Below are 139562 nucleotides of genomic sequence, written 5' to 3' on the forward strand. Positions count from 1 at the left end.
GAATTCAAAAGTTGTGACACAGACACTGCCTGTCCTGGCTGGGAAGTTTAAAATGAAATTTAACTCTAGTGAAAGAAGAGTTATAGAGCACAGATAGCAGATGTGGGAAAGCCTTCCTCTGAGCATCTTCCGTCCAGTGCCTGTGCCTCGGTGAGTCTGAGGCTCTCAAGCCCCGAGTATCCCCTCCCCTGGATGAGGACCCCCACTCCGCCAGCTGCTGGGCCCCAGGCTCGTGCCGAGAGTCCCAGCCAGCCAACTTCTGCCCTTCCTTGAGTGCAGATGATATGCGCCCCGCCCCCCAGCCCAGAAGTGCTGGCAGATTGTTTTGCCCAAGAGCAAATCAGGAAAAACCTGCAAGGTTAGGGGAGGGGTGGGTGGGATTTTTTGCCTGGCCTGATGGAGCCAGAGGCATAGGTTCCAGGGCTAGGTCCTTGTGCGGGAACTGGGCAGGCTCCAGGTAGCATGGGGACCCAGGGCTGCCTTTCCCCTTGGTGCTTTAGAGCAGGCCCACCCCACTGATCCCTTTGGTCGACTCCTGGAGCTGGAGGGAGTGGGTGCTGGAAGACAGTCGAAGCTCTCCTCTCAGCAGAGAGCTGCTCACAGGTCATCCCGGGAGTCAGGGGTGGAGGCAGAGCAGCTCAGTGCTCCTGCCTCGGCTCAGCCTCCTCCTCCCTCTGCGCTGCATGGTGGCTGCCCCACCTGGCGCCCACATATGCCACGACGGGCCAGCACTGGAGATGCCCGGGGAAGCAGACATTGCCCCAGAAGTGGCCGTGCTTCCCACGGTGGGGGAGGCACACTGGCCAGGGCACCGCACAGTGGGCACGTGGTGGTCGACCCTGCAGGCACTGACCCCCTGGGGGGCAGGGGCTTGTGCTGCCTGCAGCATCTGTGTGGGGACAGCCCTGTTCTGGCTCCAGTCCCGGCCTCCCCGCAGCCTGCTGGGCTGGGACCTCATCCCTGCTCCAGCCTCATGGATTTTTCCTGCCTCGGAGCTGCAGGCGGGGCCGTTTGGTTAACAACCGTGTGTGTGCGTGTGTGTTCGCGTGCGTGTGCGTGTGTGGGTCGTGTTCTCTGACCCATAGCTGGATCCCAGGGTGCTTCCTGCAGGGGAAACCAAGGCTGGGGGCTCAGCCACATGCTTGCTGTGTGCCTGCCAGCCGGTCAGCCCAGGGGCTCCCTCTCCTGGGGTGTGGGCGTCCTGTGGCCGGAGCACCAGGCTTCTCGGGCGTCCAGGAGCTTGGCTCCACAGGCACCGTGGCCCTGAGGTCCCGGCCTGAGCCACCCCTCGAGCCCCGCCTCTCAGTCCCCGCCCCGCCTTTCTTCCTCTCACCTTTGCCCTCCCCCCCTTCCTGCCCCTGCCCCCCTCTGGCAAGCAGACTGCAGTCCAAGCTCGCTGTGAACTTCTCCCCTGCAGTTGTCCGCCGGCCCTTCCAAGTTAAATATTACTCATGGAGATGGGAGCCCGCGGCAGCGCTCGGCCGAGGTGGACCTCTCCGTGGAAGGTGCGGGCCGGGGGAGGAGGCCGAGCCTGCAGCCACCGAGGACGCTCCCTGTCGCATCTGTGGGGCAGCCGGTGGGTGCGGAGCAACCCGGGCACCCAGAGCCCAGACGGGGGTCCTCCAGCCTCTCCCCTTGTCCTTGGAAGTCATCACTGGGCCTGTTTACTTAACCCCCATGCTTTGGCCAGAGTGGACAGGACCGTGGGCAGCAGGTTCCTGGGCAGGGCGGGGAGGGGCCAGCCAGGGTCCCCAGAGGGGCTTGGGCTGGGCCAGGCGAGGCCCCCCTCAGCCAGTCACTCCAGCCCTGTGCCAGGCTGGGGGCGGGACTGGGAACAAAATGTTCAGAAAAATAGCCTTGTCTGTTTCGAATCGATTCCTCTTATCTGGCCCTCAGTTCTCCTGGCAGGGAAGTGGAGGCACAGGGGTACTGTCTGTGCACCTACCTCAGGGAAGCCCCTACAGCTGGGGGAGGCATGAGGGCCCTGCCCCCACTCACCCCACCCCGCAGCTGCTCGACTCCAGCCTACCAGCAATGGGCTGTAGCTTATGGGGTCTCCCAGGTTTAGAGCTGCGCCCACCCAAGCCCTGGTCCCCCAGGGGAGCAAAGCTGGGAATTAAGGACAAACAGGCCTGTGTCATTTGTCCACCCTCCTGCCCCCCCCAGCACCTTGTCCCCCACCCTGCTGCATGGGCCCTGCAGGGACCCAGACCTGCTCCTGCCTTAGGAGCTTTGCACCTGTGGGTGGTTCCTTCTGCTGGGAATGCTCACCCCTCACCTATTTTGGGACTTTCCTCAAATGGACCTTGTAGGGAGATACCCCCACTCGGCACCCCACCTGCCTCACCCTGGTCTATTCCTCTTAAGAACACAGACCCGTCCAACATGGAACATGTGGAAATGTAATTTTTCATTGTCTCCCGTGAAACTGCAAGCTCTTAAGAACAGGAACTCTTTTCTGCTTCTCTTTGTGCTGGTCGTCGGCAGCCACTCCATAAACTCGGTGGTGGAAATCATGTCCTCACTCATGCCTGCAGTGGGGTCTCACACCCACAGGTACCCACGGCCCCTCAGGCCACAACCCTTCAGCCTGCACCAGGACCCCTGCCTGGTCAGGACACACCTGGCTGACCAGAGCTCAGGCCAAGGGCTTCCTGAGGGGCCCAGTGGGGCCTTAAGGGTCAGGAGGGCAGAGCTGGGCAGGGGTGGGGGCAGTACCAGGAGCCTGAGCCAGCCCACGAAACCCTGGGTAGAAGGGCAGGAGCACAGAGGCACACAGAGCCCAGGGGGGCTGCCTGCGGGTGCTGCGGGGGGTGGCCCCCCCACTCCGTCTTGGGCTGTGAGCCCATTCATCCCTGAACTCCACACCCTCGAGGGGCAGACTCCCCCCCACTCCTGTTCACAGTACATGGGACCCTGGGGCCTCCCTCCTGCCTTCTGTCCAGACAGAGCTTGTTGGAGTAGGTGCTTAATTGGACAAGCCACGTCCACCTCCCTGCTATAGCCACGTTCGCTTCAGGGGGCACAGCCGCCCGCCCCGGGCACCAGACTCTCACAGGGCCTCTGTCCAGCTGGGCCCTCTCTGGAGGGGCCTCTCCCAGCACTTCACACCTGAAACACAGCCTTAGGCCCGGGGACTCCTGGGGCGGGGCTGGCCGGAAGGGCCCCTTGCGCACCTGGGGTGTGGCTGGGTCTGCACGGGGCTCTGGAGACGGGCCGCCCACCTGCCTGCCCCGTGCCCAGACCTGCGCGCGGCTGCCGATGTCAGACGGGGCGAGTCGGGGCTTCGTACCTGAAATCAAGCGGGGGGCAGGAATGCGAGCGGCGAAGCCGCCTTCTCTCCGCATCATCTCTGGAGCACAGGCGCCGGCCAGTCGGCGGCTAGGCAGGATTGCTGAGCGCCCTCTTTTCCCACCTGGGTGCTGACAGGACAGAGTGGGACCTTGGCCTTGTCCCGGCCTGCGCCAGGGGCTGCAGCCCCTCGCAGGGCCCCTCAGCCCTGCCTGTCCCCCTGCTCTCCTACCCCAGTGCCGGTTTTCAGCGCTGAGGCTGGGTGGAGGTGGGGCTCTAGGGCTTATTTAGTCGCAGACCCTGCGGGGCGATGGGGAGGAGCAGGACCCAGCATCCCACCAGGCACGGCGGCAGGTCTCAGCAAGCCCAGGGGCTGGGGGTGCTGGCTCCAAGGGGCTCCTCAGCCGCGGCCACAGTGACGGATGCAGAGTGTTCTAAGCAGCCTTGTCCATCCTTCGAGGCACTGCCAAGTCTCCTTGTTCATTTCGGCACATGTTTGAGTCCACAGCAAAATATGCACCGGGGGTGGGGTTCTTTTCCTGGAGGGGGACTCAGGGAGCAGGCAGCTCACCCTCCCACCCCCTCGTGGTCACAGGTGGCCTTTCAGCCCTGAGTATCCCCATTCTTGGTTTGGGCTGAGGGCAGACCTCGGGCTGCCCTATGGGAACAGCTGGGTAAAGTGTGGTCACAGTGGAGACATGGGCTGGTGATCACTGCAGGAGGCCTGGGCCTGGGCTTAGGGGCTACGGCCCCATGCCAGTTCCAGATGCCTCATCAGGACCAAGGTGTGGCACAGGGCCCTGCAGAGAAGCCTTGCCCAGGCTGGGGACTGGAGCCATGCGACCTGTGGCAGGCCTAGGCCCTGTGGCTGGGGTGTTCTGACAGCCTCACCTCAGGGGGCTGGGTGCCCACAGCTGCTGCAGCAGGCGCCTAGGCCGACCCCACATCAGCTGCATCCTCGAGGTCCTCGGGTCCCTGTCACTGTCGCTGCCTCTCTTGGGAACGAGTTTCTGATGCGGAGGAAATATGGGGCTTCCCAGACCAGACAGGTGCCGGCCTGTACCTTCCTTCTCCGGCGCTGTGGCCTGTGGCCGATCTGCAGGGCAGCCGGCATGGCAGGGATCCTGGAGTGGGAGGACGGTTGCTCCTGGGTTAAGTCCCCTGGGCCTGTGCCCTTTGCCACGGGGCTCCGGCAGAACTTCAGGGAAAAGGGCAGGCACTGCCCCCAAGGGCCCTGACCACCAGGCGAGCAGGAGTCAGGAGGGCCCAGCTGTGGCCCACAGACCCTTGGGGTCTCGGCTTGGGGAAGCACTGGGGGCCTGGGAGGGGGTCCAGGGAAATCCTGCAGCCCCTAAGTCCCAGGCAGCAGGCCCCAGAGGCCTGGGCGGCAGGAAAAGGAACGGTGACGTCATTGCCGCCTGGAATCTGCTGTTTGGAGGCGTCGCCATGGAGACCGGAAGGCTCTGGGTGGGTAAAAATAGCAAACCCAAGAGGGTGTAAGTTCCAAGAACCCAAGGCTCTGAAAAGAGAGGAATACATGTTCTTGCTGCTTGCAGAGGACAGAGGCCCTGGGGCTGGGAGTCTAGTGGGGGGGCCCGCTGTGCTTCCGGTTGGCTGCCACCCACGCTGCACGCGGCCTGTGTGTCCCTGCCGCCACGGGAGCTCTGTCCCCACGCAGGGTGGGGCATGCATGGCAGGCTCCCAGCAGAAGGCGTCTGCAAGCACATTCTCTTTCTTTCGGATGGGGCACAGGAGCCTGTAGCACGCCGGAGCCCGCGGGTCGCTCCACAGGGACTCTTCCTCCCTTGGAAAGGGGAAGCGGCTGTGGCCTGGGAGACGCTCTGCTTCCCAGGCCCCTTCCAGGCCAGAACTCCAGGCCTCCAGGCGGCCTCTGATGGGCGGGAAGGCGCAGACCGAGTCTTTGCTGCCTGGGCCTAGGTGCCCTTTTCCTGCCCTGATTTTGGAACAGGGAAGGGGCGGTTGCGTGAGAAAAGTTCCCCCTCCCCTGCAGCTCTCCCCTTCCAGGCTGATTTTCATGCCAGGAGCCAGGATTTTCCTTCCAGGCCAGGAGGTTGCCTGTCCTGCTTCTGCTCCTGGGCCAGGACAGGAGAGGGCTTGGCCCCTAAAAATGCCGAGTATATAACTGTCTGCGTGTCCCTTCAGCTGCATCCCATGCGGGGCCTCTGTGTCTTCATGGGTCCCCCCTCAGTTCCAGGCCACAGAAATGGAGCAGGAGATCTGAGGGTCCTGGGCTGCTTTCCCCAGATGGTCAAGTCCTTGGAGGACCCCCCCAGCCAGGAGGGGCCCTCTGGGCTGGTGCCGCTTCTGGGAAACAGGACACTGTTCCAGCATCTGTGGGGGCTCCTCTCCCCCAACCAGGAACTTCACGGGGAAGGGGGACCTCTGTTCTGACCAGAGTGAGGCCTACTTGCGTCTTTCTCTCGAGAGCACAGGTCCTGGGTGAAATGTCCCTGGGCTCAGGGCCTGAGGATGACCCAGGTGCCCTCAGTTGGGCCTAGAGCACGGAGGGTGGTGCTGGGGGGCACCAATCAATCCAAGAGGCAAGGAAAGCCCATCCAGGGGAGGGCGGCTGTCTCCAGGGCAGCAGCAAGCATTGCCTTGGGCAGCCTGGGAGCCCCTTCCTTCATGCCTGTGGCAAGGTGGGGCTGGGTCTCTGCTCCTGCTCCCACGGTACTGAGTCCTGGGATATCTGCAAAGAGCTGCAGTCCCTCCTCTTCTGCAAACACCATTGTCCTCGGGGCAGGGGGAGCACTGGGGTCTCGCCTCTCGTGCCCAGGCCTCCCTTGGCTTGCGGTGGTCTGTGGTTAGAGAGGGGAAAGGGAGCCCCATGCAAGGGAGCTCACTCCCCCAAGAAATAGCTCGCATGCCTTATGTAATGACTGAGCTCACTCGAGGGCCTGCCAGAAATGACGCGGAGGGCGGGAGGGGGCCTGCTCGGGAAACCAGGTGCGGCTCAGATTTACAAGCCGGCTGGGCCCTGCCTTGAAGCAAGAGGGGCCGGGGACCGTGCAGCGGTGCAAGGCAACCGGAGCACAGACCTGGGTCCTCGTGGGGGCAGGGGGCCCAGGCGGGCATGGGGCAGCGAGGGCCGGTGGGGCCGTGCTGTGGCCGGGCCTGGGGAGTGGGCATGGCTGGCTGCTGGGCAGTTCACTCAGCACGCGTGTGCCTGGCCAGGCAGGCCACAGTCCCGGGTCCACCCTGCTCCCCTCCAAGCCAGGCACCACAGGACCATGATGTCACAGGAAGGGGCCCCTCCTGAGTCACCCAAGACCCTCTGGGAGCAGCTCTGCAGTGGGCCGGCAGAACGCCCTTTCCCCGCAGCGCCCGCTGCCTGCTGCCCGCTGCCCCTCCATTCACCAGACGCCCAGCTGGGAACCGGACTGAGGACCGTGGCTGCCTGGACTCCCCTTCCTCTCTTCCTTCAGGGGAGACCCAGCCCCACCCAGTGCTCCCCCTCTGCCTCCCTGGGGCACATGTAGTGTCCCCCCCACCGTGCCAGACCCCAACCCCAGGGCCAACCCAGACCCCCCCGTCTCCTGGGAAGACCACAGGTTCAAAGAGTGGAAGGGGCTCCAGGGAGGCTGTGGCAGGGGCCGCCGGGCAGTTCTTGAGGCCTGAGTGCACAGCGGGGGGTCCTTAGGGTAGTGCCCCCAGCCACGGGGGCGCCATCCTGCCAACGCTGTGCGGGTGGGCTGCCCAGCCTGGGGATACCTGGCTGGCCAGTGGCTGGGCCTGGGGGATGTGCCTCGCCTCGCCCATCTATTCACAAAGATTCAATGAGACTCTACTTTGTGCTCACTACCAGGAAGGCCAGCCAACCCTGACAGGCAGAGCGAGGGGGCCACCAGGCAGGAGGAGGCCAGCCCCAGGCCTGGGTCACTGGCCCGAGCAGTGAGCATGGCCAGGGCCCAGATCTGCAGAGGCCAGCAGCCTCTGGGAAGGGTCTTGGACTATGCTGTAAAGGCTCAGGCAGGAGAGAGAGAAGCCTGCTGCCCCTCCATCCACTGGACGCCCAGCCGGGAACTGGATTGAGGCCTGTGGCCACCTGAGGGGGTCAAGGACTATGCTGGGAGCCCAGCATGGGGCAGGCCCTGTGCTCAGGAAATGTGGCTGGAGGAGCTGTGGGCCCAGGAGAGGGGAGGTGGACCATGTCCTGCTGACAAGGGGGAGGGGTGAGCATGGGAGAGAGGTAGGTAGCAGGGGACGAGGGGCAGAGGCTTCCATGGAGGGCTTGTCTGGGGCTGGAAGATTGGATTCCCTCTGGATAACAGGAAAGTGGATGTCACTGGCTCCTGAGAGATAAAGTGGGTGTCTGGAGGGCAGGACCTGCATGGAGGGGACCACCAAGCCACTGGGGTCTGGCCCTCACAGCTCACCCTGCCCTGTGCCCTCTCAGCAGAGCCCACCTGTCCGTGCCCTGCAGCAGGTGGTTGGGCCTTACCTGGGCTCCCACTGCCTACCAGCCAGTGACGTGGGCAGGTCCCGGGTGCCCTGAGCCTTGGCATGCTCTGGTATGACACAGGGACAGTGATACCACCTGCCTCAGTACCGCGAGGGGGAAATAAGCCCTAGCACTGATGCTCGCGACACACAAATTTCTCCTGTTCTTACCAACAGTGGCACAGCCTCGGGCCTCCGGAAGGTGCTGTGGGCAGTGGCACTCCACTTTTGATGGCGCTGGCTGAAACCCTCATGTGGACAGGGACAGTGCCGTGCTCAGCGCTGTGTGCTGGGCTTGGAGGATACTAGTGAGGACCAGGCCCTGGCCGGGTCCCCAGCTCCCCTCCCCCACTGAAGCCTCCATGGCCCCCCATCCCTTGCATTTTTCATGTGATCTCTTTAGCCAAGTCAGGACTGGAGCTCTGGCCTTGGGGCCCTGGGCCAGGCAGAGAGCTTCAGGGCACGGGGAAGAGGCGGCCTCCCTGTGATCGGCATGGTGTGCCCGCAGCCCCAGGCGGGCCACGGCCAGCACAATGCACATTCCAGAGCAGCACAGGATGCTTTGGGGGACAGGGTCCGGCGGGCAGGGGTGGGACCTCAGGGCAGGGCGCCCACACAGTCTCTCTTCTCAGCTCAGCATGCAGCTAGCTCCTCCAGGCTGGGCCTTGTGGGGGAGTGTCCCACCCACCGTCCACAGGCGGGGGCAAGTCCCCAGGGACAGGCTGTGGGCTGCGCAGGGGGGACCCTTGGGGGGATCAGGGCCATGTGCCCCTCCCTCACTCCTGCTCATTCCTGGTGCTGCGGCACCCTCAGCCCTCAAGGTCCCCTGTGCTGGCAGGGCAGGGGTCTCCTGCAGGGTAAGGGGTCCAAGAGCCAGCCTTGCCTCCCCAGCCTGGGCCCTGGGCGAGGCCACGTTGCACCCTGGGAGTGGGCCCAGAGGTAGGGTTGGGTGACCATCTGGCTCCCAGGATTGCCCAATGCACTGCCCAGGCCCTCAGAGGCTGGGTGGCTTCATCGCCACCCCACCCAGCTTTGTCCAGCAGCTGAGGCCGGGCCTGCCCATGGGGGAGGCCTCCAGGCTGGCAGCTGTGGGGTGGGCAAGCACCTCTGGAGGCCTCCAGACTGTGCAGCTGTGGGATGGGCAAGCACCTCTGCTTGACATAGGAAGGGGGCCCCCCCTTTTCCCTCTTCCCACCGCTAGGAAGATAAGGGCAGCTCCTGGGGAGGGGGCAGGCCGTGGGGGTGGTGCCTGAAGTGGGAGAGGGCAGGAGCTGGGGCAGTGCTGGTGAGGTGGTCAGCAGGCTGCCTGACTGGCCCCTGCCGCAGCCGGTGTGGGGCTCACCCTCTGGTTTGCAGTGGCCGCGAGCCCAGGGCCATCGTGGCGCTCGCCTGGTGCTTCCCATACGCCTTCTCCATTGACCCCAAGAGGCGGGTCTTGGCTGGACCTGGATGCTGAAACGCACAGGATGACCCTGAGCAGGCCCCAGCCCAGCGACCGCCCCAGGGGAAGCAGACGCACACCTGAGGCCACCTGGAACACATAGCCCGTGTATGGACCCTGTGGCTGACCCCACAGACGCTCCCATTGCAGGAGAGGAGGTCCCTTCTCTGCAGAACAGTCCAGAAAAGGCACAACAGGGAAGGCCAACAAAACTGAAAGCAGCTTCTTTAGAAAACTAGAAAATGCAGGTCAGCACAAAGAAGAAAATTTAAAATATCTGTAGTTTCCTCCACTTGGCAAAAACCACTTTCTTGTTTTCTGATTCATGAACTGAAGGCTATAAAACTCTCAGTGCTGCGTCAGGGACATACAGGAATTTTGATTGACAGAGTTCATTATTGTTCCATTTAAAACATTTTGTGGTTTCCATTTCAATTCCTTCTTTAACCGATGACTTATTCAGAGTGTGTTTGGTAACGTCCCAGACTAGAGTGTTTTTTAGTGGGAATGTGAGCTCGTTTTTCTTTGTTATTTATTTTTAATTTAGAATTCCGGTTTGTTTATTTTAATTTTTTAAAAAAATACAGGTATGTTGATAAAAGAAACAAAAAGAACCCCCAAAGTTAGGATAGTTTCAATCCGTCTGCAGGACTCACCAAGCCCCCACTTGGCCCAGTTCTCTGGCATCAGCCTCCTTCAGTTCCTTCAGCTGCTCCTTGTCTTATTTCTCTCCGTCTTTCTAAATGACGTGCTCTTGCTGCTCTTTCTGGGGTTAGCAGCTTTACACACGGTGAGATGTCACTGGAGGGCAAGGGCTTAGCTCTTCCCCAGCACCCTCTCCCTACCTCACCTTCTCTTCTTCTGTCTTCCTAACTGAACTATTTCATAATTTTTGGTTGTTTATGCTATTATGTGTAGTACACTAAATATTATTCATTGCTGAGCCAAGTAGTGAATTCTGCTTAGATTTTCTTTGTTTTTCCTGGAGTTACTATTTGCCTTGCTTTCTTTTTTCATCTGCTGAGTTTTCTCTGTGCCTATAGCTGATTCCTCCTCTGTCTTCTAACAGGCTCTCCACAGTTTTTGATCCAGTGAAATGCATCTGATATTCCATTGGTTCATATTTTCCTGGAACCCTCTGAACTGTCTTGGTCTGGTTGCACTGTGGGCGCCACATCCCTGCTGTTGGGCAGAGTTTTCTATGTGCCCTTCATGGACTGGACAGCCCCTTATTAGCTCGTTTGTCTTGATCGAAGCCCAGCTCCAGCTCTGATTTCAGAGGGGGCCTGTGACCTCCACCCTGTCCCACACTGGCCTTAACACCCAGCCCTCAGTAGACCTGAGCCAGCCTCAAGCCTCACATTGGCCGTTCAGTCTGCACTTTTGCTCACCACTGTGGCTCGAGTGCTATCTTCATTTCTAGCTCTGCAGAGCTTACTTCCTTGTGCATTTTTACAGAAACCTTCAAAAGCATATCTATCTCATCCAGCATGTGTTTGTGCTTGGACTAGGAAGGGGATTGGTGTAGACTGGATACCCCCACAACCTCACTGAAGCTTAAATCCCCATTGTAACTGTTGAGGGTGGGAAATCCTATTATGGTGATTGAAAGGTAGAGTCTTGAAGAGGTGATTAGATTGTAGGGCTGCGCCATAGTGAATGGATTAATAATGGTGGTCAGGGGTGTGGTTCTGAGGGCTTTAAAAGGAGAGCACAGAAGAGTCTCTCTCTCTCTGCTCTGCCATTTTCTGCCATGTGAGACCCCTGGGTCACTGTCACCACCACCAAGGCCTTCACCAGCTGTGTTCCCTGGACTTTGGACTTCCCGCCTCTGAAACTGTAAGCAATAAATTTTGTTTTCTTACAAATCACTCAGTTCCAGGGATTTTGTTATAAGCAACAGAAATGGACTAATACGGGGATTTTGTGCCATCTTGGTTGGAGCTGTAGCAGATGCTCTGGTGTCCTGCCTGTGTCCCCTCAGGCCTCACCATCCCTGTGCCCAGTGGTAGGACTTTGGACAGGCTGACATCTGCTCTGCAGCTCCAGCTCAGCAGGGCTAGATGGAGAATTCATGCCTCCTCCTCCTAACATCATTTTTACATTAAAAAATTTTTATTTTGGGCTGAGCCCGTGGCGCACTCGGGAGAGTGCAGCGCTGGGTGCGTGGCGACGCTCCCGCCGCGGGTTCGGATCCTATATAGTAATGGCCGGTGCACTCACTGCCTGAGTACCGGTCACGAAAAAGACAAAAAAAAAAAAAAAAAAAATTTATTTTGTGGGTTTTTTTTTTTACCTTGGTGTTATAACACCGTGCTCTAATAAACTGACATAACCAGCCAGCCCACATCCTAACATTTTAAAAAATAAAATTTGGAATTTAACACAATTTCAAGATCACAAAAAAGTTGCAAGAAAGAAGCATTTGAGAGCTAGCTGCCAGCATGGTGTTCCGCCGCACCCCAAAGATTCTTATACATCCCAACATGGCTGTCCACGGCAGGGAACACTGAAGGTTCAGACCCCATCCAGGACCTGCCGGTTGTCCCAATAACGTCCCTTGCAGTAAAGACATCCAGCCTGGAGCACATGTTGTGCTAAGATGTCATTGTGTTTTTTTAGTCTCCCTCAGTCCTGAGCATTACTTGGCTTTTTCCTGACTGCTGTGACCCTGACATCTTTGAAGCTTCCAGGCCAGGCTTGTTGGAGAGAGCCCCTCCCTCTGGGTTTGTCTGAGGCCTCAGTGTGGCTGGATGCGGGTTATGCATCTTTGGCAGGAAAGTCACAGAAGTGCCTCTGGGGTCTGTTCAACCCAGCCCGTCAGGTGGTGCAGGGATTTGGTGTATCCAGGTACCGGGGGGTCCACTCTGATCACTCAGGTAAGGTGGTGTCTGCCAGAGTCTCCACTGGGAACTTACCCTCTGCCCCTCCCCTCTGCGACGAATACATATTTTGTGGGAAGACATTTCTAAACTCTGCAAACAGCCCCCAACAAACTTTCAACTCATTAATACTTTTTTAAAACAAAGCTTAAAGTACGTACACACTCCTGGTTTCCTATTTTATTGTGTGGTTATAATCAGTTACTATCGTTACTGTCCGATGTGGCTGGTGGCAGCCCTTCCAGGCCGGCCCTGGGTCCTTTGGACACATCTTGTCATTCTCTGAGCCCTTCCTTATTTCTCATCCTATACTCTCTCTCCCTGCCCCAGCCCTGGGATCAGCTTTTTCTCCAAAGGTTTCTTTCAGAAGAGAATAGAATTTAGAAGCCAAAATCTGGGTTCTTGGTGTGCTCACTGCTGTTAGGGGTCTCTCCTCTCAGGGCCTCTCTGTGACAGAGCTAGGTACACACATCTGTGCAACACACACATTTACATCTGTAGTTCTGTTTATAAAAACTAACATTTGTGAGATCACATAGGTATTGCTAATTCTAATCCAACACCACACGGTTAATTTCTCCCTTTCCATATTTTAAATTCTCACCTCTAACAGTGAGAAACCTGACTCTTGTCGCCCTAAAACACTTCCTGGTTTGGTCAAACCTCCCCCCCCCCGCACCACACACACAGAACCATCTCCCTGCTCCAGTGGATGTCCCCTCACCCCCTTGGGCTCTGACCTCTTGCTCAGGGCTGCCCCCTGGGGATGGCTCTGAGCCTGTCTCCAGGTGCCTGGGGAGCTAAGAGGCTTTGCAACTTACCCCCGAGGGCCTGGCTTCCCTTCCCTCCCTCACTCCCGCAGACCCCTACCTCTGCTTCCTGGGACTGCCTCCCAGATAAATTACTTGCACTCAGATCTGTCTCAGGGTCTACTTTGCGTGGAACCCAAAACAAGGCAAAAAGTCTTTTCTAGGTTTCATCAAGTTTGTGTTTCTTGATTAACTTTTTTTTCAACTTTGAAGTTTTAAAATAGTAACTCAGCACTTTCCTGACAATGGAAGTTCATCCCTGGCTGCTACTAGGCTCTTCTTTCTGATCCCCAATGAAGGAGGGGTGGGATGGCAGTGGGGGGACAGCAGGGCAGGGTGGAGCAGAGCTGGTCTGCGGTGGGGAAGCTGTGTGTGTTGGGGCTGGTCTGATGCCCACAGTACATTTCCCCAGCTGGGCCTCTGAGCTCCCTGACAAGTTGGGGTACCCCTTTGAGTGCTGGCACCCTCATCTCTCGGTCCTGAGGGCTGTCCATCCCATCTCCAGGCTGCTGGCTTCTTGAGGTTGGAGTCTCAACTACAAGGCCAGCCCCAAGGGGTCCTTCCCTGCCTAAAGCCAGCTCTCCGCCACTCTTGCCACCTCAGGGATGGGATGGTATTGCTCCTACACTAGCATCATCAGTCTCCCACAAGGGAATGGAAGCTGCACGGGGCAGGGCTCGTCTCCTTCTGCTGTCCCAGCACCCAGCTCAGAGACTGCAGGGGTAGGAGCTCCACACATGCATGCTTATCCAACAAGGGGACAACCATGCCCAGCTGCCCAACCCATCTGTGTGCAAAGAGCCAGGGAGTGAGCAGGAGGGCCTGGCATGGGGGTCCCTACCCCTGCCCAAATGTGGGGGTTCCTCTGGACAGGCACCAAGCCCATCCCACCCCACTCCCCGATGTGGCTGTGCCTGTGGCCTGGACCCTCCACGGACTGGCATGGTAGCCTGGCCTAGTTGCCTGGACCATGGCATGAGTGGGCAACTGGCCAGAGCAGCTGCTGGAAGGGGTGAGAGGAAGGCCAGCAGGTGGGAACCCCCACTGGGCTCAGGGAGAAAGCAGGGTCCTGCCAGCTCTGCCTAGGCACAGCAGCTCTGATCTTTGGTGGGGTGGAGTGGGGTGGGCTACTCTGGAAACTCCATTTTGGGGGGAGCAGGCTTGGAAGTCCAACGAGGGCAGAGGCAGCTTCAGAGGCCAGCCCAAGGCCCTCCCTGCTTCCTAGGACCCTTCGTCCCCCCGTCCACAGTACTTTCACCCTCCTGCACACTCCTGGCTGTTTTGCTGGGGAAAGTGTTGTCACCTCATCTGGGCCCTGAAAGGCCAGAGGCACAGATGGAAGCGGAGCATCTGAGTGGACACTGCCCACGCTGGGGGCCATGCTCGGAGCCTTGTCCAGAACTCCTGCTTGGCTAGAAAAGCAAGAGAAATTCCTCCCTTGATTGGAGACACTTCTCAGCTGTCTTAGGTTCTCCAGACCCTTCTTTGGTTGTACAGAATTCAAATCCAGATGGAAGGAAATGACTCCTTCAGGTGCAATCTTACCTTTTTCTGGGTTCCAAAATGTGGGCCAATAAGACCATCTATCTCTAGGAAAACAAATAAGTCCTTTTTCTTTGTTTTTTAAACATTTGTTTTAAGGAAACACTCTTCTTGGCCTGTCTTCTTACTTCGGAACAAATACAGACGCTCCTGGTGGGGGCTGCCGATGGTGGGGGCCAGCGAGTGAAAGGAAGAGTGGGCGGGACAGCAGGGGCTGTGATCACAGGGAGGGACAACCCCCCAGGGCACTGGCCAGTAGGGACCAGGGAGAGGGCTCATGTGTCTGCGGCGGGAGCAATCAGGTTTTCAAACACCCTGAACCTCAAGCCCTTCCTGGGGGTCGCCTGCTGGTGGTCGCTGCCTCTGGACATCTGCCCCTGTCTTGGGGGCGACCCGAGGCCTGCACAGACTGGCTCCCCAGGGCAGGGGCTGAGCACCACGGGTGCTGGTTTGGGGCCGGTTCCAGCCTCCACTGGGGAAGAAAGGAACAGAAGGTCACGAGCTGAAGGTCACCCAGGACAGCTTCAACACCCCTGTCCTGTGGGAAAGTGCCACAGCTCGCTGGACTGTCCCCCTGCATCAGGTTGAGCCAGCTGGGGCTGTGCCCCCCATTCGAGTCCCCACTCCCTGGGCGTCTGCTGAGTGCTGCCTTTCTCTGGAGGACCCTTGTCTTCTCCCTCCCGGCCCTTCCTGGCGCGTGTCTCACCCACAACACAGCCAGTGTCCGAGGGACAGACAGTGGCCTCTCAGTCTGGCCACGAGCCCGGCAGACGTGCAAGCGGCTCCTGGCCCTGGTGGCTGCGAGGTGAGGGCACGCCAGCCACGCCCCGGGCTCGCCGGCCGGTGGGCGGCTCAGAGAGGCGGGGCCGTCAACCCAAGGCCCGAGCCCCCAGCCCGGGCGGCGGGGAGGGTCCCGCCGCGAACGGGCCGCGGGGTCACGGTGTGGTCAGTGCTGCCGGCCAGCCGTGCTAGGGCTGGGGGCTGCGCCTCGCTGCGTCCTGTGGGGGTGTCCCAGGTCACCTGCCTGATGTCTGTCTCCTAACGTGTGGAATCCCCCCCGTGTGCGGGGCGCCCCGACCCCGGGGACCCCGAGCCGTGGGGCGGAGGCTGCGCTGACCGCCCCGCCCGCCCCTCCGCTGGTTTGCGGTTGTGGCGGGGCCCTATGGGTTTCTGGCCTGGGCGGCGGTGGCGGGACGGGCGCCTTCCCAGCCGCGCAGGAAGCGGCCCCGGCCGGAAGGTGGGCCCCGGTCGCCGCCGCCGCAGCTGCCGCCTCCTCCAAGCGGCCTTCGGGCGGGCGGGGCCGAGAGGAGCCGAGAGGAGCCGAGAGAAGCCGAGCGGGGCCGAGCGGAGCCGAGCGGAGCCGAGCGGGGCCGAGAGGAGCCGAGCGGGGCCGAGCCTGGGCGGGGGAGCGCGCGCTGCTGGAAGAGCCGGGCCGGGAGCGGGTCACATTCTTGGCCGGCGCTGGGCTGAGGCGGACGCGCGGCAACAAACAGCGCGGGGGCGGGGCGGGCGCGGGGCGGGGCGGCGCGGCGGCGGCGTGAGCTCAGCGCCGGGCGCTCAGTCCGAGCCGGAGCGAGCCGCCGGGAGGATGTGCGCCTAGCGCGCCGAGCCCCGCGCCGCCGCCGCGCTCTGAGGGCCGCGGGCCAGAGGCGCCTCCGCCGCCCCGGAAGCCGGGCGGGCGGGCGCGGAGCCGGCGGGCGCGCGGGCGGGCCGGGGGCCGGCGGCGGGCGCGACGCGGCCGGCCAGCGCCGCCGGGACGAGCCGGGCGGGCGCCGCGCGGTGGGAGGAGCGGGGCGGCGGCGGCGGCGGCGGCGGCGCGCCGCGCGAGGACGGCCCGGCGGGCCCCGCGCCCGCGCCCCCGCTCCTCCCGGGCCCCTCGGCCTCGGCCGCCGCGGCGATTCGCGCCTCGCGGCGCCGGCACCTGCCCGCGCGCCCCCCGCGAGCCCCGGGCCCGCGAGCGTTGGCGTTGGCGTTGGCGGCGCGCGCAGGGGCATGCCCCGCGCCTAGAGCCCGGGGGGCGCGCGGGGGGCGCGCGGGGGGCCCGGGCGGCGGGCGCGGCGCGGGGCGCGTGGATGTGGGGCCGGGCCCGGGCGGCGGCGGGCTCCAGCGGCGGGACCCTTTCGCCCCGCCCGCCTTCCCCTTCGCGCCTCCGGGCGAGGCTGAGGCCGCGGCCGTGATCGGCCGGGAGCCGGCGGCGGGGGGCGGCCGGGGTCGGGGCCGCGGGCGCCGCCGGGGCGCGCGGGGCGGCGGCGGGGGCCGCGGGGGCCTGGGCGCGCGGGAGCGGGAGCGGCCCGGGGAACCGGAGCGCACCATGGAGGCGGCGGCGGGCGGCCGCGGCGGCTTCCAGCCGCACCCGGGGCTGCAGAAGACGCTGGAGCAGTTCCACCTAAGCTCCATGAGCTCGCTGGGCGGCCCGGCTGCCTTCTCGGCGCGCTGGGCGCAGGAGGCCTACAAGAAGGAGAGCGCCAAGGAGGCGGGCGCGGCCGCGGTGCCGGCGCCGGTGCCCGCGGCCGCCGAGCCGCCGCCCGTGCTGCACCTGCCCGCCATCCAGCCGCCGCCGCCCGTGCTGCCCGGGCCCTTCTTCATGCCGTCCGACCGCTCCACCGAGCGCTGCGAGACCGTGCTGGAGGGTGAGACCATCTCGTGCTTCGTGGTGGGCGGCGAGAAGCGCCTGTGCCTGCCGCAGATCCTCAACTCGGTGCTGCGCGACTTCTCACTGCAGCAGATCAACTCGGTGTGCGATGAGCTGCACATCTACTGCTCGCGCTGCACGGCTGACCAGCTGGAGATCCTCAAAGTCATGGGCATCCTGCCCTTCTCGGCGCCCTCGTGCGGGCTCATCACCAAGACGGACGCCGAGCGCCTGTGCAACGCGCTGCTCTACGGCGGCGCCTACCCGCCGCCCTGCAAGAAGGAGCTGGCCGCCAGCCTGGCGCTGGGCCTGGAGCTCAGCGAGCGCAGCGTCCGCGTGTACCACGAGTGCTTCGGCAAGTGCAAGGGGCTGCTGGTGCCCGAGCTCTACAGTAGCCCAAGCGCCGCCTGCATCCAGTGCCTCGACTGCCGCCTCATGTACCCGCCGCACAAGTTCGTAGTGCACTCGCACAAGGCCCTGGAGAACCGGACCTGCCACTGGGGCTTCGACTCGGCCAACTGGCGGGCCTACATCCTGCTGAGCCAGGACTACACGGGCAAGGAGGAGCAGGCTCGTCTGGGTCGCTGCCTGGACGACGTGAAGGAGAAGTTCGACTATGGCAACAAGTACAAGCGGCGGGTGCCCCGGGTGAGTGTTCCCAGGCCTGGGAGCTGGGCAGGCCACACCCGGTGTGGGGGGCCCTCCTGGGCCAGGGGCTCCAGTCTCCCAAGGCTGGGACCTGCGTTACTGCCTTACCCCACGTCTTAGGGTTTGGTTTTGTTTTAAGGAGATTCAGGGCAGCACCAGTGTCCCCATCAACAGGGCCAGATGGCCTGGTTGGAAGGCCCTCTTGCCTGACCACCATGACAAGCCTGCGTAGGGGCTGGAGGCCTGGCCTGGTGGGTGGAAAAGCCCCCCTGAGGCCCACAGCCATTGCTCGGATAGGCCAGGAGGGCGCACGAGAGAGAAGCCTGCCTCATACTCGGGAAGTTAGACCCGGCTGGACCCAGGCCTCGAGCCACAGTCCAGGTCTTCTTTGGGGTGTCCAGATGGGTTTGGGGTGAAGGTTGTTCCCTCACCCCGGAAGCCTCCCAGATTGCAGACAGAGGGATGCTTGCCCTTGGTCCCCAGGAGACAGCTTTGGCAAGGCGGGGCCTGGTTTTGTTTCCCTGTTTGTGCCTTGAAGTCTTGGGACACAGACACAAAAATGAAGCCAGGTGTCCGGGCTGCAGTGGCAGGGGGCCGAGACTTGGTGACTCCAGCCCTGGGCCTGCCAGGGAGCAAGTCCCAGAGTCCCTGGGTGGAGTTGAGGGCGAGGGCCACTGGGCTCCCAGCTTGGGGCCTGGTCAGCGGGCAGTGTTGGAGTTACTGGCGCCTGCGATTTGTTTTGGACTTGCCCGTTTCCTTCTCTGCCTTTCCGAAATGCAAAAGGGTGCCGAGTGGAAGGGTCCTGGCCGTGGCTCTGTTGTTTGCCAGGCGGAGGATCTGTGGGATCTGGCTTGGGCAGCTTGTGGCCCATTAGATGCTGAAACCGGTCACTGGGGGTCCTGAGGGACTTTCCGTTGCACGCACCCCCCAAAAGTATTTGTAACTTTTCTTTTACATGTCCAGGTTTATTAAATTGCACACACACAGTGCTGCATTGGCTCAGCTATTCTTGGGAGGCCTAATTAATTCAGCTATTGCATCAAACTTTTTTTTTTTCTAAATCTGTGAATAGATGCTCCAGCCTGGTTTTCTCTGGGCGCCCCTCCAGCGGAGTGTCAGAGTTGTGGGAGGAGGGGCTGTGGAAGCGAGGGACTGTTGCCTCTGCTTGGAGGGGGCCGCATGCATGTGTGCATGTCTGTGTGTGCAGTGGTGTTTCTGTCCCGGACTAGGCCAGTGCCCTAGTGGCCACTGTGTGCAGACCCATGGGGGATGGGTGAGGATGCTGGTGGCCATTTCTTTCAGGTGGGGAGGTGGTTTTGGTGGACACGATGGGTGCTCCCAGTGAGCTGAGGGCCTTTCTGTTCGGGGTGCCCATACCCTTGCCAACTCCTGTGGCCTGAGGAAGCCAGCAGTGTGCTCCTCAGGGACTGTGGTGAGCCCAGGTGGACCGTGGCGCTGGTCATCGGCGAGGCCCGAGCTGCTGGGAAACGTTCATGTTACCGATCTCCAGCGTGTTGAACGGGGGATCTTGTCTGAGCAGGGTGTGTCTTGTTTTTGTCCAAGTCTGGGTCATGTGTGTGTTTGTGGTCTTTTTGTCTTCCTGGGCTTTGCAGGGGCCTGGTGGAGTGGCCAGCAGGGCCTTTTTGTCACAGCTGCTGTAGAGTGGAGCCCAGGACTGGCCTCTCCCTCCCTTGCAGCAGGCCCTGTGGTTCTGGGTGAGGGGTCCTCAGGCTCAGGGCAGGCCTGGCCAGAGCTTGCGGCCCAGGTGCCCCTTGAGGGGAAGGCAGGATGTCCCCAAGCTGTGGTCCTAGAGACAGGCCAGGCTTCCACTTGGGTCATCTTGGCAGACTGTTTGGAGAGGCTTTTCTCTCTCAGTGCCTTCTTTAGCACTGCTCTGAAGTCCAGTTTACTGATTAAAAAGACATTCCCTGAGTGGTGAGTGTGAGTGACTGGGGTGTCCATGTCTGAGTGGCAGTCCCAGCCCTGCCCTCACAATGGTGGCGTGGACTGGGTCCCTGCACATTTGCCAGCTCCTGCATGCTTTCCTGAGGAGGGACCAGAGGGCCACTGTCCCCTCCTTGTGGGGTCCTCGGGCTCCCAGCCTCGCCTCTCTTTAAGTTCTCGGTGGTGCAGCGGCTGGGCTCGCCTTGCTCAGTGACCATGCCATTGGGAGTTCTGAACTGCGCGGTCCCCTTTAAATCTCCCTGGACAGCAGTGTGCTTGTCTGTGTACACGCCACGGGCACCATGTGAGAAGGGGGTGGCTCTCTCAAGGTGGGCGTGGACCCATGGCTGCCCAGACCCCACTGGTCCTAGGAGGAGTGGCCTGGGAAGACCCCCCGAGCCCCACCCGTAGCCCCACTGCTGATCTCCTTCGGCTCCTCCTAGTTGCCTCTTGACAGCTTGATGGGATATGTTTTGATTTCTTCACTTCCTTTGTAGCTTATTTTAATATTTTTGATCTATGGAGGATGAGGGCAGAAGGATCAAAAAATGTACTGGAACTCTCTTTGCAGGGGACGCTGCTTCCAGCAGGCCTTTGGGCTCTGCTGAGCGGGAGTGAGCCTTCTGGGTGTTTGTGCGAGGCGAGGTGTGGGCCGGGTCTCCTGCTAGGGTGGACTCGGTGATTTTCCCAGTTTCTCTGGAACCCTGATTACCTCTGCCTGCCCTCCTTTGCGGGCGGGCCTGGTTGTGGTGTGGTTGTGGTTCCTGTGGTCATCCCAGTGTGGAACCGGGTGGGAGGCAGGGCTCCAGCTTTGAGCTCTTGGGAGGCCCTGTGTAGGTAGGAGGCTGTGCCCGAGGCCTGGCATGTCAGTGGTGCTGTGACAGTGTGAGGGGTTGGCAGTCTTCCTTGGTCGTGTCTCCCTAATGTCATAGGGGGCTCAGAGGAAGTGTTCACTGCTGTCCCGGCTTCCTGCTGGTGTAGCTTGGATGACCATGTGTGCTACCTGGGAGCGCCACAAGTCACCTCTTAGGGATTCCTATGGCTGTTGTCATTGGGGGGTATCCTGCAGTGAGCCAGCCCAGCTCTGGAACCTGGGGGTTTGGTCTCACATTTCCATTCTGTCCCTTGCTGTGTGACCTTGAGTGAGTTGCCTAGCTTCTCTGTGCCTCAGTTTCCTCATGTGTAAACTGGGGACTAATGTTTTATTGATCTTGGGTGTTTAATGTGTTGAGTGTCACAGGTGGGGTCTGTACGGGTCATTGCTGCTTGGAACACATGGCAAAGAGACAGGAGCCTTTACTGCGCCATCCTTCCCTTTCCTTTGGCCTGGTCAACTTTGTCCCTTTCTCTTGGGTTGTCTGATGGCTGTTGCACGAAATTGGACTAAATCTTTTCATTGGCATAGATTGCTGTCAGTCAGAAAAGTAGACAAATGGTGGCAGTATGAGCTGCCGCTTGGCCCGCTGCCTGGGACACAGCTTCTTGTCCCACGGGGCATCTCGCTGGGTAGTCAAGCACTTCCTTTCAGGCTGACAACAAGGTGGCACGGTGCCTCCCTCGGCCAGAGCAGGGTCCACTGCTTCTGTGTTTGAGAAACAGGCTCCTAACTACTGTGTATGGTTTTGAATGTCCTCCTGAGTGAAGAATTTCTGTTGTTACATTATTTCACCTGTCTCCAGACGCCTGAGGTCTTCGAGGGGTCTTTGTTAGACTTGCTCGTGTGTACGACCAATGTCAGTCCGTGGTGTATGGAGCCGTGCGCGGCAGGCATGGCGGTGTGGGTTGTCTGAGTTCCTGACACTTGGTAACTTTTTCTGGCCAGCCTCAGTGAGTATAGAGTCTTGAAGAGAGTGTTGAATGACTGAAGCTTTTAGGTGCAGAGTCCAGGAAAGAGTTCTGGACCCAGGAGCCCGCTCTGAGTAAGTTGTATTTTGTTCTTTTAAGCTGAAATTCCTACAGGAAGGGGTGGTACTGGGAACTGGGAATTGCTGGAAATGGCCTGCTTCTTCCAGGACCCCTCTTTGGTGTGGCGGCAGACGTTCCCAGGTCTGGGGGGTGCTTCAGAGGGCGGGCTGTCCCTTTGCCTCTGGCCTCCTTTTGGAGAAGTGTATTTACTGTGAGGGTGTTTTGCTGCAGGTTTTCGTGGGGTGCAGCGCTGATTTCCCAGCTCCTGATGCTTGGCTCAGAGAGCAGGCTGCCTTCTCAGTGATGCTCTGCAGTCTGGCTCCTGGACGAGCCCCCAGGCCCGTGCACAAGGATGGGGTCTGCGAGTCTGGTCTGATCACCAGGGCAAGGGCTGCAGCACAAAGGCTGGTGGGTTCTTTCCAAACGGGGGATACGGTGGCCTGAGAGCTAGCTCTAGCTTCTGCCTGCGGCCAGAGCCAGTCCTGCAGTGAGGGGGGCTGGGGGCCCTGCCTGCCCCGCCTGTGCCCTTGGCTGGCCTCTGCTGGGTGCAGAGCCTCACACAGCTCGTTCTCTGGGCACGGCCCATTGCCCCATCCGTCTGACTGTCCTGCTGGTTTCCAGGATCCCCTGGGATCTGGGCTGGGTGCCTTGCCTTCTGGGGGCAGCAGGATCACTGAGTAGCTCCCCTGCTGCTCCTTGGGTGCCACAGTCAGCATGGGGCTTTGTAGAGTAAGGTTGCTGACTCTGCGGCATCTGTTTCTCCACCTCCCTGCAGCCAGTTTGTGTAATGTCTGTCTGAAACGTCGGCGAGACAGACAGGATGTGGCGCGTGAGGAAGTCTGGGTGAAGTGTGAGCCGAGCCCCACCCCGGAGCCGGGTGTAGGGGGCAGCCTCAGCCCCGGTTGAGCCCTGCACCCAGGGGGGCCCTGGGGGGAGGCGGCAGCGGGTCCGGGGCCTGCACCCCGGCTGTCTGGCAGGAGGTGTCCACAGCCTGGCGGCTGGGCTTTCTGTGGCAATGTGTCTCTTTCTAAGGATTGCGAAAGTTTAGGGAGGATTTCTCCACTAGAAGGATTATGCAAGTTTCAACTGAAATGTTTTTTAAAAGTTTTTTTGTTTTGAGTCAAAATACAGAGGCTGAGTTATTTCTTTAAGATCTGGGACAGCTGAGAAAGAAGAATGTCCCGCTCTTCCTCATCCTCTCATCACTGGGGCTCGTGGAGCTGGGGAACGACTGGAGACAGGCCTAGCTTTTCACCTTCACGCCTCCCTCCCAACTGCTGCTGGGGGTAGTTGTCGGGTGGGGGCTCCTTCCAACCCTGGCCATCACCCGTCATGTCCCTGGGGACACTTTATTGCCTGTGCAAGCCTGGCCGAGGTCTACCCTCACCTTTGCACCTGACCTCAGGGAAGCTTGGTTCCTCCTCTGGTGACTGGGTGCTGCTCTGGCCACCTTTCTCCTTGCTCTGTGTTGTGGGTAACTCAGGTCACCCTCAGGAAGCACTTGGCACGTCCTGGGGGCAGGGGTGTAATAAGCGATAGCTCTTAGTGCTGCTTTTTTGTGAATACGGAGACAGTTCCTGAAGAGCTGTGCTTTCCAGAGCCTGTTTGTTTGCTACATTGCACAGAACCTGATGCTTTTCCAGGAGGCCTCGCTGGGGGACGGGGCCTGGGGGTCCCCCAGCTCCAGGCTCATCACCACTTGCATCTGCTTACTTACTGAAATGAAGGACCAAGACTTGAGTGTGAATTTTCGGTGAGACTTGTGGGTGACAGTAGTAAAACCTAGGAGAAGGCCCAGGGTGGACACAGCACCCATGCTGTTCACACCCTCAGGAGACTTGGTGGCACCCGGCACCTGTAACCTGCAGCATGTGTCCTGGTGCTGCTTTGGTCTTTGCTTGAAATTCCTGTTCTTTTGAGTACTCCTGTCTTTTGTTTGGGTGGACACAGGTAAAGGGAGCTTCAACAGGGGTCTTGGCATGAGCCTTGGAAACATCTGAGATTCTCTTTTGCTACTTGGCATTTGTGTCTTCTTTGATTTTACTTTTTTGACTTATAAAGGTGTAGAGAATGTTGTAACTTCATGCTTTTGCAGCTACAGGTAATAATTTGGGAAGTTCATCTGTGGCTTATGGCTTGCACACCTAGCCCAGGCCATCTTGGCTGTGGGAGGCCTGGTCATGCTGGCCTTGGGGGGCGTGTGTGGGGTTGTATTGTTGGCTTCATGGGGCTGGGTGGGGGGGCTTGGTCACGACTGGGTCTCCAGTTCCAGGGTTGAAATAAATACTCATCGAATGACTTAGCGGAAGCGCAGAATCGCCCACCGTCAGGGCTGCTGGCAGCTCTCTTCCCTGGCTAGGAGAAGGAAGCTGGGAAGCTCTTTCAGGAGTGGCATTGAGTTCCCCCTTAGGTGGCATTCTTTCCTCACCCCATTTTAGGTTTTGAAGAAAGCGGTTCACTCAGATCTGACTTGGGGACAATTCTACCCTGGTTCCACATTGGAGTGCTCAGAAAGTGCTGGAATGTTACCTGTGGCTTGGATTGAATGCCCGTGTTCTTCCAGCTCCTGGCACTGCCTGGCCGAGCCTCTGTGACGGCTGTCGCTGCACCTGCGGCTTCTGTTGGACGGTCGGCTGCTGCTTTGAAAGAAGCAGCTCTTGCTAGAAGTGGGCTTCCAGCAGGTCCCAGTGTGCTGCTTTCAGGGGAACGTGGTGGCTCAAGCTGGTGGCCTCAGGTGGACATGGGTGGTGGGGAGGTGGCTCCCGGTGAGGGAACTTGACCCCGAAACAGAGGATTGTTCACTATCCTGAGAGTTAGTGGAGCTGAGGCTTCACGCCAGGGCCCAGTGGAGGTGAGGGCGTCCCTGTGGAGACTGGCAGGCAGGTGGGTGGAGTGCAGCTGGTCCGAGGGCCTAGGGCACTAACTGGGCTCTTTTCGGTCCTTCCCCTTCCTGATTCGGCCCCTGGTCTGCACGTGGGAGTGACTGGTGGGACAGCAGCTCTGCTGTGCTCTGGTGCTGGGGCCGCTGAGGGGCCAGCTGGCAGGGAGCTCAGTGGGGCTGTGGGTGAGGGTGGTGTCCAGCGTGCCTGCTCACTGTCGCTCTGGCCACACTCCTCGTGGTACCATGGCTCCTCAGCCGTGGCTGTCTGGGTGCCGCTTCACACTGCCCAGGGTCTCCTTTGATGTCAGCTCACTTCTGTGCTTACGAGAAAAAACCTGTACAGCTAGCAGTTAGGTGTTTTTGCTAATTATACTGTTTTCTTCTGCCCACAAGTAACTCTGTAAGCGATTAGGACAAGAAGTGGCCTCGGGCCTGCAGACCCCCTCACCCTGCTTGGGGCTGCGGGGGCCGCGAACTGCCAGTGCAGCTGTTCGGAAAAGGCTGATGATTGGACAGTTGCTCTCAGAGTCTTTATGTGGATTCTGCACTGAAAGTGACATGGAAACGTCTTTGTGTGTGTCTTTGCCTATAAACAGAGAAGTTCTTGGTTTCTGTTTCTAGAAATAAGGCCAGTTGGGTCCTCTGCACCATGTTGTGGAGGGGAGTCCCTTCTTGGGGTGGAGGCGAGACTCTGTCCTCTGGAATGTGGAGAGCAGCTCATCCATGAGGCCGTCAGAGCTGAGGCCTCCAGCAGGTTGAAGGTGGGCCTGTCCTACCCTGCCTGGGATGAGTTATTTAATAAGTCACATGGCATCGGGAGGCTGATTTTTATTATGTCGTAGGCTCGACTTTCCCAGCGGGCGTCCCGTGTGTGCTGGGGTCAGGGGTTTCTCTGTGCGGGGCACTGTGCTGGGGCTGCCTGGTGGGGCTGCTGCAGAGTCAGGGCGGCTCGGCCTGGGAGGCTTGCAAGGAATTGCGCCTGATCCTCCTCATCCAGAGAGCCTGAGCCTTTCTCAGACAGCAGTTTGTTCTTGCACTCCTGTCAGTGATCCCACAGCCCGAGGCTCCTCAGCATGGCAGTGGGCGGGCACCGTTGCTGGCCTGCTGCTTACAGCCCACCCTTGGCTCTCTGGCTCTAACAGTTCTCGTGGGTCCCAGCTGACTGGACCGTGTTGGGCCTCTGTCCGTGTCCTGGACGTGCTGTTCCCCGTGCCACCCTCACCGGTTCGTGGCCCTGCCCATCTCCTGTGCCCCAGCCCATCTCCTGTGCCCCAGCACTGGTTGTGCCCCTGGGCTTCCCCTTCCCTGCCCAGCCCTGACACCCGAGGGTGGTGCTCCTTGGTCCGTGGCACGTCCAGCCCCACAGCTCCCCTCTGCAGAAGTGGCGAGAGCCAGGGTGCCAGAGTGAGGGACTCATGCTCGTTTGTGGAAGCTAACTGTGAGCATTGGGTCTGGACTCTGACCCCTGGCCTGAGTGGGAGGGGGAGTTGCCCGACAGGGTGGGGGCAGCCTGGCCCCCTGCAGAAGCTGTGGGTAGCACACGCGACCACACGTGGCGCATTTTGTGCATCTCCTGAAGCCCCCTGTGTTTGCTTCCATGCATCCCCCTGGACCAGCAGTAACCAAAAGAGGGTCACGCCTGGAACCTGTGCTGTCAGCATTCAGGGCTGCAGCAAGGTCTCTGTGCCAATGAGGCTGCAGGGGGTCCTGCTGTCTCCCCTTCCTCTCTCCCTCCAAAGGTGTGCCCTGCTGGGGCATCCTATGTACCTAGGTGGGGGTGGAGGCTTTGCAGAGCCCACCCCAGGCTAATCAGCCTTTCTGGGGAGGGGGCTTGGGTGGAAGATGCCCAGGACCTCCACGCTGGTGTAACTGGACACTTGGGAGGTGGGGACCCAGGGCCGCTGCGTAGGGCCCGAGGCACTGTTGGCCCCATCCTTGCTCTGCCTCACCTGCTGCCTCCCCTTCTCGGAGTTACAACCTGTGTTGCCCAAACCATTAAAAAAAATTATACTCCCAAGTTGAATGATATGCAAATGTAGTCAATTAAGCGAGGGGATTTTAATTAGCAGTTTAAGTTCATGTGTGAAGTGCCTTGCCTTAATTACTTGACAGTTTTGTTGTAAATTTGCTAAGTTTTTTTTTGCAGAACTATCAAAACTGTGATTTTTTTTTTTTTTAAACATTCTTGTATGCGAAAAGTGTCGCCTAGCTTGCCTGACCCTCGTGGATTTTGTCTCAATTTATAAAGCTTTTTAAACTGTGAAAACAAGGTGAGCCCTGTGGGCTGCCTTGTGGCGGTTCTCTGAGTTAAGCTGCGATCTGTGTTTTCCCGCGCACAGGCTGGTGGGGGGGCTTGCTGGTGGGGGTCTTGGGCTCCCCGCATAGAGAACATGCAGAACTTTCCTCCCAGGTTGGATCTGGGCAGCTACTGGCAGTGCCTTGCCCCAGGGTCGGGAGACCTGCAGAGGAGTCAGGAAGGTGGGGCCCCTGGGGTCCCCCAGGGCCAGCAGTCACAGAGCTCAGGCTGGGGGACCTACACGGGTGGGCACGGGCACGCCCCTGGGGTCCCTGAGGCCTGCTGTTGTGGCTGGATGTTTGTTTGCACTGCCTTGGGGGTTCACGGTTTAGTTTTTGAGAGGTGAGAATTCCTGATCTCGAAGTTTCTTTCCTGATCACTGAGAGCCTTTGTCCCTGTTGCCTTGAACCAGAGGCAGTTTCCACAGCACTGGGGTTGGGTAAGACCTGCCTGTGTCCAGGCTCTGCCCACTGGTGCCCTTTTCAACCACTGGCTGGGCCCCTGCCCTCTCTGCCAGGATGTCCCAGTGTGGACAGGAGGTTGGTGCAAATTGTTCTTTCAGCTGGATTCAGAATATGCTTTAATTTGCCTGTTGTTCTTAAAGCTGTCTCCTCTGTGGGGCAGGGGGTCGTGTATGATTTTTAGTGCCCCACGTTTACTTGCCTGATTGAGCTTGATGTCTCTAGTATAGACAGGTTTTTAACAATTTAAACATTTTTATTTGAGTTGTGATTTATTTGGTGACTTACTCGGCTCTGAATGAGGACTGGATCTGTTTTCTCTCAGGCATGTCTGTGACGTCCTGTGCCCTCCTTTTCTCTATGAGGCATGCTCCCCGGGGGCATAGGAAAGCAGCCTAGGACCCAGCAGGGTAGCCCCATGAGGTGGACCGCTGTTCCTGGAGTTCCGCCCTGTTTGTCCAGCCCAGCCTTCTGGGATCTTGGCCTTAGGGTGAAATGGCCATGAGGGTGTGTAACGGCACACACAGGCGGAGAAGCAGAGGGAGGGAGGGAGGGCAAGGGCCTGGAGCAGTGGGGGAGGGGCGGCGCCCAGAGCGTGCTCATGTCCTGGGGGGAGGTCCCATCTGCGCCTTTCCGAATAGCCTTGAGAAACTTGGGCATAGTTGGCTTGGCTGGCTAGATGGGAATGTGTTTGCGACACTAAATTTTCAAAAGCAAATGGCAGGTGAAGAGCTGCAGGGGGGCGGCCGCTTTGCTCACCTGCCTAGGCCGACATGCAGGTGGTGGCTGCAGGGACGAACTCACAGGCTGCTCCCCCAGGCAGGGCTTCCTGGGCCACTGAGATCCACAGTAAAAGAAACCAAGTGGATTTTAAGATGTAAAGCCCTCTTCAGCCTGACGGGACTGCGCAGTAGTAAAAGTACACTTGGGGCCGTGGGATGCGAGGCTGCCCTGACGGCTCCCCCCGCAGCTGTAGCCCACCTGAGGAGCGGCAGTGAGACTCCGCATCGTGGGGGAGGAGTGTGGCATCTTGTTTCCATGGTCAGGTAAAAGGCAGGAGTGAACCACAACTATTTCCCTGGAAACGTTTGAAGCCAGGGTGGAGGCTGCCCATGTGTGCGTGCCAGCCCTGCCACTACAGCTCTCTTTCTGCCCCCTGCAAGGGCAGCTCTGCCCTGGCCTCATCGCCTGGGGCTGCAGTGCGGCCTTACGGCCTGGACCCTGTGGTGCCTGGCCACCCCAGGGTCCCATGCAGGGCCTCAGGAGGGCTCTGCAGAGCTCTGTGGCTATGCTGCACACCTGGCCTCTCTGTTTTCTGCTGCGACTTCAAAGCTCGTGGGAGCAGAAGACCAGGAGGCTGTGAGTCTGGAGAGGCAGGGCTGGCCAGGTCCCTCTCCACTCCCCGCACTTCCCCACAGGCTGGTAGGGAACGTTTCCGTTCACTGTCTTTGTGACTGTGGGTCTTGAACTTGTCCGTGCACTTATAAAAACAGTTTTATGTGGAAGATTTCAAGCTTACCCCAAAGTAGAGAAACTAGCTTAGTGCGCCCCATGTACCCAGTTCCACAGTTATCAGCACTCTTGCTAATTTGTTTCATCTGTCTTCCTCCCTTTTTTTTTTTTTTTTTTTTGAAAAGGGACTAGTTTTTTAAAGCAAATCCCAGGCATCATCTGATTTCATATTTAAGTGTTTTAATATCTATGTTAACAGATATGGAATTGGAAAATATCATAACCATGACGCCATTAAGATGCCTGACAACATGAGTGGAATTCCTTAGCAACAGCTTGTGTTCAGGTCCCTGCTGTCTCAGAAAGGGTTTATGCTACTGCTTTTCAGAATCCAGGGACACCATCGTGTGTGGTTGATGGATCTACTGTGTATGCATCTTTGTGCATGTCTGTGTGTGTCTCTGTGTGCATGTGTCTGTATGCATGTCTGTGAGTACTTGCCTGTGCATGTATGTGTGTACTTTTATCTGTGTGTACATGTCTGTGTGCATGTATGTCTGCATTCACGTTTGCATGTGTATGTGTGTGCATGTTTGTGTGTGTCTGCCTGTGTATATGTGTGTGTACTTGTTTGCACATATCTGTGTGCATGTATGTCTGCATTCATGTGTGTACTTGTGTGTCTGTGTGTGTGCACCTGCCTGTGTGTGTACTTGTGTCAGTGTGCACATCTCTGTGCATATGTGTACATTCACTCGTGCTTTTGTGCATGTGTGTGTCTGTGTGCATGTCTGCCTGTGTATGTATGTGTGTACTTATGTCTGTGTGCACATGTGCCTGCATCACATGTGTTTGTGCATGTGTGTGCACATGTATGTCTCTCTGTGTGTCTGTGCATGTCTATGTATGTGTGTACTTGTGTCTGTGTGCGCATGTCTGTGTGTATGTGCGTGTGGCTGTGTGTGCATGTGTCCGTGTGCACATTTCTGTGTGCATGCATGTCTTCATTCACACATTTATGAGTGTGTCTGTGTGCTTGTCTGCCTCTGTGTGTGTGTGTGTGTGTGTGGTGCTGTGATGGTCTGGCTTGTATGGACAGTCCTAAGTGCTGTCCTGAACATGGCAGAGGTGACAATTTTTCTTGTTGAGAGGCAGCAGGGGAGTGAGAGGGCAGAGTGTGGTCGTCATATCTGCTGGCCTTGGAGCCAGATTCTCCCCCTTGTGGAGGGACAGCCTCCTCTCCTAGAGTTGGGGCCAGGTATGCCCATCAGCGCAGCCACCAGCACCCACCAGCACCCACCAGGATCTCTGGAAGTGGAAGTGGTGAGCCCTTGTGAATGTATGAGCTTTTCCCTGTACACGTGTCATCAGAAAAGCAGTTGGCACATGGTTCGCTGAAGGATCCTCAAATGGTAGAGAAAAGGGCAGAGTAGAGTAGCCAGTCCCTGTGGTACTGCCCTCACCTTAATCTCCACCACACCGACTGGAAGTGTTTTTCTTGACTGGGTTTTCCCTTACATACACCGTCTTACAGTCTGCCTTTCCCCTGAGTGCAATATTGAAAGTATTTTCCTCTCTTGCTAGGTTTTCTGTAGGAATATTGTTCTTTCTTTCAGGAGATAAGCTAAAATAGCACATGGTGACAACATTCAAGTGGTACAGAAGGCTGTGAGAGAAAAATGGAGATGTAGCGCGGGTGATGTTCTTGGTTACTGCAGGTGGATGCGGTATGCTGTTCGGTGCCTGTCCTTCCTGCTTCCTGTCTTTTGGGGTATCAGTGGCGCTGGGTGCTGCCTTCGGCTGTCCACATGGTATTTCCGAGTGTTTGCTGGTGTTGAGCGTTCTGGAGTTTCTCTAATGTCTAGGGCATATGCTATTTTTTGTTACCGCAAGTGATGCTTCAGGGCTTGTCTTAACACACGTGCACCACAGGAGCTTCCTTGCGCAACATGCACCAGCAGGAAATGTCATGTACTCTGCAGACCAGCTGCTTCGTCCCTGCCCTGTTAAGAGAGGCAGCATACCCCTGTTCCTGTTTTCCTGTGGCCCTGCAGGATCTCCATCCCAGGCGCCTCCCCTCCCTATGTCTGCCCTGTGGGGCAACAGGGTGGTCGCCAAGCTGTATCCCAGGATCCCCAGTCATTGGTGCTTGTCTGCGCAGGGCCCTCTCACTCGGTGCTCTCGTCAGTCTGGCTGGATCCCTGTCACTGCTGTGTGGATTTGCTGCATCGCTGTTCTTGTGTTGGTGGATATTTGGGCTTCTGGTGTGGGTGCCTCAGGATAAGTGTGTAGAGGGTTGTTGGGTACGTCTTGGTGCATGCGTGTGCACGAGCTGTATGTGTATGTGGACCACGGGCCTAGGAGTAAAATGGCTTCATCAGAGGGTGCATAGATCACACCAGGCTGTCTTCTGAAATGTCCCTGTCCTGCCTTCCCCTTTGTCATGTGACGCCGGGCGTGGTGAGTTTCTTGCAGATCTGGCAGGTCAGAGGGATGCCTGCTTGTCACCCTTCCGTTTGTTTACATTGGATGCGCACTCACACAGACACAACTTATGCCTGGATGGATTTCTTTTGCATCTTAAATCATGTGGGCTGACCATGTTTGTGCTTAAATCTTTGTGCACGTTCTGGTCACTTCTGTAGTACGCTCTGAGGTCCCCAAGAGGCAGGGCCGATTCAAAGACTGTTGGTTTTACGTGTTACCAAAATTTTTTTCTAAATGGTGTGCCAATTTACACACCCACAGAACTGTAAAGAAGCTACCCATTTTCCCACCTCCTTAAGGTACTGTTATTTAGAATAGCTTTGTTAGTTTGGAAGGTGGAAAGTCACATTGAGTTGTATTTCTTTGCTTCCTAGTGGGATCGACCATTTTGTTATTTTTGGTGCTCTTTTCTGTAATTTGCCTTGTGCATGTTATTTCTTTTTTGTTGTGGCAAAATAGACATAACGTAAAATTTACCATTTTAACCGTTTTTAAGTACACTTCAGTGGCATTAAGCACATTCACTCTGCTGTGCAACCATCACTGCCGTCCATCTCCAGAACTCTTTGTCTTCCCAGACACGGACTCCGTCTGCATTGAACAACAGCTCCCTGTCTCCCTCCCCCAGTCCCAGCAACCTCTTTCTTTCTCTGTGGATTTGACTACTCTTGGGACCTCACATGAGTAGTTTCATATGGTATTTGTTGCTTTGTGACTGGCTTATTTCACTGAGCATAACATCTTCAAGGTTCACCCGTGTTGTAGCATGTGTCAGAATTTCCTCCCCTTTTAAGGCTGAATAATAATTCCGTGGTATGGGTGGTGCACATCTTGCTCACCCACTCATCTGTGGGTGGACACTGGGCCGCTTCCACGTTGTAGCTGCTGTGAATATGCTGCTGAGAGCACGGGTGCACAAATAGCTCCTTGAGACCCTGCTTTCAGTTCTTTTGAGTATAGACCCAGAAGTGAATTGCTGGATAATGTGGTAATTCTATTTTTAACTTTTTGAGAAACCGCCAGACCGTTTTCTGCAGCGGCGCCCTGTTTTGCACTCCCGCCAGCCGTGCACGGGGCTCTCACTCCTCCACGTCCTTCCTGATGGTAGCTATCCTGTGGGTGTGAGGTGGTGTCTCCTTGTGGCTTTGATATGTATTTCCCTGATGATCAGTGGTGTTGAGCACCTTTCCATGTGCTCATGGGCCATCTGTGTGTCTTCTTTGGGAGCTCTGTCCAAGTCCTTTGCCCATTTTGAATTGGGCTGTGTGGATCCTTTTTTTCGGTTGTAGTTCTCTCTGTTCTGGGTATTCATCGCTTCTTACTGACATAAGTGACTGTCTCCACTGTTGTAAATGACCTTCTCCTGGTGCATCTGCTGAACATACCTGGTTTGGTTGCTCTCTGTTGCTGGCAGGCTGCCCGCAGGTCTTTGTTGTGGTACGTTGGGAGGCAGGGACATCTTGGTGCCGGACTCTTCTTTATAAGAGGAGACCCTGCACATGATAATGCCCAGGGCTGCCTGTGAGTTCTCTGTCCCCCTGTGCTGGGCAGAGACTGTGCCTGGGATTGCCAGGTGCTCAGGGAGAGGGTTCCTGCCCCATGCAGAGGTGACAGCAGCCTGCTGGGATGGAGGCTGTGAGAGTCATGGTGGGAATGAGTCTCCGAGTGGAAGTGTGGCCTTGAAGCACAGCAGCAGGCAGGCCTGGGCGTGGACACTGTTTTCTTACAGAGCACCTGCTGTGTGCCTGGCCTGTGACAGCCACGAGAGAGAACATGCTGGTGGGCCTGGGGTCCGATCTGGTGATCTGGAGACCCTGCCTTGCCCACTGTGCCTGGACGGACTGCCTTTGCCTCTTGGGGAGACCTGTGTGAAAGCTGTGGGGGGTGTGTGCACACATGTGTGTGCAGGTGTGTGCAGCTGGAGAGGGCAGGGCCTGGACAGATGGCTGGCTCAGCCTGGGGACAGGGAAAGGCAGAGGGAGGACTTTGGGTTCCCGGTGGGCCTGACTGACTTCGCTTCTCAGTCTTCAGTCTGCCTTCTCCCAGACTCAGAGAAAGCTCTTCAGGAAGAGATGGGCTCACCGAGAGTGAGACTTCTCGCCACGTGGAGGCCTGCACTCCTTCTTCCTCCTTAATCTCTTTGCCAAAGGTGGGCTGCGTGGACCCAAGGCAAGGTGGTGTTTTCCTGGCAGCTCCTTGAAATGTCTGCCTGGCGTGGGGTGCAGCTGCCAGGCAGGAGGGACATCCCTTCCCTGGCCACTCAGAGTGGGGACAACCCGCTGGCTCGACCTCGACTTTCCCTGGAGAGTGGGAGGAGGGGAGCCCCGGGGCCTGCTCCCGGCCCCAACGCGGTGCTTTCTCCTTCCTGGACTCCAGAGGTGCTTGGGGTGTGCACAGCTGACCTATGGCCAAGTCCAGTCTGGCTGTGGGAAAGAGGTGACCAGGGCCCTGGCCCCCCAACCCGCCCCCCTCTGCTGCCTGGTGTTGGTGCTGGCGTCCCCCTGATGGGCTAGCTCGCCTACCTGGGCCTGTAGGCTAGGGCCCTTTCTCGTCATGCGTTGGACTGGATGACTCTGTTGGTTCCTGGGAGGCTGTTGGTGAGCGTGTTGTGTGAGTGACTGTGGCCCTGAGACTTGGAGAATATGCTTGTGGGACCTTGTGTGGAACAGCCACGTCCCTTCCCTGCAGCCCAACAGGCTAGGCCAGCTCCCTGTCCAGGCAATGAAGCCTCGAGGTTCGGGGGGTGGAACCTGGGGCCTGGACAGTCACCTTGGCCATAATGGGCGGTGCCCATGCTGCCCGCTTCCCCGTCCTCGGGGTTACACTGCGAGCTGATGATTCAGCCCTGCCAGCGGCTATTTCCGTTACTTGGCTTCCAAATGCTGTGTCTTGGCCTCCGCCTTCAGGAGCAGGCTTGCACCCTGGGGCGGGCTCCTGGCCGAAGTGACTGCTCTGCTCTTTTGTCCTGCTTTGTCTGAACTGTTGAATATTAATGAGGGGAGCTGGGGCGTGAGGGCAGCCACCATGGAGTGGCTCTTTAAAGGAGGGTCCTTGCTTTTTGTTTTGCAAATATCACTTGGGTCCCCGGCCCCCACGGTGGGGGTGACGCCACTGGTTGGATTCAAAAGGAGGGCCTGGCGGCCACAGCCTGGACAAGCAGCCTTTGACCTGAGGTAGGGAGGGTGGCTCTTTGTGTCTGGGTGTGGAAAAAAGAAAGGGCAGGCAGTCTCTTGGCCACGCATGGGCTTTACCTGCTGCGGTCTCATTCTGCCCATGAGCGAGGTGGAGCCACTGTGACCGTGTCTGGTTTCTAGGCTGCTCTTTCCTCCCCTAACTCCTCCATGCAGGTAGTGGTCAGTATTGTGTTTTAGTATCTCTGGTCAAGCAGAATTTGCTAGGAGCTTGAAGAGAGGCAACGTTGCTTAGAGGTTGAGGGCATGGACTCTTCCATCCAGATGGCTGAGCCCGAATCCTGGCTTGGCCACTTCCTTCCTCTGGGTTGCGTCACTTCTGGGCCCCGGTTCCCCATTCGGAACCGGATAACTATAAAGACCCAGTGTGGTGCTGAGCTGTGCAGCAGCTTCACCGCCTTTAGCTGTTCGGCCCCTCTCCTTTTCAGAAGAGGCAAGTGGGCCTGTCAAGCTGTCTCAGGAGCCAAGCCTGGACTAAGTGCGGGTGATGAGCTGTGTCGGGTGCTGGCGTGGGGACCCTGCCCACAGCCAGCCAGGCCAGTCAACCAGCTGATGGAAGCCAGCAGGTGCCGCAGTGAAATGCATGCAGTGTGCTGGGCAGCCATGAGGCTGGGGGCCTGTCCCTGGATTTGGGCCTGTGCTGTCTTTTCTTGGTGCTGCCAGACACTGGCCACCCCCAGTGGCCCGCTACAGGGTAGAGGCTGACTTCTGTTAAGCTGTATGTTTGGTGGGGCCTGCAAGGGCACGCCCAGCCTGGGCCTCAGCATTGGATCGCTTTGTGGTTGGGTCCACATGGCCCCGGCCTTGTCTGTCAAGATGCTGGCTGCATGTCGTCCCTGAGGCTCTGTGGGCACAGGCTGAGGATGTCACAGAGCCCTGGGTCCTGCGTGCTGGGCGTGCATGGCGGAGTTGCCCCTCTGCTAAGTTCAACCACCGGATGACGTCCAGTGCTCTGTTTCAGAGCAAAGCTGTGGGATTTATTTCCAAATATTACAATTTTCTGGTAGCTCTTTAGGCCGTGGTTTTGATAAATGACCCAGCAGTGGCAGGTTCCTTGCTTGTGGCCTGATCTGAGTAGAGTGAGACTGACCCCAGGGAGATTTTATTGGGAAAAGAGATTTTTCAGAAAATGAAAGCAAGGCAGCGTGTGGAGAACCAGCTTGGAGACCCTTGGTTCCGTCAGCTGTTGTTGGGGCTGAAAGCTTGGGAGAGACAGAGCCAGTGGGAAGGGTCCTGGCACCAGCATCGTAGATGGACTCTGAGCTGCAGTCTCCCAGGGGCCTTCCCATCCTCTTGCCACTGTTGTCCAGGTCCACAGGCACGTTGGATTTGTCCATTACTGCACTAGAGAGTTGACCTGGAATTTGAGATCTGTTTCTAATGGGCCAGGGTTTGTTACAGTTGAGAGAATTTAGAATTTTGGGGGTTGGATGTCATAATGCTGTTTTGGTCTGCGTGATTTTTGGCCGCTTGTTTTAGAGAAACTGTACGGCTTGGATGTTAATGGCGCTCATTGTCCTATACAAGCTGAAACAGCCTTGAGGCAGCCTCGAGTCACACCGGGCTGTCCCCGGAGCCTGACGTCCACTCGCGCATGTTCCTTGTCTGTGGGGTGGCCTTGCTGCCCCAGGTAGGTCGTGGTCCATGGCTGATGGGGGAGCAGAAATGAGCCCGTGTGCAAGCCTGCTGCCTCTCCTTGGGTTAGGACTTGATGTTTGGAGAAATCTTCAGACGTATGATAATGTTGTGAGAATCAAACAGTGTTGGCGGCCCTGTTCACCGAGATACGCCGTCGCCGATGCGTGCCATGTTGGCTTTCTGTCTCTGTGTGAGAGGTCTTGTAGTTTTTTGCTGGTCCTTTGAGAACATGTTTCAGTTCTCCCCTCAAGCTCTTTTGTGTGAATCTCTTAAAAGCTAGGGCATTGTGGTGACCAAATCTGGGAAGCTGACCCCATGCCCACCTGTGGCCAGGCTGCAGCCATCAGCCCGCTTGCCCGCTGTCCTGGTCCTTTTCCAGCAGCTTACTTCTGCCCAAGCCCTGCCTTGTGGTGCAGCCGATGACTCTCCTGAGCCCTGTTGTACCTGGGCAGTCCCTCAGCTGCCCTTTGTCCTTCACGATGCTGGCACATTTGAAGGGCACCAGGGGGCCGTCGTGTGGAGCACCTCCAGCCTGGCAGTGCCTGGTGGTCCATGATTGGAGGCACGGGAGCGTTTTTGGTAGGAGCCTGGCATCCACGCTATGTTCTCAGGAGCCTTTTCCCTCGGTAATTAATGAGTAATCCACAGGAAGACTTTAGACCCTGTAACTTCTCTGGCCCTGTGAACTTTCTCCCTGTGGGTTCGGGGTCCTCTGGTGATTCTGCCAGGCTTGGTTTTGGAGACTGTGGAGCTTCCCTCCTTGGCCCTAGAGCTCTTCGTTTTCCCTCCTGCCTCTTGCTGGTTGGTATCACTGTGGACCCTGCCTTTTAAAGCATCACCGTTACGATCCGTTCTAGTCATTATTTTGATGCCCAAATTGTCCTTTTGGCTGTTTGCTGGTGTCGGTCCTCACTGGTGTCTTTTTTGAGAGTGAGCAGAGCTTTCCCTGCAGTCCCTCGGGCGCCCTCACGTCTCGTGGCAGTGCCGTGTGGCTTGCTGCTCCTGACCCACAGGACCAGGTATGTAGACTTGTGGACGCCCCTTCAGCCAGACCTGCCTGATGAGCAGATGCCCACCTCCAAGTGGACGGCATCTGTGGCACTGGTGCCAGGCAGCTGAGGTGCCACATGTCACTGGCAAAGCCCAGTTTATCTGACAGATTCTCAAGTCTCAATCACAAAGTTGTGTCTGCACAAGATGGCTTTTCTAGAAAAATGAGCAGCAAGGCATTTTTCTGCGCAGGAACATTGGCCATTTTTCCAGGCTTCATTGTCATTGATCATTTACAACCACACGCCTTCCTCTCTTTGCTGGACTCCCTCTCCGCTCCTTGGCTGTGGGCACAGCACGGCGAGTGCAGCTTATCTGGCTCTGTCTCTGGAGGCCTCCCTGCTGTTGCGCCCCGTTGACATTTCACTGTCCCTGGCAGTGCCTGTGCCCAGACAGGCCGAGGCACGCAGGGACTCACGCTCCTCTTGCTGTGCTTTGTGCACCTGACTGCGAGGCCTCCCTGAGGTCCTCCCCCAGGGTTGTGTGGCCCCATCTGGGTGAGTGGGGTCAGAGGGAGAAAAGCGGACTGGGGCGGATGGTGGCACCTTCAGATACTGAGGACTAAAAACGGTCCTTTCTTGTCCAGTTTTAAAACAAACCTTATCCCACCTTTAATTTTTGGAAGTCCTATGAGGTAATAGCTCAGTTCATTTCCAGCTGCTCCAGGAAAAGCGGGAAAGTCTTGACTGTTGTTGCACGATGAGGCTCACCTTTGGCATAGCTGATGGGTCCTTCAGGCCCCACAGGGCTCCTGAGCTGGTGCCTGTGGCAGCTGGGGGGCTGCCCCATGTCCCGGAGGTCCTGGTGCTGGGCTGCACTCAACTTTCTGGGAGCAGCCTGGGCCCGTGGTCTCATCTGGCATTCCCTGAAGGGTCCCCACATGGTTCTGTGTTTTCTCCCTGCTGAGGGCTTTTGTCTGCTCGAGCTGCTGACCTCAAAGCAAAGCCATGACTTTAAACTTCGAGCGGCTCAGTGATCAGGGCCAAAGAGAGGATGGAGCTTGGAGAAGTGAATGGCCGTCTAACGTGGTCCTCCAGAGGGTCAGGCCAGCGTCCCCACAGCCGCTCCTGAGCCTGGGTGTGGGCTCTTCCTTTGGACCAGCGCCAGGCTGGTGCTCAGCTTGTCCGGAAGAGCCTCCAGGGGTTCTAGTTCATCAACAGAAGGCTGGAAATTTTGAGCGTTACAAGAAGGAAGTGAGGATTACTGAACTGGAATTAATATTTCGTGACGTGAGTCACGCCCTGTGAATATAGCACTCCACACACTGCCTCCCTGATCTGAATCCAGAACACCCAGACTTGGGCTGGAACCACCGTCTCTAACACCAGCTGCCACATTTAACAAAAGTGGGTGTCATGGGGGAGAAGCCTGGAGGCTTCACAGGCCTGGGGAGTCTGGAGTCATCCTTAAAGAGGTGTCCTGAAAGTCATCTTTTTATTTTAATTTTGATGTATCCCTTTGTTTGTTTACACCCAGGGAGAGGCCCGTCCAGGCCTTCTTGGAGGCAAAGGAGCATGAGAGCCCAGGTCTGTCCTCAGACGGGCACTGTGAGGAAACAGTGTACAGAGCACACACATGCGTTCTCTCAACACCCCCCCCCCCCCATGCACACGCACGTCCCAGAGGCTGCTGGCGTCCCCGGGTGCTTTGCTTCTCTTCCTCAGGACATGTTCCCTGTACATGTGCATTTATTAGTAAATTAGCCACATGCTCCCTACTGTTAGCAGTTAGAAATGGTACGAAGCAAAGGAAAAAACATCACTTTGAAAGGACTAGGAGGCAAGAACTGGCTGATGCTTTCTGGTGAGTCTGTGTGCCGGCTCGGATGTCCCTGTCCACTGTATCTGCAGAGGCTCCGGGAGGCGAGGCCACGTGCCCCTCCGTATGGACCTGGCACGAGGCCCATGTGTAGGTATGCTCTTTGTGCTCCATGCAGGAGCAGACGAGGTACGTGTGATTCTGAGACCTGTCCCAAGACATCCATGGTGACGGATGCAGTGAGGGGTGTGCTGCGGTGGCAGCGTAAGCAAAGGCCTTGCCGGGGGTTCAGCTCTGGTAGCTCGCGGACACTTAGGTGCAGGGTGCTGCCCATGGAGCTCTCAGTGCAGGAGGAGAAAGTTCTGTGTTCTTCTAGATGCTCATCTCATGAGAGAAGAAACCTCGAGACAGCAAGCCTAGCGTCTTCCTGCGGGCACCTGCTGAGCTGTCCGGGGTCTGCTTTGGTGGAACAACTGTTCCCTGGCTGCAGCCTCGCCCTTGTAGCAGGAGGAGGAGGCGAGGGCCGTGCAGCCTTGCAAGGCCGTGGTCCTCAGCCGGTGTTCAGGGCTCAAGTGCTCGAGCATCCTTATGGGTCCTCAGCTGTCCCGAGCTGCACCACATTGTTCTCTGTCAGAATCATTGCTGCAGGTGCTCCTGGCAGGTTCACAGTTACGACAAGCTGGGCTGGTGCTGCCCCTGTGAGGTGCCCGGCACACATAGGAGTTTTTGTTCACCTGCAGACATTGATTTGAAGGGTCTAGGAGGCTGCTGTGTGGAGGAGGGGGTGGCCTGCCTGGGTGCACCTGCTGGAAGTGCTGGCCTGGGCCTGCGTCCCCCACGTTGGAGCTGACCAAGGGGCAGGACGACTTGGCTCTGCCCTCCTCCCTGTGGCCTCCCGTGTTGTTATGCCCTGTCCCTTGAACAGCTCTGCAACTACCTCAGTTCTGCCTCATTCTAGGAATTGCTGACTGTGAAAGCTAAAGATCCTATTTTGATGTTTATTTGGCTGCCTTTCCTCTTCATTTACTCAATATTCACTCTGGACATATTGAAATCGTGGCCCGCTGGCTGTTGGTCTGTCCTCGTGCATGCACATGTGATCGGTATCTTGCCTGGGCATAGGTGAAGTGGACCTGGAGGTGGGAGCTGACTTGGAATCTTATTTGTTCTTGACGACATCACAGTTGGCTAGGTTGTTTGGATGTGACTCTGGGCATTTGCGATAGGACAGTACGGGCCATCAACACGTTCACCTGATGCATGTGGCCCCTCTGCTGCATACCTGTGGGGTCCCTAGGGTCTCGGTGAGCTCTAGATGGTTTTTGAGAATGGAGACAAGGGACCAAGATGGTACTTCTTTTCCTCTAGATGCCTGTGCCATGCAGTTGGGCACAGGGGGCCTTCAGGTGATGGCAGCCTGGTGCTGCCCAGCAGTGTCACCTCTCAGTTGTGTGATGCTTGGTGCAGACTGTCTGCCACACCCTGCACACCCACTAGCCAAGCTCAGGCCACTTCTCCCTTTGTTTGGTCTGTCATACCATTATGCAGGGTTTCTTCTTCTCTTTTGTAGTTAGTTAAGGAATCCATGGACATGAGCTAGAGTCAGAGTGCCAGAAGTCAAGTGACAACATGCAGGTGTCCCCATTCTGCCCTCCTCAACTTAGCTACAGGCAGGTACTTTTCCGTTCTTGTCGAGTATTCTTCTGTCAACCCCATGTCTTTGAGGGACCAGCACAGTGCTGCTTGACCTCCAGTCCAGCTCTTCAGAGCTCCCACATGCCAACATCACTGCGTCTCCAGTTTTGATAAATCCATCCTTTCTGCTGATTACTAGGACTCAGTGGCATCTTCTCACATCATTTCCTGTCTGGGCCACTGTGTGTCCTGACCTCATTTCCTGTCTGGGCCACTGTGTGTCCTGACCTCATTTCCTGTCTGGGCCACTGTGTGTCCTGACCTCATTTCCTTTTGAGCCATTGTGTGTCCTGACCTCATTTCCTGTCTGGGCCACTGTGTGTCCTGACCTCATTTCCTGTCTTGGCTACTCTGTGTCTTGACCACATTTCCTTTTGAGCCATTGTGTGTCCTGACCTCATTTCCTGTCTGGACTACTGTGTGTCTTGACCACATTTCCTTTTGAGCCATTATGTGTCCTGACTTCATTTTCTGTCTGAGCCACTGTGTGTCCTGACCTCATTTCCTTTTGAGCCATTGTGTGTCCTGACCTCATTTCCTGTCTGGGCTACTGTGTGTCCTGACCACATTTCCTTTTGAGCGATTGTGTGTCCTGACCTCATTTCCTGTCTGGGCCACTGTGTGTCCTGACCTCATTTCCTTCTGGGCCACTGTGTGTCCTGACCTCATTTCCTTCTGGGCCACTGTGTGTCCTGAACTCATTTCCTTCTGGGCCACGGTGTGTCCTGACCTCATTTCCTTCTGGGCTACTGTGTGTCCTGACTTCATTTCCTGTCTGCACCATGATGTGTCCTGATCTCATTTCCCATCTAGACCATGGTGTGTCCTAACCTCATTTCCTGTTTAGACTACTGTGTATTCTGACCTTGTTTCCTTCTGGACCACTGTGTGTCCTGACCTCATTTCCTGTCTAGACTACTGTGTGTCCTGACCTCGTTTCCTTCTGGACCACTGTGTGTCCTGACCTCATTTCCTGTCTAGACCACTGTGTGTCCTGACTTCATTTCCTGTCTAGACCACTGTGTGTCCTGACCTCATTTCCTGTCCAGAGCAGTGTGTGTCCTGATCTCATTTCCTGTCCAGAGCAGTGTGTGTCCTGATCTCATTTCCTGTCTAGATACTGCTGTATTTCCTGACCTCATTTCCTGTCTAGACACCATTGTGTGTCCTGCCCTCGTTTCCTGTCGGGAACACTCTGCCCTGAAGTTGCGTGTCTGACCTTATTTCCTCTCCACTTTGTGTTCTGGAGTTGGTCCTCATGCTTTTGCTCACTTGCTTGGCTTTCTCAGGATCTCTGGCTACGTCCTTGCTCCGGCGCTATCCCCTGCCTCTTGGCACAATTCTTTGTGTGATACAGCAGCCACATGGCCTGCTGGTCCCCTCTGCCTGCCCTCTTGTTGCTAACTGCTGCTCCTGGATTTCTCTTTGCCCTGGGTGTCTCTGGGCCTCTCCCCAGTGTGGGGTTCCAGGAGCCCCCCTCCGGGGTTCATTCCCTCATCTGAACGACCACAGCATGTTTGTGAACAGGCGCCTGGGAGGTTGGTACTTTGGATCTCGCACAGCTGAATGTTTAATTTTCCACCCTGTGGTTTTTGGTTTAGGAGCAGGATGTTCAGTTGACCTTGCTCTCAGCATTTTGCCTCCAGTGTCCTGGTGGAGAATTCCAATGCCCTCTGGTTCGGGCCATTTCATGTAATCTGCCTCTGTCCCATGGGAGCTTTCAGGACCTTCGCTTGATCCCTGTGTCTGACCTCGAGGCCAGTTGTGTTTGGTCCTGTGCTGGGCACCCACTGGGCCGAGGAGGCTCGTGCCCCCATTTTCAGGATCGTGCTAGTGGCGCTTCTTTGCTGTTCTGTTCCTCTCTTTTCCTTTGGAGCCCTTCCTGGCTGGGTTGTGGTCCACTTGGATGGCTGGTCCTCTAGCTGCCATAGCTGCCCTGCTTTCTCCCTCTGTGTGTTAGTTTCTGTGATGTCTTCTTAGTTTCTAAGATGTCCTTTTTTGTTTTTTGTGTATTTTGTAAAAGCCCCCACCTGTTTTGTTTTTGGATGCCGTGTCTTGCCTCTTACTGCCACGGCTATTAATGATGTTTTTATTGACAGTGTCTTCTGTTGGTTCTCCTGAATTCTCTTCTCTGGTTGGTTTCAGACCTTGGCTTTAAAGCGGCAGCTTTCCCTGGGTTGGCAATTCTTGACAGGTCACATCAAAACTGAAATGCTGTTGGGCAGCAGGGGGGCAGGGCCCCAGGGAGCCCCTCCCCCAACCATTTCACATGCAGACTTGCAGACCAGTCCCTGATTTCGCTCCCTGGAAACTTCCTTTCCACCTCCTGTGGTAGCTGGGTCTTTGCTCCCTGGACTCTTCCGCATGGTTCTCTGGCCCCTGCCTCTGCAGCGGCTCAGCCCCAATCTCCTCCCCACTGCCTCCTGCCCTGTGTGTGCTCCAGGTCAAGACAGTTCCTCCTCCATTGAAGAGCAGGGCTTTTGTGATTTTTGAGAGGAGAATGGGATTGAAGTATTTTTGTTCTTCCATCTTGAAACTGGTTTTCTTTCCTCATGATACTTTTGAATTATTATGTCTTCTTGACATGTTTCACTGGATTTGAAAGTTTTTAGGTAAGTGTTGGCATTTTAAGCATTGAGGAAGGAAGGGCATAAAGAGCTGCTTTAAAAAGGAAAATACGCTATCTCTCTGCTCCGCCATTTTCACAGTACGATACCCTGCCATCACTGTCACCACCACCAACACATTCACTAGCTGTGTTTCCATGGACTTTGGACTTCCCAGCCTCTGAAACTGTAAGAAATAAATTTTGTTGTGTAATAGTTCCTGACTATTACACACAAAGCTGCTGTGAACATTCATGTGCAAGTTCTAGTGGTGACATAACAAGTTTTATTCTCTTGGATAGATACCTAGGTGTGGAATGGCTGGATAATACATTGCGTTCATGATTAACGTTTTAGAAACCGCTGAACTGTCTTCCACAGTGGTTACACCATTTCATGTTCCCACCGGCAGTGTAGACTTTAAGCTCCTCCACATCCTCGCCAGCAGCTGGTGTGGTCAGTCTTTGTAATTTAGACATTCTAATAGGTGTGTAGTGGTATCTCATTGTAGTTTTAATTTGCATTTCCCTAACGATGCTGAGCGTCTTTTTATGTGCTTATTTGCCATCCATACATCTTTGGTGAAGTGTCTGTTCAAATTTTTGCCCACTGATTTAAATTGGGTTGTCTTGTTGAGTTTTACATTCTTTATATATTCTGGATGTAAGTGTTTTTTTCACATTTATACTTTGCAAAGACTTTCTCCCTGTCTCGCTGTTTTCTTAACAGTGTCTTATGAAGAATAGAATTTAAAAATTTTTATCTAGTCCAATTTTTCAGTTTGTTCTTTTGGGTTGGACTTTGGTTTCCTAGCTGAGAAAACCTTCCTTAAATCACGGTCACAAAGATTATCTCCTGTTTTCTGTTAGAAATTTTATACCTTTAAGCTTTAAGTCTGTGACCCATTTTGAGTTAATTTTTGTGAATGTTACAAAGTGTGGATCCAAGTTCATTTATCTTTTGCATAGGGTGTTCAGTGTTTCAGCACCATTTGCTATGAAGATCATTCCTACACTGGATTGTCTTTGTGCCTTTGTCAAAAATCAGCTCTCCATATGTGAGTTCAGTTGATGTATTTGTATCAAAACCCACAGTTTTTGATGCCTGTAGCTTTATATCAGTTCTTAAAGTTAGGTGACATTGGCTCTCTCTCTAACTTTTCTTTCTCACAGTTTATGGCTGTGTTAGGTCCTCTGCATTTCCATATGAATTTTAGAATCAGTTTGTTAATTTCCATGAAAAAAATCTTGCTGAAATTTTGTTTGTTATTGCACTGGCTCTGTAGATCAATTTGGGAAGAACAGACATCTTAACAATATTGAATTTTCCAACCCCTGATTATGGTACTGCTCTCCACTTGGGTTGTTTTAAATTTCTCTCAGCGATGTTTTGTAGTTTTCAGCGCACAGGTCTTTCATATCTTTTGTCAGACTTTTTGATTTATTTGTTTTTCTTTATTATTATTATTATTTTTGTTATTGTAACAGTATTGTTTTAAAAATTCTGTTCCTGATTATAAGTTGCCAGTACAGTTGACTTTTGTGTACTGAACCTGCAGCATGCAACCTTGCTGAACTCACTTAGTTTTAGTAGCTTTTTTGAAGATTCCGTCAGATTTCTGCATAGATGATTATGTCATCTTCAAATTAAGACAGTTTTATTTTTTTCTTTTCAATCTGGATGCCTTTTGTCTTGCCTGACTGTGCCAGCTGGAACCTCCGGGATGGCGCTAACTAGAATGGGGAGAATGTGCAGTCCCGACCACTGATATGATGTTACTTGTTGGGTTTTTGTCAGCCCTTTACTAAACTGAGGAGGTCCCTAGAATTCTATTTCTAGTAGTTTACTTTAATCAGGAATGGGTGTTGGGTTTTGTCAAATGCTTTTTCTGCATTCATTGAGATGACTAATATGGTGAGTATCTTTCTTTTTTGGTTTGTTAATATGGTGAATTATATTCACTGATTTTTGAATGTTAAGCCAACCTTTCATTCCTGGGATAAACTCCCTCTTAGTCATGATGAATTGTTCTTTTAGAATATCGTTGAATTTCATTTGCTAAAATGTTGTTTAGAATTTTTGCATTTATGTTCATGAGGGGCAGTGATTGGTCTGTATCTCTTTTCGCTGTGTTTTGTTTTTCCCCATGTAATGTCTTTGGTTTTGGTATCAGGATAATGCTGGCCTCATAGAATGATTTGGGAAGTATTCCCTCCTCTTAAATTTTCTGAAAGAATTACTTTTTCTTTTTAAAATGTTTGGCGTAACTTACCATGGAAGCCTACTTGGGCCTAGTGTGTTTTTTGTGGGAAGGTTTTTAACTCTGCAGGCATAGGCTGATGGGTTGTCTGCTGTTTATTGAGTTTGAGTTGCTAGTTTGTGTTACACAAGTAATTTGCCCAACTTGTCTAAGTTGTTTCATTAATTGGCATAAGGTTGTTCATAGTATTCTTCTATTCGTTTAGTAGCCTAGAAATCAGTAGTGATGCCACGCCTCACATTCCTGATGCTGGTATTTCTCTCTCTCTTTTTCCCCCCAGATCTATCTGTCTAGAAGTTTATCAATTTTATGGTTCTTCTCAACGAACCAGCTTTTTGTTTCATTGATTGTCTCTATTATTTTTTATGTTTTCTCTTTCATTTATTTACATCTTGGTCTTTATATTTTCCTTTGGCTTACTTTGGGTTGAATTTGCCCTTTTTCTAGTTAAGTTGGAAGCTGAGTCATTTATTTGGAGTCTTTTTTTTTCTAATGTAAGCAGTTAGCACTTTGAGTTTTCTCCTAAGTCTTGTTTTAGTGGTATCCCACAAATTCTGATATGTTGTTTTTATTTTTATTCAGTTCATAATAATTGGCTTTTGATCTCTTCTTTCATGTGTGGGTTATTTAAAAGTTTGTTATTTCGTTTTCAAACATTTGGGATTTTTCCAGAGATATTTTAGTTACTTATTTCTAATTGAATTTCATTGTAGTCAGAGAACTTCCTTTGTGTGATATGAGTCCTTTTGAATTTGTTGAGACCCGTTCTATGACCCAAAGCATGGTCTATCTCAGTAATTATTCTGTGTGCACTTGAGAAGAATGTATAGTCTCCCATTGTTGGGGGGAGTGTTATAGAAATGTTGATGAGGTCAAGTTGTTGATAGAGTTTCAAATCTGCTATATCTTTGCTGGTTTTCTGTCTACTGCTCTGCCAGTTACTTAGGGAAGGGTGCTGACATCTGTTACACCTGTAGATTCGTCTCCTTGCTGTTCTGTCAGTTCTTGCTTCATGTGTTCTGTAGCTTTGTTGTTAGGTGCATCAGAGTGTATAGTTTTTTTTTTGTTGTTGTTGTTTTCTTTCTTTCTTTTTTGATTCTTTGACTCTTATTATGAAATGTCCCCCATTGTCTCTGGTTAATATTTTTTGCTCAGAAATCTGCTTTGTCTGATATTACTATTTTAATAGCTTTGTTTTGACTATTGTTAGCATGGTATGTCTTTTTCCAACTTTTTACTTTTAACCTATCTGTGTCTTTATATTTAAAATGAGTTTTATTGTAGGCCACACATGGCTTTTAAATCCAATCTGACAATCTTTGCCTTTTAATTGGGGTGTTCACTCCAGTCACATTTAATGTGATTATTGATAAGATTAGGTTTGAATCTTTTGTCTTGCTGGTTTTCTGTTTGTCCCATTTGTTCCTCATTCCTTTTTGAATGATTTTCTCTTTTCTTTGGGATTAATCAAATACTTTCTATCTTAGTGATTCTTCTAGGGTTGACTGATAACACCTTTTATACTTATCACCTTTAACTTACCACGGCCTACCATCAAGTGATGCTATAGCACTTCTTCTATAGTTAGGAACTTTGCTATAGGATATTTCCATTTTCCCCTCCTGGCTTCTTGTTATCGTGCAGTTTACTTTTACATACGTTATAAACCTGTAATGCATTGTTATTGTTTATGATTAAACAACTATCTTTTAAAGGGACTTTAGTGAAAAGCAAACTTGTATATTTACCAATTAGTTATCAATTCTGCTACTATTTATTCCTTTTGTTGATATAGAATTCCATCTGGTATTGTTTTTCTTCTGACTGAAGGATGTCCTTTAACGTTCCTTGTAGTGCAAGTCTGCTGGTAATGAATTGTAGCTTTTTTTAAAAAAAGTTTCAGAACTTTAATTAAAGATGCTGCTCCACTATCTTTTTGCTTGTGTTGTTTCCAAAGAGAAATCAGCTCACGACCTTTTGTTCCTCTTTATATAGCATGTCTTCCCTTAAGATTTTCTTTCTCTTTGTCACTTTTTCAGCCACTTGATCATGATGCACACCATAGTTTTCTTCATGTCGCATGTGTTTTGGGGTTTACTGAACATTTGAGGTTTATAGTTTTTGTTATGTCTGGGAAATTTTTGGCCATGATTTCTTTTTTTTTTTCTTTTTTGTGACCTGTAAGGGGATCGCAACCCTTGGCTTGGTGTCGCCCGCACCGCGCTCAGCCAGTGAGTGCACCGGCCATCTCTATATAGGATCCGAACCCACGGCGGGAGCGCTGCTGCGCCCCCAAGCGCTGCACTCTCCCGAGTGTGCCACGGGGCCGGCCCCTTTGGCCATGATTTCTAAAGATGTTTTTTCTGCTCCCTGTCTCCTCTGGGCCCCCCAGTTACCCATATGTTGGGCCTTTTGAAGTACCGCAGTACCCAGCTCACAGTGGTGTTATCCATCTTTTGGGTTCTTTTTTCTGTGTTTCTTTTTGGATAGTTTATTAATGTGTGTTCAAGTCCACACACCTCTTTTGCTGTGTCTACTTTGCCGTTAATCCTACCTAGTGCATTTTTCATCTCATGCATTGTAGCTTTCATCTCCAGAAGTTTGATTTGGGACTCGATCATATCTTTCATGTCTCTGTTCAGCTTTTTAAACATGCAGAATACAGCTGTAATAACAGTTCCAATGTCCTCTATGAGTTCTTTTGTCTGTGACAGTTCTGGTCAGTTTCAATTGAGTAATGATTGTCCTCACTACAGTTCATATTTTCCTGCTTTTTGGATGCCACGCATTTTGAAATTTACCTGTTTGGGTGCTGAATGTTTTTGTATTTCTCTAAATCTTCTTGAGCTTTGTTCTGAGGTGCAGTTAAGTTAGTTGGAGACAGTTTGACCCTCCTGGGTCTATCTTTAGCTTTATTAGGCAGTTCTGGAGCAGTGTTCATTCTAGGGCTAGTTTTTACCCACCACTGAGGCAAGGCTCTTTTGAGTTCTCTACCACTTACCCAGGAATTTGGGGGTTTTCCTGTCTGCCCAGTGGGCACTGGGGCCACTGCCAGCTGGGTGTGAGCCCCGGGCCTGTTCCCTGTGGTCTTCTCAGTGACTGGTGGAGTTTCCTCACTCACACGCCCTGATCTGGTTCTGCTGAATTCTTGAGGGGCCCTATGGACCCGGGGCTCCCCTGTGCCATATGTTTCTCTCTGCTGCTACCTCCTGTGAACTCCAGCTGCGCTGGTCTCCCCAGATGTCAGCTCCATCTCAACTCAGGGGGTCCGCTGGGTCCCTCCTAGGTCCCCTCCCTGCCTGGAAACTCTCTCAGGCAGTGAGCTGGGAGGTGGAGGGCTCAGTGGGGTTGTCTGTCTCTTGGGGATCACCATGCTTTGCCGCCTGACGTCCAGGGTCTCAAGGGCTGTTGCCTCCTGTATCTTGTCTGGGTTTTCACTGTTCCAGGCGGGAGGGTGGTGGGTGCCTATAGCTCTAACTTGGCTGCAGGTGGGCCCTCTCATCACAGTGTGGTTTTTGCCACGTCTGTTAATGACTTCCAGCTTCTCTAACCAGGCATCCTCTTCATAAACTACATTGGAGAGATGGGATAAAAAACAGCGGCGTTGCTGCCCCTTTGCCTGGCCTGACCTGCGGAGCACAGAGGCTTTCCTCCCCAGGTCGCGGCTTTGGTCGTGCGCGTGTTGCTCAGTCACTCTAGGACTGAAAGCTGCAAAAAGCAAGAATAACTTGAGACTTTGAGATGACAGGTCTTTGGGAGTGTCTCGAGTTCAGGGGGAATGTGAGCAAATCGTGCTCTGTGGTGGCAGACTTGAAAAGCTGCTGAATTGTGCTGACTGGCGTATCCATTGTGAGCGGATGTGTTTCCTTTTGCAATAATTTTGGCTACATTGGGTTCGTTTTGTGTGCATCTTCATTACCGCCTTTTCAGTTCTGTCGGGAGCAACGGCAAACAAAGTGCCGTGATTTTGACTATTCAGATTTGCGGCCGCATCAAGCCGGTGCCGCGCGGCTCTGCAGTAAGCTTGGTGTCCCCGCACTCTCAGGAACATCTGCGCGAGCGGGCGATGCTGGCCGTCAGGAAGGGGGACTGCCACGTGCCACTCAGAATTCAGCTTGAGCTGAGAGAAGATTGAATTTTTTGTTTGTCTGCAAAATTTTCAGGCAGTCTGATCCCTTTAAGAGTGAGGAAGAGGCATGTTCATGGTGCCGTTCCGGCTGGAGCAGAGCGGTGGGAACGGCCTGTACCTTCTCATGTTGTCGGGAGACAAACTCTTCCCAGTTAAATATCCCATTCATTCTAGAGACTTCCCCTAGGGCAGAAGGCCTGGTGGATGGCTTTGGGATGTGGCCAGGTCTGAGGGTAGTGCCGGGGGGCGTGGGCCATGAGGGTTTTGGGGACCACGCAGTCAGTGCTGCGTTCCGTTCTCATCTGAAGCCAGGTGGTGGCTGGGCACCGGGAGAGGCTGGTTCACAGGAGGGCAGTGCCCGGAAGGCTCTCAGTGTTGCCAGCCCTGCTCCCGAGCCTGCTTCCTGGGATACAGCCAGCTGTGGGGCTTCAGGGAACATGGCTGCCCTGGTGGCCTGGTGTCTTGGGTTGTGGGTTGACTCATGGGCTTTCTGCTTCCAGACTGTTCCAGGACACAGGTCTGTGGTGATGCTGCCTGTGAGTAGGTTCAAGTGAGTGGAAGCACCCTGCATATCCTGCAAGACATGCTAGAAGGTCCAGGTCACAGCTTGAACCCGAGGCTGCCTCTGATGGGAGGCTGGAGAACTTCCCAGCAGCCTGGGGCTCTGCACTCTGTGGCTGCCCCAGTGGCTGTGGCTGCTTGGGCATCGGGCAGAGGCCTTGCAGGCCAGGTGGCGGCCACCCCCTGTGAATATCACGTTCCCACGGGCCAGGGCTCAAGACCTTTGTGAGGGCCCTGCATGGAGCTGGTGCCTGCGTCCTGGCATTGGTCTCACTCCACAGCCTTGGGCCAGATGCCTCCAGGTCGTGGAGCTGTGGCGTAGAGCATGTCATGTGGCAGGACCCTCGCCTGGGGGCCTCTGTGTTGCTGCTGTTGTCTGGGGCTTTCCTGGTGGCCACTTGTCACCTTTGTGCTGCGGCCCAGTGTGCATGTTTCTCAGCTGTCAGATTCCTCCTTGGAGGCCACTAGACAAGCTGTGGTCAGGTGTGGAGTGAGGGGCTGGGGCTCTGGAGGTGGGCCAGGGGTGGATCGAGCCATGCATCCTTGGCCACGGAATGCACCCGAATGTGGAATAAAGTGCTGTGCATGTGGGACTGGAGAGGAGACAATGGCAGCGTCACTGCTGCTGAGGGGTGTTTTGCTTCCTGCCAAGGCGCTTTGCTGTACTTGTGGTTGACGGACAAGTGGCCTCTCGATGAGGGCTTCTTGACAAGGGGGCTTCTCAGCGTGAGCCAGTTCCCCTAGGGCTCACATGCCACCTGGGAAGGTGCATTCAGGTGCACAGGGACTCATCGGCCTCTCCAGGCAGTGATGAGCTGACTGCATGGCAGCCACGGGGCCGTGTTTTGTTTGGTTCTGGGGCTTGGGGTTGGTTTCTTTTCTCTAGCCAAGTGGAGAGTTTTACCTAATTTTCTTCCTTGGCACAGGTGAGACTTCTAGTGTCCCTCTGGCTCATGAAGGATGTGCAACAGAAGGATGAGAGGCCGTGGGCACAGCTGAAGAACAGCTGCAGCAGGAGGGGTGTGGGGACTGGTGGGGCAGTGTGGCAGGGCCCGGGAGCCCTGACTACTGTGTTGTGATGTTGTTCTGTACGTTCAGTTCTAGGAGGGAGGGAAGGGCCTTGTTGTGGCCATGCCTTGGGTAGAGTCAGCAGGACGGTGACTGGATTTTGCAGGTACACGAGTGTAAACTTAGACCTGGGGGCACGGATGCCCTGCATCCCAGGCCCGGCTCAGCTGTCTGTGTCCTTTCCTGAAGTGAAGTCATGTTGAAGGCGGTGTCGTCTGTGTTTAAAGCATATAACAATGTCTTGTTCTTTGGTCATGACAATGAGCTTTGCTGCCCAAAAGCATGGCACTCATGAGGGTTGGGGGCCTCATGGCAGGTTGAAGGTGCTTTGCTAATAAAAATAAGCTCTGGGGAAGCAGCCTCCGTGCCTGGTCCTGGATACGGTCCTCCTTCCTTCCTTGTCTGTGGCACCTGTGCTAGCCCTGGGACGGGCTTGTGGATGGTCCTGTGCACAGAATCCTCAGCTTTCAGCTCCCTCCCATGGTGGTGCCGGGGTCTGGGGCAGCCCCAGGATGGTGCCCAAGATGCAGCCCTGCTGACCTGAAGCGTCCTGTGTTGGTCCCTTGTGGGCCCGGGGGCGTGGCCACAGGTCCTGGGCTTTGTCCTGTTTATGAGAGGTCAGGCGGTCACAGCGGGTGATGGGAGGCCTGCAGTTCCTGGGCTGCCATCTGGTGATTGTAAAATGGGCAATACACATTTTTGGAGGGGGGAAGTAGTGGGAAAGCTGCAGACGGTCAGGAGGCTGCCCTCCCCTGCCTCCTAGGCAGACACCTCTGTGGCCTTTCTCTGGGTGTCTGTTCCCAAGGTGAAAAGTTCAGGCCATCCTGTCTCCCCAGAGGAGCTGGAGGTGGGACAGGAACGCAGAGGCTGGATCTGGCCGGACACTCCTCACTTCCCTTCCTTTTGGTACCCTGGCCTGGGGGCGGGGTACAGACTGTGTGATTGTCGAAGTCCCAGCTGGTACTTTGCAGGACTCTCCAGCTGGGCCAGCCGTGGGGACAGACAAGTTTGCTGGAGCGCCTCTCCTGTTCAAGAGCGCCTTTCCCCATCCTGGGCTGTACAGGCTGGATTGGGTGCCCACATCACAGGCTGGGCATCCCTGTGTGAATGAGCTGACCTGATGGCCCTGGCAAGCACCTGGCCCTGGGCCGGGTCTGTGGGTACACTGTAGGGCCCTTGAGGGCTGGAGGGTCATGTCCTTGGGCACACCCAGCACTTGGGTCACCTGATGGGTGTGAGGGCATTTGTGAGCCCAGGCGTGCTTTGGGCCAGCTTGAGAAATGGGGGACTGTGGGGGCCCAGGACAATCCCTGAGAAGAGCAGACCCTGCACCTTCCAGCCAGGCTGGTCATCGCTGCAGCTCCCCCTGCCCCAGCAGCGTCTTCCCCGGTGGCTCCAGGTGCCCAGGAGCATGTATTCCTGGGTGCTTGTTGAACAGAGGAAACTTGGCACCTGTCCGCAGAAGTCCATTGTGGTCGGGAGCTGTGGGAACACGGTGGCCTCCCCTGCTGGGAGTCAGCTCTGCCCTGCTGCCCGAGCCTGCTGGAGGGGCTGCGTGGCGCCCGTCTCGGACTCAGTCAGCATGTGACTGCTGTGCGTCCCCTTTTTGAGCTTTCCTTTTAAGGGGACTTATTTAAGGTCCCATCACTCACACAGTTTGCAGTTGCGAGGTTAAAGTCTGAGGTTAATGGCGCGTTTTGGGAGGCGCACCAGAAGGCCGCTCCTCACGGGGGCTTTGTGCTGGCCACCCTGCCCTGGGCTGACCCCAAACGCTCGCCTTTTATGCTCAGCTGCTCTCGTCCATGAAAACCTTTGTCCCTTTGAGCCCCGCCAGCGCCTGGGGCCCCTTGCTGTCCCTGCAGGCTTGCCCTGGGCGGGGATTGTGGCCCTTCTACCCTGGAGCAGCTTCTGGTGGCCGAGGGCGCCCCTGCCGCCCCTTCCCCCACATCCAGGCCAATTGCTGAAGGACCAGGAGGTTTCTGACATTTGTGCTGATGGTTCAAGAGGCTGACACCCCAGGGAGGCCTGGCTGGTGGTGTTTCCAGAAAGTGGTTTTTCAAGATACACCTGGTCCCTAAAACAAGAGGCAGGTGCTGGGACAGGGAGGGCAGCCCATGCTTGCTGTTTCTTTCATTCCTTTTTCTCCACGGGGGGTCTCCCCACGGGCAGGTGCAAGGGCTGCCGAGCTGAGGGGTTTGGGGGCCCCGCCTGCCTGTCACCCTCTCCTGGCCCTCGCCCTGCAAAGGAACCGGTTCAAAAGGTCACTGCTCCGATTTTCATTGCTGCCTCTTGCGTTCTCACGACCTCTTGCCCTGCACATAGACGGGCGGGACTGGAGCTTCGAGGAGGGCCCGGCCTTTCATGGGATTAAAAAGCCATTGAAAGGTCTGAATGGTGAGCCACCAAGGTTAAATGTTACAGTAGCACAAAATAGTGCTAAAAATCAAGCAAAAATACACATGCATCTCCAAGTTTAAGGTGAACAGGAACCAGAGCTACTGGAGAGTGTGCCACCTCCTAAAACAGCAGTGAGGTGGAAAGCAGTGGGGAGAGGGCCTTTTCCACACGACGTCCGAGGGGGTGGCTGTGGCTCTGCATCTGCATTCCCCAGCGGTACGTGCGCCCCCTTCCCACTGGCCCACACAAGCCCCCTTTCCCAGCCGAGGCACAGGGAAGCCCTTTGTGACTTTTTTACGTAATGGAGAGCGAGTTGGTTCGTATTTTTGCATTGTAATTGGCCAAAAACCCCTTAAATACAACCATGTCTTGTAAATGTTGTCCTTAATGTAATTGTACGTTTTATCAGAACCAAACTTTCCTGTTGCTGCTCCAGTATTCTGTTGATGTGCATGTGAATCTAATTTCTTTTTCCCTTTTCCCTTCTTTGCATGTGCTGGCCTGTTCCTCTGGACCCTGGAGCAGGTAAGATATTTCGCTCCTATGAAGCCTTCCCATGCCCCCACGTGCCCCCGAGCCTTTCTGCCGCTGGTACTAGATGCTGGGGGTGTGCGTCTACCCAGGGAGATGGTCAGGGGGCAGGAGCGCCAGGTCTTAAATCAGGAAAACTGTCCCGACAGCAGTAAAAATAAACAGCTGCCCCAAAAGAGCACCTGAAAACACAGGCTCTTTGCCTTCTCCTCCATAAAGACATTTGTTATGTTGCCACCAGTATTCAAAGTGCAAATGTCACAGGACTCTTTCTTCCTGAGATGACCCCAAAGCCATTTGGCCCTTTATCTTGGTAACAGATGAGGGAGGTCTGTTTGGTGGTGCCCGAGCCCCACCTGGGGCAGCCTCAGGCGCGGGCAGCTCTGCCTCTCCTGTTGTCGGTGCTGCTGCTGGCCTCCCCGCTCCGTCCTGCCTGGTGCTAGGTCCTGGGAAGTGTGCATGGGCAGAATCTCTGTTCTCTGGTCCCACGTACTGCTTGGCGCGTCCCTCTGCAGCTGGCACTTGGGACCTCAGCAGAAGGGGGGCACTCCTTCCAGGGTCCTTGGGAGCCCAGGGCCGGGGCAGCGCAGCCGGGGCAGCGGGAGACAGGTGGTGCAGCTCCCTTCCTCACTTCTCTGCCTGTGGTGGTGACAAAGCCCCAGCCCTGCCTCCCCTCGTGAACTTGAGCCCTTGGATGCCCATGACCCCAGTCCTCAGGATGGCCTCCTCAATGCCTGAGCAGGGTGACACAAGTGTGGGGTCCCCAAGATGGGTGACTGGTGAGTGGACTGTGAGAATATCCAGGGGGAAGTGACGAATCCGTGGTGAGAGCGCAGGTCTTGGTGGGGGCTTGGCCAGGACCATGGGCCCTCCTGGCTCGCGTTAGCGGGATTTTGCCCATGTGGAGGGCTGGGACTCCTGCCGCTGGTCCGTGGAAGTCATGGCCTGCCTGGCGCTGCATGGTCAGGGGCCGCAGTAGGCTCTCTGTGCCTCACTGACCACACCAGTGCGCTTTGCCATGACACTGAGGCTCCCAAAGTCAGTTTCCAGGCATTGCCGGCGCCTCATGCACATGTGGTCACTGGCTGGTTGTGGTTGGGATGCTGCCTTACCTGACCCTCAGCCCACACTCTGGGAGAAAGCCTGTCGGCCTCTTCGGCTGGCATCGTGGGCCCTGGCCCCTGGTCTCAGTGGCTGCCCTGTTCCCTACACGCCACAGCACCTTTGCACATGCGTAGATCTGATCAGGGTGCATCTCTGACTTGGGCTTGGGGTCAAGGTGGTGCGTGTGCAGGTGGGTAGGGGGCATCCATCTGCACCGGGCAGCGTCGCCTCTAGAAGATGCCTGTAGAGGTCAAGGGTTCGGACCCCAGTACCCGCCAGCTACAAAAAACGAAAGATACCTTCAGGTTGATAGATTAGAGAAGACAACACTCTCTACATCTGGCTTTTTTCCTGGTGAGGCTGGATTTCTTTCTTCTTGAGGAGTTCTAGTCACACTCTTTGCCCATTTTTCCATTGCCATTTTTTTATTGACTAAATAGACCCCTTCCTCCAGTCTTACTTTGCAAATACTTGTTTCCTTCAAGTTCTTAACCCTGTCTGGTCTTGGAGGTGCTGTTGACATGAATCCGTGGCTCTTTGTGGTTTCTTCCTTTGCATTTAAACCAAGCCCCCAGCCCCCTAATAGGTCAAGACTGCAAGAGCCATGTGTGCCCAGGGGTTTCCCTGCCCTTCTCTTCTGACCCAGGGTGGGAACCTTGAATTCAGCCACAAAAAGTATGATGAGAAGCCACCTGGAAGAAGGAGGTGGCCAGGTCGTGTTCTAGTCAGGGACGTGCCCACGGTGGCCTCTTGGCTGTGGTCCCATCGCGGGCTCCGTGCCTTCCTTGATCTGTGGCCTACTTCGTGCTTGTGGTGGGTGTCCCAGAGGTACTGTGGATTGGCCTTGTGCTGTGACTCTGAGCAGGTGCCTGGATGCCAGGATGTCAGCTTCGTCATCAGCCACAGGTTGAGGCTGATTGTGGGGCTGATTGGGGAGGAGCGTTGCCAGAGTGAGAGCACTGTCCCTGGACACTCCAGTGGTTTCCTGTCCCTAGCTCCTCACCCCCCTCGTGCCCCCCCCAGCCCATGACAGTGGCAAAGTGCATGTTGTGCATACCCTCCAAGCCACTCTGGGGCCAGTGCACCCCGTCTCTGGAGAGGGTGTCTTGGCTTCTTGTGTGGGGCCTGGTGGCTGAGAGTAGGTGGTGGGTGGGCCCGAGAGCCGTGGGGGCAGTGTGGTGAAAGGCAGGGCCCTGGGGTGTCGAGGCTGCCCTCCATGGCCTGGGAGGGGGTGGGGCAGAGGCAGGAAGCACCCCCCCTGTGGGCTGTTTGGTGTTGTTCCCTGGAGGTTATGGGCTGGGCATGTTCCATCTTCCAAGGCCGGCCGTTTTCTCCTGGCAGTGGCCTCTCCAAGTGACACTGACAGTGAGTGAAACTTGTGGCTTGCGAGATAGAAAGGCTGCCTGGCTGTGCCCCGCGCAGCCATGGGTGGGCTGTGGCTGGGGCGTTCTCTTCCTCTCCTCCTTCCTGGCAGCTCGGCCCCTCCACCCACCCAGCCTCTGTCCTTCCTTTCAGCCTGTGTGTCACGTCACGTACAGGCTGGACACGCAGAGGTGTTCGGGGAAGCTTCCTCCACGCCTCTGTTGAGGCTCCTTCCGGGAACTTACAGAGTGGCTGCAACAGAGCCCCAGCTGTCAGCCCACCTGATAGTGCATGTCCTGCGTCATGGCCACATGTGTTCTGGTGTGTGCATGGCCACTCCTGCCTCATGGTGGGCAGTTCTGGTGACTCCTGATGACATGTTTCTAGAAGCGGGACTCCAGGTGTGATGGACGTTGCCTACTGGCTTGTGACGGTCAGCCAGTGGAACTTAGGGGGGCCTGTGGACAGTGTGGCCACAGGGTGGGATGCCAGCTTCTGCCTCTCGCTGCAGCCATCGCTAAGTCTTCCCTCTCTGCTGGCCGGTTAGCTCAGTTGGCTGGAACGCGGTGTTATAACACCAAGGTTAAGGGTTTGGATCCCTGTACTGGCCATCCACCAAAAAAAAAAAAAAATCTAAGTCCTCCCTCTGGCCAGCACCTGATGGCACCCACGGACTCCTCTCTTAGCAGAGGAGACAGCTCCTTGAGGGGAGCAAGGCACCCCAGTTTTTTGGGATCCTTGCACTGGTCTTTCCAGGTACCACCTGGATCACATCGGCCCCTCTTGGGTGGACGCAGGTGCTTGCTGGACACCTTTCTCCTGCCCAGGCTGATGCAGCCTTGTGGGGGGCAGCACCAGGAGCTTCTGCAGCTGAACAGGCTCGTCCTGGGGCCCCACTCTGCAAGCGCTGCTGCCCCTGTGAGAAGGGCCTCAAGAGATGGTGACTGGCCATGGGGACTTGCCTGAAATCCGGTGTTCAGGCCCCTGAGTGTTTCACAGCAATCTCTTGGTGCCCTGGAGCTGATTTCTGGCACCTCACAAAACCCTCAGCTGCTCTTACCTTTCAGGCAGTCACAGAGCTCCAGAGTGAGAAGCTGCCTGCACTTCTGATGGTGCAGACGCCTGGGACTTTGCCTGATCTGGGAGAGGCCTGTCCGGTGTGGTGGTGGTTGGGACCCTTTGTCTCAGACCTGGAGCCCCGAGAAAGGAGGGAGGAGTGTGGGGAGAGTTTGGATTTTCCCTAAACATCCCCTGTGTCTTTGTGTCCCTGAGGCTTGGCCTCTAGCCCCTGGCTCCAGGGGACGGTCCTCAGCAGGCCCCTCCCCTCCTGGCTCTAGGCCATGCCCTTTGCCCGACTGGCCTGTGCAGGAATTTTTACAGGCCCTCATGCCTGGAGGCAAATTGGGGTTGGTCCTGGGGGTGGCAGCCTTTCAGGGTTCCTGATGTTTTTTTCAGGACTATTGAGAATTGAATGGTTTCCTCTGGCGCTTTCAAGCTGTTCTTTTCTTTGGTTTTTCCCTGAGGGTTGCTGTGCTGTAGAGAAGCCCTCAGCCCTCCATCCCCCCTTCAGGATTTAGCTCAAAACCCCCAAGCGCCCTGTACCCCTCTGTGCCCCAGGCAGGGCCCATGTCTGTCTAGTTCCTGCAGCTGCGCTTCAAAGAGGGAGATGGTCTTGCCCCCCACCTTGCCCTGCCCCTGCCCGCCTTCATCTACACTTGAAGGAGTATGGGGGCAACACGCCCGGGGCTCCTGGTGGGCTCACTGCAGGCCACCCCTGGGAGTACCCAGCTCTCTCAGAAGTTCACCTGCTGCAATCAAAGGTCGTTTTCTTGGCCTAAGATATTTATCTCCAAAGGAAGGGCTGGGACCAGGCGCTGAAGACAGAAGGGCTACCCTGGGTGGCCAGGAGGGAGGGGGAGTCAGGGCTGAGGGCCTCAGGGACTCTGTGCCTCCAGGGTTCTCCTAGCCCACCTCCCCACAGTGTTTTCAGACCCTGTAAGCAAGAGATAGCTTTGCCATGGTGAGAAAGTGTAAAGCTTTCCGTCTGCAAACAGAAAGTTGTAGTGTCTGTCGTGGGCATTTGCGCCCTGGGCTGAGGCGGCCGTGGACTCTGGCCTTGCCAGGAAGGGGCGTGCTGTGGTCTCACCTGTCAGAGCCTGAGCCTGGCTGCTGTGAAGGCCGGCCCGTCCCCTCTTGTCATGGTTAGATCCCCAGTCACTGTCTCTCAGCAACTCTTCCCACTGCTGCTGGCTTCACCTGGAAGAGACGAAAAGCCTCTTCTCATCGCTTCATGTCTGCCATAGTCAGGAGCCCGTCCTTTGAGGTTTTCCTCTCTGGTTCTGGAATTTGGGAATTCTTGGGTGCCTCTGGCCCTTGACACTTTTGCAATAGGCATTGAGGAGCACTGGAGCCTGTTGGCCTAAGCTGCTTCCCCTGCAAGGACAGGGTATTGGGGAGACGGAAGTGTAGTGGGGCCTTCGCCCAGGGGGGCACTGGGCACCTGCACCTCAGAACAGGAGCTGGGATTCCTTGCGTTCCGGCGCTTGAGGGAGGGCCCACTCCTCTCTGTACTGAGGATTGTTTGTTTACCAGACAGGCTGTTTGAAACCTCAGTGGGTGTCTCTGTGGCATTGATTGCATTCATGCCTCCAAGGTGGTTTCCAGTAAGGGCAGGTTTGTGTGCACACGGAGCACAGCACGCACAGGCACATATGTGCAAGAGTACACACACATGCACATGTACATGCATGCGTGTGCATGCAGACGAACACACGGGCGTGTAAACGGCTTCATTGTGCTGGTGCTTTTTTTTTTTTAAAGATGACCGGTAAGGGGATCTTAACCCTTGACTTTGTGTTGTCAGTTCCACGCTCTCCCAAGCAAGCCAACCAGCCATCCCTATATAGGGATCCGAACCTGTGGCCTTGGTGTCACCAGCACCACACTCTCTCAGGTGAGCCACAGGCCGGCCCTGCTGGGTGCTTATTTTTTCCTTGGGTGGGTGAAGTCTGGAGGCAGGTGCCTGAGGGCGGAGCAACAGCAGCACTGTCCTCAGGAGCCCGGGGGCGTCCTGTCTCTCTGTGTCATTCTTGCTTCCTGCCTCATGGCACAGAGTGGCTGCTCTAGTTGAGTCGCCGCTTCACACTGTGGATCATTTGTGGGCGGGGCACGTTGGATGAGGTTTCGTTGGATAGGACGGGGTCACGTGGCCACTCCTTGTTGCAAGGGAGGGGGAATGAGGTTCTTAAAGTGAGTTGGGGGGCGTGCTGGCTGATGCCAGGCTTAGCCGTGCCTTTGCTATCCTTGCCACAAGGTCGTGTGGGTCAGCAGCTCAAGCAGGACCCCTGGGTACAGACAAGCAGCCTTTACAGGGGCTGGTGGTGAACTCAGCAGATTCCTAAACCTGACTAGAAGGCGACTTTCGCTGGAGAAATCCCTCCTGGTCACTCACTGGGACAGAAACTCGTCCTTGCGTCCACCCCCCTTCACAGGTCAGGCCTTGGAGTGGTGGGCCTGCCCTCCCTGTTCCCGTGGGTCCTGGTCTGGCTGTTGCGTGTTGCTCGGTGCGTGGGGGGACCGACCCGCTTCAGGCTGAGTAGAAGCAGGGCGTCTTGGGCAGGGCGCCGCACAGGCCCAGCTAGCCCAGCACCAGCTTCAGGTTCCGCTCATCTTCCAGAAGTCCAGGCTATCGCCTGCCACCACGCAGAAGCAGAAATATACGAACAGAAATCTATTCCCTCCCAGTTCTGGAGGCTGGAAGTCCAAGATCAAGGCACCCACAGACTTGGTGCTGCCCTCGCACGGTGGGAGGGCCTGGTCTCTGAGCGCTCCTCTTATGAGGACGCTGACCGCATTCACAAGGGCTCCTCACTTCCTCCGTTCTGCGTAAGGCCTCTTCTGGCCTGGCCGTCATGGCTGTTCTGCCCTCACCTCCCCGGGCACAGAGCACCTTGCCTGGCACGTGCGAGGCTCTGGGGCTGCATCTGTGAGCAGAGCAGGGCCTTGGTTTCAGCCAGGCCCCGAGGAGCCCGTCCAGTGGCAAGGGTCTGGGCGGGTCAGGAAGGAGCCCTGAGTGCCTGCACTGTTTTCCGTGGGCCTCGGAGCCACAGGCCTGCTGTGTCCCTGTTTTAACAGTGTGTTACCTTTATCTCCCCTCTCCAGACTCTAAGCTCCACGAGGGCAGGGATGTGGCTGTGGTGTTTGTCTGTCAGTTGCTCCAGGGCTGAGTGGCCGATGACTGGACAGTCATTTGAATGTGTGCCCACATGGCACCTCTGTGTCCTGAAGGAGCCTTAACCTAGATGGGCCCTCCACCAGCACAGTAGTCATCCCAAAACACCGCTGGGCATGGGAGCTTTGCCCGCCTGTTAACTGCTACAGTGTGATTCTTTGGCAACCCACGGCCACATAGAGGGGTCTGCCTCCTGCCTGCTGGGCACCCTGGCTGGAGGCCTTTCTTACCTCCTGTCTCCTACCATGCAGCCTGTTGCACACCCCCAGGGTGGGTGAGAGCTGGTCTTAGCTGTGCCCAGCAGGGACCACCTTCCAGTGATGACAGGATGTCCCATTTGGCTGCTCTCTGGGCACTGTGTCCTCCCTGTGCAGGTGGGGGGCGCCCGGCTTCCCTCCTGGCCTCTCGCCAGCTCCCACCGTCTCCCTCCTTGGTTCTTGCTTCCGCCCCTTCTCTGGGCTTGCCAAGAATGTAGGGGAATTAGGGGGAGGGGACACAGGAAATGCCTCCCTTCCTCTGAGGACAGCTCCAGCTGCAGGGGAGGGACCTGGGGGAGGGAGGGAGGGCCACCAGGAAGTTGTCCACCCGCCAAGGCACAGGGCATGGCTCAGCCTGCACAGAAGGGTTCTTTCTCCCTAGTTATGGACCAGTGTGGGTATCCTGTGAGGGGAACTGGGGACCTGTGGCTCGGTCGTCCTTATTGACATGCAGGTCTTCTCTGAGTACGGTGTTTATCTTCTGACTGTTTTAATGTGGGGCTCGTTAAAAAGCAGATCGAACTGGGTCCCAGCCCCAACCATCTGTGTTCCTAGCCAGTGAGGAGCCATTGTTAGCAGTCGGGGCAGGTTTAACTTTACATCTACTCTATACCTAAACGTGCTGTCCGAAGGGTAACTGAGGTCCCTTCTTGGGAAGGGGGCTTCCTTCCAGAAGGGAGACTGGGAGAGGCTGCCCCCTCACTTCTCACTGGGGGAAGGACTGCTCAGTCAGCTCCACACAAGGGCTGGCTGGTGTTGACCCTGGCAGGGGCGGGTCCCCTCCTGAGCCCCAGCCCCTTGGTGTAGCCCCTGACCTGTCTGTCACCCAGAACCTGGCCCAGCGAGCTTGGCATATCCCTTCTGCGTCCTCAGCCCAAGCCACTTATACGTCAGGGAGGAGGCTCGATCCTGGGTAGGCCCAGCCCACCTCTCTTGCCACAAATGGGAGACTGAAGCCGGCATTGGTACTCAGCTGGCAGGAGGTTGTGGGGCTCTGGGACATCGGGAGTCCCGGGCTAAGTGGCTGGTGAGGAGGGTGAAGAATTGTGTGGGAGTATCTAGTGCTGCAGTTCAGGAGGCACTCAGCGGCAGTCCGTGGTTCCAGGAAGCTGTGTTCACTGAGGGCCAGGCACTCTGGGACTCTGTCATTGGCTGCTGAGGGACAGATCCCGTGGGACCCCACAGTAAGGTGAAAATGTGCATCCCATCCCAGCACGTCCATGGGCCCTGCCCGGGTCTCTTCAGGTCAGGGCTCTGGTGGTTGGCCCAGAGTCTTGTCCAGGCCCCTCATCCCCCACCCCACGTACAGCCCACTCTGACGGGGCAGTGATTTGGAACCTCGGGGAGGGCTGGGCCTCCGTGGAGAACTGTGTCTCCATGTTTGGCAGGACAGTCGGGAGAAGGCGCCTTGCAGGTTGCGTGTTGTTGATTCAGTCTTGGACATGCGTCTGCTTCGCTGGTGTACGAAGGAGGGTCCCGTTGCTGTTCTGGAAACTTTCTGGTGGCCCGGCCTTCCTCTTGTGCTGGCCGGGGCCATAGCTGCTACCCGTGTGGGTTTGGTGGCCTCTGCCTTTGTCTAAGCCAGAGCCAGCACAGCAGGCTGGGGACTTCTTGGCTCAGGGTCCATCTTTAGGACACGGTTAAGCCTTTGGGCACTATGAGTGGCATTCCAGCCCAAGGCACTGGGGTGCTGTGGGTGACTCCCTGGTGTGGGCTCTGGGGCGTGCGCCTCTCTGCCTGCGGCCTGGAAGTCGAGGAGGAGGCTGCTCCAGCTCCGTGCTGTCCCTTAGGCCGGGGAGGTCCATCCACTTGGGCTGAGGCCCCAGCTCCATGTTGTGTCGGTTGCTATGGAAAGAAAACAATGTGGGCGTCAGCTGTGGAGGGAGGAGGCGGGAGGCTGAGGGAGCTCAGTGGACCGGTGGGCGGCCGGCCGCAATTCCCTCCCCAGCGGGTGCGGTGGAAGCGCCCGTCTTCAGAGCTATGTCTGTGCTGGGGGGTGCTGGACACCCATCCTGCTGTGCTTTCCCGTGTCTGTGGTGACAAGCAGGGCTCGGCACTGTCTCCTTTGCACACACGCCTCCCCCCTCAAGGGTAACTGCCTCTCCAGAGGGGAGGAGGCTGAGGCGACAGAGGCTGGCAGCTCCGGGATCCAGGTCTATGTCTCCTGCCCAGTCACTGTGCCACCCCACACAGAACCCAGGCCCTGAAGAGCAGCCTCCCTGGCCCTTGGCTCCCAGGTTAGGCCTCAAGGTACGAGGCTGTGGGGACTCGGGAAGTTTCTGCAGGGTGCTGAGGTGCCCGGGGCCTCCTGACTCTGGGACTGATGCTGCCTAGAACTTTGTGTGGGTGGAATTCCCTCCTGCCCTCCACAGTCCGAGGCCACGCAGCCGAGAAGGAGCCTGTCTCCAGCTGACCTCTTTTCTTGACAATTATCTCTTAGAAACCTAAGACCTAATTGGTTGTTTTTCCATGTAAAGTAGAGATCGTCTGGAAGAGATTTGCCCATGTGTCATGGGGCATATAGGGCACTACGGTGCATGGGCCAGGACCCCTCCCTCACGGGCTCACCCCAGTGTTGAGGGGGGGGGTGGAGCAGGGGCTGCCATCTGCCTGGAGAACACTCTGTCCACTGGGCCCCATGTGACTTGGGAGAAGTGGGTGACAGGTGGTCAGCGAGGCCCACCCCGTGTAGGGAGAGGAGCTCGGGATGTGAGCGCCCGCTCTTCTGTACAGGTGCACCCCAAATGGACCTTTTTGAGGATAAGAAGTCAAAAGCTATTTTATTTTGTAATTTAACTGAACAGAAAGCCTGTTCGTTCCCACTGAAATAAAGTGTTACCGTTTCGTGTTTGGGCCTAGCAGGGTGTTTTGTGGACAGTGTGGTCCAGTGTCAGAGTCTAGGTTGGAGGTTGGTGTCCTGTGGCGGGTTCTGTGGAAACTTGTCCTTGCAGCGTGGCCCCATCTGTGTAGTAAATTTCTACCTTCCCCGAGGTCAGCCGACCTTTTCACCTGCATTTGGAAGATTTTAACAGATTAGATGGTGGTCTCCAGGTTGCCATGGCCAGCGTTAGATGTGGTGTGAGCCTGGCCCTGGTACCGTGTCCTCGCTTGCTCAGGTGCTGGTGGCTGTGCCTCCCGGAAGCCCTGGGTTGCTGGTCACTGTGTTCATTGGCTCAGTGTGGGCCAGCACATCTTGAACACTTTTTGTTTAAGAAACATTCTAAAATTGTGTTGAAGTCTGGTCTCTCTCTTGTTAAGCCCTTTGCCTGAGTTACTCATGGACTATGCAGTAGGGGAGTCCATGCGGCCATTACCTGGTCACAGAGTGCTGGGAAGAGCCGGTGCTGGGGACATCCCTCTGCCAACAACCGTGTGGTGCAGGCCTCCTGAGGAACCTGCATGCTGCGTGCAAGTTGAAGTGTGTCCAGGGCCAGCTTGTACCTCAGGGCCCCTCACCCATGAAGCAGGAAAAAGTGCAGCTTAAACTACTAAAGTGCAAACCCATCACCTCTTTTCCGTGCTCGCTCCCACCTTGTGGAGGTTTTTACTCGCTGTTCAGTGTCATCTTAAGTAGAGAAGCATTAGAGATGTAGGTTATTACTAAGTTTCACCTTTCATCTTTGTATTGTGCAATGCTAGTTTTAAATGCAAATGTAAGAGCATTTAGGTCGTGCTGAATCACCAGTCGCATGATTGTACTTCATCCCATGGGTGCGTGTGTGCGTTTTGTTCTTCCACAGTGGGGATGCGCACGACTCGCTCAGCTGCCCCGTCTCGCTCCCCGGCCCTGTGTGCGGACAGTGGGGAGGAGCCGTGGGCGCCTGTGTCCCCTCCCTCCTTCTGGCTCTACGTCTTGTCTTAGGCATCACTTGTCGGCTGATGCAGAATAGTCACTTGGGGGGGACTGACACACGGGCTGCCTGCTGCTGTGGAAGTGCGCTTTGTGGGAGCGAGGCTGTCCGTCCCCACCTTCAGGCCGGCCACGTGCACAAGCGACTGTGGGCGTGGTGGTGGACACGCACATTGCGCCTAACAACTCTGCTCACGCACATGCTCCATTGTCTCGTTGGCCTTTGCTTACAAAGTTTTGTCAAAGGTGAAATTACTTAGAATTCCAGTGTGGCAGCAGCAGAGTCACAGGTCTCAGGCCCATGAAGCCTGCTCTGGAGAGTCTTTGGATTAAAAAGTAAATGAGTGGAGGGTCTTTTCTCTCCCCAGGCCCAGAGCCCCGCTCTGGGTGCAGGTGTCTGAGCGACCCCTCCCACCCTCTTCCTGTCTCTTGAGGTGCCATGAAGGTCAGGCGTGCTCACCCCACCCCTGAAGGGTTCTTTGTCAGGGTGGCGTGTCCTCTTCCAGGTGGAAGCCACTCGAGGACATTTTTATTTAGATTTTGAAGATGGGAAAGTGTTGGCCTTGGACAGGAGATCTGTCCAGGTGTTTTCCCTGGACAGGAAAAATTCTAGTTTGGAGTCAAATGAAAATCTCCAAATGTTTTATTCCAAGTCTGGGTAGCAATGTCAATAGGAGTTCTCTGCCCATGGGTGGTGGCAGGACTGCGGGCTCTGCCTCAAAGTGGGCTGTGCCCAGGGTCTGCCCAGTCGAGGGTCTGCCGGGTGGGTGAGCTTCATGCCTGAGCTGTCTTCCCTTCGAAAGGGGAGATCTCCCCTGAGTGGAACAGGGCATCGTGGGGCGACAGGCCTTTTTCATGGAGGGCCTTGAGGGGCCCCCACTGGTGCTGAGTGTGCGTGAGCCATGGGGGGACCCCACAGTGAGTGGCTTATTTCAGAGCAAAAGTTTCCGCTCTTCCCTCACCTCCAGTAATATCACTCCTCCCTGTCGGGGACCTCTCAGGGTGTCTCCAGTTCTTGCCCCAGGACACATAGATGTAGAGGGAAGTAGAAGGCAGGATCTGTCCCGGAACCAGATAGCCCTGTCTGAGGTGGGCCCAGGCCCTTCCTTAGGGTCTTCTGGTATGTCCCCAAGGAACGAGCTTTCTGGACGGCCATCCCTGAGCACAGGGAGCTGTTGGTCCATGTCCCTACCTTGCCCCCAGAGGCACTGCTCTCAGGACTAATTCTTTAAAGGTGAGTGTTCTAGATTTTTTTTTTTTCTCTTGGTGTGTGGTGGGTATGGGGATCTGAACCTGTGATCTTGGTGTTATAGGCCGCATTATTCTAGACTTTTAAATTCAATTTTATTTTATTTATTTATTTTTTTGACATTTTTCGTGACCGGTAAGGGATTCGCAACCCTTGGCTTGGTGTCGCCCGCACCGCGCTCAGCCAGTGAGCGCACCGGCCATCCCTGTATAGGATCCGAACCCGCGGTGGAAGCGCCGCCGCGCTCCCAGCGCCGCACTCTCCCGAGTGAGCCATGGGGTCGACCCAAATTCAATTTTATTTTGAGGTGAGGAGCCTGGACATTCTCGATAGCTATTTCTTCCTGTGGACAGTGGCTGTCCTCAGAGGCTGACAGCTGCCCTCGATGTGTGCGCATGCGCTTATACATGTGAGTGCGCATATGTGTGCATGTGCTTCCCTGAGGCAGGACGCTCTGGGAGCTGCTGGGCATGCCCTGAAGCACCTTCTCTTGTCCCGAGTGACCCTTGGTGCCTTTCGGCCGACAGAGGGAGGCTCTTTTCAGTTTTCTTGGATCATATCTGCATCGATACCTGAGGCTGAAGTGGAACTTGCCCAGCTCTGATGTTTGGGCTGTTACTGGTCCCTTGGGGGTCACAGCAGTGCCCTCAAGACTCAGGTGACAGTGGGGTGTCCAACCCCGCATGTCCGTTGCCCACCGTGGCACGCCCCCAAAGCAGGCAGGCATGCAGGGTGGGGCCTGTTGGCATGTGTGCGACACGTCCCCTCCCGGTGGCTTGAGCATGGGTCTGGGCTGTAGCTGCCTGTCACCTCCTGCAGGTCCTTCAGTGCTACCTTATCACTGAGCTCTTGGAGTAATCATCAGGTCATGCTGACCCTAGGTCGCTGTGGGTGGGGATGTGGGGAAGGCAAACAGCCCTGGAGGCTTGGGCTGTCCAGCTCTCCAGACCCCACTGCCCTCCTGTGGGGGGCAGGAGCAGCTGAGAAGGCACCTGGGGGTTGCCAGGCTAGTGGTGCAGCTCCTGTGTTGAGTTGGGCGTCCTCTGGGCTTGGACACTGGGGCAGCCCATGGTCGTGTTCACTTGCGCTCGGGACAGCACCCTCTTCCCCTGGCTGCCATACACCACCGCGAGACCCCTCCTTCCTCCGAGGTCAAACAAGACGGACCCTCCCACTTCCGCTCTGCCAAGGCTGTTGACTTGCCCACCTCCCACGAGACCTGTGAGAGGTGACAACTGGAAGGTGGACTGTGGTTGTGGCTCTGGGGAACTCGTGCATCTGAAATCCTGGGGTGTAGCCCCGCGGCTGGGCCACAGCTCCACACAGTGGAGAAGAGGCATCGTCCTCTTCACTGCGTGCCTGTCTTGCCATGTCAGGCCGGGGATGCTCACCGCTCCCTACAGGTCTGGGCCGGGGAGACACCTCCAAGTCCCTGTCAGGACTTGTCTGTTTCAAACTCGACCTCCGCATTTTCCACGGCACCTCCCTCGTCGGGTGTCTTTCTTTGAAGCCTTACACCTCGTGACAGGTCCCAGGATGGCCCTGTGTGCTCGAGCATGGAGACCCCTACCTGTCCCAGAGCACAGGGGTCCCTGTCAATCAGGGATGGGCCTGGGGGGGGCTGGGGTGATGCTCAGTGTGTGGGAGGTGGAGCTTGTGATTTTAGGGAGAGCAGGTGAGAGTGGGCCCAGGGCAGAGCCCCCACCCCAGGCAGGGTCTGTGGCTCCTGGGAGCCCAGGGTGAGGGTGGGCACGTGGTGGTTGGGGGTCGGGAGGAGGTGCTGAGGAGGGCGTCTGCACTGTAGGTGGAGCTGATGGGACCCCCTGACTGGCTGTGGAGTGGGATGCAAGAGAAGGGCCCTGGGTGGGGCCAGATAGAGCCACTGTCCCATTAGTCCTCATGCCAGAGCACCTCTCCAGGTTTCATGGTGCACCTGTTTCTGGTGTTGTGAGATGGATGAGAACTAGAGGCTGTTGCTTCGGATATTAGGGAGAGGAAGATCAGACCCAGCACAACAGCTGACCCCCAGGCTGGCTTGTCAGAGCTCTGACTGTGCTGGAAGCCTCCCCAGCAGGAACACGCCCTGCCCTCCCCAAGTGGGGCTTAGCGTTTGTCCCCTTTATGTGGTATTAAGGGCTTGGTGGCAGGAGGAGGAGGGACGGCGCCCTTCCTGGGGGGCCTTGCCAGGTCTGGGGGCCCCCTCCCACATCCAGCTGGCACCCTGGTTGAGAGGGTGCCCTGTCCCACAAAGCCTCAGATGGCAGGGCCGTATTGTCTCTCCTGTCCTGCTGTTCTTATGAAACTCTTTCTTTTAATGAACACCGATTCTTAGTGAATCTGCCTTCCAAGAACAGCGACCACAGCATCCTGTGCTGCCTCCTGCATTCTGCGTTTTCTCTTTCTGTGGCATTTCCTCTTGTTCTGGATGGAGAGGCCTGTTTGTCTTTATCGATCCTGGGCGAGGGGTGGCAGGCAGCCAGGCGTCCATTACAGGCCGCCCCTCCCGCCGGCAAGTCGTTGCACTGGAATGTCTGCCGGGAGTGGCTGCGGGCGCTGGGGAGGGAAAACGTTCCTGCTCACCCGCCCCGAACAAAAGCACGGTAGAAGCTAAAACGAGCCCAGAGCACAGGAACCGTGGGTGCTGGCTCAGCTCATCATCGGTGGGGTTCTGCTTTTTCTCTTGAAGTCCTTTAATGGTCACTTCTGGCGACTGCAGGGGAAAAGAATGACCCTTGTCCCTGGGAACCTGTGCCTCCGGGGCTCCCACTTCTTTCTGACTCTCAGTGTGGTTTTGTGTGGACGTGTGGCTCTGCCTCTGGTCGGCCTCCCTGTCATCAGGGCTGGTTTCAGTCCTCGCTCAGCAGTTTGAGGGTGAAGACCGGGTGAGGAGGGAGGGGAGGGGGCACTGGCCTCAGGACGCATGCCCAGTGTCTTCATGGAGCCCCTGGCTGCCGGCAGCATCAGCCACTGTGGACGACTCAGACTGACCTCCCAAGAGAGACTCTGGGGCGCCAACCCCCTGCCCCGGCAAGGCCGAGTGGTTTGGGGGGTGGCTGGGCCTGCCGCTGGTGCATCCCCCCGCAGGTCTCTGCAGAGGGACTGGCAGGCTGGCCCGGGGCGCCCCCCGGGGTTTCTTGGTGTTAGGCAGGCCCCGGTCTTGGCTGCTTCTCGCAAGTGGGTGGTTTCCATGCATAGGAGTGCAATGTTGCACTCACCTTTTGTGGGGCTTCTTTCTGGGAGTTGGAGCCCATTAGTGGCTGTGCCCAGGGCTCCTTGGGGAGGAAAAGTGAGGGTCTGCATGCTGCGACCATGAGAGGGGCGGGCTCAGGCCGGGTTCTCCACTTGATGCCTTAGGAGAGACTCAGGCTTTTCTCAACAGCGTGGCAGCAACAGCAAAGATGACCTATTTAAGCTTAAGAAAAATCAAAGCAATCTTTAAAATTGGGATTTTCACTTCATTTTGGGGCTTGGGGTTGTCTTGCAAATTTAATCTGCTTCCTCTGTACCACAATAATCAGAAAATAGGTTAATTTAAACATAGTATGAAATGTGAATTATCATGTGTAAAATATTAATGGTAGTTATAAAAATAGCTTTGCAATTTCTAGAACTGTGAAATTTTCAGAAAAGGTCCAGGGCTCAAATCTTGAGCCAATTCCCAAGTATGAGGATATAGGTCTTCACCTGTAGGAGATAGTTGATGGTTTTAATAGGGCTTATTCACAAATGCTGGGTGTCCCTGAGGCTTCATGTCACCACCTGGAGAGTGACACCCTCATGCCCCCACCCTCCGAAGCCAAGCTCTGCTGAGGGGCTGAGTTTTCTCCTCTGTCACCTCAGGGGTGGCACAGGAACCACCATGTGGGAAATATGTCTGATCCAATCTGATCCCGAGGTGTGATCACAGGTCTTGCCCAGACCTTGGGGCGGTAACTTTGCCTGCAGAAACCAGAGGGCCCACTGCAGGGTGACCATAGCCTTCTGCCCCTGGGCAGGACTGAACGGGGTGGCAGACGCTATGATGGACCTGATGTGGGCCAGTCCTGGAGCATTCGATATGGCCACACCAGCTGGCGGCCTCTGATGGGACCCTTGCCTGAGGGAGGGAGAAAGGAAGAGGACCCTTCCCCCACACCTGGCAACGTCTTCAGCCTGTCGCGCCCTGGGGAGGGTGTGAGGGTCCACTACTCTTCTGCAGACACAGCAGCAGGGCCTCCGCAGGCAGAAGGGTCTGGGGAGGTGGGTCTTCTAATACCCTCTTGGGGTCTTGTAGTGCAGGAAGGTGTGGTCTGTGCAGAGCCCCTTTGGGGGAGGCGGTATCTGTTCTCTGGGGGACAGCCGGGCCAAAGGCCCAGTGACCTGGTGGCATCCTCTCCCTAGCCAGGGCAGCAGGAGCTGTCAGCCCACGAGGCTTTCCTCAAGTCTCTGTGGCAGTAACTGGTGTATGGTGCTACACAGTGGCCACCACTCCAAGGGGCTTCGCTCTTGGATGGGAGGTTGGGCGGATGCTGGGCAAGGGGCAGGCAGAGCGGTGTGGTCAGATGCAGCAGTGAACTTACACCTCATGCTCTGTGTAAGGGAGCTCAGAGTATGTCCACCACATGGAGCGAGCGCTCTTGACCCTGCCATGCTTCCATGTGTTCATGATGTTGGCCGGAATTTAGCACGTTAGACAACAGAGCAAGGGTTTACAGCAGGAACTGCATGCTGTGGCTTCTGGGCTGCCCCACCGCAGGCTGGTGGGGAAGGCGGCAAGGAGTCACGTGACCTGGGCAGTGGTGGCTGCGGGCCTGGGAGGTCTGCCCGCGGCTGGGACTTGCTGGGTCTGGAAGGGTCCCCTCGTTCCTCCTTCCTCTGGAGCCCCTTCTGGCTCACTTGGCCGCCTCACCTCCCTTTGGGTCTGCTGTGTCCATGCCTGGCTCTCATCTCATTCTCCTCTGTGTTGAGTGGGGTTAATTTTCTCAAGAGCTGGTTTTATTCTGAAAAGTTCTGTTGGGGTATGTCAGATCTCCTGGGTGTTTTGGGTGTCTTGCTCTTCATCCTGTTTCCTCTCTGTGTTGGCGACTGTAAGCTGGCTCTGTCTTAGGGTTTGTTGGATGCAGCTTGTGGCGGTGGGCTCCCCTCTACGGGTGCGGCTTGTGAACACGTTGGGAGGGCTCTGTCTTGGCATGCAAAGGCCCCTGGGTCTGGTGACTGCTGTCCCTCTGGGATGCTCTGCCCATCTCAGCTCCCAACCTTTCCTGCAGTCACCTCAGAGCCCCACAGCCATGTGAGCAGGCCCGTGGGTCCAGGTTCCCTGGGGCCTTTCCCTTGTCTAGAGCCTGTCTTTTTCTCCAGGGGTCCCCACACTTGTGCTGGGTCCTGGGAGGGGTGCGGACTTGGTGGTCCCTGTGGCACAGGCAGTAGGTCACATGGAACTCCTGGGGCAGCCACATGGCTGTGTGGTACGGGCCACTCTGGTTCCTAGTCCCCTTTGTTTTTGGCCCCAAGGACTTCCTTTGTTTTCTGGGGAGGGGGTGCGGGTTTGCTGTCTCCAACATTTTGGAGCATACTGTGCAGGAGGGTTCAGAGGGTGGTACCGAGAAGGGCGCGTGGGGCGCCTGCAGCTCCCTCTCCCCCTGAACAGGTCTTTGAGACCCTCACCCACTGATTCTAAGGGGTTGCGGCCTAACTGCTTTTCACGATCTGGCTGTTGTGACAGTTACACTTGGGATGGAGAATCGTGGGGATGATTGGAAGGCCTGGTACCATTCAGAGTGACACGGACATGAAATCTTTTCATCTGCTCACCCGCTAACTGGCACGAAAATCACAAAATAGACGCTCCCGTGACTGTTAGGCTGTGTGCGCTGGAAGGGGGGGCTCTCCCGCACTCCCTGGCCCCTCCCGCCCGCAGGTAATGGGGAAAGGTGGTGCAGCTCCCCCGAGTCCCCAGCCCCCACCCAGCACTGCAGGCCTGGCCTTCTGGGGCCCCCGCCTCTCTGACCCCCTGCTTGTCTGCGGTCGGTACACACACCTGTCTGGCTCTGGACCTAGTCCTCACAGGGCTCGGAAATCTCAGCGAAGACAGATGTGATCAAAAGTTTCCAAGTGTGTTTTTATTATTCCTCACCCAGAATCTGTGGGCCGTGAAAATGCTTGGTCATGTCTCTCGGTTCTAAATCTGCAGTTACTTTTTAACTTGGTAGTATTACTTAGTAGTTGAATTCCATATTAAAATCTACCTATTGAAAAAAACTTTTTAAATTTAGTCTTCAAATTGGGAAAGAGATGCATTTTATTAAGATTCCTAGAGACGTGGTTGTCGTATTACATTTGTGATTTTTCAAAAGTACTTCATTATACCTGGACGTGTGTCTGCTGATGGGCGAGAACTCCCATTGTGACCTTTCTAAGGACCCACTGGTCTGTGAGATCAGGATTTGCCTCACAATTGGGGTGTGGCCAGGGGGGCTGCCTTTTCTTCTTAAAGGTTCATAACATGATGGGGAGACACACAGAAGGTGCCAGTGTAGCTTCATTGGTGTGCGGCGGGGAGGTGTGCAGTGGGAAAGAGCCAGTGGGGAGTGGGCGTTGCAGGTGGCTGAAAGGGGCTCAGCACAGTGCTGGCCTGGCACCGTGCACAGTGGTGGTCTCTGCCAGTGGAATTTGTCTCAGCCTGTGGCTTGGCCTGGGTTAGCATGAGTGAGCCAGCTGCCAGGGTACTGAGGGGCTGCAGGAGGCAGAGGCCAGATTGCTTTCTGGCAGGAGGTAGACCACACCGAGGTCTGTTCCCTCCTCCCCTGAACCCCTGGTTGGCCATTTGGGGGTCCGTATGAGTGCAGCCTGCCCTTCACCCCACTGGACCTGGGCCAGGGCCACCTCAGCACATCCTCGGGCCTTGATTTGGCCTGGCTGCTTGGCAGGTGCTGGTGCCCTCAGTCTCGCCCAGGAGCTGGGGAGACCGTGGCTGCCCGAGGGCTGATTAAGGGTACTCCATCCCCCCGCCAGCTGCTGCTCAGCTTTTCTTTACCCCAGAGTGCCTGCCAGTTGCCTGGTCTCTGGACCTGTGCTAGACCGGTGCGTCTGCTAGGGCAGGACCCACCCTCCGTGGAGTCCTGACCACTTAGACCAGAAGTTCCCAATGTCTAGGATGGAGTGCACTCCTGCCCAATGGGGCCCCTCTGGCCAGTGTCCATGGGATACACCTGCTGATGAACTGGAGCAATCCCTAAGCTGGAAATCAGGCCACCTGCTCTGACAGGGGCTCTCTTTTCTTGATGGGCTTTGTGTGAAGGCCTTACCTTCCAGAGGTAGAATCACACTGTTAGTTTGCAGGTTGTGTTACACATCCTGTGTGTAATGTTGGCTGTCCACAGATGACCCTTGCCGACTCGAGCAGCTCTTGGAAGACTCAGGCCTGGGAACGTCTTTGGTCCCTGTCTGCTCAGGTGCCCCTCGCTGCTGCTGCCACCAAGGGGCACCTGGGCCAGCCCTGCACAGCTGCTTTGGCCTCCCAGCATCTCCTTTTCTCCTTTGCTCTGGGGCCACCAACCAGTGAAAGCCACTAACGTCTGTGGTTTGATTTTCAACCAAGAATCCGTTCTTATGTGTTTGTTTTTTTAATAGGTTTTTATAGTAGCTTAATCGAAACATAATTCACACACCGTGAAATTCTCCCTGTCAAAGAGTGTAGTGGTTTTTAGTGTATGCAGCTACTATCATCATTACCTATTTTTAGGACTTTTTTGTCACCCAAAAAAGAAACCCCGTGCCCATTAGCTGTCACTCCCCTCTGCCCCCGGCCACCACTGGTCAGCGCGCTGCCTTTATAGGTTTTCTTGTTCTGGACACTGTATACATGTTGTCATAGGATGCATGACTTTCCGTGACTGGCTTCTTCCACGGAGCATGTTTTCGAGGTTCATCACATGGGTGCATACAGCAGTGCCTCATTTCTTGCTGTGGCAGAATAACACCCCACTGTGTGGGTAGGTCACAGAGGTATACTTGCTCTTCCATTGAGGACTTTTGGATCGTTTCCACTTTTTGACCTATTGCAAATAGTGCTGCTTGGAACACTTGTGCACAAGTCTGTGTGTGTACATGTGTTTTCAGTAATCATGGGTATCTGCCAGGGAGTGGAATTGCTGGGTCACATGGTGATTCTGCGTGTGGCTGCACCGTCTTACATGCCCACCAGCAGTGCACAGAATTCTCATTCTCTACATTATTGCTGGCTTGTCCATATTTTTAAAAATTATGGCTGTCCTGGTGAGTGAGGTTATTGGATATTAGCATATCTTGTTTGGAGAAGTGTCCTTTGCTCATTTTTTATTTGGGTCGTCTTTTTGTTGTCGAGTTGTAGGAGTTCTTTATGTGTGATGAAGAGCACTCCTTTATCAGATATCTGATTTGTACCTTTTCTCTCCCGTTCTGTGGGTTGTCTTTTTACTTTCTTGATGGTGTTCTTTGAAGTACATAAGTTTCATGAAAGTATAAAAGTTTTGAATTTTGATGAAGTCCCATTTTAAAATTTATCCTTTATTCCTGGTGCTCTGGCGTCACCTAAGCAGTTGTGGGTTTTCTGGGGGCAGGGGTGTGGGAGGTGGGGGGATACTGCAGTGCCCCTGCAGTGAGTACCTCCATGTACGTGAACAGCCTCAGATCTGTAGACATTTTGGTTTTTTCTGGGAGATGGTTTTAGGAAGCAGTTTGTCACAGAAAATGATGCACAGACATAGTCTTTGCAGTGACGGATGTGAGGAACACGCCGTACCATCACCAGATGGCCCTGTGGCCTCCTGGTGGGATCCTGGATTGGGGTGTGGGCTGCCTTCCACTCGGAGAGCCGTCCACGTGGTCTGAGAACCACAGACGCAGTTTGGATCATGTCCTCTAAGGAATAACAGGCGAGTCTTCAGCCACACAGAAAGTGAGCGAATGGCTCTGGGAGTGCTGTTAGGAAGGGTGTTTTCAGAAGCAGGACTGGAAGCAGAGTCTCACACAGTGCTTGGCCACAGTTGCCATGTGGCTGGTGGCATCAGGAATGTCAGCACAGGCGATTCTGCTACTTTAACCCCTGTGGCTGCCAGGGCTGCCCTGTGTGGGACTGTTAGCAGCTTCACAGAGGCCCTTGGGGGCCTGTAAGGTTTGTGCCATCCCAGGCAGAACTGGTGTTGTCTGTTGGCAGCCAGTGAGCTGCTCCACAGGCCTGGGGCCTCCACACCAAGACAGATCGGCACTCAGCAGCTTACCTGGCAAGGCAGTGGGTGTACCACCTTCTCTGAATCTGCAGGACTTCCCAGATCCTGTGACCTCAGCCTTTGACATCTGATGAGACACTTCCCTCCGGTTCTGTCACAAGTGGCCTGTGCCTTTGGTGGGGAACACTGTGCTGATAAATGCAGGTGTCAGCAGTGTGTGGACGAGCCAAGCTGCTCACGGGGGCAGGGGACTGAGACTGGGTGCTCTTAGCAGTGTGCTGCGTGGCTCTCCCTTCCTCTTTGGCTGCACCCTGGTGGGAAAAGGTGGTGGAGGGGATGTGGGGAGGTTGAAGGCCACATGGCTCAGTGGGCTTTGGGCCTGGAGGGCTCTGCCTGCACCAGGGTATAGTTTTGACACTGGGCGGTTGAGGGTTGCAAGCATATGGGGAAGGGGCTACACCCCGCTCTGTGTGAGCTGCAAGTGGGGGGCTCCTTGCAAGGCTGGGAAGGTGGAGGCATGAGCCTATGAGGTGGTGCTGTGGCCTCTGGGGCTGCTCTGCTGGAGCATGCGCCCGCTCTGCTGTGCTCACTTGTTCACGAGTGCAGCCACCTCTGTGGGGGGCTGGTGCTGCCCACGTGTCTTCCCAAGTGACGCTGTGCTTCTCTCGGGGGCTTCTTGGCACACGTGGCCGCGGGCATGGCAGTTCGTGGGACTGGCTCTGAGGCTGGTTTTGTTCTTCTAGCAAGTTGATGGGCTTTAATTTAGTAGGAAAATGCTTTTTTGCAATTTGCTAATTTCTTCTTGGTTGGAGGAAGTTATAGTGACGTGCTGTGGACACTATTCCATGTCCGCTCCTTTGAAGCAGGTGTTGCCCATCCTCTGGGCTGGCTGCCTGTGCTTAGGGATGGTGGGTTGTGGCTGCAGCACGTCCACTGGGCCGGGTGGTGTCCCCAGGAGCCTCACTGGAGTGGCTTGAGCAGAGGTGGGACACCTGCCAGTTTCCTGTTTCTGTATTGTGTCCTTTGACCCTCATGCTGGGTCATGCTTACTGATGAGGGTGAAGACACCTGTTCAAGGGGAGGCCATGAACTTGAAGCCAGGCCCATCAACCTGGGGGGTCTGGGCTGCCTGCTGGCCAGGTAAGCAAGCATCAGACGTTTGGAAGTGGGTTTGCGCTAGCCCTGGCTGCTGCACAAAGCCACCCCAGGGCTGCCCTCTCTGCCATCTGCTTGCAGTGTCTTTGTGGTGCCCAAGAATTCTCAGTGGCCGCCTCCAGGATGTAATGGCAGCCCCTTACCTTGCCTGGGGCCCTCGGCCCCTTGCCTGGAGCCCTGCCCTACTTGGTTTATGGCTCGGGTTCTGCTTTCCACAGGTGAGTGGGGTCCTGCCTGCCTGCGCTGTGGGCCATGGTTAGGACTTGCACATCCCTGGGTCCCTGTTGAGGACTGATGGCCCTGAGGGCATCACTCAGCCAACCATTAACGCAGCCCTCCCCTCCCTTCCCCTCCCCTGGGAGGCTCCAGAAGTATCTGGTGTGGCCCCGAGGAAGCACCGTCCTCTCGGCCTGGCCCAGGGCCCTCGGTCATAGCCTAGTCTCCCCAGGCACGAATTCTGCTCCCCACTCTGGGCCCAGGCTGCCCTTAGATGTCATCCTGAGTGGCCTGCTGGGTCCCTCCTGGGGCCCCACTGAGAGCCTGCCCCCCACCAAAAAACTCCATGGCTGGAGCCAAGACCCTGGCATCTCAGGGCTCTGTGAGCTGGGGCTGTGGGATCTGAGTCCAGGCTCGAGGGACAGTAGGCTGGGCTGCCAGGCCTCCCTGAGCTCCTTGGCACTTGTCCTCTGTGTGGCAGTGACTGGGCAGCCTTGCCCTGACTTCTCCCAGCACCACTGCCTTTCTTCTGTGGGGCCAGCCGGTCTCTTGGACAAAGGGAAGTAGCCAAGAGCTTGAAGGGATCTCTTGTTCCCTCGGACATGAGCGGAGGTCATCTGGAGGGTGAGGCTCCAAGGCTGGCCCTCCCCACTGTGCATGTCCCTCAGGGGAGGGTCAGTCACAACCTGGAGGCAAGAATCCCCTACCTTGAGGACAAGGCCACTACACCCCAGGACTTTGTGATTCTCTGACCATTCTAAATGCCGAGTGTCACAAACACGGCCTCCCAAGGTGTTGTGTGCCCACTTGGGAGCGGCTTGCAGGACAAGGGGACCATCTGACCCCTGGGTGGACACGAGGTGGACTGTGTCGGTTGATGTCAGGCTGTGTATGGGGCTGTGTTTTGATTTGGGGCATATGAACCCTCTTCGTGTCCGGGAGGTTTGAGGCAGTAGCCACCAGCACCCAAATGCTCATGAGAGGGAAAGGGGCCTCATCTTGGGCTCAATTTTTCACTGGCAATTGGCAGTCACCACTTAGTTAGAGGAAGACACTGCCTGGAGCACCAGGCTGAGGCCTGGCAGCCTGAGTGACTGTCCCCTCCTCAGGACCACACAGGTGTGCAGAACGGCATTCTTGCTCAGGCCTCAGAGGGCCAGAGTCTCCTCCCTGTTTTACAAATGCCCCTTCCCACTGTGGTCTCACTTTCATTAGGAACGAGGAATGCATCTTTTTGGCCTTTGGGGTTTTCTTTTCATCAGAAGACTTGTTCCAGCCAACTGAAGGTGGGAGGACTTCACCGTCATGGGGCGGGGGGGGGTGCTGGCCCTAACTGACCCACCCAGTTCTCCCCCACACCTTTCCCCAGAATCCATGGGCTTGGCACCCCCACGCAGTTCCCCCAGACAGGAGGCTGCCCTCCCCCTCAGGTGCCTCATCTGTCACCCCCACTTTGTGGACAAGTCTGGGGGTCCAGGCCCACTCGTCCCCCAGCATTTCTGTGGGGTGGCTATTTTGTGTCTGCTGGGTAGAGCTGTGCCTGCATTGGCTCTGGCTCTGGTGGGCGCAGCTCAGCCGAGATACGTCTGACACTTCCCCCACAAGAGGTATCTGAGGTTTCTCAGTGTCAGAGTCAGACAGTGCTGGGGCCGTGGTTTTTCCCTGGGTGGGAACTGAGCTTAATTTCCATGTCCTGCTTCAGTGGCTGCTCAGACAGGAAGCTCCACCCTGGCCTGCGTCACCAGCCCCCTGCCCCTTCTGCAGTCACCTGGGGAGGGGCCCACATGGTTCCGGAAGGGGGCTCTGCTGCACGCAGGTGCAGGTCACCGCGTCAGGGCCTCTGCCAGACATCACTGAGACGTTTCCCCAAGAAGGCAACAGCGCTAAGTGGGTGTTTTAAGTGCCCTTTTTCCCTGAATGGTTGTTTCAGTGCCTTTGAAAAAACTGTCCCTGGCTGAGTCTGTGGGTTTGCCTCTGATCTTCCCTCAGGAGCAGGGCTGCTCCGGCCACCGGGGCAGCTGCTTCTGTGTGAGGACAGGCCGCCTCTCTCCCCAGGGCCCGACACGTGAAGGTCATTGTCTTTCTCCCTTGGCCAAGTTGGAGATGTGGCTTCCCGCCCCCTCTGGCCCTGGACCTGCTCCCTGAGATGGCCTCAGGCCTCCTGGGGTCCTGGCGCATACACCACACTCTGTCATGCCGCCTGTCATCCAGGGGGAGGCCCCCTGGCCTTGGTGGAATCACCCCCAGGGCCCTGCGCTTGGGCCGGCCTGTCTCCTGAGTGTCACAGTGGCGAGGCTTGCTCCTGGCTTCCCGACTGAAGGCGAGGGGCCCCCATTGGCCATGTCTTCCTGAGGTCGCGCTGTGAAGGGCTCCTCACCCGACGTGGGCGGTTCTGTATTGGCCTGGGTTGGAGACCCTGAACAGCTGCCCTGGGGGCTTCCTTGCTGTCCTGTGGGGCCCAGGGTCCTCTTGGACACACCTGAGTCCCTCATGGTTTCTGCTCCAGCCCCAGTATTGGGGGAGGAATGCTTTCTCTTCCAAAGACTGTTGTTTTTGTGCTGCGGAGAGATCCCGTGTCAGCCGCGTCTGGCAGACGGGACGTGTCGCAGGGGTCTCCAGCCATGGGTGGGGGGCCGTCTCCTCATTCTCGTGAGGCCCAGGTGGACGTTTGGGTGAAGGGTCTGGAGGTTTTCCCTTCAGACCGTACTGTCCGTTTCACTTGTTGGCTGAGGCGACATGCTGTAACGTCTCAGAGGCACAGCACAGGGGCCTGGGACGAGCGAGGGTCCCGTGGGCAGCTCCTCCGACAGCAGGGTCAGTGAGAAACGAGGAACACGGGAGCAGAGCAGTGCCCCACGTGGCAGAGCTCGGTCGGTAGAACGTGTGCTTTGTTCTGAGAATGCTTCCTTCTTTGGGGAGGGGGCGGCCCTTCCCAGACTCATGAGGACCTGAGCACAGATGTGCTGGGGTCGCTCCCAGAGGGTACCATGGCTATGCATCTGCTTTAGGTCCTGACACTGGCGTGCGTGAGGGGCTGGTTTCCTCCAGGGCCCCACAGAGAGCGTGGTCAGCTTCTAGGGGAGTGTCACGATGGACGGGGACGAGGGGACTTAGGGTCAGGCAGAGCCGCTGTGGAAAAGGAGAGCGGCCTTGGCGCTCCACCCAGAACCCGCTGCAGCTGTGGGCTGAGGTCACCGCGTAACGGCCCCACAAACGGCACAACAACGTCCACTCTGTTCTCAAGGGGATGACGTGTCCCTTAGCAGCAATGTCCGACTTACCTTTTTGCACACGGCTTGTGCAGCCTTCATGGCCCTTCAGTGCAACGTGAGCGACGTCTCGTGAGTGGGATGCCCCGTGTGCATAGCTGAGTCTGCTCTTTGTGTCCCGGGGGTCCTTCATGGCTAGGCAGCTATGGGCCTCGGGACAGCCTGCGCTGGCGGGGCGGGTGGGCAGGCCCTGCCCCAGGGGTCAGAGGTGCCAACAGGGCCTTTTCTGTTGGTCACAGGTTTCCTCTGAGCCCCCGGCCTCCATAAGACCCAAAACAGACGACGCCTCTTCCCAGTCCCCTGCGTCTTCTGAGAAGGACAAGCAGTCCAGCTGGCTGCGGACCCTGGCTGGTTCTTCCAATAAGGTTCTGCGCAGGGGCCTGTTTGGGGTTCTTGGGAAGTGGGTGCTGGGCTCAGCCTCTGGGATATGAAGTGGCTCATCTCTGTCCCAGCTGCTTACAGAGAGACTCTTTCTCGACAGAGCCTTGGCTGTGTTCACCCTCGCCAGCGCCTCTCTGCGTTCCGACCCTGGTCCCCTGCAGTTTCAGCAAGTGAAAAGGAGCTCTCCCCGCACCTCCCGGCCCTGATTCGAGACAGGTGAGCCCATGCCGGCACCTGGCTCCTCCGCTGCCGGTGCTACATGCCCAGGCCTGCAGTGTCTTGGTCAAGTCAGTGCTGGTGTGGGTTCCTCACTTGGTTGGCACTGGGGTGAGCATATCTAGAAATTTCTGTGGTATTCTTGGGTGGAGTTGGGCGCAGCCTCCTCGTGGCCGTGCTGGGCAGCCTGTGCTTCAGCCTGCCCAGGGCAGCTGGCTAGCGGGAAACATTTATGGTCCTTAGTTACCTAATGGTTGACATTAAGATTTGGGGTTCAAAGAAAAAGTGTTTCCTCTGAAACATCTTTAAGGGTGGCGAGTCCCACCATGAGTCTTTGTGGTGCCAGCACTGTGTGGACCATGTGTCAGGAGAGTGCAGGTGGTGGGGGGCTCGGCAGGGCAGACACACCTTGGCCTAACACCTGCCTGTGTCCTTCCAGCTTTTACTCCTACAAGAGCTTTGAGACGGCCGTGGCCCCCAACGTGGCCCTCGCACCTCCAGCCCAGCAGAAGGTGGTGCACAGCCCAGCATGTGCTGCCGTCGTCTCCCGGGCCCCGGAGCCTCTCGCCACCTGCATCCAGCCACGGAAGCGGAAGCTGACGGTGGACACCCCAGGAGCCCCCGAGACGCTGGTGCCCGTAGCCGCCCCCGAGGAGGACAAGGACTCGGAAGCGGAGGTTGAAGTTGAAAGCAGAGAGGAATGTAAGTGTGAGTTGATGTCTTTCTCTACTCCCCGCGGGGCCAGGTACGAGGTGGCGCTGCAGGGGTCAGGTCAGGAGGAGTTGGGTGTCCTGGGCCACACCCTCTGGGCAGGGTCTGTCTTTGGTGAGAAGCCGTGAGCGCCTCCAACCCTGTTCCGTTTCCGTCTGTTTTCAGTCACCTCCTCCTTGTCCTCGCTCTCTTCCCCGTCCTTCACTTCGTCCAGCTCTGCCAAGGACCTGAGCTCCCCCGGCGTGCACGCCCCACCCACCGTCGCCCCCGACGCGGCGGCCCCGGCCGAGGCCCCGAGCGGGCTGGAGGCTGAGCTGGAGCACCTGCGGCAGGCGCTGGAGGGCGGCCTGGACAGCAAGGAAGCCAAAGAGAAGTTCCTGCACGAGGTGGTCAAGATGCGCGTGAAGCAGGAGGAGAAGCTGAACGCGGCCCTGCAGGCCAAGCGCAGCCTCCACCAGGTGAGGCCGCGGCCGGTGTCATGGGCGGCCCAGGGCCTGGCGGGAGTTCTGTCCCCAGAGGGCCACGGCTCTGCCTGTGGAGACCCTTTGGGCTTCCTAGGAGGCTCCTGCAGCAGGGGAGACCACAGCTCTCCTGTCAGGCCCCACACGGCCAGTCACATGCCCTGTGTGGTGGCCTCGCTAATGAAGCTGGCATGTTCCTGTGGCATAATGAAGATCGGGCTATTTTTAGTGGCAAGTGAGGAGCAGCTGTGCAGAGACAATAATTCCTGGCTCTAGGTGCCAGGAGCGGGTGCTCGCGGGCTCCTCCAGCGAGGCCTGTTGTCTGCAGCGCGTGAGCGTGAGGGGCACGTTTCCTAAAGCTTTGTGTTGTAGAGGGTGGCCACTCCCAGGCCTCCCAGACAGGGAAGAGGGGTGCTCGGCACACATGCACACACACGCGCCTCTCCTGCGGTAGCCCCGGATCCTGCATCTCCTTTTCATGTTGTTTTGGTCTTTTCCTGACACAAGGATGGAGGCTGCGCTCTCAGGCGGGCGGGTGGGGAGCGCGGCAGGCAGGGCCTCCACCGGCTGAGGCCCAAGCACCCAGACGGGCTGGCTTCACCCCTCGTGGCGTCTGGCAGCCCGAGGCAGCCTGCGTGCGTGGGCTTTAGCACAACACAGCCCGGCGGTCGTCAGCCGCAGGATGGCCAACACGCTCCTGAGCGTGTTAGTCACTCCCCAGCCACTGTTGTCCCTGCTGTGGTTGGAGGTGTGATTTCCCACAGGCATATTCATGGGGCTGTTTGCAGCGTGGGTCAGGAGTCGCAGTGGATACTTGAAGAAAAGGGGAAAGGGCTGCGGGAGAGCCCAGGCTGGGGATGTCTCTGTCTGGCTGTGTGGGCGACCCTGGGCGCCTCCGACGGTGCCATGTGTGAGGCCACTTGCTCTGCGTGCGCAGGAGCCAGAGAATCTGCTAGGGGGAGGCGAGCGCGGCCGGCCGCGGGCCCAGCCGTGGGTGTGGGGAGCTCCCGGGGGGATGGGGCGTCGGGCCTGGTGACCCTGAGCCGGCCCCGCCCGCCCGCCCTCCAGGAGCTGGAGTTCCTGCGCGTGGCCAAGAAGGAGAAGCTGCGGGAAGCCACGGAGGCCAAGCGCAACCTGCGGAAGGAGATCGAGCGTCTCCGCGCCGAGAATGAGAAGAAGATGAAGGAAGCCAACGAGTCGCGGATGCGCCTGAAGCGGGAGCTGGACCAGGCGCGGCAGGCCCGGGTGTGCGACAAGGGCTGCGAGGCCGGCCGCCTGCGCGCCAAATACTCGGCGCAGGTAGGCATACGGGCCGGGGCGTCCAGTAGGCCTGGGTGCTGCGGGGGGAGGCCCCAGCACCCGACACCAGGGCTCCCCTCCCGGCCACACTCCACTTCTTGCTGGTTTGCTTGAGACAAACTCTGAGCCAGGCCTGGGGGTTGGGAGGGAGCCCCCAGATCTGGAGAGGTCGGGGTCTGCCAGTGTGGACCACGGAACCACTTGTCTCACCCAGCCAGGGAGGTGGGGGCGGCCCCGCTCGGGTGCTGTGTGAGTGGACGCCGAAGGGGCCTGAGCCTCTCGGTTGCTGCGGGGACCAGGGCCGGACTCCTGTCCTGGTGGCTCTGCAGGGTCTCTGCAGGCCCTTCTGCCACGCCCTGCCTCCCTGGTGGACCTGCGTCCCGACCTAGGGTAGGGACTCGTGTGTGCCGAGGCGGGGTGCCGGGGGTCCGGAGTGGGCGCTGCTGACCCCCGGCTCCGTTTCAGATTGAGGACCTGCAGGTGAAGCTGCAGCACGCGGAGGCCGACCGTGAGCAGCTGCGAGCCGACCTGCTGCGGGAGCGGGAGGCCCGCGAGCACCTGGAGAAGGTGGTGAAGGAGCTGCAGGAGCAGCTGTGGCCGCGGCCCCGCCCCGAGCCCACGGGCAGCGACGGCGCCGCCGAGCTGGAGCCCTAGCGACCCTGTGTCCGCCGCGGCGCTGACGGCCACGCGGTGCAGGGAGCCGCCGCTCACAGCACAACGTCTTACTGTGCCTATTACCAAGCGAGTGTTTGTAACCACATACTTTTGAAATCCACTGCAAAATTTTCTACTGGCCAAGTTCAAGTGAGCGAGCCGCGTCCCCACTGCAGCCGGAGACGGGGGCACTTGGCAGCTGTGGCTGGTCCTCTGCTTGCTGGAACGTTCTAACATTCACACTTTTGTTATAAGCTATTTAAAACCAATAAGGAGACTTGGTATTCAGAAAACCAACACGTTTTTTAGTGACTAACTTTTAAAAGCCCCAATACATGACACCATCTGAAGACCGAGGGCGCTTGCCCGCCCCGGGAAGCCATCCCAGCTCATCTGTGCCCGCGGCTGCGAGAGGACGGCAGGGGTTTTTCTTCAGAGTCTATTTTTTCAGCGACAAGGACCCAGGTCTTCCCGCTGCTGCCAAGGAGAGTGGGGGGAGTGCCGCGTGCAAGATGAGCCCAAACACTGCCCGCCTTACCGACGCCCACCTGGCCGGCGCGGGGCAGGGGAGCCCCACGGGGACTGTCCACCTCGGGAGGGCTCCGGCCCCGGCCCCCAGGCTCCGGCCGCCCTCCTCCGCAGGTGCTGACCTGCGTCAGGGTGAACACGGCCAGCCCGCAGGCCCTCAGCCCCTCCGGGGACGCTGCTCAATCACAGCGACCCCTTCTCAGTCTGGCAAATGTTGCTCCTTTCATTTTGGGACTGAGGCTGCAGCATTGGAACAAAACAGCATTATATCATTTTTTATTTTTATTTTTGTTCATTTAAACGTATATTTAGAACTGCACTTTGTCAAAAATCTTCCCTTCTCTTTTTATTCCCCAGTTGACTGAGGTTTTTACCGATTTATAGAGCAGTTCAAATCCTAAGTGCTCGAGTGCTTAGAAATCCCCTCTGGTGCTTGGTTGAACAAGGGAATCACAAGAAAACGAAATGCAAAAACTGAACTTCGGGGGTCGTTCTGTGCCTTCCAGCATCTTGTACAGCAAATCCTGACTCGTGTCTTTTTACCCCCAAAATACCTGTCTTCAGTAGCGATCGAACCTGCCACTATCAAAATAAGTTACTTGCATTTATTCCAAATAATCTCGTTTACTCTCAACTGTTTATGCAAATTGTATAAGGTTTCTTATGCCCAAGCTTGAAAAATGATTTCCCAGTAGACAAGAGGCGGCTACCCATCCTAAAATTATGGTATTTATTTACATAAGAAAGGTCTTACAGGAATACTTTGCTTGAATCCGTTCTAACACCCGCGGCAGCTGTGCAGCTCGTGCAGGTGTGAACGACCTCAAGGCCTCGTGACCACCGGCAGCAGGAGCAAAGACCGGAGACTGCTAAGCCCTTACGTTTGGGTGACTAAGTTGTCTGCAGGGTTTTGCCCTTGGTTTACTGAGGGGGGCTCGGTGGCAGCTGGCCCTCCCTTCTAAAGTGCAATGCAAAAGGGACATCATGTATATGCAGCGTTTGTTTGGGAATTTTTTTCTTTTGCTTTTGTTTTCTTTTGCAGTTACTAATCTGTATGCATGGGATTTTACACCTCTGCCATAGGTAGACCCATCGATGGGCATTATTACCGTGTGTTGTAAAGGGTCGGTTTTGTTACGCAACACGCAGAATGCTGTTGTTAGCCTTGTTTTTTCCAGAGTTGTGTTTTTTCAGTCATTTCTTCAAGGGAAACTAAATGATTTAGTTGGAGCAAAGCTTTACGTGTGTTGGTGTGCTTCTGTGTGACTGTCTTATGTCGCCAAGTCTGAAAATCACAGCCAGGCCCCTGCCGCGGGGCTGCCCAGTTCGCTCTGTTTGCTTCTGAGGTTTTCGGCTCCAGAGGGAGATGAACTTCTGTAAGTTGTGTCTGGGGGCAAAGCCGCTCCTGCCCTCACCCGTCCCCTCTGGTCACCACTGGGTCCACATCTCCAGTGGCTCTGCTTTGTCCCCTAACATTGGGAAGAGCTGTGTCTGCAGCAGAAACTCTTCCCCAAGGGCCAGGTGGACTTCGGCCCTGGGAAGGTCCTCATGCTCTCAACCCGTTCGTCCCCCCTGGGCCTGCCCCGCCCACCCCTTCCACACTTTCCTTCAGCCCCCTGGCCCTGGCCAGCCCCGGAAACCCAGGCCCTGCCGTCAGTGGGAACCAGGCACAGGCAGGCTCCCCGTCACCAGCAGCTCGCGCTCCCTGGCAGTTCCTGTCACTTCCTTCCCTCTGGGCTCCGCGGGGCCCCTTCCTTGGTCAATGTCTGCAGGGGCACTGGGGGTGTCCCACCGCGTCATGTCCATCCTCGGGGGCTTGAGCCTGAGGGCCAGTGCAGCTGCAGCCTAGGTGGTCTTCAGGAAACGGGAGAAGAGGTGCTCATCGCGCAGGCTGTTGACTCTCCCTGTATGTGAAATCCATATGGAAACGCTGTGTGTTCGGTTTAGTTATGCATCATTTCTATACTGAAAGGAGACCTTTCACGAAGGGACTAAACAGCAGCAATAACATTCATGTCTACGGAGCAGCTAACTCTCACACGATACTCTGCCTTTCGTACAGGACTAGCCAGTGCAGGACAGTTACCGTGTAAATACCTTTTTCATTTTACGCCGTTTGTATTATACGTGGATATGGTGGTTCCTTTTTCAGAAACTCTTTTTCTTACCTGGTAGTTGTCTCGTTCTCTGGGTTGTTTTTAACAACCGGAGGAACAATCGCGCTCATCCTCCAGAGGGGACGGCGAAGCCCCTTTTGCCAGTTTCCGTGGTGACGGCTTCCCCCGTGGGCGCCCGGCCGCCACCGAGGACTTTCCGCCCAGGCTCGCCGACCCCACTCCCGCCCCGCTCCGCTCTCCGTCCAGCAGGTCGGGGGAGGCGTTTTCATTGTTGCTTTAAGTCAGGAGTCACAAGTGACATTTTTTTTTCAAGTAAGGAAAAAAAGAACCCACCTCTACCTTCACAGCCACCCGGAGTCCTGTGTCCCGTCCCTGTGTCGATGCTGCTGCTAATGACAATACGACGGCTTACTCTGCTATCTGAAAGCTATTTTTATGTAATTAATGTATGCTTTCTTGTTTATAAATGCCTGATTTGAAAAGAAAAAAGAGAAAAAGCTTGGCATATTTATCTATTCCGCTGTGTACCTGTTAGTCCTTTTGCCCCCGAAACAGATGACGTTGTACAATAAAGGACTTTGAGAGTACCGTGGGACGCATGCTTCTGCCCACCCCGAGCCCCTTCTCTTGGGCCACCAGGGGGGTGAGCGCAGGAAAGGGAGGGGCGTCTGTGGGTGGGTCAGACCCTCCTCATAGCCCCGGCCAGTGGGGGCAGTGCCAGGGCAGGAGATGGAGTGGCAGTCTGGGGAGGCAAGGCCATCCCCTGGACCAGTCAAGGTCACAGCTTCCCAAGGGCAGTAGACCCATCCCCCAGGACAGATCACCAACTTCTTGAAGAGTCACCTCATATCATTTAATGGGTAAGGGGATGGGTGGTATCAGAGTCCTGGACCTCAGGGTGCTGCCCTGAGGGAGGAGCAGAGGCCCCTTCCCTGCCTGACCCCAGGAGGGGGTCCCAGACCCCACAGTCCCCGCTGGTCTGGGGCACGGGGGTGCAGTGCTGTGAGCCTGTCTCGTGGAGGAGCCCATGGCCGAGGGCCCAGGTGCCAGGCCGCCGCCTGTGCTTCCTTTGGCCACCATGTCCCAGCTCCCCAGCTCTCCACCCACGGGAAGCCCCCCGAACCCAGGCAGGGGGGAGCTCGCCCCTCCTCCAGTGCCCCTACCTGGGGCCCAGAAGAGCTTACAGACCCCCTGCCACATTAGGGGCCCTTGGCGGGGGTGGGTACAAGGTGGGCTCAAGTCCAGACAGCCCCCCCCAGGAGTGGGGCTTTTCCCTGTGGGACTTACACATCCAGACCAGGCCCTGGGTGAGGGTCAGTGGGCCCAGGAGGAAGAGTGGCTGGGGTCACGGGGCACCCTGAGGGTGGTGGCCGGCCAAGGGCCCATTCATGCCAGTACTGGGCACTCGCACCTCCTGGGGGACCGCATGGACACTGCGACCATGGCCATCTCTGGTGGGTCCAGCTCGTCCCCCAACTAGGCATCATCTCCCACCGTGATGTCCCCTTTCCAGGCCATGAGTTCGGGAGTTATTCCCAGATGCCGCTGGTGGTACCGACTACATGAGAAGTGGCTGTGGACACAGATATGAGAGAAGGACTCTGGCCGGCCAGAGGGCCAGATGGAGGCTGGGGTGGGCCCTCTGCCCCCTGGGGACCTCAGGTCCCACCACGGCCTCTCAGGCTCACCAGCTCAGGTGCCTGTGGCAGCTCCTGCCTCCCAAGCTGCCCTGGGCTTCACTTTGGGGCTTACCTTAGGGTATAAACTTATAGCATTAAAGGGCTCTGGACACTCCCGACCCAGGGCAGATGGGAGTGGAGTCCCCTGGTGTCAGAACCCCCTTCCCAAAGCTGGTGTGAAAGAGTCCACATGGTCCCTTGAGGGCTTGGAAGAAACGTCTCCTGCCTCTGCCAGGGCAGGGCAAAGGTGGGAGAAGACAGATGGCCCTCCTGTCCCGCCTCCCGAGTCCCCAGGCTCTCAGCACCCCTTACCCTGGCTGGTGCTGGTTTCCATGTCCCCCAGGAATTGGGGGGCAGAGATGAGCCCAGGGCAGAGGTGGGGGCTCCCAGCCAGTGCTTAGTTTGTCCCCGCCCTGTGACCCTCTCCCCTCATTTTCATTTCTGCCTCAGTCACCGACAGCGGGCCCGCCCTCTGGTCTCAGCTGTGCCTGTCGGTCCTGTCCTCCTGGAGCCACAGTGTGTCTCCCAGCCCTCACCCACCGCCCTGCGATCAAGGGGCTGACGTGGTCCGAGAACAGCAGCCCATATCTGGGGAGGTGGATGCCAGGCACGCCCTCGGTGGAAAGCGGAAGCTGCTGCCCAGTTACTGTAACAGCTGGCCCAGCCCGTCTTTCCACTGAGACTGGCGGGGGGCTGTGGTGACAGCCGTGCCCTCAGTGTGGCCTCTGCTTCCCCACCCATCCCCAAAGGACCTCCCACCCCAGTGTGGGCCCAGTGTGGCCAGCAGCCCCCTCCCTGCTCCCAGGGCGCTGCCTAGAGGGAACTCCTAATTGGACACCCCGTCAGGACTGGGAGGGCCCACCCAGCCCAGACCCCGACCTGTACCCCTGCCTAGGCCTGCCCCCACCCAGCACCTGCTCCCCCTGGCCCAGGGTCACTGGCTTCTTTCTGGCCAGGAGGAGACAGCCGAGGGCTCCAGCAGGCAGGCCTGGGTTAGGTGAGGCCCTGCCACTCTGCTCATGAGGCCCCGGGGCAGCTGGTGGCCCCACCTGGGTGACTTGGGCCTAAGACCCCACGGAGCCCATCACCTGCAAGGAGGTGGACCCTGTAGGGAAAAGGGGCTAGCCGCCCCTCCCCAGACAGTCCCTGCCCTCAGGAAAGGGTGGGGCTGTGGCCCAGCTGGGCCGGCCCTGGGGGGATGTGAAACCACGGTCCTGTCATGGGGATCCCAGCCCTCCCCACAGAAACCGCCCACTCCTGCCCAAACCCACTGCCCACCTTGGCCCCAGGCAACCCTGGGGAGGGGGTGGGGACAGGACATTCGGGGACTGGATGCCCGCCCGGCCATCCCACAGTTTTGGTGACGCACTCAGCCATCTGTGCCCAGGCCCGTGCCAGGTTGGGGGCCTCAGTGGCTGGGGCACCCAGCCCTGGAGCAGGTGGCCCCACTGTGGGTGGGGACAGGTAGGGGGGCCAGCCGGCCTGGCTTGTCTTGGAAGCGTCCTGTGCTGGACCAGGTGTCCAGCTGGGCTGGGGATGGGCCTTCCTGCTCCTGTGGCTGGGCCTGGCAGCTCTCGCTGGCAGGGAGCTGGGCCCAGGCTCTAGCTCACATCACTCCTGCTGCAGGGAGGTGGTACCCGTGGGAAGGAGGGAGTTCGAAGTGGGGGCCTTTCCCGTGAAGCCCCCAGCAGAGAACCCACCCTGGGGCAGGCCCAGACAGCACCATTCTTGAGCCTCCTGCCCTGGGCTGGGCATCCTTCCTCCCCGAAGCCACCCCATCCCAGGGCTGCTGTCAGATGCGGGGGGCCACGTGCTCAGCCTCCCACGGGGACGCAATGGGTCATCTTAGAAGGGTGGGCTCCTGGCTGCCCGGCTCAGCCAGAAACACAGGCAGGGGTGCCCCACCCCCAGCCCAGTCCCAAAGCCTAGGGCTGTGGCAGGTCAAAGGCCCTGGGAAGGCCCTGGTGGGACCTGCATGGTCTTAAGGTCCAGGCCCGCCTGCCCCACCCAGCCGGACCAATGCCTCTTCTTCCTGTCCACGGGCAACGCGGTCGCCCAGCCCCGGACCCCTGGAGGGTCCTGTGTACCCTTGGCCAGCGGGCAGCTGCTGCCTCTCATCATCCAGGTGTCTCCTCTTGCTGCCCCGTCAGGCTGTCCCTGGCTGTGTCTGTCTGGCTCATGTTTCTGCTCCTCCTCGCCACCCCCTCCTTGCAGCCAGAACATTCTGCCCCCCCCTGCAATTTGGGCAACTGTGTGAGAGCTCCTCAGAGGAGAAAGCACGAGGGCACCAGATGGGACCCCCATCTCCCGTGACGTGAGGTCGGAAGGCCGGGCGGGCTCCAGTGAGAGGCTGGGCAGAGGCCAGTGCTGAATGTGCCCAGGAGCCCCTCTTCCCTGCCCAGTGAGCAGTGACGCTTTAGGGGATGAGAGGAAGGGGCTATGACAAGCACCCCAGTTGCTCCCCCTCCTGGGGCCTCTTGCTCCTGGGGGCTGGAGCAGCGATGGAGGGGTCCAGACAGGCCTGGGGGACACTCAGGCCTGAGCATCTCATGCAGGGCAAGGGGCAGGGGTCTCTGGGCCTTGGGAGGCCTGTGCCTGCTACATGTGTGCTTGGTGCATGTGCACGCGTGCTTGTGTGAGTGCGTGTGCACGTGCAGGGCTGGGGATGAATAGCAACGGCACAGCCTGGGACCAGGAATTAGGGCTGCAGATGGAGCCTCGCCCTGGGGCCACGCTCTGTGCTACAGTGTGCACCGACTCACTGAGATTCCCACCAGTGGGTGAAGTGACTCCAGTGCTGAGGCCCGTGCCAGTGAGGGTGGCAGAACCCGGGAAGCCCTGGCCAGGTCAGGCCACTGGTCCCAGATAAATGTCCCCTGTGTGTGCTGTGTCCATTCAGCTTTGGGCAGGTTTGGGTCCCACGTGCACCAGGGGCTGCAAGGCTGGGCTGATAGAGCAGGGCAGAGGAGTCCCCTGGGCTCCAACCCCACTCTGCCCTGTCCTCAGTGGGGCCTTGACCTGGTGGATGTGTGGTCTGCACCCCAACTTCCTGTTTCCAAGGGAAAACAGTCTCAGAAAAGGCTCTGGTGGTTGGTGAAGCCTGCGAAGGCCTGGGCTGGGGTGGGCTGGGGGTGGGGAGGGCTCCTGCGGCGTCCCCTGGACCCAGGGAGGTGAGGGGGGCTGCGGCTGGTGCGGCCGGGTGGGTGGCCTTGGGCCTGGAAAGCTGGATGTCGGGAGGCTCAGCAAGTCAGGGTCCCGTGGCCACGGTGTGTGTGGAACGCCCCCACCACGGTGCTCGGTGGCCTCCCGCTGGCACTCCTGCGCAGGGCACAGGCTGGGCCTCTAAATGACCACTGGCCTGAGTGAGCGGCCGAGGGTCTGACAGTCGAGGCGTTGGGCTCCCTCACCCCATCCCGCGCCCCTGCTTGGAGTCAGCAGAGTCAGGGGTGCCCAGGACAGAAAACCCCGGCGGGGTCCCTGGGCCTCTGCTCTGCCCCGGCTTCACCAAGCCATTTCATCCCGTAAAGCCTCCGTTCTGGCCTCATGCCAGGGCTTGCACCGCCCACCCCAGGCCCTGGGGTGCCCCCCAGTCGACGCAGGTTGGGATCCTTCCTCTGGGAACCCCTAGCGTCCCTGGGGGAAGGGAGGTGGCAGAGAAACCCCCGGGGAGTTACAGTTCGGGCTCCCAAACCTCCCCAATTCCTGCTCCTTCCGTCCCGCCGGAAGCTGGGCGCGGGGGAGGGGAGGGGGCGGGGCGGGGGAGGGGCGGAGACGGGCGGGAGGAGGGGCAGGCCGGGGAGGGGCTGGGGGAGGGGGAGGGACAGCCGGGGAGGGGGAGGGGGAGGGGAGGGGCAGACCGGGGAGGGGCTGGGGGAGGGGGAGGGGAGGGACAGCCGGGGGGGAGGGGAGGGGCAGGCCGGGGAGGGGCTGGGGGAGGGGGAGGGACAGCCGGGGAGGGGGAGGGGAGGGGCAGACCGGGGAGGGGCTGGGGGAGGGGGAGGGGAGGGACAGCCGGGGAGGGGGAGGGGGAGGGGAGGGGCAGGCCGGGGAGGGGCTGGGGGAGGGGGAGGGACAGCCGGGGAGGGGGAGGGGGAGGGGAGGGGCAGGCCGGGGAGGAGCTGGGGGAGGGGGGAGGGCTGGGGGAGGGGGAGGGCCGGGGGGCCGGGGAAGGCGAGGGGGAGGGGAGGGGAGGGGAGGGGACCGAGCGAGGGGCTGCGCTGTAGGCTCTGTGCCAGGGGCGCTGTCGGGGGCGCTGTCTCGGGCGCGCGGCGCCCCTGGTCCCCGTCCCCTGGCGGGTCCCAGGCAGCCCCGAGGCCACGCGGCACCCGGAGGCCCCTCCCAGGTCGCAGATGGCCGGGGGGTCCTGCAGCGGCCCCTCCGGCGGCCCCCGGGACCCCAGCGTCCCGACACCGAGCGGCCGGGAGGGGACCCGCCTCTGCTGTCCCCGCCCGCCGTCGGCCGCGGGGGCGGGGCCGGGGGCTTCCGGCGGGGGCCCTGCTGGACCCGCGCCCGGCGCCGCCCCCGGCGCAGCGACTTCCTGCGGCGTCGGCGGCCCCGGGGACCCCGCCCGGGCCGGGCTGCGGCCGCCCCCGAGGGCAGCGCTGGGGGTCGCGGGGGCGCGGGAAGCGCCGGCTCCGGCCCGACCGCGGCGTCCCTCCCCGCGGGCCGGACGTCCAGGGCCCTCCGCGGCCGGACGCCGACGTGTCCGGTCCCCGAGCACCCGGACCTGGGGCGGGGGCTCGCGCGACCCCCGGTGGCGGAGGCGGGAACTGCTGCTCGACCGCGAGCCGCGCAGCTGGGGTCGGCTGGGGTCGGGTTCTCGCGTGGGGGTCCCGCTCCAGGGTCCCGTCCGGAGCCCCCTCCATGGAAGGTTCTTGCCCACCCCGCTCGGGTGCGCCTCCCTCGGGGGGACAGTCGCCCTTTGAGGCTGGAGGGGGACTCCCTGCAGAGCCTCCCCGCCCCCCTGCTCTGGGAAGCCCATTGTTCCTGGTCCCCCAGCTGGGGGGATCCCGGTGGCCACCCTCATCCAGGCTGGGAGGCCCAGACGAGCTGAACCGCTGCGGGGGGAGGCACCTCTGGGACGAGCAGGGATGGGTAGGGTGTGGATTCATCCACAGGAGACCTCGAGGCCACCGAGGGCCACACAGTGACCTGCCCACCCCCCAGAAATGCTCCTCGTCCCAGACCTCTTCCTCCTGCCTTCCACCGCATGCCATCAGGATGGTACTGCCCCGACCCACACCCGCCACCTGTCCCCAGAGCTGCCCACCTGACAACCCCACGCTCCTCACCGGGACCCTTGTCCCCAGCCCCCCACGCCCCTCCCCACCCCCACCCTCTTCTCCATGGAGCTCCCCGGAAGGACATGAGCGCAACTCCAGCACCATCCTCGGTCACACCTGCTGCCCTGGCCACATCCAGGCCGCCGATCCTCTCACCCCAGGCCCCTACCCCCCATCCCCCCTACTTGCCAGCCCTTTTCTTAGAGGACACAAGTCCAGCTGGCCACCCCAGACTCATCTCCCATGACCTGGCCAGGACCCATGCGGAGCCAGGATGCGCCCCTAGCCCCATCCCAAGCAGTGGCCTGGGTGTCCCTTCTGAGCTCGAGCCCACAGCGTCCTTTCCAGTGCTCTTGAGAGATCTATTCACGGGGCGTGTCACCGTGTTTTATTGTCTTTGCCTGACTGCCTGGTGAAAGCCCATGTGGGGTGCCCAGCTGGGCTCCTTAAGGAGGAGAAACCCTTGGAGGGGTGGGCGAGCCCCGTGGACGCCACAGCCAGGCCAGCCCAGTCCCTCGGACGGTGTGGCAGGTGGGGGTCTCTGGGCACTAGTCCTGCTGCCAGAATGGATGGGTAGAGCAGCTGCAGGGCCTGGGCTCTTGGGCAGCTGATTGCCCTCCTGTCCAGGAGGGGGCCAGGGCCAGGCCAAGGTGCAGTCCCTAAGGGGTTTCCTGTGTGGGGAGCAGGGTACCAGACTGGGTCCAGCTGGGGCTGAGTCCTGGCCTCCCCTTGTTAGTTCCGGGGCAGCAGGCACTTGACCCGTCTGCCTGCAGGCCTGGGAGCTGGTGAGGGAGAGGTGGGCAGGGCCAGGACCCTTTATTAGGGCCCCTCTGGTGTTGACTGGCTGGGGTTGACCCCAGGAGCCAAGGAGCCTTGGGGGACTGGGGTGGGTAGCACCCTCCTGTGTCCCGCCGGGCCTGCTCCTTGTCCAGCCGCCCCAGGAGGGAGGCCCCACAGACTCAGGGCCACCCTGCTGGAACTCTGAAGCTACATTCTAGGGCCACCCCTGTCCTGGTTCTCCTGTCTGGCTTCCCAGGGGAAGAAGGTAAGGGGTACCAGGAGGAGGGGTGTCTAGAGTTTTTGAGAGTGGCACTGTCCCAGGGGCCAAATGAGGGGCAGGGTGGGCAGCCGGGCCCGCCAACAGCTGGCCTCGTGCGTGGCTGAACCACAGCACATCTGGCCAGGCCCCGTCAGAGCTGCCTGGCTGGCCGCTGACAGCCCTATCTATAGTCTCCATCAGAAAACATGTCCCTGGCATGGCACGGGGGTGGCCCACCCACTCCTCAGAGACCTGAGGCCTCATGCCGGGAGGAGCCCGGGCTGGGGCCGCTGCAGTCGATGCAGGTCACCGCCTGGCCCACGCTGACCTTACACCTCCCTCCCCCCGGAGCATCAGCCGGGCTTCCTTGAGGCTTGCTGAGGGCAGGCCCGTCCGCACCTGCTTGGAGCCCTGACCTGGCTTCCAAGCACCCCTTGCCAGCCCCGTCGGGGTCTCTCCTATCAGGGAGGCCTTGAGTCTGGCCCCAGGTGGCTGTCCCCTGCCCTGAGAGCTGTCTGCTGGGTAGTGGTCTTGCTGACATGGGCCTGGTGACTCCACTCACACTGCTCCAGGACTGAGGGCTCCCGGGGCAGGCAGTGAGCTGGCAGGGGAGGGCTGGGCTGCACAGGAACCCGTCTGGCAGGCTGGGCGCCTGGCACCCTCCAGGAAGCCCTGCCTGGGAGGGGCCTGGGCTTCGCACAGCTGGCCTTGCTGCCCGCCTGGCACCGAGACCCGGAGGCCTGCCCAGGCTGTCAGGAGGGATCCAGGCGGCCCCCTGGGAGTGTCCTGGGTGCTGGGCAGAGAGGCTGGGAGGAGCTGCCTGTGCCAGGCAGGGCCCAGTGGAAGGGCAGCACAGCCCGGGCAGCCCTGCAGGGCTCTGGTGCGGCTCTGTCTCCCTCTGTCTCCCTGTCCGTCTCTGTCTGTCTCTCCATCTGTTCTTCTCCGTCTCTCTGTCTGTATCTTTGTCTCTTTCCCTCTCTGTCTTCATTTCTCTGTTTCTCTGCCACTCTCAGTCTCTCTGTCTGTGTCTCTGCCCTTTCTCCGTGTCTCTCCGTCTGTCTTGCTTGCGCACAGACTCAGCTGAGGATGTCCGTCTGTCACAGCAGTGCCTGCTCGGTGCTCGCTGGTCATCATCGCTCAGTGCACATCTGTCACATAGATGAGGGGACAGGCCGACATTCCCCTCCCTGGGAGGTCAGAGGGCAGGCGGGGGGCAGGGGAGAAGGGCTCTGGCTGGAGTCAGGGCATTCCTGAGACTCCTTCCGGGGGCAGGAGTTTGGGCTGGACAGGGCTGGGGCCAGGCTCCACTTGCCGGGTGAAGGGGTGTGGAGGGCAGTGTCACGCCACACCCCATCAGTCTGGCTGGACCCTCGCACCCTTTTCCCCACTGCCTGCCAGCCTGTCCCATCCCAGTGCCGTGTGAACTCGCCAGAGGGCGGGTAGCTTTGGGGTCCCAGACCCCTGCCTGGCCCACTGCTGCTGGCTCCCAGGAGAGGCGCCCAGAGGCCCTTCCTCTCCCTGGGGTCTCCAGGCCAGAGGCAGATGGAGCCCCCACTCCAGGGAAGGCCTGGAGAGCCCCTGCCCACCTGGAAGAGGCCAGCGTGGCTCCGCTCACGTCTGGCTGTGTTGGCGGTCAGATGGCCACCCTGGCCCGAACTGGGGGTGTTTCCACAGCCGCCACCACCAGCTGCCCCCACCCTGACGCACACCCTGGTGCGGGGCCAGGCCCACCTGCGTCCGTTCCCTCTCGCTGAGGCCCCGGAGCTGGCTGTGCTTCCAGAGCCCAGGAGTTGGTGCCCAGACCCAGATGGAGGGGCCAGTGGCGGCTGCTGGCTTTGGGTGGGGCCAGCTGCCCTGGGGCGGGAGGGACTGTGGAGGCTGTGGGGACCATGGGCTCCGTGGACAGTCCCTGGGGGACTGAACCCCAATGCTGGCTGCTTCTGTGCCTCTCGGGCTTCCTCTCCTGCCCCCTCAGTGTCTGTGGCCACAAAATCCGACTCGGGGACTGTCCCCACTTTTTTTTTTTCTTTTGAGAATTCAAACTTTCTATGTATTTTGAGTTTGGGACATAGTGTGAGAAGTGGGGGTTGGGTGGTGTGGCCTTCACCTGGCTCCTGTCCCCTTGGAAGTCCAGATGAGTCCCAGGACTGCAGAGCCTGAACGGCCAGCTGTCCATGGGCCCTGAAACCAGAGGCTGCAGCCGACCTGAGAGGCCGCTTCGGCCCACCTAGGAGTCCCCGTGCCCTGTCCTGGCAGGGTGGGGATGGGGGTGCAGAGGGCAGCAGAGCTGGGTGGGGCAGGGCAGGGGCCCAGAGGGCACGGGCGAGGGGCCCTGGGCCCGGGGGCGGGCGTCTGCGTTAGGGTTTGCTGTGATAACAGCGCAAGGCAGGAGCTGCCCGGTTTCCGTGTCTGCAGAGTCCTTCCCACTGGAGAGCCAGCCTTGGTGGGCGTTGAGACGCGCCTGCTGTTCGCACGGAGCCCGCCGTGGCGCAGACCCCTTTCCCCATGGCTTCCCATGTGGAGCAATAACGGAATTTCCTGCCATGGGTTTTGTGACTTTAAAACCGCAGATGCTGACTGGGAATTAAACATCGAAGGTGCCTCTGGACACCTTAGAGGACGTGGCAGCTGCTGCTGTCCCTAGCAGTTTCTCCCATCCTAAATTGAAACATCATTTTTTTTGTTTTTCTTTTGACAGAAATGTGGTTTCATCTTGAAGGAAAAGGAGCCGCCAAGCCTTGTGCTGAGTCTGAGGGCGGACGCGGGTGCAGCTCAGATGCACTTGCCTTGGGGGTGCAGGAGCGCGACTCCAGGTCATCTGGCCATTCGTGAGGGGCTCCTGCACCTGCTGCACATGCAGGGCCCAGCCTGGCTGGGCAAGTGACCCAGGCAGGAGCAGCCCAGGCTGGCCCAGGTGGCGGGAAGGTAGCTCATCCCCTCTGATGGGTGGCTGATGTCAAGGGCTCGGGACAGAAAGCCATGGGTTGTGCACAGGGCCACCAAGGCTCAGAGGCCCATGTCCATGGCTGTGACCAAGCCATCAGCCAGGCCCCAGCTCTGGACCTTGGGAGCCTCAGGGATGGCCCAGCGAAATCAGTGGGCACTGACCTCGGGTTTTCGGAAGATGCAGTGAGGTGACTTCCCTGCCCACTCTCCTGAGTGGCAGCGTGGGTACCTGGGGGCTCACCAGTCTCGGCCATCCACAGTCCTAGGCAGCAGGACCACTGGCTTCTCTGCAAAGGATGTGGCCCAAGAGAACATGTGCCAGGGTGAGGTGGGTGCCCACATCCAGCCCCTGGGTATGTGGAAGGGGAGCCCAGCCAGGGCCACACGCATGCCGTTTCTGGAAAGCCAGTCCCATGCTTACTGCCTCTGGGTCCCTCCCTGTTGTGGGGCCTTATCCCATGGGCAGGATCGCCGGGGTCACAATGCACTGAGTGGAGGCTGGGCTCCGGATGGGCTGGCCTCACTGCAGGGCTCTGTGACAGGGGGCAGGGACCACCACTCCAAGCCCTGCCTGGCAGAGAGTCCCCACATGGGCTTTGGCCTTGGGGCCCTGAGAGGAGCCCCCAAGTGTGTCCTACTGGCACCCCTTCTTCCCAGGTGTGTAGCGAGGGGCCACCATCCTGCCTTGGGGCATCGAGAGGTGCCACTCCATAGTCAGTGTTGAGTACTTTATTCAAGCCAGTGGCCTATGGGCTCGTGGGGTGGCTCACCTGGCACCCCTGACTCCTGCTTGCTCAGGCCATTTGGGGAAATGGAGGCAGGGCCCCTGGAGGTGGAGGTAGCATTCTCTCCCATTCAAAATGGGGGAGGCCTCCTGGGGGATGCAGACATCACTGAGGCACTGGCAGCCCTGGGGAGCATCGGTGGGTGGCCCGCCTCTAGCTCGGGGCTTCGGGGCCTTTTTCAGGTACTTGTGGCCGCTGGCTGGCCCCCTTCGCCAAGACCCGCAGGTGTTTGAAGGCAGTGGGCAGCGTGTGGCCCAGGAATGGAGGGGTGGTCACGTCGTGGGCCATGACCACGTAGTCCCCTGCAAGAGATGGGCAGGCTGGTCCTCGGCCTCCCGGCAGCCACTGGGGCAGCCCCACTCCCGCCCCCAGGCCTGGCCTGTCTTGCGTGCCCACCTTCCCCTGAGACGCCCCCCTGCCATCTTCTTGGGACCCTGCCCCGGTGTCTGCTTGGGGCTCTAGGGTGTCTCCTGGGCACTGAGGCCCTAGGACCAGGCTGCTGTCTTCCTGCGCGCTGGGCACTCAGCGTAGGTAAATAAATGATTTGAGGTGAAGGAAATGACCTCTGATCTCAGGCCACAGGCCCAGCTACAGACGTGGCTCTCCTGGACGCAGACCTGGGGCCGTGGTGTGGGAGGACAGAGGACACACGACAGTTGTGGCCATGAGCTGTGGAGACCACCCCCTGACCAACACTGCTGACCAGACCACGTGGCTGTGCAGAGAGATTCTTTTGCAAATATTACTAGCTTTTTAGGAGGAAAATAATTCGTTTTCTCTAAAATGTTTTTAAAAATAACCTCTGAAGGCATGGTGCGTCTGGTTCGTTTCTCAAGCCCCTGCCCCAGCCTGGCTATGGGGAAGGGGCTGGGCTGGGGCTTTCTGGGTAAGGGCCGAGGGCAGCCCTGCTGGGGGGACTCGGGAGAGGGGGAAAAGTACTTTTCCTTTTCACAGTCTGTAAACTGTCTGGAGAGCTTCAAAGTTGGAGAAACCATAAAAAAGAAAATAAGAAATAACAAAAAGTGAGGTTGCCATAGAAACCGTCCTCTCCCCTCCCCTGAGCCCGCTGGGGCTGGCACCGGAGCGTGGAAAAAGCTCCGGGCTGGCCCGGGCTCACACCAGGAATGCGCCGCAGCTGAAATGGGGGCAGGAGTCTGCGGAGCGGAGCCGCATTCCAGACGCCGGGGCTGGAAGACAGGCCCCTCCGCCTCGCCGAGCGGTCACCCTCCGCCTCGGGCCAGGCCACGGGCTGCGGACGCCTGTGCATTCCGGGGGCAGGACCAGAGTGGGTCTCGGGGCTGGGAGGAGTGTGCTCGGCCCTGAGTCACTTCCTTCAGAAAACACCATGGCTCTGGGGCCTGGGGCTGGGGGCTGGGGGCCTTGCACGGGCGCACATTCCACAGCAGCCTGGCGGGCATGGGCCGCAGCCCTGGGCACCAGGGGCCAGCCTGCTAGCCGGCCAAGGCCAGCCTCCCTGGCTGGGCTGCAGGAAAAGCCGCACATGGCAACACCACAGTGTTCCCAAGCAGTCCCGGTTTCTAGGTGTTCCCAGGAACACACAGCCACACCAACCCGCAGCCAAGGGCGGCCGGGCCCGGGGAGCCAGCGTGAGCTCAGCGGGCCGTGGCTGAGGAGCCCGGGCCACAGGCCTGATCTGACCCCGTTCCTGGGCCCGCCTCCCGTCAGATGGGAAGGGCTGGTGGGAGGGGGCTCTGCCAGCAGCCACCGCGCTGGAGGCCCAGCCCCAACAGCCCCGTGGTCCCCTCCGGCCAGCTCTTGCCCCGGGGGCTAGACCATACATGCAGCTTCGCCCCATGTGGCCCCGAAGTCTGAATCCCCCTGGGCCCTTCTCTGGGCCCGTGGCTCTGCCCCTGCCGAGATGGGGCTGCTGCCCCGCCACACTTGCCCACCTGCTCCTCTGAGGATGCTGAGCAGGGCTGGCCTGGCGGTGGGAGGTCAGAGGGTGCTGTGTCCAGCGCTCTGCTCCTCCCCCCATATGAGGACCCTCCTGGCGGCAGCCAGCCAGCAGCACCTGGGCGTGACCGTGGCCCAGTCTCACCCTGCCTGCAGGGGCTCTGCCAGCCAGGGGGGCTGGAACAGGGGTCATTGAGTTGGTCAAGGGAACAGAGAGGCACCCACTCCCCATCAGGTCCCAGTGAGCTGCCCAGCACCTGTGCCCTTCCCAAGGACTGCGGCTTTGTTTAGCTGGGACGTCACTGTCCTCTGTTCTGAAGCATGGGCATTCTGCCCCGCAGGCTTTCTGGGGTCGCAGGGCCCCTGGCACGGAGGGCGCTGAGCCCCAGGACTGGAGGCGGTGTTGGAGCAGGGGCTCGGGGCCCGAGGTTCTCCATCTAAGCTCTCCCTCCCCGGCCCCTGTGCCGTCCTGGGACTGGGTGGTCAGGCATGAGTGTGGCGCTGGGGGAATTGAGGGTCCGCAAGGGCGGACCAGGCCCAGCCACTGCCAGCTGTGGCAGCTGCACCTCAGCTCCCCTCCCGTGGCAGTGAGGAAATGCCCCCAGGCCAGCCAAGGCCCCAGCTCGATTCCCTCCCTTCTAGAGCATTCCCTCATCACGGGCTATGACTCTGCTCCCCTTCAAATCCTTCTGGACCTCAAGCCCTAGGGAGGGAGGGCTCTGCTTCTTGCTCCCAAAGCCCCCCAGCCATGGGGACTTCAGGTGACACTATCCTCCACCTGCCTCCGGGGGTACCAGGGTGCCCCCAGTCAACGACACCTGGGATCCCCGGGCAGCGGTGTGGGGGGTCCACCTGCCCCCAGAGGGAGATGACTGTGGTCTTGCCAGTTATCGGCATGAACGGTGACGGACTTGGTGGTGGAGTGACTGCTACTGCCTACCTGGGTATGCTGCTGCTGCCAGCTCCAGTGTGGCTGTCCCATCAGGCCTGCGGGAAGAGGATAAGGAGGGTCCTGCACGTCCTGCCGGGGCCCCCTGCATGCCACGTCTCTGCCCCAAACCAAGGCCAGCAGCTCTGGGCAGACACGGCAGCTCCAGGGCAGCAGAGACCCACGATCCCCACCTGAGGGCCCTGGGCGGGCACAGCTGGGACTGTGTTCTTGTCTGAGGGTCCCAGCGCTGCCTTCTCGAGGCCACGTGTTCACGGGCCTCTGCCCCAGGGCCTCACTGAACAAATAAATGCTCTCTGCCTAAATCCTAGTGCACTATGGCTGCCGAGCAGCAGGCCACAAACACCCTGGTCCCCACCGGCCGGTGCTGTTTTGGCAGAATCAAGGTGTGGCTCTCGGAGGGTAGAGGCCCTGGCGCAGAGCCCAGAAGACTGTGGAGATGAGAAACCACGGGCCATTCGGAAAGTGGCTGTGGCACACGGTCTACTTGGAAGCGCCTTGGGACAGAAGGCCAATGTCACCTGGGAGCCTCCTGAGTCGAGAAGGGAAAGGGAGCAGGGGAGGCCTGCCCTGGGGACTCCCGTGTCTGCTGGTCTCGAGAGACCCCTGCCCTGGGTCCCTGAGGCGGGCACGGTCCCTGCCCCACTGCAGGCTTCAGAACTGAGTCTGAGTGTCACGTAGAGGGGCTGGGAAGCTGCTGCCCGCTCGGGTTTCCAATCTGCAGTGACAGGTGGGCCCGCCCTGTCTGCCTGGACAGCGCCTCGGAGGACCAGCTACCAGGGGGGACGTGGGTTGGGGGAGCAGGTGGGCCCAGAGCCTGGCCGCCCCCAGGTCTCAGCCTCTCCCGCGTCTGCTGCTTGGGCTGTGGACACCCAACCCGAACCCTGTGGCTGGCTGTGTCCTGAATTATCCATCCAAGGGACCTGGGCAGGCCTCGCAATCTGGAGCTGTCCTGTGGCCTCCCTCATCCCACCCTCCGTGGTGGCCATTTCCTGTCATTTGTGGCCCGAGGTGGCCAACAGCCCTCAAGGCTCCCCTGGCAGGCAGGGCTTGGTGACCAGCCCGGTTCTGACCCCTTGACAAACTTAAATACCACAGGCATGGTTTGGGTGACACAAAATTAAAGACAAAAGATTTTCAAATGACTTCGTTTCAAGTGGGGAGAAACGGGCCTTGGCTGGGCCCCAGGAGTCACGTTAAAGATTCTGAAGTGCGGGTGAGGAGGGGGAGGAAGATAAATAATTGAGCACTAAGAATAACTCGAGTCTGTCAGGCTGCCAGCTTGGAGAGAAGTGCGCGGCGCTACAAGGGTCCTGAGAGGCTTAGAGAAGCCCCAGGGCCTTGAGGAAACAGCGGCAGAGCCAGGAAGGAGGTGGCGGAGGCCTGATTAACGGGGTGGCAGTTTCTGTGGGGTCGTGGTGTGAGGAGGGGTCCAGTGTGCCCCAGAAACATCGAGTGGACACCAACTGTGTGCATGGCGCAGGGCTCGGCCTCCAGGAACTGGGACAGAGGGGAGCCAACAGCCCAGGGCTTCCCCTGGGAAGGTCTGCTCAGCCTGGAGGGGGGCTGGGGAGACGGTGGCCCCAGGTGGGGCGTGACGTGGGGGGCTCGGGCCTGCGGCGGCGGTGAGAGCCACCGTCTGCGGGTGAGCCCAGGGGCTGTGTCCAGGGCTGGCCCCTCTAGCTGTGCTGGATGTCGACTTCTTCCTGCTTCTTGGGCCTGGGGCTTGGGGAGTTGCTTGGATCTGTGGGTTTAAAGTTGTCATCAAATTTGAAAAAGTTGTGCACCGGTTAAAAGGTCTGGCCGTTATTTCTTCAGTCTTATTTCTGTGCCCTCCTCCCCTGCCACTTCGGGGTCTCTGGCTCCGGGTCCCTCTTGGGTGGCTCCTGGGGCTGTGTCCCCACGCTCGCTGTCTTCCCATCTGCAGCGTCCGCTCTGCCCGAGCCCCTCCGTGGTCTCACCTCAGACTCCGCGGTCTTCGTCCCTGCGGGAGTGACTTAGGACTTGTCACACCCTGCGCGTCTCTGCGCACCACAGTCAGGCTCTCCTCTGGGCACGTGGAATCCGCTTGTACCTGTTCTGATGTCATTGCCTTGTCCTCACACCCGCTCACCTGTGTCATCTCTGGTTCCGTCTGGATCAATCTTGATTGCTTTTCCCTGTCCTTATGGACCGACTGTATTTTCCTGTGTTCTCTGCGTGCTTGGAAATCCTAGATCAGATGCCGGGCGTTGTGAGTTTTCCCTGGCTGGGTGCTGGATATTTTTGTATTCCTGTAAAAGTTCTTGGTGTTGGTAAGTTACTTAGAAACAGTTTAATCCTTTTGGGTTTTGCCTTGAAGGTTTGTTAGGTGGGTTAAGGCAGAGTTAGTTTTCCCAGCTGCCGGGCAACAACCTCCCGAGGGCTCCGCCTGCCCGTGGATTCGGGGGCGCCGCAGCGGGGCTGGGGGACGAGCGCTTCTCATGGCCCATGTGAGCTCCAGACATGGCTCCCTGCAGTCCTCTCGGGTGGTTCTTTCTCAGCCCCCCAGAGCTTCTTCTCACATACAAATTTGGGGGGACCCAACTCGGTGTACAGTGGGGCCTGTGAACGGGGACCGTCACTGAGGCCTTGGCCGAGGTCACTTGCTGTGAGCTTTTGGGTCTCAGGGAAAGAGCTGTAGTGTCTTTGTCCCCTCGCATCATCCGCCTGCTTGGCCCCAGCAGAGGTGACGGTTGGAAGGGAACAACAAGGTCTTTCTGTCAGCTGGGGAGGGTCCTCCTGCCCATTAGCCTCCCCCAGGTGTCAGTGCCATTGTCACATGGGTGGGGCAGGGCTCTGTCAATCCCACGACCCTAGTGCTCTAGGCGCCTGCCTGGAAATCCTCGGCCCGCGCAGCCTTCCCAAGAGTCATCTGGCGGGGTCCCCGCCTGGGCCCTGATGCTGGCTGCAGTCTGGAGCCGCAGCAAGTCAGCTCCTGCTTTGCCCTCGTCCTGGTGCCCTTCTGCACCTGTTCCCATGGCCGAGGCAGCTCCTCCCATCCAGCTCCCTCCTGACCCGCAGGACCTGGCCCAGTGTCGCCTCCAGCAGCCTCTACCTCGCCCTTGGGGCCAGTGTCTTGGGACCTGGGTGGGGGCACAGGTGGCCTAGAGCTCGCACTGGTTGACGACATCGGTGCTGACCACAGGGAGCTGGCAGGAGAGACAGTCATGCAGCGCTGCAGTGTACTTGGGCACCTGACCTGTGCTGGTGGCTTATGTGTGCCCGGGGCGGAAACAGAGGACAGCGTGCAGGCGCTGCAAATGCTGGGGCGGCCTTCAGAGGCTGAGCAGGCAGGAGACAAGGCCAGGCAGTCAAACCGGTGGCGCAGAAGGGTGGCTGTGAGGAGCCGGGGGCAGGCTTGGCCCAGGACACCCAGGTGGCACCGCCTCTGCCGTGTGGCCCGGGAGAGCACCATGGAGCTGAGGGGTGTGAGCTGGGCACACTGGGGACAGCTTCCCGCTCTTGTCCACCCCACCTCTAGTGCCTGCTGGATGCGGTTGTCCCTTCAGGGTCCCAGATGGCATCTTTTCCAAAGGGGATACTTCCCATGAGACAGGGCCTCGACTGGCACAAAGTGCTCTGGAGAGAGGCCCCCGATGAGGGTCTCCTGAGAGGCTGGGTGGGCCGTACCCTCCCACCTGCCCTGTGACACTGGGAGACCTGGACCCTGGAGGTACACAGCCAGGAGGAGGGGGTGCAATCGTCCCCCTCAAGGCTGTGCCTCCCGAGGGTGCCTGGAGTGACCATTGGATAGAGCTGCTGCCCTCACTGGAGGCCACACGGCAGGCCTTCCCTTCCCTGAGGGCGTCAAGAGAGCGCAGGGTCTGCACAGCCCCGACTGCGCCTGTCCCAGGGCAGGTATCTGAAAAGCCACAAATTCCCCTAAGATGGCACCCAGGTCTCTGTCTGCAGATAACAATGAGCCCGCCTGGCCCTGGGGAGCTCCTCAGGACTCTGCCCACCATGGCCATGGGGCATGCAGGCACAGCCTGAGGCTTTTCTGTGTGACCTGAAGCCGTGTCAGCCAGGCCTCGGCTACTGGGCCAGAACCCAGTGACCTGCATACGTCCTGCAGCCTGCCACCACCTGCAGGGTGTGGCCTTGGCGGCCAGATTTTAGACATTGGCAGCCCCCTTTTCCTGCAGCTGGGTCAGGCATCTGTCTGGGCCTCCAGGGAAGGAGCCCCCTGTGCAGTCGGGGGCAAGGCCCAGGAGCCAGAGCTGTTGACAGGGGCATCTGCCCCCCGAGTGTTTGGGAGTCATGCACACCTCTAGTCGTAACAGGACACGCCGGCTCAGGGAGCCAGGGGCCAGTCAAGATGCAAACTGGGGAAAACTGTCACCTTGAAAATGTGCGGCTTTGGAGAAGATGGTGCAGGATCTGCTCCCATGGGACGTAGGCCCTGGGGCTTTCCGAAGCCTCCACGGGGAGCCCGTATGAAATTCCAAAATTAGAAATGTCAACTAATTGCCAGAGCATGGCTGGCCCTGATTTGGGGCCAAGTTGTAAATTGTGGTCACCCCCTTAGTGCCCTGAGAAACAGGAGTTGGGGGGGCCTCTGGTCACTCTGGCTGGGCAGGGGACTGGGGTCACGTTGCCATGGTGGCCCCTCCCTCTGAGGCCCCCTGTACACCATGGGGGCCGCTGGTGGTTTTGTGACTGTTTTTCAGGTTGCAGGAAGCCAAGGCTTGATGGACTCTCAGTCCTGGGCCTGGGGTAGAGGGGACCACCGAGGACCACCTAGGTGCCCTATCCCCAGTGGGCAGTCGGCCTCAGACCCTGGAAAGCCCGTGGGGTGTTCTCTGTTTTGGGGTGTCCCAGGCCGGTCACGAGCGTGGGCGCGTGAAGGGTTAACGGCCCGCTGCCCAGCCTCCATCTGCTGCGGGCTGTTATTCGGCTGCGTCAGCCGGGAAACATCCCCGCTGTGCCGTGCGGGGGATTAGGGCGGCCGAGCGCCGGGCACATCCTCGGGCCCAGCTGTTCCCGCCCGGCCCTCCTCACACCTGCTTTGGTTTATTATTCCTGCTTGGACAAGACAGGGCTCATTTTTCAATCTTTAAAAGTTTCTAAAGAAGTAAAGAACCCAATCAACTCCTTTCTCTTGTTGCTCCCTGAATCCCCACCCATAGGGACTTTCAGCAGAGGGGTGGGGGGCTGCTCACCTCCCCCAGGGAGGCGGGGCCCAAAGCCACCCTGAGCGGGGCCTGCCAGCCAGAGTGAGGGCAGACTGTGCCCAGGATGGGCTCCGGCAGCAGAGGTGCTGCAAGGCCTGGGGACCCCACAGCCATGCTGCCCATGTGCCCTCCTGAACCCCACCCTCTTGCCGTGGGAGCGCTAATCCCTGGCGTGCCTGGCCCCAGGCCTGCCTGAGACAAGCCCACTCCTCCTTTGGGCCAGGTCTGAACAGGCCCCAAGCATGGGGGCTGGGGCTGGGACCAGGGTGAGGCCCACTGCCCAGGTGAGGGAGGGCCGGGCTGAGGAGGCCCTGCTTGGCCAAAGGGTCGGCACGTGGCAGAGCCCAGACAGTAGGGCACTGTGTGTGCAGAAACTGGGGCCAGGCCAGGGCCTGTGGACGGCACCCTGATGTCATGCGGGTCTGCACAGGTGCATTCTAGAGTCGATTCAAAGCATTTGCCTGAGGCCTGCAGGCCGGCCCCTGTGTGGGTTGTGGCGTGGAGGAGCTGCTCCGGCATCCTCGGCACTGGCCACCAGGGCGGCACGCGGCCCCCATGGCAGGCTGGGCGGTTCTGCTGTGTTTGTGAGTTCATGGTAGAAGCCAGCAGCCTGTCCTGTCCAGCAAGAGGCTAGAGGCTCTGGGCGAGTGGGGCCTCCCTGGCTGAGCCCAGCAAGGAGCCACAAGGCTACTTGTCTGCGCCATATCCCCACCCCAGACCCCAGGAATGAGCCCCGACGGGTCACAGCATAGGAGAAAGACACGTTGCCACCGTAAGCCCTGTCCTTGGGCAGACCCCTTGACCTCAGTGGGCCTGGTGTTTGACCAGATTGCTGCCCAAAGCGTCTGCGGGTGCTGGCAGGGCCAGGGGCCAGCTCTCAGCAGCTCGTGGGCTGTTCTTGTGACTCAGCCCCTTTGTGGAAGATGAGGCTGGGGACAGGCCAGTCGTCCTGTGTCACTCAGACTTGGGGAGTTGAGGGGGCGCGCCTGGTGCTGCCGCCTCCACTATTAGCAGCACGGTGGTCACGGGGCCCAGCACTCGGAGGGGGCAGCGCGGCCTGGCGGGTAGCGACCATCTTTTCAAGTAAAAAAAATTAATTGACTCCATCTGTGTCGGCCTAATGACTGATTAAATGACTAATCACGGAAGTCTTAATTAAACCCATTTTTCTCTGAGCTGAGGAAGGAGGAGGGGCCCTGGCAGCCCCCGGCGAGGGTCAGGCTCCGGCGAGCTTGTCCTCTGTGGAGAGTCGCCCGCCGCGAGCAGTGACGCCAAGGTCACGGCCACAAGCATCCAGTGCGCAGCGCCAGGAGGGTCGGATCGTGTCCGGGCGGGAGGACGCACCTTCCTATCCCAGACACAGTTAGGGATTCTGGGGAAAACGTAACCAGGGGCCCCCGCGCTATGGGATTTTCACATGTGGCCGGACACACTCACAGCCCCGTTTATTCCCCGTGTCCATTGTTTGCAGCTGACAGCTTCGCATCTCTCAGGAACTTGCAGGGCTCTTTGTCGCGCTGTGAAATTCCGTGACATGCCTGGAATGTCTCCGCAGGAATGCAGCGGGGGGCCCGCACGGGAACGCGGGGCTCCCCGGGAAGCCAGCACGTGCGGGGCCCTCACATCTGCTCGGCGCCCACCACCCGCCACCCGCACAGAGGCCGCCTGTCCGCGTTCTGTCGCCCCCTCGCGTAGGCCGCGGCTCTGGCGTTGGGTAGATTCATGATACGGGGTGACTCCAGGACCAGACGCTGAGTGTGGTGAAGGAGTCACTCGTGTGACAGTGCCACGTCCCCCACCCATGGCCCAGAGTGAGCTTGGACTCTGCTCGGTGTGGCAGGGGGTGGGACGGGATCTTCCCAGGGACAGCCCTGGCTGCAGCTTCCTCCTGGGGGGCGCCCTGCACACGGGTGACCAGGCCCTGGTGGGCTTTGCACGGACTCGAGTTCAAACGGTCAGAGTGTGACTGCCAGGGGTGGTGTGAGGCAGGGCTCTTGGAGGGCGACCCCAGCCTCTGCCCATGAAGCCGTGCTCAGCATTTGTGGGACTCTTTGCCTGCACTTCCTCCACCGAAATGCCTGTTTTAGGGAGCACAGAGGTCATTTTTCTTAGTCAAAGAAGATACTCCACAATTATGCTTGAAAGCTGTGACAAAGCCACGTGGCCTCGGCCGAGCACCGTCCTCATCTTGTGTAAACTAAAACGCTCTGCTCACTGCACTCTCCGGCCGTCCGGAGTCACAGCGCGGCTCCTCGTTGTTGTCGAGGCGGAGGGGCCCCTTTCTCAGCCATGTCTGCTGTTTGAAGCCTCCTGGACAACAACGAGGGGCCGCTGGTGTGGCAAAGGCAGGAAGCGCGGTTTGCTCTGGCCCTGGTGCCACCAGCCCAGGGCACAGCAGGTGACCCAGGGGCAGGAGGGCCTCTGGCAATGGAGGGTGGCTCCTGTCTGTGGAGCCACCTGGGGTAGGGGAGAGGCAAGTGCTCCAGAGCCTCAATCGCAGCGTGCCCACGCCCCAGAGCCACAGCCCGGCCATCCTTGACCGCCACTCACAGACACCTGCAGTTGGGGAGATGCTACTGGCTCTTGGTCCATGCCCCGGACACCCCAGGTGGTTCAGCGGCCCCTGAACTTCACTGCTCCTCCCCTCCCTGACCTTCAACCCACCCGGTGATTTTGCCGTCCCCTGCAGACCAGGAGCTCTCAGTCCTGGTGCCGAATACTGCACAGGCCACAGCCTGCCTTCATTGGCCACTTAGGACATGCGGCCGCAGGAGGGCTGACTCGTGTCTGACAGCCCAGGCTCGGGCCACTGGGAACAGGGAGAACCTCCCGCTCCTCCGCAGGCGGTGCCCACATCTGGCCCCACTGCAGGCCAGGTGGGAGGCGTCGGGGCGCCAGGCGTGCATCTGGACGTGGGAGCTGTCACACTCTGGCCGACCACGTCATGGGCACCTTGGAAACCTCATCCGTGCAGCCAAGGACTCGCTAGTTGGCCCGAGATTCCGAACAGCCAGGAGACGCGTTTGTAGCAGTTGTCATCAGCGTCCATAAGTATCGGCATCTTCGGTGAAGTCAAAGAGACACATCCCAAGACCGGTGTGAGCATGCCGCTGGGGGTGACAGCTTGGGGGTCATCAGGAAGTGAGAGGGAGAGGGGCAGGAGGCATGCCGGGTGGTTTCTTGGATGGCCTCGAGGCGGTGTCCCTGGGCTGGTTTTGGGCCTGGGCTCCGTCTGTTCCTGGCCCATGCTGGTCCCTCTGAGCCTTCACGCTTCTTCTGGTCACCACCTTTGGCCAGTCCCCCACCTCCCCTCCCTCCCTCCAAGGAGCTCACTCTGCAACTGGCAAGTCAGACCATGAGGAAAGAAACAGCAGACAAATGTGTGATTACGGCCTGTGCTGCAGGCTGTATTGGCCGATCTGGCAGGGTCGGGGCCGGCCAGACAGACTGGACGGGGACAGGCCTGTGGCCTCTATGCCCACCAGACTCGGGAAGCCTGCAGGTGACCCAGGCAGGCCCAGCGGCTGGGTCAGGCCTAGCAGGCCCACCTCCCAAAGGGGTGTCATTCCCCATTACAGAAAGGGGGTCCCCAGTGATGGCGACCGGAGCTTCTGGGGGTCCCAGCAGAGCTGGGAAGCTGAGACGACCAGCTGGCATCTCAGGGTCCTTAGGAAGGAGTGGGGGAGATAGTCATGTGTCGGGAGAGGGGTACGGGGGTTGCAGGAAAATTGCAGGTGGAAAGTGCAGCGTGCTGGGGCACAGCCCTGGTGGTGCTCACAGGGCCCAGGGCATGAAGAGAGGTGGCAGGGTGGCGTGGGGGCTCGAGTTCTGCCATGAGCCTGGATCGTCCAGGACAGGGGTCGTGGCATGTGCAGAATGGAGTGGTCAGTCACGACTCCACACCCTGTGTGACGGGGGTGGAGCGGCAGTGGGAACGGGCAGCTCTCAGACCCAGGGGGTCTAATGACAGAGTCCCAGCTCAAGTCCCTGCTGCTGTGGTTTGAGTCTTGAAGACCCCTGACAGCCCACCGGCTGCACTCCCACTTGGGTCAGTCATTTACAAACAAGAGTCCTAACCTGGAGCCGGCGGCCAGGTGGGCTTCCCAGGAGTGCCAGGGGCCCTCACCCTCAGCCCTGCGTGGCCCTGCTGGCAGGCAGCGAGCCCTCTGCCTGTGCCCTGCCAGGGGCTGGGGGTGGGACGGCCTGGAATCACACGCCATGACTCTGCAGGGATTTCGTAAATGAAAACCAGACGCAGCCGTCTCAAAGTCCAAGTGCTTTTGATTTGCTAGAGGCAGGCTTGGTTGTAGGAAGGATGGTTTTCTTAGAATTTCAGAAGGTGGATTCTTTGGGTCAAGCCAGAGCCAGGTTTGGACACTGGTGCAGGGAGTCAGTCCCCAAACTAGAGTGGGGGGCCCCGAGGACCTCAGGCCCTTCCCGACTGCAGAGCTGGCACGAGGCGCTGGGGGAGCCTCAGGAGGGTCCCCCACACTCTTCCCAGGTGGGGGTGGTCCCACAGACACCCCCCGGGAGGACCCTCCGGGAGGACAGAGCTGGGGAGGCTCTGGTACAGTCTTGAGGCCAATGTCCCGTCAGTGATGGCTGACAGCATCTGGGCAGGGGGGTGTCAGCAGGTGGGAGGCCTCGTGGCTGCGAGAGCCCAACGGGAAGGAGGGCTCTGGGCCTGGGCAAGGGCACCAGCCGAAGCCAGGTTTGCCGTGAAGACTCAGATGCGTCTCTTCAACCCGTGGCGCCCCAGGGCCCTTTCCCCTCCACAGCTGGGTCCCCTCCTCGGGGGCAGCGTGAGCTTCGTTCATGATTAAAAACCTCTCTCCAGGGTTTCTGTATCTGGAAAACACCATCCCAGCTGCACGGAGAGACACAGCTCCCGGGGAGAACGGGCCTCGGCCTCAGGCGTCCACCCCAGACCAGGAGGGGGCCCTGCCTGGCAGCCGCGGGGCCCTGAGGAACACCCACAGCCCTGACACCTCAGACACGGGGGACGAGCTGGGGAAGCGGCCGTGGGTCATTTTAAAACCGTGAACTCTGATTCCACGGCTGTCTCCTCCTGGGACTGCAGTCAGCCTAGCCTGAGGACGGTCACCCTGAGCCCACGCAAACCCCTCCGTTTCCTCGGGAGGGAGCAGATGTGAAGGTCCCCTGCGCTGAGTAGGCGCCCCCCGCGCTGTGGCTGCCGGGTCACCGCGGTCACAGGCCCGGCGCGTGCGGCTGGGCGTGCTCCGGCTTTTGGCTGTCGCGCACGTCCCGGGGTGAAACACGGCGCGGGTGGGGTTTCCACGCTCGCGGGATCTGGGCTTTTGTTCTTTTCTGTTTTTTTTTTTTTTTTTAAAGATGACCGGTAAGGGGATCCCAACCCTTGACATGGTGTTGTCAGCACCACGCTCAGAACCGGCCATCCCTATATGGGATCCGAACCCGGGGCCCTGGTGTTCTCAACACCGCACTCTCCCGAGTGAGCCACGGGCCGGCCCCCTTCTGTTTTTTTTTTAAGTCTGTGCTTCTCACATTACTGCGCAGAGCGAGCCTCATATTTAATTCACAAACCCTGACTCAGAGCAACATGGAGAGGTGGCACCTCCCGCTGGAAACGGCTTGGCCCCCATGCGGCTTGTGGGGGACCAAAGGCTTGTCCGTGCGCCAGCCCTGCGCCCCGTCCCGCCCCACACACGCCGCTGGCAGCTGCTGCTCGGCTTCTTTCGCAGAATCTCACGGTCGGGTCTGCACCCACCGGCCGTGCTCGGGGTGTGGTTGTGTCATCGTGCGGAGCCGGCAGCCACAGGTGTCTGCCACATGCTCCCCCAGGCTCCCATTGCTGGACCGGGCAGAACGCTGACGGGCCTCGCGGGTCAGGGACCTGGCGCTAGTAACGGGCGGGTGGCTGGGGACCTCTCTTGTGCCCCCAAACACTTCTCTGGCCATCTCAGGCTGCTGTTCTCCCAGTGCCCACTGCCACCGACGGCACTGTGCCCAGGCCCCAGGGCTCGCTCTGTCGCGGGAGGGCCCATATCTCTCAGTCAATAGTCCCACCAAAGGAGAAAGAGACCGTGCTGGCCTGTGGGCCGGTGCGCAGGTGAGGGCTGGGTATTGGCCGCTCTTCGAGGGACCCACCACGTCCTCTCCAGCTCAGGAGGCCGGCTCCTGGGGCTCTGGGAGGGAGGTGGGAGGTGAGGGCCGCCTAAGTCCTCTTCGTCCTAGCTGGTTGATGGGACCAGGCTTTAGGTCCTCATGTGGGAAGGAGCGTGTCCCCAGCAGCAGCAACAGGGTGTCTCCTCACCGGTGTGACACACAGCCCTCCCTAATGTGTCAAACAGAAATCCAAACCTGCTTTGGGTGAGCTATGGTTCAACTCCAAGTCCCTGTGACTCAGTTTCCTCTTCTGGAAAAAAGGGCCAGCTCTGGCACCCGACGTGGGTGTCTGCAGGCTCTCAGAGCCCCGCAGGCCTCCTTGACACCCCCACTTGGATCCCTGGCCCTGGCCGCCCTTCCCTGGGGAGCCTCACGGCCGCTGCCACCTCCACTGGGCTCCACCTGGGGGCTCTAAGGAGCAGGGTCTGCTGTGAGGGGCCGCAGGACACAGAACACTCCTGCCCTGCTTGCCCCAAGCCTGTCTGGGCAAGGTGCTGAGGGGACACAGGTGGGGCTGTGCCCCAGCTACCCCCATCCCCTGAGGCGAGCCTGACCCCCGGCTCTTCTCTGTTCTCCAGGCTGCAGAGCGGGGGCTGGGGCAGGTTTGCAATCCCTGGGCAGATGCCTTGCCCACGGTGTCCTGTGTGGCACCTGCCCGTGAATACGAGCACCCGGGAGGTGCAGATTCCCAGGGGTTGGTTGGTGTCCACGGTTCCATCTGTAGCTCAGCCGGTGGGGCCAGAGCCTGTGGGTGGGGTTGGCCTCTCCTACCTGCTCCCTCTTGGCGGGTCCTGTGGGGTGGGCGTCGTCCTCCTAGGGCACCGGCTGTCTGCCTTCCGGAGGGACCGGGCAGGGGAGGGGAGAGGGAGAGGCTTAGGGACGGCCTGTCCCGGGACCTCCACTCCGAGCACCCCGAGGCACGTGGCCTGGGTGTTGGGGGCAGCGGGGTGGGCAGTGGGTGTATGGCTGGTGTGTCGGCAGCGAGTGGGGCTGAGCAATATGGGTGTCCCCACCCCGGCCTGGGTGCCTACCTCCTGGTGGCTGTCCAGGAGCAGGAAGGGCTGGCACCCGGGTGGAGGGGGCCCGAGGAGGACATCCACAAACTCAGCACAGCCTCGCTCCACGCGCTGACAGTCCCCGGGACAATGGCACTCGTGTCCTCCGGCTGTGGAGGAAGAGGATTTTTCCAGAAAAACGAAGAAAAGAAGGGCCGTGCAAGAGTCATGAAGCAAGGATTGGGAAGACTCTTCCAGGTGGCTTTTCTGAAGTGCGGCTTTCATGGCTAAGGTGGGTGGGTCCGGGGGAAGGCCCAGGTGAGTGGCCAGTGGGCGGGAGGCAGGGCCGGGCCCACAGTGGGCTGCATGGGGGGTGGGCTTTGGGGCCCACAGCCCTTGAAGCCCTGGCCCCCTTGTCGGGTCCACCACAGGGTCTGGCAGGCCAATGCTTCAGGCTTAGGGCATCTCTCACCAAAAGCCACTTGGCTCCCAGGGTAGGGCCTGGCCAGAGACACGCCAGTGCTTGGCCCAGCAAAGCTGAGGACCTGCTTCTGAACAGCAAGAAGAGGGAAAACTTTTCTACCTGCACAACAGCTTCGAACTGGGGCTGAGGTTGGGCCCTGTCTGCAGCAAGTATGCCCAGAGTGTGCCCATGAGGGGCAACAGCCCCAGAAGACCCTGAAATCCTCGGGCACACAGGAAAGGTAGAGGGTGGGGCATGGCCTGCGTGTCCCTGCAGCGGACCCCCACTGAAGACCCCTGCCCAGCCTGGCTTCCTGCATCCCTCCTCCCCAGCGTCCCTCTGGCTCTGCCCCACTCAGATGGAGCCCCGGCCCCCAGCACACACTTTTCGTTTTTTCACACAGAAAGTCATGGCTGAGGCTAGAGGGTGACGGCTTCAATGCTAGGAGACCCCCGGACCCCCCAAACACGTCAGAGCCCACTTTCCTAGGGGGCCTGGCTCCAGGGCTCTCCAACAGCCACCTCTCCTGACGCCCCCGCCTCATGCACACCATCAGGACGAGGCACAAGCCGGGGCTGTAGTGAAGGCTGGAGGCAGGCGCAGGAACCAGTGGGATAGGGGCAGGGGGGTGGCTCTGAAGGGCAGGCCTGGGCATGGGAGGTGGCCTCAGGCCGTGAACAGGCCCCTGCAGGGCAGTGACACCGTCAGAAAACAGAAGAGACTCAGCTGCACAGTGACAGAGGGAAGATGCCCAGGATGACGCCCAGGACAGGGGAGGTTGAGTCTGCCTGGGCTCAGCTTCATCTGGGACAGCAGAAGACGGTGCAGGAAGGCGTCTGCTCATGCTACCAGTCTGGGGCGGACCCTCGGCTCGGACCTCAGAGCCGGCTCCCCTCAGACAGGCTGTGGGTGAGTGGAGGGGCATCTGTCCGCTGTGCACTGGACGGGTCCTGGGGCTGGAGGCATTAATATCCTTTCCTCGGAGCCCAGCTTCTGCAGGGGTGACAGGGACACTGGGGAGAGCTGGCCTCAGAAGTGTTTCCAAATTATAGGTGGGAGAATTATTTCCCTCGGAGGCATCTTAATTTCATCATTATGGTGCGTTATAAAAAGTAAAGTCTTTCCCTCTGCAAGGACATTCTTTAATCTCTTTCTCCCCATTAGCTTTGCTGTCCCCACACTATTTACGTCCTGGGCAATGACTGGGAACCGTATTGCTGACAGCATAATTTCCATTGCTTAATGCACTGACGGTTTCCACGTGGACTCCGTCGAGCTCACTTTACCTCTTTTATTGACACCTCCTGGACAATAAAGATGCTGGCTCTGTATCCTAATAACCCAGAAGCTCACACCCTCTGCAAGGTGACCCCTCGAGAGTGGGCCCCAGGTCACGAGCACTAAGGACGCTTGGTTCACACGACAGCAGCAACTTCAGACCTTGACCCACCAAGCACCATTTCCAGGGGAGGGGTGGGGAGGGACGGGACAGGGGGACTGGGAAATGCATTTACAAGCCCAGCAAGTGGCCATCCATCTGTCCATCCATGTGCAGACAGATGCACATCCCAATTGAGCCTGCAAGGCCTGCTCCCGCAGCCTCAGAGGTTCTGGCCAAGCTGTGCCGATAGGGCACCAATCGAGCCAAGCACTTGCAGGCACATTCTCACGAAATTTCATGGCCACCTCAGAGTAAAGGCTCTGTCATTACTGTCACTTGGCTGAAGAGAAACCAAGATGCAGGCAGGTCAAGTGCGAGCCACGGTGTTAACGACCATGCTCTATCTGGGCAGCACAAACATCACTGAAATTGGCTGCTTCCCTTTCGCTGGGAAGAGGAATTAGAGCCAAAATTCAGCAAAGCCTCATTCTTTCAACCCACACGGTTTTGACATTTGAGGCCACCGGTCGTGTCAGCAGAAATTTCCCTCTGCACCACTCCTTGTAAAAAGAATGGGTGAAAGAGTGAGGCTCTCTGGATTGGCCAAGCCCCTTTCTCTTCCAAGTGAGAGGAACCCAGCACAAAATGGCTTAAATCGAAGGAGGCACTATGTCCCCAGTCCTAGGAGGGAAACTTCTAGATTCAGGTCCATTCAGATCCAGGAGTCCACTCCATGTTTCTCTTCGGGATTCCCTCTGGCTCAGACCTGAGTGAGGCCATCTGACCCCATGGAATGGGTGGAAGAGCGGGTAGCAGGTGCAGCCTTTGGATTTGGGACTTTCTGAGACCGGGGCAGCCTTCTGCTGGGTGCCATTCTCCACAATCGTACGTGCAGGCCGGCCCCAAGCTGCGTCCACTGTTGGTCTCACATAGATCCCACACATAACTATGAATCTGCCCAATACCCTTCTCAGGGATTGGCACCCCCCACACCAGGCACTCAAGCAGAAGTTGGGGTCAGCCTCAGGTGGCCCCCAACCCCGTTTCCTTTGCCCTCATGATTTCTGTAGCAGCAGCAGCAAGGGTGATACCAACTCTGCCTTCAAAGTGCATTCCTGCCTGACCTGCCCCACGCTCCCCTGCCCTGCCCACCCTTGCTGGGTCCTGCACTTCCCACCCAGAGGCTGGCACTACTGGGCTGGTCCCTCCCCTGCTGAGGTCCCCTCTCATTACCCCAGGAACACAGTTTGGCCACGGAGGCTCGGCCACTGGGGTCTCGCGGATGCCGCTTTCCTACTAAGAGTGAGACGTGACATCCACTCAAAGCTGCATCTGCTCAATGTGCCACCTGCCAGGAGCAGGAGCTCACGCACTGCACGGCTTCCCCATGTTGGCTGAACATCCAGGTTTTCCCAGGCCATGGCCTGTTCCCTCTACCCCTGATGACCCGTGCCAGGTCCCATCTCCTCCTTTCGGCATCACCAGCTCCATGACCATTTCCCTGCTGTCTCCATTTCTTCCTGCCTCCTGGTCCCCTGTGGGACCACTGATGTGGCCGTCTCTGGTGCAGGCTGGTCTCTTCGCCCCTCTGTCCACATCGCCTCTTTGGGAGGTACGTCACTCGCCCTGGGCGTAAGCACCACTCTACCCAGATGAACCCCAACTCCTGCCCCCTGGGGGCCAGGCGCCCAGCCCGCCCTCCTGCACACGCCTCTCCGCCATCCTCCTGGACACCCCGGGCTGTAGAGGCCTCGCTCTGGTTACTCCCCTCCCTTCACGGATGCCCCTTCACTGATCCAGGTCTCTCCAAACCTCTCTCAATCCTCCCCTTCTGGGCAGCTCTCTGGCCATCGTCCGGGGCTCGGATGACTGCGGTGGGTGCCCCTGACCTCTTGGCCCCCACTCGGCCCCACCGCATACTTCTCACCTCCTGCACGTGACTGACTCCGAGCATCAGCTGGACCCTGCTGCTTGCCCGCTCGAAACCTCCAGGGGCAAGTCCAGGGCGGGCCACACCCTCCAGTCATCTCTCCCTCCTTGCCCGTGACTGCAGCCCCCGGCCCTCCAACCTCTGTGCCCACTGCCCCTTGGCTGGACCCTCCTCTTTTCACCAAGAGCGTCTCATCCTTCTGGACTCTTCGCCAGTGTCACCTCTGTGCACAGGCCCCCCCCATGCCTCTCTCTCAGCGTGGGCTTGTTTTCTGCCCCCACCCAAGCTGCTTTCTCCTTTGGTCTGTCCGCAGCGGAGGGCATGGCCCCGTCTTGCCCCTGCGGTGTCCTCGGCTGGCACCTGGATGATGCGGATGTTGTGATGGCCAGGCCCTGCTGCCGGGGGCCTTGCTTTGGCCCCATGCTCATGCCTTTGCTGAGGTACCATCTGCACCTTGTCCACCTGTCTGAAAACTCGGTCCCATCAGGCCAAACCACCAAAAAGAAAAAGCTAGAAGTCTGACAGTATGTGCCGCCCGAAAGCACTAAAATCTGACTTCTGGCGAAAGATGAGCTGCAGAGACGCCCTGGAACATGGGGCGAAAGCACCATCATTAGGAATCTCCCTCCTCACCCCTGGGCTGGGCGGCCACCTCCAGCCTGAGGGGGCCCCTTTCAGACATGGTGGGACGAGTTCTTTGATGAACCTGTAGGTTATTCCAGTTCTGGGCTCCACGGGCTGCGCCTTCCCCACTGGCTCAAGGGGACGGGGTTTTCCCAGCAAGGTTCCCACATGAGCCACCAGTGCCCTTGGCGCTGTCTTTGTGTGTTTCAGGGGGGCACTACTGCCTGGTGGCTGCACCTGTCACCTCCCTAGCCAGGCCAGCCCACCGAGGCAGGACTCCCATGAGCAAGTGCCAACTCCAGCTCTCGGGAGCTACTTTCAAAGCCTTTATGTCGATTTTAATTGCAACGATTACGGCTTTATCAGCAAGGTAAAGGTCATTGTGTGACCTCGAGGGAGGGGTGACTCTGGAACCCGGGAGGGAGGCTGTGCCAGCCCCAGGATCAGACCAGGCAGCTTGACTTCTCCAGGAGGGAACTGTTGATTAATTATCTCTTTACGGCCACCTCAATTAGACTCCCTCGTCACCTGTGTAGGACACCGAGGCAGCAGGCAGAGAAGTCACCGGAGTCAACAAGGCCTGCGCCAGCCAGGCTGCCCATAAACGGCCGCTGTGGGCCTGGGACCTCGCCAGGTGGACAGCCAGTGACAAGCGGAAATGCTGTCTTCATTTAAGTGGATTCAAAAAAATAACACGTTATTGGCCCTGAGGGGATGAGAACGGTCTCATCTGGAGGTGACCAGACACACCGCATTAGTCTTGAAGAGGAGACTCAATTAGCCAAGGAGCTTGGCTCATTAGAGATGGGGTGGCAGGGGCGCCTGGAGAAATCAGCAGCAGAGACATTGGGAGGACACAGGCAGGAGGCCCTGAGGGCACACAGGGCCAGTGGGGTGGTCTTAGGCCTGCGTGAACCACCGGGTGGCCATGGGGGGCTCCCTCTGTCCAGGGGACACAGGGGCTGGAGCTAGCCAGAGGGTCTGCCGTCCACTGAGGGGGCACCATCCCCACCGGCTGGGAAGGGCAGGGCCTGTTGTGCTGTGCCCCAAGTTCCTGCCACACGGTCCTCCCCTACCCCACAGGTCCCTGAGCTCTGGGAACCCCCCTTATCCCAGCCCAGGTATTCTCAGCCAGCCTCCAGCGGCCAGCCTGGGACTGTGCTCCAGGATGTGGAAACCCCCTCGGGAAGGAGACAGCCCCCCAGGACTGTGACCTGTGGAGCTGGCAGAGGAGGGAACTCGTGACACCTGCCCAATGCCTCTGAGGGACCCCACAGACCTCTCCCCATCCAGAAGTGGCCCCCAGCCCACCCCGTCCTTAGGACCCTGAAGTCTTGAGAGGTGGGGGGCACCCTGGGCCCCATCCCTGGAGGCCTCGACGATCTGAAAGCAGCGCGGTTACCGGATCTCGAGAGCCGAGCCTCGTCCATGTTGATCTGGCACGTCAGCCAGGAGGAGGGGTCTGTACATTTGGAAGCTTCTCCCTGCCTGTCGGGGCATCCGGGTCACACAGAGACATCTGGGCAGAGCTTCCCACGCAGTGGGCCTTGCCTGGAGGGCTGGGTCTGGGCCAGGTCACAGCTGGACGTGCATCCTGGCCACGGAGGTAAGTTCATGACACAGAGATGCCCCGGGCCTGTGACGTGGTGCTCAGAGGCAGAGCCACATGCAGGTGGTCCTGGTTGCAGGGGAGGGTCTGCCCTGGCTCACAGGGTCACCCTCGTTTCTGGTTTGTCTGCCTCCCGTATCACTGGGCATACATGGTGGGCTTGCTGTGCCTTGGAAGAGGCCAGCTGGGCTGGGCCTGCCTGTCCTCCAGGGCCCTGCGATGGCTCCCCTCTGCCACCTGGGCTCCCTTGTCCTGTGTCTCCTCTGATTACTTGCAGGGGAGACAGGGGGCCTGAGAATCAGCCCCAGAGACAGAAGTTCACACTGTGGAAGACATAACGTGTGTCTCTAACTGCACCCCTGCCTTACACTGCCCTGGGGCCAGGTTGTTTTATTGACAGATTTTCAAATTCCAGAATGTCCAAGGGTGCATCTCCCTGTGGGAACCAGGGCAGGAGAGAGCGGTGGCCTGGCTGGAACCTCGGGCGTGCGAGACTTCTGTTTGCTACTTTCCGAGTCAGGCTTTTGGTGGGCAGCCATGGAACAGGGACCCCAGGCAGGGGGGGTTCCACGGCTACTGACTGGAGCCACGTGGCAGAGAGATGGGCCCACGACGGTGCCTGGGCCTCCTTCAGTGGAGCCCAGCCCTGGACTCACGGCACCATACGGAGGAGGCTTCCAGGACCGGCTTCCCTGCCTCTCCTGAAGCGTAGAAAACGGATCCCCAGCCACTGTGCCCACGTGCCCACCTCCCCCGAATGTTCAGACAGTAAAGAGGCGCCACGTGCTCCCAGAACCTGAGCGCTCCCTCCCACGCTGCTCCTGCCCCACTGCAGAGGGTCTGCGAAGCCCCTCCTCAGAGTGACAGGCTGGTCCCCACCACACCAAAGGCACTTGCCTTCTGGCTTCTGGTGCTCTGAGATGTCGGAATCGCACACACAATGTGAGAAGGAGCGTGTTTCTGCCGGCAAACCTCCAAGACCAGGGGCTACTTCGGGCTCCCCCTGAGTCTGTTTCTGACACCCCGCCCACTGCTTGGGGGCCTGCAGGAGCCCCCAGCCAAGCTGTCTGTACACAGCTCAGCAGAACCAGGCTGGGAACCCGACAGCGCCACCAGGCCTTGGTGAGGACGAGTAAGGTCCCAGTGGTACCCGCTAACCACGGTGCCCAGTCAGACAGGTGCTGGGTGCTTCTGGAAGCGGCGATGCTCAGAATTGACAGCCCTGTCCTGGGTGGGGGTGAGAGGTGGGGAGGAGTGGGTGGAGCAGGCGGCGGCCCCCAGGAGTCATGCAGAGGACCAGGGTCTGGTGGCCTTTGTCAACCTGCAGGCTCCACTTGTGTCTGGAATAATGGACAGAAAGCTCCACCCGTGGGCGCAGCGCCAAGAGCTCCCCTCGTGAGTGACGTGTCCTCTACTTAGAAATTCTTCCCAAGGCCTCGGCCCTACCAGCCCCCCTTGCTTGGGAGAATGGCTCTGCTCATGGCTGTCTTGGGGTTTCTCAGGATGGGCCTGGACAGAGGCCTCAATGGGCCACTGAAGTAGCCTCATGGGTCCACCTCACAGGGGGACACTGCCAGGCCCCAGCACATGGGTGGTCAGTAGGAGGAAGGGCCACTGCGGCACAGGCAGGGACGAGCTCGCAGGGCCCTCCGCTGGGCTGAGCTGCCTCCAAATCCAGGCTGTCCGGGGGCCGCAACATGACTTCCAACACAATGGGTGGCCTCTGGCTCAGGGTTTGTGCTTCTCCAAGATGAAGAGAGCGCGTCGCCCCCCAGATCTTCAGAAACGCTTGAGGAGTGTTTGTAACTGTCTGTCGGTGGGACGTGCATGGACCGCCCCGGCTGGTTGCCTGGGGATCGACTCAGACCCCATCGTCTGATGTAGCTGCCGCGTAGACCCCATCTGGGGCTTTCTAGTTGTCCTGACAATGTCCTTTGCAGTAGGGACACTCGGCCCAGAACCCACGTTGCACTGAGCTGTCATCGGGTCTTTTGAGGCTCTCCCAGTCCAGAGCATCCTCGGCCGTTCCCTGACTGCCGTGAAGCTGGTGCCTTTGAAGGCTCCAGGAGAAAGCCCTCTGTCCGGACTTCTCTGAGGCCTCGGTGTGGCTGGATGTAGGTTTTGCGTCTTTGGCCTGAAAATGGCAGAAGCGACTCCAGGGTCTGCTCAGCCCAGCCCATCAGGCGGTGCAGGATTTCTGTGTCCAGCTGCCAGCAGGTCCACAAGTGAGGTGGTGTCTGCCAGCGTCCCTGCCGGGAACTTGCACTGTCCCTTCACACCTGCAGCTGACCACCATGTGCGGAGGTGCTCAGAGGCGTGTGAGCGCCACCCCCATCCTGCGCGCCGGCGTTTGTGTGCCCACTCGTATCAGTCCAGACACATACTTCACTCAGGGGACTCTAGTCTGTGACTGTCCTTCCTCATGTAGACGCTCAGATTGTCCTGGACTTGGCTCCTGTGGCCCGTCTCCTGCTTCTGGAGCCGTTACTGCTGCGGACACAGGACGCACGGCCCCACTCCCACCCCGGGCCCTGGGCCGGCCTCTCCTCTGAGAGTGCGGATCTTCCCGGAGAGCCAGCTGCACACACGCGCACGGCGCAGGCACACACAGGTGCGCACACGTCTGTGTTCTTTTACATCGTTGTGTAATGCGAGCCCTGAGCTCCCACACATAGGAGCCAACCTCTTGACCCAAACCTGTAGGGTTCTTCCTCGTGCCCGTCTCCGTGTTTGCACCTCCTGCCCTATCCCCTCCATGCAGGGAGTCAATGCCCAACGTGCCCCACGTAGAGCCCTCCTCATGCTGCTCAGGCCCTGACACCCGCAGCAGGGGCTCAGAAGCCCGCCACCCCACCTCAGGCCCCAGACACTCACCCACCTGGCCGGACTTAATGGCTTTGGGACCAAATGGTTCAGGATGGGAGGTGAGAGAAGAGCAGGGGAGAACCCTGCAGCAGAGAGGACGGCCCTACATGGGGGAGAGGCTGGGAAGGACGGAGCCCTTCCTTGAGGAGCAGTTACCCTGGAGGAGACTCCAGCCCCTAGAGAGGAGGGTGCACCCGCCTGCCCAAGGGCTTGCCCCCCTCCAGCCCCATGTGCCTCCGTCTCGGGAAGCCTGCCCCCGCCCCCAAACCCTCTGCTTAGTTTTAGACGCACACCCTAATATCGGAGCTAATTTCCATTTTTATCCACTGTTTGAGCATTGAGAGCAACAAGATATCTTTTTATACAACATTTTTCTGGGACACTCCCTCTACATGATATGATTCCTAGAAAGAAAATGTATAGAGCAAAATTTCCTTTAAAAAATATGGCTCTTTCATGGTACTCTGCCATAATTAACCATAGACAATTAATATTAAAATTAAAACATGTTATCACTGCACGAGGCAATGAAATTTCCAGAAATTCACTGCCGCACATTCTGTCACTTTTATTGGCAAGACTGAATTAGCAGCAGAGGGCACCTTGATTTTTAAAATCATCTTACAATAACGGTTGATTCTGTATAGATCCCATCTGATGAATATCAAACTCATTTGTCCAACCCATGAAAAAGAGAAATCACTCAGAACCATTAGAAACATTCACCAGGAGGGTTGTGTATTAAAAAAAAAAGAAAAAGAAAAAAAAAAAAAAAAAAAGCAATCTGACATCCTCGTCCTGCCACGGCTTCTTCGGTTCCCAAATCCAATTTATGGGGGATTGTTCAAGCCGCCAGGGCCCAGTCGCCTGACAACGTCCGTCCTGCAGTCCTCGGCACCTGCATTAGGATTCAATGGGCCTAAATTACGGGGCCGAGGAAGATTCCCCACTGACAACAAGGAACACAAAAGGGTTCTAGGTTTAAAGCTGTGGGTGGGAATTACAGGAGGTTAAGAGACTAAATATAAAAATCTTTTTGAATATAAAATCAATGTGCTTTGTTACTAAAATCTGGGTGCTGTAATTTAACCAAAATAGGGTTTAGAATATCTGGCAATAGTCCACGTCTAGGAAATTGTCTTTTTTCTGCACGAAAGGCAAATCGTCTATTCAAACGTTAAGAACAAACAACTGGAAGATTTCATATCAATAAAATAATAAAATACCGTGTTTTGCAATTACATATTACTGACATTAGGCCTCTGGAAAGAGAAAGCATTTTCTTTCTTCATTTTGCTTCTTTGTATCAATGAAAACCAAGATTTTGGAGGGTTTGTTGTCTTCATTGGGGATGGCTAAGACCCTGTGTCCCACTCGGGCTGGGGCACAGGACAGGCGTCCAGAGTAGCTCCAGCCCACCGGGCAGCCCGGAGGTGCTAAGTGAACCCCGGGAGGCCCATCCCTGGGCGTGGGGGGCTGGGCTGAATTTCCAGCCTCCTGGGCTGTGGGCAGTGGACCAAGGCCACACTCCCCCCAACTCCCCACTGGCTGCAGGGGCAGACTCCTGGGAGACTCTAGCAGGGTGGTCGTGGGGGCGCCTTCCCAGGTCTCCATGCGCCCAGCCGCAGGACCACACTCAAGGCTGGATACAGCGACTCCAGAGGCTGGGTGAACTCACTTGGTCATGTTTCCTTCAATGCAGAGAAATCGGTGTGGGGACAGGGGGTTGGAGGATGGGGGCACCGCATGGGGCAGGGCTGCTTCCTCCGCTGGGGACAGAGTTCCCTCTACCCCTGGCTGTTGAATCCCGAGCTTCAGGAACACGTTAAACATGGACAATTGCTTTGCAGTGAGAGACAACGCCCGCTCTGCCTTAATTTTAGGCCTGGCTCATGCTGCGTTGCTTCTCTCAGGCGGGCTGGGAGCCTCCTTCCCTCCCTCCTCTTCCTGGGCCGCCCGACCTCCCGGCTGGTCTCCAGGTGCCGCTGAGAATGGAAACCCTTAACAGCTCCAAGGGTGTGAAATCCAGAGGTTGTCAAGAAGGTTCTGTTGGATCGATGGTCACCTTCCAGCGGGTTCACACGGCAGGTGGAGCTCGGCAGAGGCAGCTCACCCCTGCCCGTCTGGCAGGCAGATACCCATCGCCATCCCACACCCAGCACAGCCCAGGAGCAAAGGCTGCAGGTACAGCCCGTCAGGTCCTGTGATGCGAAGCCCAGCCGGGTCCACTGGGGGGTGCCGCATGTGCACAGCTGCCCAGGGGACACCTTGCTAGCCCAAGTTAACAGAGCTGTGCCCCAAACTCTGCGAGACCCTCTTGGCAGGATTGGAGCCCATCTCCCACACTCTCCGTTGGTCTGACAGAGTCACCACGTTCACCACCAGCCTTAGGTTTTAACTGTAAAACTGGCAGCTCCATTCATCAGGGCTTTGCAGTCCTGAGGTGCTAGAGGGTGAGATTGCAGGGGTTGCAGGGCACAGACAGGGCAGCTCCACTTGCTTCCCTGGCCAGAGATGCACAGTGAGCATGCCACCTCTAGCTCCCTTCATCCTGCAGGGGTGGCTGGAGGTCCAGATCCTTGTGCACGAGCCCTCCCAGAGCTCCTCTGTGCACTGGCAGGGCACAGGTTTATGCTGATGAGGGATTTCCATTTGCTGGAGACGGCTGCTTGACTCGCAGCATCCGTTCTCCCCTGCTCTGGTAACAGAACCTGGCCTCTGTGGGCAAACTGCATGTCTTGTCTCTGTGTGACCTGGTGTGGCTGTGTAACCAAGGTCTGCGTAATGAGGGGTGAGTGGCAGTGGGCCTAGCACCTCCAGGAAGCTTCTTTAGAAGGGACAGCCCCTCTCCTGGCCCCCAATGCTTCCCCCTTCTGGCTAGCTGGGATAGGGGTCTGATGGCTGGAGCTTGTGCAGCTGTCTAGGACCATGAGGTGGTGCATGAAGATGACAAAGTAGCAGAATAGGAACCAGGAACTGGGGTCCCCAGTGACAGGAAAGGACCTCACCCTGGCTTCTGGACTTTCACATGAGAGAGAAGTCAATGTTGAGGGAGGCAAAGCCGCTATCCTGTGCTTTGTTAGGAGCAGCCACACACAGGATGGGTCAAATCCGGCAGCACTTCTGTGAGCCTGCATCGTCCAGGTCCGTGGGTGGGAGGAGCAGCCAGGGCGGGGAGGGCTCACTCCTGGTGAGCATGAGGGTCTCATGAGAACTGTCCTGGTCTCTGGCTGTGCTGCCACCACCACCACTGTATTTGGTCATGGCAGGCAGCTGTGACTAGGGTGAGAGGGACACAGGACCCACAGTTTCTGCCCTGGACGCACATTGCTTAGGCTTCCCAAGATCAGAAGAGACATCATTAAGTAGCTTCAATAGGGACAGTGACCTCGGAGATTCTCTGGTGCAAATGGACTTCAGGCCTTTCGTAGAGTTCCCTTTGGCCAGAGCTCTCTGGACTGCTGTCTCCCCTCACTGTGCGGCCTGTCCGGGTGGGGAACCCTGTCTGCAGCCGGCAGACGAGTGGACACCTCTGTGAGCCCGAGGGCGGGGCAGGCTGTGCTGCTTCCATGCTCGCTCGCTTGTGGAGCCACGTTTCTGTCGCGCGCTGCGTCCCCTCCCAGGTGAGTACACAGGCAGAGCCTGAGGCTGGAGCTGCACAGTTGTCCCGGCCCCACATCGAGGTGAGCACGTGCCTTGCGTTCTGGCACCTGGTTTCAATCCAGACCTCGTTACCTGGCTCCAAAAATCTCTCTGAGTGGAAGTCGTGGCGCCCAGTGAGTATTTTTATGCAGAAATATGAGAACAATTCCGCCAACACAGTGGAAAATTGCTTCTATAAACCGAGGTGCCAGCAGACGGGGGCACAGAGCCCCCTGTGGTCTCACTGGACCCGTGGCCTTGACCAACCTGGTTCGCACTGCAAGACACTCAGGGTCCCTCCCCCGCAGCCTGTCGCTGCCCCACAAGGAGAGAAGCGAGGCCTCATTGCATGGAGGGGCGGAGGGGCGCAGTTACCTGCATGAAACGTAATTCCTGGGGGTGGTCTCTTCCTGCTTCTCTTAGGACTGTTGTTTGGACAAATTCTCACCTTATCAGAGGAAAGCTACCCCCCCCCCCCACAAAGACAGACCCACCACGGCTCCAGGGGCTCCTGGCCACCCTCTGGGAGAAGTTTCCAGGGTGTGGGTGGCTGTGGAATGTGGCACCCTGGTTCCTGAGGAGTCCTGCAGAGGCCCTGAAATGCCATCCTGCCATCCCTTCCCCCACTCCAGCTGTGTGAACATGTCACCCTAGGAGAACACAGGGCCATCGACCTGGCCAGGAACGCTGACTGCAGAGAGGCGCCCCTAGGCCACAGGGTCACACAGGGCCACGGAGCACAGGGGAGGGGCTGGGCCACCCTGTGGGGAGAGAGGAGCTGGGGCAGGAAGGGGTGGGCCCTGCCCAACACCTGCTTAAGGGGTCCGGGCTGAAGAGCCTGAGCAGGCAGGAGGTGAGCAGGGGCTGTGGGGGAGCCCCCAGTGGGGGTGGGGGAGCTAGGTCTGGGGTCTGCTGGACTCACAGGTGGGCACGAGGGGGCGCAGGTCTAGAGAAGGAGGCGCTTGGGGTGGCCTGACAGAACAGTCAGCTGTGCGCGAGCCCCAGGGAGGGGGGCCGTGTGGGGACCTTGGGGGCTGCATGTGGTAGGCGAGGCCAGGAAGGGACGTGGGGGCCCTGGGCTTCCGTAGGCAGGAGCAGGTGCGGTGGAGCACAGAGGATGTTGTACAAGGCGCGTGTGTCGTGGTGAGCAGGCATCTTGTCAAACCTGGAACCTTCACAGCCTTTGTGGACGGCGGTGGCAGCCCTGGCTTTACAGCCCATGTCCACTGAGCCTTGGGTCGGGATGCTGCCAGTGCATCCCCGGTCTGTCCTGTTGCGCTCTGTGACGGGGGAGCCTGCAGGCTGAGCCCTCCCCACGTGGGTACCTGGGGCTCAGATCCAACCTCAGGGGGTGGGAGGACCTCTAAAGGGCTGCAGAGAGCACGAGGGCCCCAAACCCAGGCCACGCGTGAATTTGCCCAGCAGGGACCCCTGCCCTGCGTACTGAAAGTTCAGGCTCCTCTTGTAGTGTTCTAGAAGTAGCGGGGTTCAGGGATGCGTCAAGCAGGAGCCCTGGTGGGTCGGCTGGATCCCCCAAGCCCCACCCCGCAAGAGGTGCTGGTTCAGGAGCCTCCGTTAATACAAATGCCCATCAATGTTGTCCCCTTGTCCCTGCATTAAGATGCAGACCATGTATTCATAATGTATGAAGATATATGGGAGTGTTTGATATCAGTGAGCTCAATAAACCGCAGTGATTAAACTTAGATTCAACTGCCGAGCACCAGCACCCACTTCCGTGAATAATTCCAGAACAATCCCTGGTGAATCCAGGCTGTGCATTCTGCAGAGACCCAGTTTCCACCTGCCTGACCTGGGGCCCTGCCCAGGCTCTTGGAGCTGCATCCCCACGAAGAAATGTGAGCCAAACACACACAGAAGCAGGACCAGCCGGAAAACCAGGCCAACATACGTGACCCGTCAGAGCCACAGGCTCCCCACGGAACTGCGGGTGACCGGCGGGGGTGCTGTGGGGTGGCCACCGTGTGCCTCTACTGGCTTCTGGGACTGCCCCTCCCCTGTGGGTAAGAGTTTGCACAGCAGGGAAAAGGGTCGCCGGCCACCTGGCCGCCTGGGGAGGGCAGCCCCCACCTGCCTGTTGATCCTCTGCGTGGCGGCTGCCCATAAGGGGGCTCCTGTTTCACTCCCACCGAGGACTGCTCACGCTGTGCCCTCTTTTCTGGGACTTCTTGCCTCTTTCCCAGATCCACCATGCCCTGAGTTTTCAGGGGACGGCTGTATTTTCCTCCCACTCAGGTTTTGGGTGCCCCATGCCCACTCCACACCCTCAACTCCTGCATCTCCCCACTCACCGGGCAGGCTGCTGGGGGTGTCCCCCTGGCCACAGGAAGTGCCTGAAGCCAGCGCCGGCTCCAGGTTGCCCTTGAGGAGTGGCAAGTCGGCTCCAGCACTTTCTTCGGCAACTCGGGGCTCTAGCCCTCCGGACACGGGGCTGGACAGGGGGTAGGTGACACACTCAAACCCGCTGTGGAGGAGACAGCAGGTCAGTGTGGCCCTGCTCGTCCCCAGCACCAGGCAGGCTGGAGCCGGTCCAGGAGGGATCAAGGCTGACATGGCCACTCTGAGCTGAGGTGGCCCCACCCTGGAGCACATCCAGCCACTCTCAGGGGTCCTGCCGACCATCCCAAGACCCCTGCTGGGCTGTGAGGCCCAGAAGAGGGAGGGCCTGCCTGGGGAGGGAGGCAGGGCCGCGCTGCTGTCACTTAGAACGCAGCCGCATTGCCTCCGTGGGTGATCGCACTCTGAAACTCAGTGCCAGTCACCCCAAATGCGGTCGGCCAGCCACCAACCCTGGAGGGCTGCTCGGGAAGGACTCTCTACATTTCCTGTCCTGTTGCTCAAGTTACAACTAAATTCTGACTACGAAGACAAAAATGACGGGTTTTAGTCGCACGGGACTTGGAACGGGGCCTCTTTTGGAGGTCCTGTGGCTCAGGCCCATCTTTGGCCTCTGAGGATGGGCTAATGTGCCAGCCTGGCCGAGAGCACGTTCCAGGGCGGGTGGCGGATGCGTGTGGGGAGCAGGTGCCCAGCGGGGCCCGGAGGGGGAGTCAGGACTGTTCCCCCCACAGTCACCTCGAGACTGTGCATCCACTCAGCAGACATTTAGTGGGCACTGACTGTTTGCCAGGCCCAGTGCTGGGTATCTCGCTGTGTGGGGAGGGGGCACATGAGCGGGCAGAGCTCATCTCCTGGGTCAAGGTGGGCAGGAGAGTAGCAGTGTCCACCTGGGGTGACGGGGACCCTGCTGGAGTCGAGCCTCTGACGCTTGCTCGCTGTAGGCACCTCTCCTGCCCTCCGCATGGAGAACGGCCAGAGCGTCTCTGCTGCCCACCCTCCTCCCAGGAGCACCTGAGGGTTGGTGTCCTGAAGTCCCCACTCCAGAGACGCCGTAGCCCTGTCCCACTCCCTGTGGCTCCGCACTACTCCCGTCCTCCAGGGCCACTCGCTGTCTCACAGTGCCTTGTTCCTGTCTTGTCCCCAGTGACCCGGATCCCATGCCTGGTTGGTCCCTGCTGTGTCCCCAGCCCTGCCTCAGTCTGGTGTGTGGGGAGAGCGGGGGCCCAGGATAGGAAGCGTTCTGGTTGCTCTGCTCCTCCACAAAGTTGAGGAGATACCTGGTGCACAATCCCGTGCCCTGGGGCATCCTCCATGTCCCTGTGACTCACAATGGGGTCTGGATGGGTGTCTCTTGGTTGCCTTCATCCATTTTGAAAAAGCTGACCTTGGAGTAGGCTGGGAGCTTCACGTATCTGATGCCCGCCGAGATCCTCAGGAGACGGCCGTTCTCACCTTCCAGAGGAGAGGGAAGCAGGAAACAGGCCCTCAGACTGTGCCAGGATGGCACATGTGGGCGTGGGTCTCACTGGGGCCACCCCGGGGCAGGGGCTTGGGCTGGCAGGCATTTGTGACATGGTGTTTTAGCTTAGTGTGACCACACAATTTCAGCTTGTCCCTCGGTGAGGACCCGCTCACCTTCATCAGGCCTCTCTGCTCCTCTCCTGGACCCTGCAGAGGTCTCCTCCTGGCCCTAGATTCCTGGTGCTGTACACACTCACCCTATATCTCTGCCCCCTGACCTTGGGTCCTGGACCTCGAGCCTCCAGTGCTGGGCCTCAGGGTACTGGCTCCATCCTTGCACTGGCTGACTGCTACCGCCCGTGGGGGCCTCTCCTTGTTGGCCAGCCTCATGGGCTCCCCATGCTGCACACCCAGTCCTGGGCTGGTCAGTGGAGGGCAGGAGAGGTACCTACAGCGAGCAAGCGTCAGAGGCTCGACTCCATCAGGGTCCCCGTCACCTCAGGTGGACACTGCTACTCTCCTGCCCACCTTGACCCAGGAGATGAGCTCTGCCCCCTTATGTGCCCCCCTCCCCCCACACAGAGAGATACCCAGCACTGGGCCTGGCAAACAGTCAGCGCCCACTAAATGTCTGCTGAGTGGATGCACAGACATCTCCAGAGCCAGCTGGTGCAGGTGCTTGCAGCCCACTGCTCCTGGACCTGGGGACTTCAGGCTGCAGGCAGCTTGCAGAGGACAGCGCCCAAGGAGTGGATACCAGTGTCCCTGTGAATCACTGAACTCAGACTTGCCAGGCTCTTGGGGGCAGGTGGAGGTGGTGGAACTGGGTGCCTGGCAACACCCAGAGGACCTAGTAGAAAGAGTGCCAGGTGGTATGGGGGAGTGGCTTGTGCACTGTGGGTGGAGGCAAGACGGCCATGCCTGAGAGGGGCAAGGAGGAGGAGGGTGACTGGTCCCAAGCTCCTGGAGCTGACACTGAGGTTTGGTACGAGCTTCCAGACTCAAAAAGAAATTGGGAGTGAGTGGGTTTCTGCAAATGTAGGACATTCAGACATAGTAACAGATCCCAGGGGGGCTTCCAGTGAGGTGGCAAAGTAGGGTCTGCTGAGACCCCAGGGGCTGCCTCCTGATGAAGTCTGGAGCGTCAGGACCTCTGCCGTCAGCACCTTCCTGGAGCTGATGGTGAAGGCCCAAGGTCTGGTCATATGGACTCTGTGAGATTCAAGGTCCAATGGGGAAGGAGAGGTCAATAAGAACCACTGACCAGTATCAGTAAAGGCTTCATTGTCCAGCCTCTCAGGGGATCTGGCAGGGCAAACACTGGAAGTACCTCTGACTTGGAAAGGAAAGATGCCAAATAGAATATTAAAAACCAATGTGGTTTCAGGGCCAGCCCATGGCTCACTTGGGAGAGTGTGGTGCTGACAACACCAAGTCACGGGTTAAGATCCTCTTACCGGTCATCTTTAAAACCAACCAACCAAACAAAGCCAGTGTGGTTTTATTGACTTCCGAATCAAGATAGAGTAACTGGGACTGATTTACCCTCCTATTTAAAACTACCAAAAAAAGCAGACAAAGTATAATGAAACATGGTTTTCAAGATATTGGACATCAGGCAACTAAGGACAGTGATCCCCGAAAGACAGGAAACAAATGGTATAGACTCCATAATTGCCCAGGTGCTGGCTTGAGAGAATGTGCAAGACTAGGTGCAGAGAGGGGAACTCTTGCAGTTAAGGGAAAAGAGATGAGACTCTGGGGGCAATATGCCACACAGAGTTCTGGAGTTCAAAGGACAGATTAGCAAAGAGGAGAGAGAAGCTTATAGAGAGGACCCTGGGGGTCTGCAGGAGGCCCCACAGGTGTTCAGCAGAGCACAGGTCAGCAGCACACACATGTGAGGAAATAGTTAGAGGGATTAGGGCTTGGGGCTCACATAGGACTAAGAGTGGTGTTGTTTCTCCATCATCCAGGCTGAAAAGACTAAGAAGTTACAGGAAACTTGGTAGGGTTTTCAGAAGGGTCTTGCATCAATAATGGGAGAATAACTGGTCTTAGATGGAGCTCTCCTCTACACCTAACAAATCATAAAAGCAAGATCTGAAAGGATTATATTGTCTCCAACCATCTCAACTGTACCCCAGAACAAAGCTCAAGAATATTTATAGGAATACAAAAATACCGAGTGCCCAACTAGGTAAAATTTACAGTGTCTGGCATCCAATAAAAGATTACCAGGCATGCAAGGAATGCAGGAGAGTATGGCCCATAATGAGAAAAATCAATTGATTGAAACTGACACAGATATTAGAATTAGCAATAAAGAACATTTAAAAAGTTATTATTACAACAGAATTCCATGTGTTCAAAAGAAAGAAGAGGGGCCGACCGCGTGGCGCACTCGGGAGAGTGCGGTGCTGGGAGCACAGTGGCGCTCCTGCCGCACAGGTTCAGATCCTATATAGGGCTGGCCAGTGCGCTCACTGGCTGAGTGCGGTGCGGGCGACACCATGCCAAGGGTTGTGATCCCCTTGCCGGTCACGAAAAAAGACAAAAAAAAAGAAGAGGCATAGAAGATACAAAAAAGAACAAAGTTGAACTTATAGAGATTAACATTACAGTGTGTGAAGTGAAGACTACACTGGATGTGATCCACAACAGACTGGAATTGTAGAAGAAAAGATTTGTGAACTTGAAGATACAGCTACAAAAACCACCCAAAATGAAACACTGAGAGAAAAAAGAATAAAAAAAAAAAAAGGAAGGAAGAGAGAAGGAAGGAAAGGAATCAGTGAATAGTGGGACAACTTCAAGTAGCCTAATATGAGGGGTCTTCAAAAAGTTCATGGAAAGATTCACATTATCTTTTAATTTCACTTTTTTACAAACTTTTAAAAGTACCGTCATATGTGGGTAACACAAAGGAGAGGCTATGACAGAAAAATTGTTGGAAGAAACAATGGCTGAAAAATTTCCAAATTTGATGAAAACTGTAAACCTACAAGATGAAAGAAGCTCAATGAACCCTGAACGAGAAACACAAAGCAAATGAAACCACGTCACATCTTAATCAAATAGCTCAAACCAGTGATAAGGAGAGAACCTTAAAAGCAGCCAGGGAAAAGACATGTTTGTATGGAGAAATAAAGATAAGGATGACAGCAGATTCCTTGCCAGAAACAATGCAAACAAGAAGACAATGGAGCTACATCTCCAAAGTACTGAAAGATAAACTAGAATTGTATATCTGGGAAACATATCTACCAAAAATGAAAGTAAAGTCAAGATATTTCCAGACATACAGAAGCTAAAAGAATTTATCAACAGCAAACCTGTACTACAAAAAATGTTAAAGATTAAGTCCTTCAGGCAGAAGGAAAGTGAACCAGATGGAAATCCGGGTCTATAGGAAGGAATGAGAAAAACCAGAAATGGTCATTATGTGGGTAAATAGATGATTTTTTTTTCTATTTATCAAATACTTGTTCAAAGATAACTGGTCATTTAAACAAAAATAACAACAATGTGTTATGAAGTTTATTACATATATGAATGTAAAATGTGTGAAAACAATATATAAACATTGGGAGTGGAGAAAAGCAGTATACTATTGTAAAGTCCTTATATTATACATGAAGTAGTATCATATCACTTGAAAGTAACTACGTTAAATATATGTATTATACACTTGAAGTCAACTCTTCAAATAACAAAACAAAGAATTATAATTAATAAGCCAACAGAGAAGATAAAATCACAAAAAGTAATCAATCCAAAAAAGATAAAAATAGAGTGTAAAGGGAAAAAAACATCTGGGAAAAAAAAAGAAAAAAAGTAAAATGGTATGTTTGAACCTGCTATGTCAATAATCACATTAAAGGTGAATGGTATAAATGCTTCAGGTAAAAGGTAGAGATTGTTAGGTTGAAGATAAAAGACCCAGCAATGTGTTGCCTACAAAAAGCACAACTTAAATATACACAGATAGGTTAAAAGTAAAAGGATGGATAACACCATGTTAACACTAGTCAAAAGAAAGTGAAAGCAAGTATATGTGTATTGATATCACAGAAAATAGATATAACAGTAAAGACTATTACCAGGGATAAAGAAGGTAATTTCATAGTTACGAGGGGTCAATTAATTAAATGACATAAAATCCTAAATGTTAATCCCTCTAATAACAAAGCTTCGAAATACATGAAGCAAAACTGATAGAAATGAAAGCAGAAATAGACAAACCCACAATTATAGTCAGGGATTTCAATATACCACTCTCAATAATTGATAGAACAAGCAGACAAAAAATCAGCAAGGATATAGTAAACTTAAACAGCATTAATCATCAAAAAAAGTGACCTGATTGACATTTATAGACTATTCTACCCAGAACAGCATTCATATTCTTCTCAAGTGCACACAAAATGTTTGCCAAAATAGACCATATTTTGGGTCATAAAAGAAGTCTGAATAAATGTTAAATATTTAATACATACAAAATATGACTCTAGCCACATGGAATTAAGTTAGAATTCAATAACAGAAAGATTTCTGAAAAATCCCCAAATATTTGGAAATGAAACAACACACTTCTAAATAACTTGTGGATCAAAAAATAAATCAAAAGGGAAATCAGAAAGTATTTTGAACTGAATGAAAATGAAAACACAACATATCAAAATTTGCAGGATGCAGCTAAAGCAGTAGGAGAAAATTTATAGCAATAAACTTCAATATTATAAAATAAATAACCTTAGGTTCCACCTTAAGTAACTAGAAAAAGGAGAGCAAATTAAATCTAAAGTAAACAGAAGCAGGGAAATAATAAGAGCAAAATAGAAATTAAAATACAAAACAGAAAAAAAGTTAGAAATCAATGATACTAAAAGCTGGTTGTTTTTCAATGCAATTGATAACCTCCAGCCAGACTAGTCAGGAAAAAGAGAAAGAAGACATCAACAATACATATTAGGAACAAGAGAGGTGATATCATTAATGGGAGGATAAGGGAATATTAGGAACAAACTTATGCCAAAAAATTAAACAACTTAGATAAAATGAATAAATATTCCTTGAGAGACACAAAATACTAAAGCTCACTCAAAAAGAAATAGATAACCTAAATAGCCCCATAACTATTAAAGAAATTGACTTACTAGTAAAAATCTTCCTGCAAAGAAAACTCCAGGTCCAGATGAGCTTTGTATTGAATTCTATGAAACACTTAAGAGAAAAAATAATACCAATTCAACACAAAATTTTCCAGAAAATTGAAAACAAGAGAATTTTTTCCAACTCATTCTATAAGGTCAGCAAGCATTACCTTGATACCAAAATCAGGCAAAGACCTTATAAGAAAAGAAGTTTGAGACCAATATCCTGCTAGACGGAGATGCAGAAATTCTACACAAAATTTTAGTGAATCGAATGCCAAGATAATTCATCAGGGAAAGAATAGTCTTTTTAACAAATGGTATGGGGACAACTGGATCCACATGCAAAGAACATAGCCAGACCCCTACCTCACACCATACGCAAAGGTGAACTCCAAATGGATCATGGCCTTAAACATAATAGCCAACAAAATAAAATTCTTAAAAGAAAACATAAAAAGAAATCCTCATGACCCTGGGATAGGCAAAGTCTTCTTAGATATGACACCAAAAGTAGCAAAATGAAAAACAGACAAATTGGGCTACAGCAAAATATAAAACCTGCGTTTCAACAGACACCACCAAGAGACTGTAAGACAGCCCACAAAATGCGAGAAGATATTTGCAAATCTGATTTCTAAGAGACTTGTAATCAGAATATATAAATAACTCTTAATAAGTCATAATAAAAAGATAAGTAATCCAATTTTTAAAAAGCCAAAGCATCTGAATAGATGTTTCTACAAGAAAGATACACAAATGGCCAATAAGCACATGAAAAGGTGTTCAACATCATTAGCCTTGCAAATCAAAGCCACAATAAGATACCACTTCACATCCACAGAGATGGCTAGATCAGAAGGACAGATAATAACAAGAGCTGACAAGGACGTGGAGTGACTGGAGCCTCCATTCATGCTGGTGGTGATGCAAAACAGTGTGACTGAGAGCAGGAAAGGAAACACATTCAGACTGAACAAGAAGAAGTAAAACTGCACTTATTTACATACAACATGATCCCGTATCTAGAGAATCCTAAGGAATCCTCAGAAGAACTAGCAGAACTGATAAATGTGGAGTTCAGCAGAGTGAGAGGATATAAGATCGATATGTAAAAACTGATTGTAGTCTAGAAGTTTCTGAAATGAAGTTAGGAAAATTCCATTCACAATGGCATAAAAGGAATATAACAAATAAACCTATCAATAATTAGTGACAATTATATTTAATAAAAATTATAATTAAATATCTAATAAATTATTAATTATTATTAATAGACTTAACAAATATGTGCAAGACTTGTATCCCGAAAATAACAAAACACTGGTGAGAGAAAGTGAAGATCTACATAAACGGAGTGATGGTTTGTGTTCATGAACTGGCAGACAGCGTGAAGACGGCAGTTCTCCCCAGGGATCCAGCGCAACCCCCATCAAAACCCCAACAGGCTTTGTTGTTGCTGTTGCAGAAACTGACAAGCTGGTCCTAAAGTGTACATGGGAAAGCAAAGGTCCCAGAATAGCCAAAACAATTTTGAAGAAGAACAAAATTGGAGGACTCCAATTTCAGAATGTACTAACAGCTACACTAATCAAGACAGTGTGGTCCTGGCATAGACATATGAGGTCAGACACATCAATCAACAGAATAGAAGTGACAGTCCAGGGCCGGCCCTGTGGCTCACTTGGGAGAGTGCGGTATTGGTAGCGCTGAGGCCGTGGGTTCGGATCCTGAATAGGGATGGCTGGTGCGCTCACTGGCTGAGCGTGGTGCAGACAGCACTGAGCCATGGGTTAAGATCCCCTTACCGGTCAAACAAACAAACAAACAAAAAAGACAGCATTGAGAAAATAAAAAAACTACAGACTGAAAGAAAACATTTCCAAAGATATATCTGATAAAGGACTTGTATCCAGAATACATAAAGCACTCATAAAAAAAAGACAAACAACCCAATTTTTAAAAAATGGGTAAAATATTTGAATAGACATTTCTCCAAAGAAGATATACAGACAACCAGTAGGCACACGAAAAGCTGCTCAGCACCCCTCGTCATTAGGGAAACGTGAATCAGAACCACAGGCAGACACCACTCCACACCCGCAGGCTGGCTACTACCAACAGGACCGAGAAGGCCGGGTGCTGGCAAGCACGTGGGGAAACAGCCCCGCGCACTGCTAGTGGACGGTAAAATGCTGCAGCCATTTTGGAAAACAGTTTGGCAGTTTCTTTAAAAGTTTAAACATGTATCTATCATATGATCCGGTAACTCCGCTCATAGGTACATACCCAGGAGAAATGAAAACATGTTCACGAAATCACTTGCACACAAATGCTCACTGGCACTCCTCATAGTAGCCCGAAGTGCAAACCTCTCAAATGTCCATCAGCTGATGAACAGGGGAGAGGATGTGGCCTGTCAAAATACTGGAACGGCATTCCCCAGTAAAGAGGAAAGGAGGGCCGGCACACGCTGCAGCAGGGACGGACCTCAGAAACATGACGCAGGTGGGAGAAGAGAGAAAAAGACCCCCCTGCGTCCCTACATGTACATGGAGTGCCCAGAAAAGGCAAGTGGATAGACAGAAAACGAGCGGGTAGCTGCCAGGGCTGGGGGTGTGCTGAGGGTCCTTCTGGGGTGACAGAAGTGTCCTAAAGGCAACCGCAGTGTGTGCCCACATCTATACCCTTGTCCCCTTGTTCAAAATCATTGAATTACTTCCTACAGATTAATTTTATGGTATGTAAATGATGCCTGGATCACGTTGTTAAAGTAAGCTCAATGTGACTGAATACATGTGACAGAGGCCACACATCATGGCTCCTCATTAAAGCAGGTGCACTCAGTGAACTGCTGTGTACTCAGTGTCTTGGGCACGCTCACTGCCTTGACTGGGACCTCTGCACAGTCCAGCTCATGGGATGGGAAGGGCTTTGGGATGTCAGCTGGTACCTCCTTCTGCATCGTGGCAGAGGGATTAGGTTACCTAAAAGGGAAACTGTAAATTTGTCCTTCCTTGATGACCCCAGAAAGGACAATGAGAAGCCCTCCCCTTTCCCAGCTCAGCCACTGCCCTGCCCTGACCTGCTCAGCCAAGCCCACAGCGTCTCACCACCCTCTGCATTCTGTATGACGAGAGCTAACCGCAGGTGAGGCAGGGCCTGCACATGCATACCACACTGCACATGCATCATGCACATACACACACACACGTGCGCGTGCACACACAGTTGTCCCCACCAGCTGGAGGGCTTGTCTGACCACTGCCCCTTCCACAAAGCTCTGGCAGCAGAGACTTAGGCAGAGTCACCTCTGTGCATCAGGGGCCACCCCAGCTCCTTTCTGCACCGTCCCTGCAGGGTAGACCCGACGCCTGTTTATTTGTTGGGAAAGTTAGGTCGTTGTCCCGGAGAAGCTTACCAATGGCAACTTCCCCATTGTCCTGCCATAGCTGAATGTTCACCGTGAAGGCAGATCCTTGCACCACTTCCATCACCTCAGGACCCAAAATTACCATCCTCGTGGCTCGTGCTGGGAGAGAGTAGAGAACAGCTTTAGGGGGTGGCTGGGATGGCCATGCCATGGCTTGCACCGGAAGCGAGAGCCCAGGCATCGTCCTCTCCTGCCTGATTGGAGGGGCTCCTGAGGGACACCCCCAGAGCTGTGGGCCTTCCCAGTGCAGCACAGGGGAAGGGGCCTGGTTTGACAGTTGCTAGCAAAGCACATGCCTGGAAAGGCTAAAATCTCCACATGAGCCGCCGTTTGGAGAAGTGTCTGGGCAGTAATTAAAACAGATCATCACCCCTGTCGGGAGGGTCAGCTGTAATAATTTAGAACAATCTATTTCAGAACTGGATTGATCGTATGACATAGACACAAAGGTCCACCGAGTGTTGAAGTGCAGTGAGCAGCACAGCAGTCCTCAGGTTTGTATGCACGTGGAATGTTCTGGCACATCTTCCACCGATGGGACTTAGGGCCTGCGCTCCCTGCATCTGAGTTAGTGCCCTGCTGGATGTGGGGCTGCTGGGAGTGGGTCTGGCAAGGGTGGTCAAGGCCGCCCTGTCCACTAGGACCTGTGGGGCGTTGCTGTGGTCTGGGCAGCTGGAGATGGCATTTCTACACAGTGTCCCACTGCCCCTGACTCCCCCATATCCAGTGACCTCTGGCAAAGCACAGCAGAGGGGCTTTAAAAGCAAATGCTGGGAAGAGGCTAAGGATTTCAGGGAACTTGAACCACAGACCACTGTGGTCATGTCATAGTGTAGAGAGCTTGGGGGAGCCAGATGGAGGCCACTTGGGGGGCAGTGCAGCCATGACCAGGCTACCCAGATGTTCAGGCCCCCATGGCTGGGAGGACTCTGTGGCCGGGATGTCCCCATGGCTGGGATGTTCCTGTGGCTGGAAGGCCCCTGTCGCTGGGAGACCCCACGGCTGGGACGTCCCCGTGGTTGGGAGGTCCTGTGGCTGGGACCCTGTCCGCAGCAGGAACACTTGAATCCAAGGTCTGCCTCAGGACCTCTGCATGTTCAGAAGCCCTTCTGAGATCAAATCAGGACACATTTTTTCTGAAAGGGCATAGGACTTTAGATTCTGCTTCATCCCAGCCCCTCCCTGACATGCTCCTGGTTCAGCACCTCCCATGTTACTGCCCGAGGTCAGGGCCACCTGAGAGAGACATGACCCCTACAGTGGACCTCATAAGGCCCACAGGTAGGCCAGGGACACCTACCCACTGGGTGGCCATTGATCCACAGCCCACAGTAGACGACCCCTGAACTGTGGGCCAGGCTGCCCAGTCCACTGAAGACGTCGCTGTGCCACTGTCCCTGCAGAGAGAACAGCACGGCCTTAGACGGGGTGGCCACAGGAACTCA

The 139562-nt window shown here is 57.3% G+C and overlaps 1 protein-coding gene across 1 annotated transcript; it reads left to right on the forward strand.

The window, feature by feature from the left end:
* Nucleotides 1-16697: 16697 nt before the first annotated feature.
* Nucleotides 16698-86832, forward strand: SKI (SKI proto-oncogene). Its single transcript, XM_063106164.1, has 7 exons — nucleotides 16698-17706; nucleotides 80134-80259; nucleotides 80376-80491; nucleotides 80931-81193; nucleotides 81368-81660; nucleotides 82732-82962; nucleotides 83428-86832. Exons 1-7 carry the CDS (start codon nucleotides 16738-16740, stop codon nucleotides 83614-83616), a joined length of 2187 nt encoding a protein of 728 aa, XP_062962234.1. The 5' UTR covers nucleotides 16698-16737; the 3' UTR covers nucleotides 83617-86832.
* The last annotated feature ends 52730 nt before the right edge of the window (nucleotides 86833-139562 follow it).

This window comes from Cynocephalus volans, chromosome 8 (genome assembly GCF_027409185.1).
Source record: "Cynocephalus volans isolate mCynVol1 chromosome 8, mCynVol1.pri, whole genome shotgun sequence".
NCBI classification, from domain to species: domain Eukaryota; kingdom Metazoa; phylum Chordata; class Mammalia; order Dermoptera; family Cynocephalidae; genus Cynocephalus; species Cynocephalus volans.

Bases quoted from the DNA above. Each gene is read 5' to 3' on its own strand.
- SKI (XM_063106164.1), top strand. From the start codon at position 16,738: ATGGAGGCGGCGGCGGGCGGCCGCGGCGGCTTCCAGCCGCACCCGGGG. The intron at 80,492-80,930 runs GTGAGCCCATGC...GTGTCCTTCCAG, and splicing joins CCGGCCCTGATTCGAGACAG to CTTTTACTCCTACAAGAGCT. The intron at 82,963-83,427 runs GTAGGCATACGG...GCTCCGTTTCAG, and splicing joins GCGCCAAATACTCGGCGCAG to ATTGAGGACCTGCAGGTGAA.